The 136889-nt window shown below is 44.8% G+C and overlaps 3 protein-coding genes and 1 pseudogene across 10 annotated transcripts; 1 reads left to right on the top strand and 3 right to left on the bottom strand.

Annotated features, from left to right (window-relative positions):
- Positions 1-73011: 73011 nt before the first annotated feature.
- On the bottom strand, positions 73012-95219 carry SPOCD1 (SPOC domain containing 1). 2 transcript variants are annotated; one of them, XM_035120620.3, is made up of 13 exons: positions 95085-95219; positions 93582-93686; positions 91383-91485; positions 87608-87743; positions 87053-87212; positions 86552-86668; positions 85994-86119; positions 85211-85328; positions 84754-84895; positions 81922-82075; positions 79367-79456; positions 77162-77348; positions 73012-75203 (listed from the first exon to the last, which is right to left on the bottom strand). In XM_035120620.3, the coding sequence occupies exons 1-13, from the start codon at positions 95094-95096 to the stop codon at positions 74407-74409; spliced, it is 2247 nt and encodes a 748-aa protein (XP_034976511.3). In that variant the 5' UTR covers positions 95097-95219; the 3' UTR covers positions 73012-74406. The 2 variants fall into 2 exon arrangements, with proteins under 2 accessions (XP_034976511.3, XP_034976515.3); XM_035120624.3 differs by lacking the exon at positions 95085-95219 and adding an exon at positions 91584-91653.
- Positions 95220-95615: 396 nt separating this feature from the next.
- Positions 95616-99219, bottom strand: LOC148685349 (uncharacterized). The gene has a single exon (XM_088672242.1). It carries the CDS (start codon positions 97977-97979, stop codon positions 96576-96578), a length of 1404 nt encoding a protein of 467 aa, XP_088528368.1. The 5' UTR covers positions 97980-99219; the 3' UTR covers positions 95616-96575.
- A 4327-nt stretch (positions 99220-103546) lies between these two features.
- Positions 103547-129872, bottom strand: PTP4A2 (protein tyrosine phosphatase 4A2). Of its 7 annotated transcripts, none has more exons than XM_035118462.3 (6): positions 129752-129872; positions 115574-116230; positions 114462-114554; positions 108630-108760; positions 107489-107563; positions 103547-105899 (listed from the first exon to the last, which is right to left on the bottom strand). In XM_035118462.3, exons 2-6 carry the CDS (start codon positions 115667-115669, stop codon positions 105791-105793), a joined length of 504 nt encoding a protein of 167 aa, XP_034974353.1. In that variant the 5' UTR covers positions 115670-116230; positions 129752-129872; the 3' UTR covers positions 103547-105790. The 7 variants fall into 7 exon arrangements, with proteins under 7 accessions (XP_034974353.1, XP_088528369.1, XP_034974352.1 ...); XM_088672243.1 differs by having other exon boundaries at positions 129504-129778; XM_035118461.3 differs by lacking the exon at positions 129752-129872 and adding an exon at positions 129139-129348.
- LOC148685348 (uncharacterized) lies at positions 112955-113867 on the top strand (annotated as a pseudogene).
- Positions 129873-136889: the final 7017 nt, after the last annotated feature.

Raw genomic sequence — 136889 nt, 5'->3', positions numbered from 1 at the left:
TAGTCTAATTATCAAGCCATGGAGAGAAGCTTTCCACTGAGTTCAGCCTCACTAGGCCCCAGAGGGAACCCCGGGATGGAATGACAGCTCACATGCACACTCCAACGTTGACAATTAGCTATTCACCCATTGCCTGCCTTTGACAGTTTCTGTATTCTCTCCACAGGGAGAAAAGTCAAGCAAGGGACAAGTGTCAGTGGAAGAGCACCCCTACTAGGTCAGGCTGCAAGACGCAGCTTGCTGGAGGCCAGTCGTGCTATTTGATCTGTTCAAGGGGCTTGGCCAAGAAAGATGTCTCTCCCCCACCAACCAGCTCCCCCACTGTGTGTAGGAGATGGCAGATTCTCAGGCTGCCATCCCTTATCTTGCTCTGCTATCCTGACATGGTCCTAGCAGAATCAGAGCAGCCAGATCAAAGTAGCAGCAGCTCTTTCTGAGGCTTCAACACTGCAGCAGGCAAATTAAGATAAATGTTGCTAAACCTGAGCTGCTGTGTAGCTATGATGTAGGAGCATTGCAGGACCTTAGCCTGTTGGTTGTCAAGCTCTGATCTAAGTGCCTCTTTGCTTACTTTGTTGTCAGACACTTAGACAAGAGTAGAGCAATAAAGGCTCAAATCTATTGCATAGCCTGGTGCTGTGAAGCATTTTCAGATTCTGATTTCCAGAAACCCCTGCTGTGGACTTTCTGCAGCAGGTTGTTTAGTGTCTTTCATTGTGATAGTCAGCTCCCCTGCATTATTTCATGTTATTTCTACCCATCTAAAAGACTTGCAGTGGATAACACTGGCAATCAGCCTGCCCAGGTCCAGGAAACAAAGTTAGTTATTTTATACAAGTGACGGTTTGTCAGCATTCTCTATATCTGTTTGTATATATGATCCATCACCGTGCCTCTTCCTCTCCTACACTGTTTCTCTGTCAGCCACCAAGGGACAGTCGTCACTGCCTCTGATATAATCCAGTTTGGTAAATACATAACCCAACAGTGAAGAGCAGTGATTTTAAAAAATACACATTTCCTCCTTTGCCACCTTTGGAGTAATACAAGGGGGAGAGATGGGATGGGGGAGAAATTCAACTTCATTTGGATTTTAATGAGAAACTACCTAATTCACACTTCCCAAACAAATATGTGAACCAAAACAGAGGAATCCTTTGAATTTCACATTTCTCTGAATTTTGCAATGCAGTTCTCCAAACAGGATTGCATGCAGAATTGCATATGTTATTGGGGGGAGGCAGGGAGTGTGAGAAACTTCACACTGTAGAGAAAGCAATACAGAAAAATATTAGGGGCAAATGCTTGCATAAATGTGTGTATTAGTCCAAATGGCAAATAAAAATGCATTCGCTAGGATAAATCCGCACTAAATCGCTGCCGAATTTTTGTGAGCATTTTTTGTTTGTTTTTTCAATGCAAATGGCTGTGGAAATGTGGGTTTAAGATCAGAAACTGAGAGATACCAAAGTTGATAAGATTCATCGATTCCTGGGTGAGGGCCACCCTGATTACCTCCAAGAGAAGGGAATGGTTTCTTATTTTTTGCTGAGTGGACATCTGGTTAATGGGCAATATTACAAAATAAAATAATAAAAGTCTCCCATCCTCCCATTTTCTTCACTCACTGTTTTTCCAAAATCCCTCCAGGTGCAAAGTTCTCCTTTGTCTAATGCACTCTCTGTTTGAGTAGTATACTTTGTTGGGAGTGAACTAAATAGCATATGTGGGCAAGTGTTGCGGTTTCCCCTCCCTCCCATATATAATTTTACAGAGTCCTGACTAGAAAAGAAAAATACACACCAAACACATAGTCTTTAATGTAAAGCAAGAGCACCACCTGCTGATGATTAGATGCTATACACTTCATGCTTTTCAGTACAGCTTGGCGGTATTCAACTAACTCTACTGCTCTATCATTTATACCACAGGCATGGGCTAATGGTTAAGAAACAGACCAACTGGCTTCTAAATCATAACTTTTGGACAGGCATCACCTTAAAGCAGAAGCCACAAAAGGAAACAGGGTTTCTTGATAGTGAGTTTGTACCTCTGTATGCATCTGGCAGGTTGGGGTGGTGATGGTGCTGTACCATAAAACAGTCATATGGTCCTCAGCAAATCTAATTTGTCATTCATGTTTGCCTGCCATCTTTTTCAGTTCCTCTGTCACTATTTAGGTACTGTTGAGTGAAGCTGTAGCCAATCTGGTTGAGCCACACCTCCATGGTTTGTATGCAGAATTCAATCCCTGGCATTTCCGGATACAGGGTGACTGCCAAGGTGCTTTCAAAGTCAGCAGAATGTCTGTCTGACCAGGTACCAAGACTGGATCAATCAGGGACACAGCACTCTGCAGAAAGAAATTTAGTTGTTGACAGCAATCCATCCTGCAACTTTTTAAGAAGGCAACTGCAAGTCGGCCAAGGGCAGCTGGAGCCTCTTTCGCAAAAGGAACAGGAAGGATCCTTTTGGAAGGTCCTTCACCCTTTCTGCAACTCATTCCACGAGCCCTACAAACCCAGTGCATTTCCAGACAATTAGTCTTGCTTCTAATTTGATTTGGTGTGTTCATTAGTCACAAGACAAAGGCTGAGCTCATTGGAGATTCCTTGAGCAAACACAAGGGCAATGAGATTAGAGTCACGTCCCCTAAGATAATTATTCATGAAAAACGAGGCTTTGGTTTCAGCAGTAAAGATGTCCACATGGATTCAGGGCTCCGCAATTCATCAGGGTCTCTCCAGTAGGCATTTCTTTGGCCAGAATTGAAATACAGGCTGCTGAAAATGTCACAGGCTGAAGCAGTGGAATTGTGGTCAATTTGGACGTGGAGAAGATCATCACGGCAGCCACTACAGCCACAAGACTGAACAGAGGCTAAATGAAAGACAGGATAACAAGTTTTAGTATTGTTTGTGGCATGACTACATCTCCTTTCAAGACAGAATAAATGGACACAAACCTGACATGATGAGAAATACCAATATCCAAAACCCAGTGAGAGAATATTTCACCTTTCCAGGACACTCTGTAACTGACCTTAAGCATAATGGAACAAAATAGCTTCAAAGGTAGACTGCAATCTGAAACCACTGAATTGCAATTCATTGACAGTTTCAGTGCTGCCATGTGTGGATTGAATTGGCGTGAACAGAGGGGAAGGGCTAGAGGGCTTGTTCCCGCAATGGGTAGAGTGAGAGAGCACAGGGCACTCCTCCAAAGGGATTTTGGAAATGAGTGGTCTTAAATATAACACACTGGGGAAAGACACCATAGACAATGTGGGTCTTCGGTGGAGCCTGTTGCCCTGCTCCTCCAAAAACAACACAGAAGTGATTGATTTCTCTCTTTGAGGGTGAAAAAGAAGTCAACATTAAATGCTATGAGAGAACTTGCTGTCTGGGAGTGTGTTTATGCTAGTACATTGGGTGATGAAGCCGCTTCGCAGAGAAAGGAGGTCAAGTGGGCCATAGCACTGGTGCTGAGCAGCTCCTCATGATATTTTGAATCATTACAAGTTTGTATCGAATGGAATTCATTGCTTGATTCGTTTGTTTGTTTTGCCTTTTTTATATGCTATTGCAGGGTTTTTTCCCCCCAATTGCAGCAATTTCAATTTTAGTAAAATTTTAATGCTATGGTTGTGAGTCACTGAGCTCAACATTGTGGTTGGAAAAACTGAATGCAAATATTAAATCAAAACAAAATCAAAGTACATGTATCAGTTAGCTTACCAATGCAAAGATGTACTACTTATAATCAGAAACTGGTTTTGTCAATGACCACTGCTAATAAGGTAATTATCACCATCTGGACTTTTTTGCATTTCATTTCCTACTGACCTCACCATTTGAAATCCCTGCTAACTATATATACCTGCAGCTCAGGATCATGTCTGATGAAATGAACTGTAATGCTTGAAAGCATATGCCATATTAAATTAAGCTGCAAGCATATGCATGCTTACTTTAGCAGTGATTCCTGCATTGCAGGGGGTTGAATTCGATGACCTTTCGGGTCCCTTCTAACTCTATATTTCTATTACTCTACTCAATGGGGCTTTTTTTCCCCTTGACATGTGCATTGTATGGGTGGTAATGGCGCAGAAGCAGGCCTGGCTGAGGTTATCAGGTCAGTTGGCAAGCTTAGCCTTCAAAGGTTGCAGTGGAAAAAGAGGGGACTCAGCAGATAAAGCACACAGCCACACAATGCCCCCATGAATCTCCCTTCCCACTTTACACACGCACACATTTTTCAAAAACTGCCTGTCTGAAATCCAGCCACTATGCAACTCAGATGTATTCCCCCTCTGCCCATGACTCATACACTATTTTACTCATCTCTTGTGATTTCTTCCTCCTGTTTTCTTCCACACCTACCTACTACCTCAACTGTAAACTCTTCAAGGTTAATGCCTGCTCTGTGAGAATCTTGCCCAGCAACAGTCTAGCTGTCTAAATTTCCTGTGGCTAAGATTGGCCGGACGTCTTGTCTAGCAACAGAGGAATAAGCAAGTCCATTGACTTACAATGACCAGGACAATGGCTTTTTAATAAGAACTCATGGTAGAAGCACTTACTAGATATTCCCACTGACCTAAAAACAACAGACAGCACAAACAGATACCTCTTTCCAGAAAAACCACAGCACTTGTCCACATGCCAGAGTATCTCACCAAACATTGAACTCATCCAACACTTCTTAGCCTTTCTACCCCAATCATGGCATGGACTGTCCTCAAACTTACTTCTCTTTCACTGCCAAGTTTCAAATCAGTTAACTGAACCATTTCCTAACTATACATTATAGAACCTGCTCCCCACTGCCAAATTTTTCATTATAATGTCAGAATGAGAGTCAGCTGACATAGCCTTATAATTAGTCATGTAACAAGCTTAAAATCAGGGATATGGGAAACTCCTTCCCCATACTTACATAAATGTTTAATTATCATGGATGGAATTCCCTGTTTACAGAAATGAAGTGTAGATCCCCTGTTAGGGCTCAGGAATGAAGAAGAACCCAGTAAACAGTTTTGCCAGAACCGCCACAGTGCTTAAACCCAGAGGGTTGTGTTGTTCCCAAAGCTTTAGAAGAACACCTGAACGTGCCCAAACAAAGCATTTACTGCAAAAGCTAAGAGCAAGTCTCCCACCTGCCTGCTCTCCTTCTCCCCCTCACTCTGTCTAATTGCTTCGTTAGCGTTATTTGTAAGGTAATTGCAGTTTAATTATCTGCAAAAAACAAACATATTTGGAAAGTAATATTTGAGAGGAGTCATTTGGTCTGGAGGAACAATACACCTGCCGGTTGAATGCGATCCCTTCCTCATTACAAACTCCCCCGGGCAAGCAGGGAGCTTCCCATGTTCATTAAAGAAAAACCTTGTTAGCCACAGCAACTCAATGGCCTGCATGGGGAAATCACTGCAAGGTTCTGCCAGATGTGGAATTGGGTCTCCAAGAAGCTCACTCCTCTTTCAGCCCTGCAACTTTTCCCATTCACTGTGCCTGTCTCTCCCAATCAAAATCTTTCCCCCTCGTCCATCAGTAGGGTGGACACAGAGGAAGAGATAGCACCCTTGGGTGCTTCCTAGGGTGGGGGTGCAGGGAAGGCTGTTGCTGCTTTAGGACCAATGTCCAAACCCAGGTGACTGTTAGGCTTCCCACCCACTGTACCTGCACACTAGTAAATAAGCTGTTGGAGAAGCACAATCGTCTCCAGCTCTGTCTCTCTTGCAATGAAATTGGCAACTCATGGAAATTCCTCATTGCTCACCGGAATGGAGAGCATGAAATGTTTCTTTAAGGCAGCATAATCCTACAAGAGAACAAGAAAAATCCTTTGGGTGGAATGGGGAGACAGCTACCATAGAATAGTCTAATTCTTTGGGCATTTTGACTTGTTAGTGCCCTTGAATTCCTTGGATAGAAGGCTAGAGGTCAGGGGTTTTTTTTAATGAAATGGAGCAATGGGTCTCATGAATTTGTCTAAACCTCTTTCAAAGCTGTGTAAGCTCATGGCCTAGGACCTTGTGGGAAGAAACAAGCCAGAGAGACTGGACAGAGATGGGGCAGTTTTTGGACATGACAGGAAGAGCCTGCTGGGTGTTGCATATCCAAAGAAGTGCAGAGAGGAAGCGACCTGAGCCATCCCCTGCTCCTCCTGCCTTTACTTCCCTGCACTTCTGGTAGAAAACAGCTTTGAGCAACAGACCATAAAGGGGTAAGGAGAGAAAGAGGCCATGGCTCCTCATCCACACACAATTGGACACCTCCTCTTGCTCTGCTTTGTACATGAAAGAAGGCTGGTGTCAGGGGCTGGCCACCTCAAACCCCACCCTTACCCCACCCTGGTTGGCCTTATTTGGAAAAAGAGAGGGGAAGGGGCTCTCAGAGGGCATCTTGTCTGAAAACACATGAAAAAATGTGGAGCTAGCACCACTGCAAGAGGCCTCTGAACCCCTTGATGAGATCAGCTGACTCAAAGAAGCTCAAGCACCTGCTCTTGACTGTAGTTACAAACAGCTCCCCACCAAGGATCACACTCTGGCAAGCTACAGGTAGGTAGCCGTGTTGGTCTGACGTAGTCGAAACAAAATAAAAAAAATCCTTCCAGCAGCACCTTAGAGATCAACTAAGTTTGTCATTGGTATGAGCTTTCATGTACATGCACACTTCTTCAGATACACATGTGCACATGTGTATCTGAAGAAGTGTGCATGCACATGAAAGCTCATACCAATGACAAACTTAGTTGGTCTCTAAGGTGCTGCTAGAAGGAATTTTTTTAATTTTGTTTCGACTCTGGCAAGCTTCACATATCCTGTCATGCAATATTCTTACTGCCTGCCATGGAAAATCCAAATGGCAGCCAACCTCCCTCCCTTCCTCCCATGTATGCCCCTGGCACACTGTCACACCCCCCCCCAAGAGAGCATATCTCTTGAATCTTTCAGCCTGGACAGAGTGTATCCCCTCCCCCCAGAAAAACTTGTCTTAACAGGCCTCTGTTTTTTGACGCATATGTCCATTTCTGTTATCTCGGTTTCTCATTTTCCCAGTCTTAAATCCAGTTCACATCTTGCAGCAATTTATACACACACAAATAAATTCACATGAAAATTCATCAGCATCCTAGTGTGAATTTCTCCCGATATACACATTTTTATATGCACCTTTGACTAATGTACACATTTTTGCAGTCAGCTTCAGCCTAATATAATGTAATTCTGTATGTTCTTTTCAGTAATGTATTAATTTTCATACACGCTTTCCCCAAATATATGCATTTTTGTGCATGTTCTTTGGTTGGAGACATACATCACAAAATTCAGAATTTTGAAGGAAAGCTGCGTTTTGGCTCAAATTGTTTCAGAAAGCGCAGATTTGATCGATTCGCCTGTAAATGCAAACTGAATCAATTTTCTCCTTCATGCCTCCTTTTCAGTGCTTTGTTTTCGGTGCTAAGTGCTCAGCTCTAGTTCCACGCCACAATTGATTGTGGACTCAGCAGCATCCATACAATGCTTATCAAAATGCTGTTCCATGCCCACCCCCCACCGTTTAGTCTGAATTTACTGTTTCTCTGGGCTTTTTTACTTAATGGATTTTCCATGGAAACAGTAAATCCAGTCTAAAAGTGGGGGGCATGGGATTGAATTTTGATGGTGGCGGCATGTAAAACCTCCATGCAAGAGCAGAACTGAATCCACAATAAGCTGTGGTGTGGAAGCACCTATATCCATCTCCAGGCAGGGCTGAGTCCTGCTGTCTCTATGTCTTAAAAAAAGAAAAACACTGCAGACCTGAGATTAGGAGAACAGAGCTTCTCCTGAAACAGAGGGCTAGGTTTGCAAGCCAAACCGAACCATGGCAAAGGGCTTTTGTTCTCCTTGCCCTTCCCAAAGGAACCAAATCAAGGAGGTGAAGCTATTCCTGATATGGAGATCAGGAATGCTTCCAGACCATCTGTTTCCTGAGAATCCTGCTTTGTTTGCAGGGAGAGAAGATGAAGCTGGTTGTTTAATGAGCATTCATTCAATGCTGTTTCATTTGTGGGGAGGTTAGATGGCAATTGCAGCAAAGCAAAGCAAGTCATATCCCACACTTCCCAGGGCTTTCCCCTTGTTGCTTACCTTATTGCAAAAAAATGTCTGATGCATTGGGGAAGCCGGTTTGTTGTGCAAGGCCCCTGCAACAGCTTTCAATGCACAACCTGAATTTGGTGGTATGTAACTAAAGCCCAAAGCAGCTCAAAATGCTGGGCCTGCTCAGTTTCTGCCTTCTTACGGGGAGGGGGCAGGAGCGGGGGGGGGAGGCGATAATCCCATCAGATAACCTGACTGGGATAGGCAACTGAGTCCTGAGTCTAGGGTTGCCAGACTCAATAGAGGACAGGACTTCTGTGCCTTTGATTGGAAATTAAACAAAGGGTCTGCTGGTTTCTCTTTAAGGTTTCCAGACTCAAAAGAGAGCAGGGCAATTAAAGGCACAGAAGTCCTATCCTCTACTGAGTCTGGCAACCCTACCTGAGTCTTCTCTGGACTGATGAAGCTGGGCACCTGGCCATTGCTCCTTCCTTCTGATCCTTGTGGATTTCCTAGGCTCATAACAGACTCAGAGGCACCCTGCCATATGTCTTCTGCACCCCACTCTGCTTAGGTCAGGCATCCCCAAACTTCGGCCCTCCAGATGTTTTGGACTACAATTCCCATCTTCCCAGACCACTGATCCTGCTAGCTAGGGATCATGGGAGTTGTAGGCCAAAACTTCTGGAGGGCCGCAGTTTGGGGGTGCCTGTGCTAATCACACAGAGCCTGCTGGTTCAGGCAAATGGCCCATCTAGTCCAGCATCCTGTTCTCACAGTGGCCAACCAGATGCCTGTGGGAAACCAGCAAGCAGAATCCAAGCACAAGAGCCCTCTCCCCTCCTGTGGCTTCCAGAAACTGGCATCCAGAAGATTTGCTGCCTCCAACTGTGGAGGCAGAGCACAGTCATCATGGCTAGTAGCCATTGATAGCCCTCTCCTCCATGAATTGAGCCAATCACTTTTAAAGCCATCCAGGCTGGTAGGCATCACTACTTCTGGTGGAAGCGAGTTCCATAGTTTAGCTATGTGCTAGAAGAAGAAAGACTTTTGTCTGTCCGGAATCCTCCAACATTCAGCTACATTGGGTGTCTGCCAGTTCTAGTGCTGGCATTCTAGTGTAGCACTGGTGCTTATCTCCATACTGTTAGTAGCTTCCCGTGCAGATTTCTGCACATCCGATAGATGTTAAAACATACTGCTTTTGTATTTTAATTCTACAGTGGTACCTCGGGTTGCGTACTCAATCCATTTTGGGGTGCGGTTTGCACCCCGAAAAGTTTGCAGCCCGAGCGGCGCTTCCGCATACACGCGAAGTGCTGATAGAGAGCTTCTGCACACACACGAAGTGCACAGAACGCTTCTGCGCATGTGCACGCGGCGGAACCCAGAGGTAAACACTTCCAAGTCCGCCACATTCTTAAGCCGAAAGTATGCAATCCACAGCGTACTCAACCCGAGGTATGACTGTACTGTGCTCTGCCATGGAATTACACAATGAAGCGGGGGAGTGTAATAAAACACACGCCTCTAAATAAATAAATACACAAGAGCAGTCTGGATCAAGTTTTTTTTTCCTGGTCAGTTGGCAACCTTATTCACAATCCACTTAAGATGCTTGTCTGTTTTCTCTTCTTTCCTAATGATTTATTCCAGCTGTTTTGTAGCTGCTTGGGAGTGCGACCCTTTTGGCTTCTCTGCCAGACAAAAAGATAAGGCAATAACGAATTGGCTCCCCCTTTAGCAGGAGATGCCACTGTGTGTGAACAAAGTAGCGATTATGGGCCTCTTAAGCTGGCGAGGGAGCACACTGGAAAGACGGGTTATTGATTGCTCAGATCGTAAAGGGGGAAAGAGGACCAGGGTAGGGGGGGGGAGGAATTTGTTCCAGAAAAGGGCCAGAGAAGCAAAAGACAGAGCTAAGTTGTGGCGGCGCTGTGGCTGCTCCACTCGCCTGTTGGCTGTCAAAAGTGGACCTAGGAGAGCCCAACTGAACTGGTTCAGTCAGACAGGGCATGGAGCTTCTGGGGCACCACAGCAGGTGCTGCAATGATGAAGTCCAATGGAGGTGAGAGGCGGGAGCTCTGGATTTTGGAGTCATGCAGGGCACCACTGAAATTTGAGATGCAGCATAGAGAATGTCTATGGGGATTTACTTTTGCCAAAGGACCCAGCCAACCGACCAGCTTGATGTGCAGATCAAACTGCTACTAAAGGCACAGCTGCAACGGTCTGCTGAAAAGTTGGCAACCCTGTGTATTGAGGCAGGTTGGAGTAATTTATGCACAGCCAGTAAATCTCTAACAGACTAAATGTGACATAATGAATTGCGATCACAGGCTTTCCGGAGGATTTTCCCATCCACAATAATTCAGGTGGCATGTGGAATCCAATTCTCTCCACTGCATACATCACACCCTTCATCATGAGATTCCCGAGGGAGCCGCTACCAAGTTGCCAACTAAAATATTTGCACATTCAGAAGCTGTGTGTTCAGCGCAGAGAGCACCTGGCACACTGTACACACACACACACACACACACACACACACACACACACCATGTGTTGTTGGCCCAGATGATCCCCTCTTTACTGGATTTGCCCAGGTGAGGTAGACCTGGCACCACGGCGGCAGCCTTGAATCAATTACCTGCCCAATAAAATCCTGTCACTTTCATTACTGCTCCCTCCACCTGCAGAGACACAAATGAGACATCCGAGGGAGGCAGCTGATGAATCAGTCCTTCCCTTTGAAGAGGGTAGCGGTGGCAGGGAAGCAACAGCATCTCTCGCGGGCATCAGCGTTGGGCTGGTGGCTCAACATGCCTCCTGTAGCCACCCGCATTTAGCTGCATCCTCCTCTTTAAAGAAATAGACCAGCCTTACCCAGCCTTGCCCTTGAGATGTTCTGGACCACAAACCCCATCAGGCCCAGCCAGCACAGCTGCGTGATCCTGGGGCTGATGGGAGTCACTGTCCAGAACATCTCAAGGGCACCAGCTTAGGGAACGACAACATAATATATGGCCATAATTATAGGCAATTGATGAGGAGCAGGTCCCTGGGCACAGACGGCCTTCAGCTTGGATGGTTTCAGACACAATCATGGGGAATGAGGCTTTCGATGGTTATATGCCATTTCCAGTGTTTGGGGCATTATGTCTCTGAATGCCACTTACTGGGACTCACAAGTGGGAAGTGTGCTAGTGTGCTCAGGTGCTGCTTGCATGCTTCCCATAGGTGACTGGTCGGCCAGTGTTGGAAGGAGGATGCTGGGCTAGATGGGTCTTTGACCAGCACGGGTTTTCTTAGGTTCCTACACAAAGTCAGCCCTTTCAGTCCTCTCTGTGTCACCAAAAGCACCGCTGATGCATCTAGGTGTGGAACTAGAGTAGCCAACAGGCAGCCCCAGAGCTGAATCTGGCTTCCTGCACCCCTACAGCATAGGCCCATTCCATGCCCTCCAACATTTCTCTGACGGAAAAAAGGGACATCCTCTTCTACATCAGGAAGCCTCTCCCACATTTGATCTTGCAGCAGCACACATAGATGTCATATTCGCATTTACATCTGTCACCTTGAGCCAAATACAACCTCTCTCCACTGCACCTACCTCAAAGGATTGTTGTAAAGAAACAAAATGTGTGGGGAAAGGAATTGTGTGCAACACCTTCCACAGATAAATGGAAGGGGGGGAGAGGGAAGAAGAAGAAGAAGAAGAAGAAGAAGAAGAAGAAGAAGAAGAAGAAGAAGAAGAAGAAGAAGAAGAAGAAGAAGAAGAAGAAGAAGAAGAAGAAGAACTCGGACACAGCACTTTAAACCAGTGTTTCTCAACCAGTGTGCCTCCAGATGTTTTGGGACTACAACTCCCATCATCCCTAGTTAGCAAGACCAGTGGTCAGGAATGATGGGAGTTGTAGTCCCAAAACATCTGGAGGCACACTGGTTGAGAAACACTGCTTTAAACCACAGACCTATGCCTAGAAAGTGCTGAGCGAAAGGTAAGTGTGGATGGGCCCTCAAGAGCGGTCTACCTCAGAGGAGCATCACAAGTATGAAAGTAATGCCGCTTGTAAAACACTATGCCCCATTAAATGGCGCAGATATGTCAAAGAGGAACAACAGAGAAAGCTACCACAAAAGTAGAATCAGATATAATTATTCTAGGAACATTTTAAAAAGAAGAAGAAGTGTTTCAACCAGGGATTCTCTTGAAGTTTGCCTCCATTTAACAAGCTTCCACTTCCCACGTTTTGAATTGCAGATCTTTGAAACTGAAAAGCGAGAGAGAGTTTACAATGCTAATTTTGGTTTTGAAGCACCGGCGGTCCCTGCTCCGACCATTACACCTCTCTTCCTGTTTGAAGATAGGAGATTTGAAGGATCAATAGGGACTGCTGGCTTCCTGGGGCTTCTTCCCGGTTAGCTCTTTTTACGGCATTATAATTGGCTTGGGTGGGCTTGCTTCTCCTGCTCATTTTTTTCTTTCTTTCTTTCTCTTTCTTTCCTTCTTTCCGATATGAATCTTCTCCCTGATCAACTAGGAAGAAGGTGTTTGGAGAGCAGCCCCGCGAGTGCATCTCCCACCAACAGCCGCCTATGGGAAGCTAAATGGATCAAAACGAAGAGGAGGAAACTGGGCCATTTTCAGGGGGAGTTATTGGATGGTGGACCTTTTGATCAGATCGGGACTTAATTGTCTTGGGTTAACTGGTGATTTCATGCTCTGCTTGGCACAGAGGAATCTTGGGGCCACCTGGAGCATACATCTTTATCATCCCAGCTTCCATGCATACAGAAAGAAATGCCAGCAGCAGCCAAGCAGGATGCTCTGTATGCAGAACATCCCAGGTTCTAAAACCCTGAAGAGCCGGTCAGTGTTGACCAGAAACAAGGAACCAGCTGAGGCTGGACTCCTAAATTCCATCAGTCTCAGCCCACATGGCCAATGCTCAAGGATGATGGGCATTGTAGTCCAGCAACATCTGGAGGGTTCTCCATCTCCTGTGTAGACCTTGATAACTCAGTTGGTTAGAGTGTGGTGCTGATAACACCAAGGTTGCAGGTTTGATCCCCCCCCCTATGGGCTAGTAGCATCTTCCTGCATTGCAGGGAGATGGACAGGATGATCCTCAAGTCCGGATGACTTCCATGACTTCACACTATTAATGGTCTGACAGTATCAGGCAGCTTCCCCTGTCCCTCCACCTCCAAAAGCATACAGTGTATTTTCACTGCGCCCAAAGCTGTTAATCGGTTCATGGTTAAATTAAAATCCAACTGCCAGAGAAGGAGCAGCTGGAAGAAACTTGCTTCACACATGTGCTGCTATTGAGTCAGGGTGGTGTAGAGGCTCCTATCTCAGACTTAAAGACCTGAAAGATCAGGGTTTGAATCTTTAAGAGCCAGTGTGGTGTAGTGGTTAAGAGCAGTAGACTTGTAATCTGGTGACCCGGGTTCGTGTCTCCGCTCCTCCACATGCAGCTGCTGGGTGACCTTGGGCTAGTCACACTTCTCTGAAGTCTCTCAGCCCCACTCACCTCACAGAGTGTTTGTTGTGGGAAGGGAAGGGAAAGGAGAATGTTGAGACTCCTTCGGGTAGTGATAAAGCGGGATATCAAATCCAAACTCTTCTTCTTCTCTTCTTTACTCAGTGATGAAGCTCCCTGGGTGACCTTGGGCCAGTCACTGCCTCTCAACCTAACTTTGTGTGGATTAGATGAGGAAGGGGAGAACATGTATGTCATCTTGTGCTCTGTGGAGAAAATGCAATATAATAAAACAAATAACACTTCACTCCAGCTCAGTGTTGCCCTGGGACAGAAGAGCACCCATACTTCTGTCCATGCTGCAATTTGTAGGCACAGCTCCATGATTTCCAGGCATGGGTCTGAGCAGGTTTTCGTTTGCATTTTGGGGGGGTCCTGCCACTTTCCCCAGGGAAAACCTACTGTTTACCCTTTGAATCAGAACAAATATCTATCTGAGCAAAACCCGATAAACATTTGTTCTGATTCAGCAGTAAACGTCAAGGTTTTTTCCAGGGAAAGCAAAGGGACAAAAGGAAAACTGCCCAGACCCACACCTGGAAATCACAGACCTGTGGCTACAAATCTCAGCACTAAATGAAAGTCTGGATGAGCCCTAAATTAGCTGAACTTAAATCCCATTGAAATCAATGATCAATTTAGTCACGACTCAACTTTAGTCTCATGGATTTAAGTGAGGCCTCAGTTCAGCTAGTTTCATCTGGGATCCAACCGTTCTCAGAAGAATGATCTCTGATAGCAATATTGCAAGACTAGTCCCACAGACAATCACAGTCTTTTCAAATATGATAATCTATGTCAGGGAACCAGCTGCCCTCTTTTTCTCCTGTTATGCACAACCTACAGGCTGATCAAGGAGAATCAATACACAGCCAGCCCCCCTGGCTGTTTTCAATTTTCCCTTCAGTTCAGGCTGAATTATATGTTTTGTGTCCTCTTGCTTCCTGCAATCCACACACTGGAATTTTTTTTTTGCGGGGGGGTCACAGCTGTTACAGCCCTTACGCCACACAGTAATTATATTTTCCAGTCTGTTGCTATGCAATGGGAAAGCATTTTCTGCCATCTGTCCATGTCCACTTCTTCACAGGAAATGGGTAGAAAAGGGGATAAACTTGACTGCTTCAGTTTCAAAGCAAAGAATCCTACTCTATCTGCCCCAAATGAGACTTGGTTTCAGCCCCTGGCCCTATTTCAGACCACAACCCTGAAAAATGTATTGCAGTAGTGCTAATATCAATACTACTCCTTGCTTTGATATGGTGCTTTCAGGCCCTCAACATGATTCACATGCATTTGCTTGTTGCAATCTTTACAACAACCCTGTGAGGTAGGAGGTGTTGTTAACCCCACTGTACTAAAGTGGAGAGCAAAGAAGTGAAGGTATAAGACTTTCAGCCATTTGGTTTTTGTTTATAAACCTGGGGTTGTTCTTTTTTACTTTAAAGTTGCTTCAGGGTATACCAGGGACAAAGGAACAGCTGAGGAACTGCAGTCCTAACAGGGTCATCCTCCCCAACTGGGAGCAGCAGTGGAGGGGTGTTTTTTTGTAGTACAGCAGTGCAAGAAAGAAACTATGACCTCACTTCCCCCAGTTGAGGCAGCAGAGTGCTTAGTTTGTGTTATTTTTGGTCACTATTTTGTTTGTTAATATTCTTTTATAGATTATAAATGCTGTGTTGATTTAGCTTATTTTTTTAGTTGTGGCTTTGTTCTCAGTGCTTTATATGTTGCAATTGTTTCACGGATGATTTGTTAATTATTCTATATGAGCTATGCTGGGTTTGTGATGGTTTATTAAGTTCTGCCTTGTTGTTGTTATTTTGTTTGTAAGCTGCTCTGAGATTCATTTGAATGAAAAGTGGCAAGAATATGTAATAAATCTAATCCGAACAAGAGGTGAAGGCACCTTCGACATTTCTGAATACCAACAGTCACTTTCCAGGAAGGTAACATTGTAAGACAGTGGTACCTCAGTTTACGAACTTAATCCATTCCGGAAGTCCGTTCTTAAACCGAAACTGTTCTTAAACCGAGGCGTGCTTTCCCTAATAAGACCTCCCACCGCCAGTGCCCTTCCACTGTTCAGATTCCATTCTTTGGCCGAGGTAAAGTTCGCAAACCGGGACACTACTTCCAGTTTTGCGGAGTTCGTAAACTGAATAGTTCGTAAACAGGGCTGTTCTTAAACCGAGGTACCACTGTATCTTATTATTTGAACAACAGGATTTTCCCAAGCAGCATTAAAGAAAACAATTCTTTGACACTTGGTCTGAAGGAAGCAGAGAGGAGCATTGTTTGACACACACACCCCTCCTCTGACACATTTGGAGTTTGGAGGCAGAGCAGAGGAGGAGTGGAGAGCGGGGGACCAGTCGGAGGTCCTCCCCATCTTCCTTTCAACTTGGCTTGAACTCATCTCTACCCGGGTGCCCTCACCCTCCTCCCTAATACCTTTAAACACACAGAGGCATGAAAAATAAATGTTACTGGAAAGAGGCAGCAGTGGAAGGCTGGAAAGCAATTAACAGGCAGAGAAGCATAATTAGTGCTCAGAATGTGAGCAGCAGCAAAGAAATAAAGTAGCATTCGGATGCAATCAGGGTCGTGCCTGAATTACAAACCGTTAGCTGAATTGCTAATTAAGCTGAACGAGTGAATCACGTCTTATTAAGGGCCCAACACAGGCCTCACTTAACTTGCCGTCCTGCCAGCAGGTTGGCAAAGAGAAGGCGTGGCAGGGGGCTGGCAAGATGTCTGGCATAGTGGGGGAGAAGAGTTCCATGGGGTGACACTGGCAAAGGATGACAGGCAACAGCATCAACTCTGCTCAAGGAATTCCCACCAGACTCTCCCACTGCCCCAAGACTGGCACTGCCAGGCAGCACAAGCAGACTCACCACGTGATGAGCCCGGTCAGAGAGTGGCCATGTGCCCTACTTCACCAAAGGCAGTTCTCCATTTGGAGGCATCCTCTACTTAATCATCTGCCCAGTCCATGTCTGGTTTAAACATAAGAAGTCCTAAGAAGGGAGAACGGAAGTTTTCCTTGAAGTTGCCAATCTGCATTCAGCACTTGGACAGCAGCAGTTTGACAAGCACATTCACCAGACACGGTCTTCCCCACTAGGGTGAGATGCATTGCCTTTCTATTTAAGTTATATATTTGCATCTGTCCTTATAAATGATCATATGTAAACTTTATGCAAATCCACATTCTCTTTTCTCCCTCAAAATTTAAATGCAACCCCCAGCAGAATTCTTTGGGGATTATTTATTCCTGATTGGCACAACCAGTTTGTTCTTCAGCTGTTCTGCAGGTCCATCTTTATCTCTCTCTCTGTCTGTGTGTGTGCTATTTTCCTGTTACTTCCTTCCTGGGTGCCTGTCTTTTAATCACATCTTCCCTTCCCTCAAACCCATTTAGTTAACGGGGAAAGTTTGGGCAGGTTCCTCCTCCTCCTCCTCCTCCTCACTTCGTACAGTGTGAAAAACTCAGGGCTGTTCTTCCTTTGCTTTAACCTTGGCCCAGGACCAGGTGGAACTTGAAAGCCGTTGGAAAGAGAACTTCATTTTGCTTCTGTAAAGGTGAGAACAAAGCTTTGAACCGTTTCCATCAAAGACCACCATGATGACAAAAGAGATTTAGAGAGGCCCATTTATTTCCTAGGTGCAGTAAACCCCTCACAGGGGCTGAATCTCCTAAGGAGTTTCACGAGAAAATGTTTTATGAAAACACCGATAATATCAGCAGCAATTTATACCAACACTTTTCCTCAGAGGTGTGCCAAGTCGGGATCAAAAGAAAAAAAATTGCCCTAGGTGTGGCTGATAGCACATACATCTTAGGATTTTACAAAGCTGACTTTTATTTATTTGGTTTATTTTCTTCCATCACAGAACCCAAGCCATCGTGCATGTGCTTCCAGGCACCAGCCAGACCCAGACCGGCTTAGCTTAAGCCAGATGGTGGCCTGTTATGCTTTCACATCCCCTGAGGAGCTATGCTGGGACAGGAATGCTTCTCAAGCACGGCTTCATTGTGATATATTCAGTTTTTAGTTGTTGTTTTAAGATGTCAATTTGCATCCCCATCAGAGCTTTGATGGATATCACCCCAGCGTTCTGCCAACTTATTTTTCCCCTGACCTACCAGGGATTGCTGGGAATTGAACCTGGGATCTTTTCCATGCCAAACAAACGCTTTATCACTCAGCTCACAGTGCCTCTTTTCAGAAGCAAAACTCAAACCAGAATAAATTAAATAATGAACTTTTTGTTGTCACGCAAAACCAGTTGACTGAGACAGCTGCTGCCTCAACCTGCATAACAGCAGGATCAATCTCACTGCTTTGCAATCCACCCCTTCCCATCTAACACTACGTTCAGTTTTTTTGCCTGTGTTACTCAAGAAAGGAGTCTTCCTGGACAGAAAAAAAATGTATGCTAAAGGAAGGCATGTTTGTTGAAGGGGGAAGGAATCCAAAAATCCATGCTTAAATAAATATCTTTATTAGGATGAATCAAAATAACTCTTCCAGAACTCTTTCATCTTTTTGTAAGCTCACTGGGTGACCTTGTGTGCCAAATCACTGCCACTCATCCTGATCTACCTCACAGGGTTGTTATGAAGATTAAATGAAGATGTAGAAGAACCATGTGTCCCACCTTGAGCTTCTTGGAGAAAAAGGTGGGATATAAATGCAACAAATGAATATAAATGAATAAGATAAACAAAGCTGTTGCAGAGGAATGGGGTGGGATGTGAAGAATGGATGGGGGAGGAAGATGGCTTAAGGATAAAGCAGCAGGTACAGATTTTGCTGCCTTAATATTAATCCACCTTTTCTCTTTATCTTCACCACCCAACAAGCTTTGCTGTCATCCCGCAAGGACAGAACCTTAAACCTTCCATTCAGTAGTACCACACTCTGCCTAGCTAAAGTAAGATCATGTCTATATTTCAGAATATTCAACACTTCCTATTTCTACTTTGTTCATATTCTTAATTTCCTGTCTTCCCTTCAAGATGCTAAATCTTTGAGATTAAAGTGCTCTCTTCTGTCCGAAGGCCCCCATTCAGGTAAGCAAAGGAGCAAAATACCCCTGCCAGTGATTCAGCTTTTTGAGTCTCATATCCCCACAACAAAGAGTCTTGTGACGCTCCGAGATTAGCACATTTATTATGGCAGAAGCTTCCCAGGGTGATTCGGTCGTCAAATTTGGTTGCATGCACCAAAAGGGGCCCATAAAGCTGTATGTGCATAGGAGCATCTGCATGGACTGGAGATCACACAAAACCCCTATACTTATTCATTTAAAAATAGCTTCCCAGTGAGAACTAGGAAGTTCCCTATCCAGGCAAAGAGGTGGTCCTTTCTGTCCTTTATCCCTGTGTCCCTGTTCCAGCTGCTTCACTTTATTCTTCACACACAGGAAGACCTTTCATTGCCTACAGACAGCCACCCAATCTTAAACAACTCCTCACCCACAATAATACAACCACCAGACTTAACATGGACACTGGTACCAGAGCCTGCAATAAACCCAGATGCCACATACACCCGGACAACACCATTACTGGTCCCAACAACATCCAACATACCATCTCAGGACTATTTAATTGCTCATCCTCTAACATTGTGTATGCCATCAAATGCCAACAGTGCCCTTCAGCTCTCTATATTGGACAAACAGGCCAAACCCTACACCAAAGGATAAATGGACATAAATCTGACATCAGGAATCACAAGACAGAGAAACCAGTAGGAGAACACTTCAATCTCCCAGGACATTCTATACAAGATCTCAAAGCAGCTGTTTTATTACAGAAAAATTTCAGAAACAGACTGGAAAGAGAAGTTGCTGAATTGCAACTCATTAGCAAGCTCAAAACCATGGAGCCACCTGGAATGAACAAAGACATAGGATTCTTATCTCATTATACATGATCAAGCTTTCCTTAGCACCTCAGCCCTTGCTTCCCCCCCCCACAAGACCAATTGCAGTCATTAACAGTCGTTAACAGTCATCAACAGGTTTACCATTCCTATCAGCCCATCACCCATTCCCATCACCCCCACCCCCCACCCTCTGAATATACATAAGGGTCTGGTTACTTCTGTTTCAGTGTATCTGATGAAGTGTGCATGCACACGAAAGCTCATACAAAAATAAAAACTTAGTTGGTCTTTAAGGTGCTACTGAAGGGGGAAAAAATTATTTTGTCCCATTGAGTTATTGTAGTGTCTGGGGGAGGGGGTGGATTTGTGGAGCATCTGCAAACCTCAGGGTGAGCCCAAGTCTGCGAATGTTTCCCTTCTGTGCATGAGTGGGTTCGGCTCCAGCTCCATGACCAAAGGAAAATAAGACTACAATACTGGAGCGCTACAATAAATTGTTGCAGCATAACACTGCTGCATGTGCTTTACCTGAGCCTGTGATTGAATAAATTGGGGGGGGGGGGGAGTTAGCAATGAAGACTGGTCTAACCTACTCTAACTTAAATCTTACTTCATGGGCAATTTTGTTTTAAATGTGCAGCCAGTCTGCCTGAAACCATGAGGCTTCTGCATGCATGATTTTGCCTGGGAGGGTATTTTAAGTCTGCCGGGGGGGGGTAATTTTTTTTAATAAAAAAATTGCCAGACTCACCCTCACTTCTGACTTATCGTATTAACAGTAGACTACCTCGCAGAGCTGCTGTACAACACGTTTTCTTTCTATGGTCTGCATAGGAGTATAATAGCAAACTATCCTGCCAGACTGTACTATGCTGCTCTCTGAACCCAAGCTGCAATAAAAGCAGTGGATAATGCCTCAGGGTTGTTTTAACTTACCATACTCTTTCAGCTTCAGCCTAAGCCCCAGCCTGCAATAGGGGCTCTAACACTTCTGGGCAGCACTGGAGGGTTGTTATAAACCAGTTAGAGCCTGACCTGCAATATTCTCTGTGAACTGCCATAAATCACTCACTTCAAGCAACAGCCCCTGCCCACCTATGTGTTCCTCAGCTTCAGGTTTTTAGTGCTATTAAAGGTTTCTGGACTGCCATAAATTGCAGAATGAAAATGGCTCCGAGTGTGGAAGTACCGGTAGATTTGGGGATAGCTCTCAGAGCTTCGAAATTTAATGAAATTAAGAGAGAACAAGGCAGTGACAAAAATGAGGGGAATTTATGGCACCCTCTTTGCAAAAGACTGAAGACACCCTCCATGGATGGAAAATGAGATTCTGGATACAGCTTTCTCTATGCTGAATTTTGATTGGGAAAGAACTTTATACCCCACCCAAAACGGTACCTATTATTCCCAGGAAAATGAATTTAGAAAGCACTGCAGAATGTACCATTGCTTCTTCTTTTTTTAAGAACCTACAACCATCATTTACCATTTAGACTTTCTTTCTATCATCCTCTGGGAAGGAAAGCATTTCAGCTTTCCGCTTTATTCATTGTGGGGAAGAAGAGTGGATGGGTTGAAGATGCTTTTGTCAATAGCTTGTGAAGTAATGGACAGTTTTCAATGGCTGGAGAAGGGAGAGACAATTTAGGGTAATGTGGCATCATTGTGGCAAGGAAAAGAACTTCCCTGTCCTCAGGAAAGGGGAGTCGGTGAAGGTACCAGCAGCTGACTTAGCAGATGGAGAAGATCAAAGATGGTGACCTTCTACCAGCCTTGACAGGTTGCTTCACTGGGGGGGGGGATGGATCAGAGATCCCTCATGGGGGTATTGGCTCCTCTCAAGAAGCCTTTGAACGAAACAAGGCTTTTGATTACCCAAAGTTGGAAAAGCATTACAGAGCTTGGAGATCAAAGCATCGCTACAAAAATGTGTGCAAAATAGCCACTGCTGAAAAATTAACTCATTAAATAAGAACATTAAAGGGAGAAGGAAAACCTGAGATGTTTTTCCATGATACGGTGCAACTTTATCCATTTCCCAAATTGGTCAGGAAGGGAGCATGCTGCTTCTCATGCTGAAGGCGCATTGGAGAGACAAGCACTGCAAAGGGAAGTTGGTGTGCAGCTGCAAAGTTTTAAAATGCGCAAGCAAAAATACGTAGCACCTCATAATTGTTTTGAGGTACTCAAGCTACAAATTCCACCGGCAAGCTCAGAGCCCTTGACTTGGCCTGGCGCCTTATCTGGCTCCTCAAATGGAGACTCTGAAGCCTCTGCAATCTTGATTGTTGCTGGACTCTGGAGTCATGACAGGATTGTGGAGGAAAGCTAATGCCTTTCACTTCCCCCTCAGAAAGCCCCTGTACCTATTTGTCCGCAGTTTGGCAAGCTTAATCCACTCTGGAGGAGCAACTTTGCCTGTATATTTCATCCACTTTGGTCAACGGGGGGGGGGGGGAGTTATAACCATTTTTAGATTCCTCACTCACTGGTATAGTGAGTGAGGAAACCAGAGCTTTATTTTATACTGAGCAGCTCAGAACCAGAATTACAGATGAAAGCAGAGACAGCACAGAGGGATACAGAGACAGCTTAGGGTGTGTATGTGTGTGCATGTGTGTGTGTTTTAATGCACGGATACAGGGGACCTGTGCTCATCCATAGAAAATACACCTATTTAGGCATAATATATGGTAGCAGAATTTACTAGTGGGTTTAACAAGCTTGGCCTCAGTAGTGCCAGAGCACTTTCTGCATGCAGACACCAGCTCACTTGCATTTGCTGTGAGGATAATAATCTGGTGAGGCATTTGCCTGTGAAGGCACATAAAGTAGCAAAAGAATCTTCAGAAAAAGCAGGAATGTTAACTGAACAAAATGACAGTACTAGTCCAAATGTCTGTGGGTGGCACACAGAGAGACACACTTGAGGGAGGTAGAAGTTGGAAGAAACCATCTGTCCAGGCAGGAAAAGAATGCTTTCTTTTACTGTAGCCTTTCACTGGTACCCAGAGAGCTTTGCCTGCTAGAGGGGTTCAAGCCTGACTCACACAATTTCAGACAACTTCTTGCCATATTACATCACCTTAGATCAGCTTCCTAGTTGTCCCACATGGGTTGGGAATCTGGCCTGAAAGTTCTCAAAGGTAGGCAGGCCCTTCAGAGTCCAGCAGGGGAGGCCATTGGTTTGTTGTTGTTTAGTCGTTTAGTCGTGTCCGACTCTTCGTGACCCCATGGACCATAGCACGCCAGGCACTCCTGTCTTGCACTGCCTCCTGCAGCTTGGTCAAACTCATGTTCGTAGCTTCAAGAACACTGTCCAACCATCTCGTACTTTGTCGTCCCCTTCTCCTAGTGCCCTCAATCTTTCCCAACATCAGGGTCTTTTCCAGGGAGTCGTCTCTTCTCATGAGGTGGCCAAAGTAATCAGCTTTTAAACAAAATCACCTTTTAAACAAAAAACAACCAGCTGTCTTCTGACATTTGATTTAAGGGAACCACAGCACAGTGGCAAAGCAAACAGCTTCCCCACACAAATCGGGTGGTGCTGGACCCCACAGAGTTTGCACATTGTTCAGAACTGTGGCACAGACAAGGGAAAGAAATGTGCCAGAAAATACACCCACTTCCTCCTTGCAGATGTAGCATGGGGAAAAACCTGCCCACTGGGCTTCCATGATCAGGGTCAGCCTGGCACAATACTGCCAGCTGACAAAGTTGAGAGTGGCCATCCCCACTGCTTGCGAGGCTCATAGCGCTAAGGCTGAACTGTTGGGTGAGCAGCTCATCCGCATATATAGTCAGCCAATGTATCCACCCAAAACAGACTCCTGAAAGGCTTTGTATGCAGCAGATCCAGAGCCTCTCCAGCCAAGCCTCCTCCAAAACACAGCAGCCCCCAAGCAGAGCAGACAATAAATCGTTTCTTCCCAAACTTCACTTGCTCTGTTGAGTTAACGCCGTGTTTTGCCTCTCCCTCGATCATCTCCATTTTGGGGTCAACAAGGCCTCCTGCAACAGGGTCCATCAAAGGAGACCGAAGGAGAGAAGAAGGAGGGACAACACTTGGCAGGCATGAGTCACCCTGATGTCTGCTATTTGTGCGTGCTCCCTTCTCTCCCTTTTTTCCATGGAACAAAGGCAACTGTCAAACAGGCAACCGTCAGTCTCCTTAATGTAGAGATGCTTCCAGCTGCAGGGCCCTGACCTTTGAGTATCCCAGAGCAGGCTTCTCCATGGTTAAAGGAAAGCAGAGTTCTCAGGGCCCCCACCTGCACACAGCAGGGCACACTGCTCCTTAGATGTCTGCAGAAAAGCCGTCTACCAGCACAAGGAGGCATTGCCAGCTCCAAAGTGCTGTAAATAATATCAGGGTCGTGAGGGTGTTGAAGAAAAAGAGGTGTGCGGAATTGTAGTATTGCAGAGTTGGAAGGGGCCATGAGGGTCGTCTAGTCCAGGCATAGGCAAACTCAGCCCTCCAGATGTTTTGGGACTACAACGCTCATCATCCCTAGCTAACAGGACCAGTGGTCAGGGATGATGGGAATTATAGTCTCAAAACATCTGGAGGGCCAAGTTTGCCTATGCCTGATCTAGTCTAACTGAAGGATTTGTCTGGTGCAGGGTGGGGGGTCTCAGCTGAGAGCTTAAATAGAGGCAGCCCTCAACCCTATAATCTTTTCAACAACAATTCACATCAACTACACAAAGGTGGTAAAACTGTTCCTGGACTGCTCCATTTCAGTCTACAGGTGATGGGGAGGACAGAAGTAGAATCCTTGCATTGAGAAATCTAGCATATCACAGAGAAGACCAGGGTGGAACTCTTCCCCTGGACAGGTGCTTTTCTTTGCACATCAGAGGCATCATTATGATAGATGTGCATTGGTTCATGCAAAGACAGACATCTCTCACCTGCCATTTGAATCTTTATTTATATTAAGGTGGAGGGTTATTCTCTACTTAAAAGACAAAAGTCACATCCTCTCAAGTCAGCTTGCATTGCATATATATAATAAAACCACAATTTCAGTAAAACACAATCTAAAACACCAACTTCAGATATTGAAGACCAAGAGCAATAATAACTACAGTGGATGAAAACTTTTGACACATCAATGGCTAATCAACCAGCTCACACAATAATTCCAAACCTAACTGTCTAAAAGTCTATAATTTGCAAACCAGCAGCTTCCTTAATATAATCATCTAAAAATTCTAAATCAAAAGCCATTTGGAAGAGATGGGTCTTCAAAACTCTTTGGAAGGATGGAAGTGCTCTCTCTTAATGGTGGGCCAGAAGGCAGAGCCTCTGAAGCTGATCTTCAGGCAAGATTGCTGTGTGTGTGTGTGCGCGCGCGCGCGCGCTGAATTTTTCCACAGTATGGATCCCATATTCAGAGCTTACCCTTATTGGAGTACATGCTCACAGGGCCCTGAAGTGGCCTTGAATGTGTAGAACTTGGGCAGTGTGTGAGGAGGCATAAACAATCTCCACCTGTAGCAGAATAGCATGGGGAAAGCCATGTGGTGATCCCTCTGGATTAAGTATATTGTAATGGCCAACCATTCCTTTGTTAGGCAGATTGCTGGTTAATAGTCCAGATAATCATCTGATTGTCTTGTCAATGGCTGTTAGGAGATGGTTTCCTGAGAGGTGCATTAGCTTGAGATACCCATCAAAAGCTCAAGGAGAGGTGTGTGTGTTGGTGTAGTATGAAATCAGCAATCTGCAAGACACAGAGGCCACTTCCAACCTGTTTATTGAATGTTTATCCTGATTGGCGGGTCAAAGGCCAATCTAAGCAGGTGGGTGGCACCCGCCCAGGTGAGGCCCCACTTAGTTCCGCAAACTCTGCCTACCTGTGTGAAGGGAGGGCGGAAACTGTTACACATTCCCTCAAATGATTACTCAACACTTCCCAGTGCATTTTCCCATCACTTTCCTTACTACAAAAAGAGAATTGCCCAAGAGCATGACATCCACAGTGTGGAAGTTGCCAAAGTATGGGCACAGTGGCCAAGACAATTCTGTCCGAAAGGAGCCATAGCCGGCAAGGCAGCTGGAACCAGAGATAGGCCACCAAGACTACCTGAGCCTCTGCGACAGCTCTGAATCCAGGAGCACCCAATGGGGTATGATCCTATCCATAACAGGCTGTCTACCCACTTCCCTGACATGAGAACTGGGAACACGTAACACCTTTCTCTTTTCAGCATTCAACTTCCGTTTATTGGCCCACAACCAGCCCATCACTGCCTCCAAGCCACTGTGGTCTAACACCTCAGCTGCCTCTCCCAATTCAGGTGGAACAAAGAGAGAGAGTTGCATATTAATGACACTTCACTTCAATTTTTCTTCTGTGCATGCCATCATGCACCCTCTGTGTTCCTTGCTGCTCCCTTCACAGCTCAGGGGCAGGTTGAGGGCAGCACCGTCAAGGCAATGACAGCCGTGGGTAGCCCAGAAACCGAAACCGCCACAACACACTGTCGCACAGGGATAATGAGCAGCCAGCTTGCCAAGTCACACTCTGCAAAGCACCTCGCAGCCTTTTCTACAGGAAACGGAAATTACAACCTTCCAACTGTTAATCATTTGTAACTTGGACGATTCGCTTTCTCCTGGCTATCAAGGCATTTCATTTCAGTGGACTTCAGAACGTGGTGTCTGCTCATGGCAACATTCCCTCAGGCCGTCGCCCACCCAACTTTTCTTCTCTGGCCACAGGAGGGTGGACTCAAGAGGTCTTGCAAAGCCTCTCCTCCCTTCCAGAGAGGAGGGGTTGCGCGCAGAGCCCTTAACCTAAAATCATGTGTCCTTGTGTCTTATTTACTCCATGCGGGTGACGGGTCATCGACGGGCAATTTGTCTCCACCAGCCAGCAGTTTTTGGTCTCCTTGTTCACCTGACAAGATCCAGTTCCCATCCTGCCTTGGCTCAGCTCCAGCCCAGGGCACAAGGAGGATGCTTTTCCTGGGTGGGGATAATGCAAATGAAAGTGGTGTGAGAGAACCATGGTTACCCGCAGCACTCATATTGCAGACTTCTCTGTCCTAGTCTTCTCTGGTCAAACGGGTCTAGCAGGGTCTTGCTCTTTGGTCAAACAGATTTTGTAGGAGTTTTGTTGTTGTTCTTATTGCTGCTGCTGCTGCTGCTGCTGCTGCTGCTGCTGCTGCTGCTGCTGCTGCTGCTGCTGCTGCTTTAACACATTGCAACATCTCTTTGAGAGCCACACACTGCAGCAGGACTGGGGGGAGACCCCTGGGTGTCCCTCAGGCAACAATGTTCATGCCATGCTCCCTTCATCCAAGCCTTTGAAAAACTGTCACCCCTGCTCAGCCAAAGCCTCAGAGCAGAAGTCTAGACTTCCCACTGTAGCGAAGCCTCTTGTTCTGCCTCAAAACCCATCCAGACTCCCCACTGCACTCGGTGGCTGATTAACGATTTTATTTTATTTTATTGTTGCTCAAAGCTAGAGCAAAGAAAGAGCCCTTGGCCCCCTTTGAAGGAAGCTTCTGCCGCCACTTTTGTCTGGCGTTTACGGCAGATTTGGGCCCCGCCAGCGTTGGAGAGCGCCAGCCTCTTTCATGGCGCAGTCTGTACAAAGGCGGCGGCAGCATCAGAGATTAATCAGATGAGCCAGGCAGGGGGGTCACTCCCAGCAGGATCACACTTGGCCGCTAATACATGAAGTGCGCAGCCCACAGGGGTTCCGGTTAATTATTCATATTTTAGCAAATCCAGACGTGTGTCGTATTTAAAGTTCTAACAAGTTGTTCCAGTCCCCAGAGCGATGTTCCTCGCCACAGGTCCTTCCTTTACCCCCTCCCCCATTTCAAACCTGTTTCTGCTTTTCTTTTAATTTAATTTTCACCTTCTGCTTTTTTTAAAAAAACATCCTCTTCCTTTCACTGCAGTGCTTTGGTTTGGACAGGACAGGGTATATTATAAAATTTAAAAAACTCAAAATTCTGCACCTAATTAATCCCAAATTCTACACCAAGAAAATCCACAGCCTATCTAAGGGTTGCAATTAAATCTACATATGTGTGTGTGCAGATATTTGCATAGTTTATATAATGTATTCTGCTACATCAGCCTCTACCCACACGGTCCCCTCCAGATGTTTCAGACCACAGCTTCTGCCAGTGCCAGTGGGCATGGCTATGCTGGCTGGGGCTGACAGTGATCCAGACACCTGGAGAGCCCCCAGTTGGTAGAGGCTGGGCTAAGTCATGGGGAGGAAGCAAGAGTCATGCCTGTCACTGGAGCTCTGCCCCTGAGCAAATGAAAATTGACTCTGCCCACTTCCCTAACCCCCATTTTAAAGATTTCACTTCATAGCCATGAGGACTAGAAACTTGCTTTGAAACAAAGAAAGCTGAGACTCTCACACCTCTGAATTCTGCACCTACATCCCATTCTAGGGTGGGATGCAATGTCACACTCTTCCGTTGATCGTTGCGTCAGCAGGAGCATTTCTGCTTGCCAGACAGAACAATCTCCCCTCTCTTTCCTACCCCATGCTGTTCCAGGGCTTCTTCCCTCTCTCCAGAGCAGATTTGGAGGAGGCAAAGGAGGACACAGTGGGAGGAGATGGAAGAAGCTGTGTTGCCCTTGAGCTGGCTTCTGCTAGCATGCTGGCTTACTTGAACCCAGCTCCTAGTTGTAAAGAACATCAGTCCTAGAAGATAAAATGAGTGTTCCTCTGAGCACATGCAGAGTTCTTTCCATGCACCACTGAACCACTACAGCCCACCTCACCCTGCCTCAAACACTTGTCTTGAAAGCATCTTCCAATAACAGGGTCTGTTCACTCTCAGAGTCACAGCAAAAATATTTGCCCTCACCCCCCAGAGAAGGGAGGCTTCCTTTGCCAGTAGTCTCACAGTGGGAGTGTGGCTGGCTGCGGGGGGTGGGGGGAGCCTAGGGAAGATGGAGGAAGATCAAAGCACAACCTTCATCTATTTTAATAAGTCAGCACCCAAGTAAATCACAAAGCCCTAGTGAGCTAGGGACTTTCTAGAAGATATCAAAGTCCCTGTTTGAACACTATAGGAACTGGGAGGAAGTGGGGAGACTGGGGAGGAAGGGGAAAGGGGGACAGGAAGAAAGGAGGAGGTGAGAGATTGACCATGTTATCAGCACCACAGATTTATGAGCAAGAGTGCTGGCATCTTCCAACAGGAGGCAAAGAACTCTGAATGATGCTCTTTCCTGTGCTCATCAAAAGTTTCTTGGGGAACCAAACAGCCAGTATTCCACTTGATAGCTTCCACTTACAGATGTGATCATTTACAGGGTGGGTGGGTGGCCTCAGGTGGAACAGAGCTTACAGCAACAAGAAAAGGATGCTTTTACAGATCACCTGTCCAGTTCCTGACACCACAATTTAGGAACGATAGCAACAAGTTGCAAGAGATGAAGAGGAGGGCAACCAAGATGATCAAGGGTCTGGAAACCAAGCCTTAAGAGGAATGGTTGAGGGAGTTGAGTATGCTTCACCTGGATAAGAGGAGAATGAGACAAGATATGTTAGTCACCTTCAAATATCTCAAGGGCTGTCACATGGAAGATGGAGTAAACTTTTCTCCTGCTCTGGGGGGGTAGGATCTGAAGCAATGGCTTCAAGTTGCAAGAAAGGAGATTCCGACTAAACATCAGGAAGAACTTTCCAGTGGCAAGAGCAGTTTGACAGTGGAATTGACTCCCTCGGAGGGTGGTGGACTGTCCTTCATTGAAAGCTTTAAAGGAGAGGCTGGGTGGGCATCTGTGAGGGATGCCTTAGCTGTGATTCCTGCATTGCAGGGGGCTGGACTAGATGGGCCTTGGGGGCCCCTTCCAACTCTACGATTCTATGAGAGCAAGCACTCCTAAAAGGGCAAAGAAAATTTCACTGGAATAATTTTACGCTTATGTACTTCTGCTTTAGGGCTGCCAACTTTTATGCTGGCTCCTTGCTCCTCTGCCTTTAATGGCAGAGTGAGCTGCAACATTAGCAGGACAAAGTGCTTATCTCCAGGCAACAAAACAAACTTTGCCTTCTGGTTTCCACAAATCAAGCTATTTTTATAGCTCAAGAGCAAGCCAGATCAATTTTACCCGGTCATTTGGCAACCTTGCTCCAGTGAGGCCTCAGTGAATGGAATTGGAGGCAAAATGAATGGCAAAATTTAGGCCCACTGAATCATGGGAATATTACAAGAGTTTGCAGCACTTGTCCATTTTTAATGGTGGCTGTAGACAGACTGTGGCGCTCTCTCTCCCCACCCTGCTTATAATGAGGGTTGCTAAGCAACGCAGAGGCTGTGTCCTATTCTAGCAGTGAATGCTGTAAGATTATTAGTACGCATCTTTTATTCTTAAAGATAAAGCAATACTATTCCTATGTATGTACGGCATTTTTAACATGCAAAATATTATATGGTGTGTACAGATACACATGAATTGAGCAGAAATGTAATTCCCACTTTATTCTCATCCGTACCTCATCTCCCTGATGGTTGAGTTTAGGGAAATCCATTTTGTAGTTTGCTGCAGCAGCTGCCTGGCTGACTGTGCACAGCCCTGACTGGCTGATGCTCGAGACATTACACTTCCCCCTATTACCAGAGCAGTTAAAATTCTATTCTGCTTTTTCGCTTTCAGACAATAATTGTTGAAACCAAGGGCAGGGAACTTTTCCCTCCCAAGTCTGCATTCCTTTCTTGGCACCTTCAGGAGTGGGAGCTAAATACCATTGGTGTTTGTGGCTGGTACAAAGGCAGGCATAGCAACTGTAGCAATGTCTCAATTTATTACAGGTTGGAGCTAAGACACCACCTTCTAGCTTGTTCTTGAGATTACTTTCATTTTCCTAAGCAGTTATGTGTTGGCCTTTTCATAAATAAGAAGCCTCCTGTTCTGGTCCTTCAAAAGTGAGTAACCCTGCTTTATCTCCCTATACAGAGGTAGCTCGGGTTACAAACTTAACTAGTTCCAGGGGTCCATTCTTAACCTGAAACCCTTCTTAACCTGAGGTACCACTTTAGCTAATGGGGCCTCCCACTGCCGCCGCGCGCGATTTCTGTTCTCATCCTGAGGCAAAGTTCTTAACCTGAGGTACTACTTCTGGGTTAGCGGAGTCTGTAACCTGAAGTGTTTGTAACCCAAGGTGTTTATAACCTGAGGTACCACTGTATATATTTTAAAAATGCAATACAGTGGTACCTCGGTTTACAAACACAATTGGTTCCGGAAGTCTATACTTAGCATACCTGCCAAGTCCTGGACTGCAGAATCCGGGACCAGCAGCCGCGTCTACGCAACTTCCGGTGTCACTTTGCCCATCTATGGGCACCAAAAATGGCTGGCACCGGAAGTCGCGTCTACGCATGTCCGGAAGTGCATAGACGCAACTTCCCGTGTCTCTTTGCCCATCTATGGGCACCGAACATGGCCAACACCGACACCGGAAATTGCGTCTACGCACTTCCGGACATGTGTAGACGCGACTTCCGGCACCGGCCATTTTCGGTGCCCATAGATGGGCAAAGCAGGGGGGGAAACGGCCACCGGCAAGAGTGGAATAAGGGAGGAAAGCGGGAGACGAACTGATATGGGGGACTGCCAGGAAACGGTACGAAAAAACGGGGGTTTCCTGGGGAAAACGGGGTACTTGGCAGCTATGGTACTTAACCTGAAGTGTACTTCACCTGAAGTGAACTTTCCCATTGAAAGTAATGGAAAGTGGATTAATCTGTTCCAGACAGGTCCGTGGAGTACTTAAACTGAAAATACTCAAACCGAGGCGTACTTAAACTGAGGTATGACTGTACAGTACATCGTTATGCTCTGCAGCAGGTTCCATTTAAAGGTACAGCTTGATCCCCTTGGCTGTCTTTTGTCTTCAAAGAATTCCTGGATACCAGTCATAGGCCCACTAGCTTTAATGGGCTTTAGTTGGTTACACTGCAAAGCCAATATTAATGGGCAGGTGTTTATTTTCAGAGGCTTGTTTGCTTCTGGTGCATTGAGGTCTGATTAGGCTTGGTAGCTTAACACAGAAGCTGCTCCAAGCACATTGGAGGGAAGAGGTTTGGGTCTGAGTAATGGGGAGGGGAGCTAAATCCTCCTCCCTCCCCCACCCCCCGCAGTGGCATAGTCATACCCTCCTTCAGCCCCTCTCTCCAAGAGCTTTTATAATCAGAACAAAACTGGACAAGAGACAAGTTTGTTGTTTTTGAAGGGGGAGGGTGGTTTAAGTTTGGGGCTGCAGTGCCTGGGAGAAGGGTTTGAGCAATTTCTCTCCGTAACTTTTTCCTGGTTCAAATTGCTCCCCCAAAGCTGTGATTTTATCTCGTTGTGGGGTGGGTCCCAATTGTGTGCCCCTTTAAAACATCAGAAATTCAGTCCCATATCATTGGCCACATTTCCTATTCATGCCCCTTCCGCTTTTATTTTTTGACATGTAATCTTTATTGATTTATGTACATATACAAACTATAATACAGTTTACAATAATATTTTACATTTCTCCTTTGCTCCTTAGGGCTGACTTCCATTCTTTCTTCTTCTGTCTTCTTTAAGTCAACGCTTTCTTTTTCGCATTGCCTATTTCCCTTCATTATAATTTGTCTCTACCTTCCACATATTACTAATAAGAAACATTAGATATGTCCATATATACAGTGTTCTACTTGTACAATTATTATTTGTTATACAGTAGTACCTCGGGTTACGAACACGATCCGTTCCGGATCGCGGTTCGTAACCCGAAAAGGTCGCAAACTGAGCGCCATTTCTGCACATGCGTAAAGCGCGCGGGACGCTTCTGCGCATGCGCAGGACGCACACACGCCGAAAACACTTCCGGGTTTGCGGAGTTCGTAACCCGAACTGTTCGCAACCCGAGCAGTTCGTAAACCGAGGTACGACTGTACAATATTTGTGAATTCCATTTATTCCTATTCGTTGTATTTTGTTTTTTATTACCTTATTGTTATTTTTGTTGTTTTTGTTGTTGTTGTTATTATTATTATTATTATTATTCCAATAAAGCATTTTCCGTTCCTGTTATGAGGTTTACTTCATTCCGCTTTTAAAAGGGAATTCCTCACGCCCAACTTTGACATGGTTGTGGCAATTCCACATGTCCTTTAAAACTCTTAAAGTCATGCAGCTGCAACCGGCTAGAGTAGCCCTCGCTGTAAGAAGGATGAAAATGTTAAATATAGCATTTTCCTTTCGGATTATATATAGTTTGCCCATCTAATCAACCAATGGCAACATCTTGAAAAAGAAATGGGGAAATTGCATGTTTGGATAATCAGCTTCAATATCACAGTAGGGCACCTATATTGATGTTTTGGTAATATGCAAATCACAATCCTTCTCATTTTACCAACCCAAAAATGGGACTGAGGGCACTCCTAGACCGCAGCTCTTTTCAAGAGGGATTCTGTCACATACCAGCAGATTCAGGCTGTGCAATTATGGCTGATTGGGAGGTCTTGTGAAAGACACTCGCTTCTTCAAAAGATTGGACATTTTGTGATAAGGAAAGTGATAGGGACAAGCATGGGGAAGAATGGCATAACCTCCCCACAAACAAATCAGGATGAATGCTCAATAAACGGGCCAGTTAGAGGTGCCCTCAGAGAAATTTGTTCAGGGTTATCTTATCCAGTCTGAAGGCCAAATACGTTTTGTTAAGACCAATGGAGCCTTTGCCTCTGAGCTCTGCTGCGGGGAGAGGAGGGGAAAGGTGCAAACAAGTGAAGGCAGCCACTGCATCTTCCTCCTCTCTCTTGCTCACCCTTTCTAGGCACTGCAGAAGGAAGGATTGGGACCCTGGTGCTGCATGGAGAGAAGTTATGAGCAGCCCCCTCTGCCTAGTCACCTACCCTGTTTCTGTGGGTAGCACAGCATAGGGGGTTGTTCAGAGGTGGGGGCAGCAGGAGAGCCTCCAAGAACAGTGGCAACCATCACTTTCCCAGGGAGCACAAGAAAGACTGGAAGAAGCTCTCTCGCTCTCATGCCACAGCAGGGAAGATTCGGCTCACTGGGCTGAGTCTCCACCTGGCTTGCATTGTCTGCGCCTCCAGGTTAGACTACTGAAATGATTTGTACCTGGGGCTGCCCTTGAAGTTGATTAGGAAAACTACAGCTAGTGCAGAACATGAATGATTGTGTCTGCAAATGCATTTCTGGGTCCAATTGCAGCTCAGGACTGCCTTTCTCCCATATGAACCTGCCTGGACTCTTGAAATCTGCATCTGAGGTTCTTCTCTGCCTCTAGAGGGTGGTGATGAGAGAACAAGCCTTCTCTGTTGTAGGGATGCTGCCTGTCTGTGGGATGCTGTCCTCGGGGAGCCAACTTTGTCATCATTCTGATGCCAGGCCTAGATGCTTCTGTTTGCCTGGGCATTTGGGCAACCAATGATTGGATGTTTCGATTCTATGTTTTGAATATTTTTATTACTGTATTTACTACTGTATCTTGTAAATCCCTTCAGGATCTTTTTTGATGTGGGAACCAATTTGCCAATTCAGTAAGTCGGCGGGAGGTGCTTCCCAGAGAACTTCCGGTCAGGGGATCCCTCTCCCCACCCCTTTTCCAGCCTCTGTTGCAGAGCAGAGGAAGGAAGGCAAGGTTGCCATGTACTCCTCGGTCATCTCTTCTCACCAGAAACAACTTCTCTTTCTTCAAAATGGGTGTTCCAAGCATGCTGCTTTCAAAATACGCTTACCATAACACGACGCTTGCTTCAGAGTCTAAGAGCTGAGGTGAGACTTGAACTCAGGTTACCCTTATATTGCGCCACACAGTGGCTTTCCTTATGCAGCCCTAACATCAGAGGCAACCCAGGAGAAGATCTGCGATCTCAGAACTTGCGCCTGCTGTACTTTTTGTTCTTCTCCTCCTCTCTCCTCCGCAGCTCCATTACTGCTCTGTGCAAACTCACTCCGACGCAATCTCATACAGTTCCACTAGCAATCCCAACAAGCCATCACACGCCGCAAAGCAACATCATTTTAGCAAGCTGGAGCTGACAAAGGCCATGATTGCTTTTGCTTCCCTTCATTCCTCTGCTGACGGATGCCGTGCTTTCCATCCAAGAAGCCTGATAGCTACAGATTTTCGTCCCTGGCTTGTTTGGAGAGCAATTTCATGCAGATTTTGGCATTTTCCAGGGGTGCGGAAGAAGGAAAGCACACCGAAGTCAAGGAACAAATGCGTCCACTTCAGGACTCACAAGGTATCTCAATCAAGATGTTGGTCTAGAGTCACTATTTTACCACCCATCAGGAAATAAGACAAATCTGCAGATGAAACAGCTATTTTTTCAGAAAAACAAGGTGCATCTAATTTTTATTTTAAATGACTGTGTGCTTGGATAAGCTTTCTGTCCTGGGTTTTCAAAGGCTCAGAAACCCAGCCATGTTCAATGTGGGCAGTAAGACCCACCTGAGGTGATAAAAGCTGGAGCAATGAGCAGAGGACCAGTGAGGAGAACAGAGGATGCCCCCCGCACCCCCAAAAAAAAACAACGTTTGCCTGCCAGCTTATATCTGAAGTAGCACAATTTGGGATTGTGCAATAAGGAACCAAAGTAGTCACAAAGGAGGAGGGAGGAAAAAATGGCCACCTCAGCATTAGCAAAAGTAATCTGGGTGAATGAAATGCATTTCTGTTTCTATCAAGAGAAGAGCGAGGGGCAGGCAAGACCTCAAGGGGGTCATTCTGCCTGTTTCCTTCAGTGCCGTCTAGCTTCAACATTTGTCAAAGAGCTGTCTCAGAGCAAGACCACGGAGGCAACGTGCCTCGTCAGGTTTTGTCATCTTGGAGACTAATTAGCCAGTGAGAGTTAAAGGTCAAAGTCAAAAGGGAGAATCTTGCTCAATTCTATCAACTGGCCTTATTAGTAAAAGTGAGTCCATCAGCTCCAGGCATCCTCTCCCTCTCCATTTTCACTAATTTGGAAGCCCTGCCTGCCTGCCTTTCTCCTCTGTGTGGAAACAGTTATTTAGCCTTGTAGCCACTTGCCAGTTTTTGGGGAGGGGGGGCAGATTAAGGAAATTAACTGCAAGGGCCTGATCAAGGAAAAGGCAGGTGGTTCTTTGCATGAGGACTGAGGAGCAGAGCTATACGATTGCCTTCACCAGGTTCTTTCACAGACGTATCCATCTATCTGCTGAAGTTCACAGCAAGGCCCTATTTGCAATGCCAGATCTTAAGTCTCAAAATGCATGGAGGAGTTGCCTCTGATTTTGGTATTAGCATTTCCTTCTGAAAGCATGCTCTCCAACATGTCCAGGCCAAAAACTGGGATGCACATCTTCTGGGCCACGCTCCCAGTTGAGTCACGTGACCCTCGTGAGATTGCAGCCCTGAATAAAAGCGCTTTTTTCAGGGGCATGCTCTGATCACAAGAGCACAGCACCTGAAAATGCATGTTTTGGGACACTGTGTGAGGTCGCAAACCCAGGAAAAAGAGCTTTGGGGGGGGGCAAGGTCTTGGGGCAAGATGATGATGCCCGAAATGGCTGCTGTGCTCTTGCACACAAAAATGGGATGCCCTAGTTTTCCCAGGATAGTTGATGGATATGTTGAAGATGTGAAAGAGAAGCTGCCAAGTCTTATTAACCCCACTGACCATTGCTCCTTCCTTCTGATCCTTGTGGATTTCCTAGGCTCATAACAGACTCAGAGGCACCCTGCCATATGTCTTCTGCACCCCACTCTGCTTAGCTCAGGCATCCCCAAACTTCAGCCCTCCAGATGTTTTGGGCTACAATTCCCATTATCCCTGACCACTGGTCCTGTTAGCTAGGGATCATGGGAGTTGTAGGCCAAAACATCTGGAGGGCCGCAGTTTGGGGGTGCCTGGATTAGCTGATCTGGCAAACCTGAAATCTGCCCGCCTCTGAATAAGTTACTGCCCTGCAGGACTGCTGTATACCTGTTTGTCATTTCTGGCTTTAAAGACACCTACAAAGAACTTACTTTTTTCATGCTTCCCCCACCTGATTGTCTAGAGCACCCTTTGCCAGCCTCGTGCTTCCTGGAAATTTTGGACTATAACTCTAGGCCAGGCATCCCCAAACTTCGGCCCTCCAGATGTTAGCTAGGGATCATGGGATTTGTAGGCCAAAACATCTGGAGGGCCGCAGTTTGGGGGTGCCTGCTCTAGGCAGTGCAGCCATATAATGATGGGAGCACAGCCCTGCTTTTTGAGACTGATAGGGGTTGTAGGCTAAAACATCTGGAGGGCACCTGATAGGTGAAGGCAGATCTGGAGACTTTGCTTATTCACCAGACTGACCAAAAGCACACACTTTTAAGGAGGTAGCAGCAGCCCGGGAGCTACCACCGCTGCCGTGAGTGTTATGCTAGTAAGCCAGAGGCTGTCCTTGTGAATCTGTGAACAACACTCCCTGGTTCTCTAAAACATTGAATGCTAATACAACTGCTGCCTCCTCCGCTGGGAATGTATCTTATTTGCTTCAGCTCTTGCACATTTGCACCTATGTCGACACATGCAATTGGTTGCTCATCTCCCTGACTAAAACTCCAAAGTGGAATTAAATAAATCAAGGAGTTTAATCACCTTATAAGCTCCAGCACTGAGCATCATCTGAAACCACTAAGCAGGCTGTGAAAAATCCCGAATATCGTCTAAAGCCCTCACTCTAGGAAAACGGAGGTGAGAAGCTCCTTTCAAAATCCTCAGGGTAGCGGCTCGGTGGCCCCCTCCGTGTGCCGGGGCATGTAAGGAAGTATCATAAGCAGGGGCTCAGCTTCTCTAAGCCTCCAAACTTTTTTGCACATGGACCACATCCAAAGGGTGCCTGTTTAAGATTCACTCCAGGCAGGTGAAAACAACAACCATCGTTCCCTCTTGTGTCAGACTTCCCGGAGGGTTGCAGCAGATGTCAAAAGCAGAATATGTTATCCTGGGCAGAGGAAAGGGCCTCCCTTTGGGAGCTGGAGTCTTGAAAGGCTGGCCAGTGCAGTGAAGGCTACCCCAAGGTGGTGGTCTGCACATGTGACAGGTCCAAGGCTCAACTGGTGGAAATCTAGTCTCCAGAGGGGAGAGAGGGAAATTGACAGGAAAGGCAAGCAGGTAAGAATACACATGGGATGTGGTCCATGAGGAAAATATGCTGACCCAGTTTAGTGGACCTAGAGGAACAAAAGGGAAAGTCAATGGGATGATGGAGAAAGGTGAGTCTGAAACGTCTCAATAACTGAGTGGGGACTGCCTGGGAACACTTGCGTGGGTGTATGTGCAGGGGGGCAAGGGGGATCAGTTGCTTTTAGACCTTAAACAAATCAGAGCCCACCAGAAGATCTAGAACCCTAATTTATTTCCAAGGTTCATAATTCTTAATCATGTCTACACATTTTCCTTCTCGGTAAGCCAATTAGAAAAAGTATTTACTTTTAACATTTTATTTAAAAAAGCCAGCCCACTGGAAGATCTAGAGGCCCAATTTAAGATTCCTCCCTTCTGGCACAGTCTCCTTGTATGGTATTGGGTATATTACTGTGGTGTAAAGGTAAAGGGGCCCCTGACCATTAGGTGCAGTCGTGACCGACTCTGGTGCTCATCTCGCTCTATTGGCTGAGGCAGTGCCGGCTCTATGGCCAGGCTGGGTGGCGCAGGGCGCCACGGCGCCAGCCCCCCAAGGGGGGGCGCAACGCAGCTGCTCCCGCCCACCCGCTGCGCGCTAAGACCACCCGCCGTGGAGCAGCGCCCTCGGCGGCCGCGCTGCGCGCTGAGCCCAGCCGCTCGCCCATCGTGCTGGAAAACGGGGCAGCGGGGGGCAGCGGAGGGATCCGTCACACCACAGCACCAGGGCGCCAAAGGTGCCTAAGACGGTCCTGGGCCGAGGGAGCCAGTGTACAGCTTCCAGGTCATGTATTACTGTGGTATACTTTCAATCAAAGGGGTAGCCAGCTAACCATGGCTTACAGCAGAAGCAAAATGATGATTACCAAATGTATAATTACATCAGATTTCATGGATTAGCGAGAATGATGCATCTGAGAAGCAACCTGTAGCCCAAGAATGCTTTTGTCATAATAAATTTGTTGAGTTTTTAAGGGGCTAAGTATTTGCAAAACAGCACTGTAATTAAGTGTCCACGGTGTCTTTGAACGGGAAGAGGATGGAGAGGAAACCAAACTACCGGCCATGCCCCAATGACTTCCTGGCAGCCCTGCTCAGTCCAGCGGGTACCAGCTGCCACTGCTAAGAACTCATAGAAACCAAAAGGCCATCTATCTCAGTTTGCTCACCCACAAAGCTAAGGCCATCTTCACCAAGCCTCACAGGTCAACTCACACATTCCAGACTGCCAGTGTGGACCGATAACTTCAGAGACCTCATACGCAGCCCTCCCCAAGCTGAAACCCTCCTGATGTTTTGGACTACAATTCCCATCAGCCCCAGTTGTCACAGCTGATGGGAACTGTAGTCCAAAACACCTAGAGGGCAGCAGCTTGGAGAATGCTGCTCAAGCCCATGGTCTCGGTCATGCTTACAGTGGTAACCTCAAAACTAGGCTGCTGAATCCAGTCTGTATGCTACACTTGTCTTTGGAGAGCCTTTTTCAAGCTCTCTGAAGTTAGGCAAGTGGTGCTCAGGGAGGAGGCTTCTAATTTGTGACACACACACCAGACGCAATGGAGTGCCCTCCCCAGGGTGGCTCACCTGGCACTGAACCTAATGTCTTTCTGATGCCCAGTGAAGGTATGTTATCTGTCCAGGCTTCCCTGTACATCACCTAGCTGGTGGTTTGTATTGATTACGCTGCTTCTCCTACAGATCTATTTTTACAGTTTCTTTGCTTTATCCGTATGGATTTCTGCAGTATTTGTAATTGTTTTATCTTCCATTTGACAGTCACCCTGGGACTTTTGCAAATAGAAAGGGAGGGGGTTATATGCAATCTTACATCAATAAATAAAATTAAGCACCAATTGTTTCAATAATAAAATTAAGCCTCAATTGTCTCAATAAATAAAATTAGGCACCAATTGTTTCAATAAATAAAAAGTAGCATCAGTTGTTTCTTGAAGTGTCTTTTTCCTAGGCTGGGTTGGGGTGTGTGTGGATGGTTTTCTGTGAAGCATTCCAGTAAGTGTCCAGGTCCAAGTACAGGCACGCTTGAGTTTTCCAGTTTCTGGGAAAGCAGCTCATATGTGGAGCAAAGGAGCAGGAATCTAGGGAGCTGCCTTATACAGAGTCAGACCATTGTTTCACATAGCTGCCAAGTCTCCCATATTCCCCAGGAAATCCCCGTTTTCCCAGCTGTTCCTAGCTGAAAAAACAATTTTTTTTGTTTTTTCCCAGTTTATTTTGGCGTGGTGGCCATTTTGAAACTGGGCGGAGCATGCTCAGAAGTGACTTTTGATGCTGCTCTGCCCAGTTCCGAAATGGCGGCAGTGCTACTTCCGGTCTGCTACTTCCGGCCCAGTCCCTTATTTCTCGGACAGCAACTTGGCAGGTATGTTGTTTCATCAAGCACAATATTGGAGCTACCCTCCAGGATTTGAGACAAGGGTCTCTCTCAGTCCTATACAGAGATGCCAGAGGTATGGCCCTTCCCCTATTGAGCCAGGCAAGCAAGCTGTCTGGAAGTCAGGGGCAGATCAAGACATATTGCCACCTCATTCTGCCTAATGGTAGGACGGGCCCTGCAGGAAGGGCAAAGGGGTAGCTTGTGCCTTTATTCAGCAAGAAATTGCCCAGACAGAGAGTGTGAAGGTGAAATGACTCCAGGGGGTGACCTGATTTGCACTGCATCGAGAAACTGGGAGAGTATTTTAGGCAATAAGTAGGAGCAATAAGGAAGGATGAATGGAGTAATTTATTAGAGCAGGAGAACCCTGGAGTCTTAAGAGTAAGTAAGGTCACAGGTAAGTATATAATAAGATATGGAGTCAGAGAGTTGGAACAAAGTTATGTTGCAGGGGAGTGATAGCAGTGCTGGCAGAAACAGCCATCAAGGCTGCAATCCCCATGCACATTTAGTTGGGAATAAGCCCTGTTGAATTCAGTTGGTCTTAACTTATGAGTAAATATGCATGGGATTGGGTTGTGAGACAACAACCAAGTATATATTATTATCCTTTTTCTCCTACAATTTCTGCACATTATTCTCACAGCAATCCTGCAAGGTGGATGAGTTTGGGAAAGAGCAATTGACCCAACACTGTCTCCTGAGCTTCACGACTGAGCATGGATCTGAACAGGGTTCTCCCTTGCCTTTATCCAAGACTCTAGCCCAGCCCTTCCCAATCTGGTTCCTTCTAGATGTTTTGGGTGACCACTCCCCGTTTGCTGTTTGGGGTTGGTGGGAGTTGTAGTCCAAAACACTATGTTGGGGCGGATTGCTCTAACCACTACACCACACTGCAGTACTTCCAATTTTGCGGAAGCTGGCCTCTAAAACACTCTCCCCCACCTTCACCTCCTCGTTTTCTATTTCAGACCTTCTGAGGAGCTGTTCATTCTCCTGCCAGAATCCTGTCCTCTGCTGTTCTGTATTCTACTGAGGTTCCTGGGTTATTTTTTCTGGATGCTCCCACTTCATTCCTTATTTCTTTTGTGAGCTAGAAGACATCGTTTTGAGCCTTACTTTTGCTTTGTGTTGCTGTTTGCTCCCCACAGCCCATCCTGCCTGATCCTAGCCTGCTATGAAGAACAAAAGATTCTCCCCTCCCCAACTCCCTAAAGTTCCCTTCCTTTGATGAAGGCAGCGCTTACCCAAATCAGACCAGGCAAGAACTATAATTACCTGCCGGCATCCAACGGCTCTGCCTGCTCCTTTGTTTCTATCAAATTGTCTATTTGAAAACAGGGGGAAGGGGAGGAGAAAACAGATAAAATGCTGGGGTGTTCTTCCTCTCCCACCCTTTATATTTTACATCCATTATTGAGACGTTGGTGAACCATCTCGCATGCCTACCTCTCCCCCCCCCCCTGAACAAATGTTTCAAGGCACCCGACACATGCGCTGCCTTTTCTTCCTCCAGCACAGAAATCCCTCGGCAACCCACTTCACTTGTAATCCTTTTGCCAGGATCACACAATACCCGGGACTGATTCTGGAAGAAGATGCCATCGGGGCCACGGGGGCTCTTGAAAACATGATTGCTCGGAGATGTTGCAACCCACCCTTCCGCTTTAGAAGCAGGCTGGGTTTTTTCATAGAGAATAAAGGTAAATGCCAGATGGCTAAACCCTCTAAACGCACATATACAGTACACAGGTACAATTATGGCAGGGAGAGGTTTGGCCTTACATGTACATCTCAGGAGAAGGCAGGTGTAACATCTGGGGGTGGTTAGGAAGCAGCTTCACTATTTCAAATATGCCTTCTGTTCTGCAAGTTTATAGCAGAAGGAGGCTGTGAACAGTTCCAACTGGCTGGTGCCTATGATGTCACCATCATAGGCCATACGCCTTGAAATCCCTGGATCGGTTTTTGCAGCTCCTCTAAAAAATGTTTCTTTTTAACATGCATGTGGTGGGTGGTGATAAACATTCATGTGCTGTTTCCAAACGCATATTTTTTGAATGGACAGCCTGCCTGAAGTATTGGGGAGGGTAGCAAACTGGCAAGAATGGTGGCTGAACCATGTAAATTATGGTGGTCAGGAGTTGCTGGGTTTGCACAAAGGGCGAGGAAGCTGCTGTGCCTTCTGCTTATGCACTAGGCCTCTCTCTTTACCCTAGAAAGAAATGGTGCAGAATATGTTGAGCAACACCAGACTGTTTTGACACAAAGGAGCTGTCCATGGTCTTTCATTCCCATCTCTAAAAATGCAACCTTTGGAACTGCTGGTTCAACATGGCTCCTTTCAGAATCGCAGGGGTATGGTGGCAAATTCTGAAGTGCTGGAGCTCATCAGGACAAATCTTATCTCTCTGTCTCCAAGTAGAGGCCAGAAAAGCTGCTGTGTTGGTATCCACACCAAACAGCAGCTGTACAGAGCACAACATCCAGTTTATTAGAACCAAATTGGCTGCAATGTTATGCACGGTTTCCTGGGAAAAAGTGGTCCTTTCTTCTGGCTGCAGGCGTTCAACTGGTAGAGTACATTGAGCTTGAAAAGATCGCTGAGGCAGCCTTTAGCTTTTCATTAGAAATGCATGCTCTAAAAGCGTTACCATTTAAAATTGCTAGCATGAAATAGGAAACCAAAAAATGAAAAGGGAATCACATGTGAGGAGACTGCTGGACTGAAGATGCAGATAGGAGTCAGAAGACTTTTGCAATAACCACCTCCACTGTCCATTCCAGGATGTGTCATAAGCAGGAAGGTTCTGCTTATATCCTTTATGCCAATAGCCCGAGCTTATTTAGCATGGGAATACTGTATAGAAGGCTGCCTTTTACTGAGTCAAACCAACAGTCCACTGTCCACACTGACTAGAAGTGGCTCTCCATGGGGCAGGCAGAGAACAGGCGGTTTTTCCATTTCTCTGCAAAACCACAGCGTCAAATACCAAAGCTAGTAGCCAGACTGAGATGGTGGAAGACTGTCAACCTGTGAGCATACGGAAAACCCATTTGCCAAATCTTCTTTTCCTTGACCCTTTTCCCTGCAGGCTTTTCCATTTGCCACATTGCAAAGTCTGTGAAAAGGAGATGTTTCAAGAAGGCAGCTGCTTGAGCCGCACCACCACTTTGTCCCTCTGCACCATCCATGTTGACAGCATCGGGGGGGGGGCTCTCTTCCTCCTCCTCCCGCCCCACGGAAAAAGAGGCCTATACAGAAATGCCATCATCCCCCTGGGTGCCAGAGTACTTTTCTTCCTCCCCGCTGATGGCTCAATTATCAGCATTCAGCTCCTGTTTGCCTGCAGATCCCATAATCAACGTCTGCGTGTGTATTCTGGCAAAATTAATCATAATTGCTGAAAGCAAGACACATCACACTTGTAACTTTGGTCCTTTAATTAGGATTCCGTAATTGGATACAGCACTCCCTGTAAATCCAATTACTCAAGATTAGAAGAGTAACAGCCGGCAGGACAGAAGCCGTCTGGGGCTGGGCAAATAGCGGGATTGGAGGGCTCTGGTAGCACTGCTCTCCAGGGTGAGGCGGTGGGCAAAGGGACCCCTGACCATTAGGTCCAGTCGTGACTGACTCTGGGGTTGCGGCACTCATCTCGCATTATTGGCTGAGGGAGCTGACGTACAGCTTCCAGGTCATGTGGCTAGCAAGACTAAGCCGCTTCTGGCGAACCAGAGCAGCACACAGAAACACCGTTTACCTTCCCGCTGTAGCAGTACCTATTTATCTAGTTGCACTTTTGATGTGCTTTCAAACTGCTAGGTTGGCAGGAGCTGGGACCGAGCAACGGGCACTCACCCCGTCGCGGGGATTCGAACTGCCGACCTTCTGATCGGCAAGCCCTAGGCTCTGTGGTTTAACCCACAGCACCACAGGGCAGCCTGACCCAAATGGATCTCCCGGTCAAAGGGCACTGAAGCCAAGTGGTGCAGTTGGAGACTGGTGCTTGAAATGCAGCTGTTAGATTCTCTTGCTCCAAAACAGGGGCAGGGTCCCTTTTTCAGGCCAAGGGCCACATGCTGTGGTGGGCGGGGTTAGTGGTCAAAATAGGTGGAGCAATGGGTGTGAGTTTTAACTTTGTACAGTAGATTGACTGATAGATACACACCTCTCCATTCTCCATCCAGGCAATGAAGAGACATTGTCAGACTTCAAGGTCACATCCCAGCCAGGCAAAAACACGCAAAGAAGGTGTGAAGCAGGGACAGTGAGGGATGGGGCCTACAGACAAGAGGAGGTGGCCTGGGAGGGGTTGTGACCTAGAAATATTCCCAAGGGCCAAATAGAGAGGCTTAGAGGAACACATTCTGTCTGAGGACTGGGGTTCCCTATCCCTGTTCTGAAATTACCGAGAGTCATATGGCACCCTAAGGACTAGCACATTTTATTATAGTGTAAGCCAGGCTTCCCCAACCCAGAACCCTCTCACTGTTTTGAACTCCCATCAGCTGTGCTGTCTGAGGCTGGGTTGTAGTTGTAATCCAGAACAGCTATAAGGCACCAGGTTGAGGAAAGCTGATCTAACCCAAAGTGGGAATCCCAGAAGTGCATCCCCAGCTTGCATTTTCTGTGTCTTTGGAAGGGATCCTGGTACAGTCCCCCTCCAGATGTTCATGGTTTTACATCAAAAAAAGCACCCCCAAATTGCACTGGTGAATTACAGTTTTAGTGTGATGGCTAAAAGTCTTTAGAAGACATCTGAAGGCAGCCCTGTTTAGGGAAGCTTTTAATGTTTGACACACTATTGTATTTTAATATTTTGTTGGAAGCCGCCCAGAGTGACTGGGGAAACCCAGCCAGATGCACAGGGTATAAATAATAATAAATTATTAAAAGGTAAAGGTAAAGGGACCCCTGACCATTAGGTCCAGTCGTGACCGACTCTGGGGTTGCGCGCTCATCTCGCATTATTGGCCAAGGGAGCCGGCGTACAGCTTCCAGGTCATGTGCCCAGCATGACAAAGCCGCTTCTGGCAAACCAGAGCAGCACACGGAAACGCCGTTTACCTTCCCGCTGTAGCGGTTCCTATTTATCTACTTGCATTTTGACGTGCTTTCGAACTTCTAGGTTGGCAGGAGCTGGGACCAAGCAACGGGAGCTCACCCCATCACAGGGATTCGAACCACCGACCTTCTGATCAGTAAGCCCTAGGCTCAGTGGTTTAACCCACAGCGCCACCTGGGTCCCCATAATAAATTATTATTATTATTATATAAAAATATGACAAGAATTGGAAAATCCCTGTTTCAAATGCTGTTGTGCAGGAGTTGCCAAATTTACAAAGTAATGTGTGTCAATTGCTGAGCTGATCAATGGACGAATTTCTGGACATCTGCGGGGATTTCCCCAGGGAGGGAGGGCAAGGGAAAATACTGAAAGGGGAAGCTGGCTAGTATCTCAACCAAAAAAAGGGGGGGAACAGATGAATACTTCTTCTAGAAATGCTAAGAAACTCTTTAAAAAAAGAAATGAAGCTGGAAATCTGGGGAACATTATTTATTCTGGGGGTTCCTCCCCCTCTGGACACCCAGGTTCCCAGGTCCAATTCCTGTTCAGACCCTCTCCATCACCCGCATTATTTGAGGTAGTCAGCGTTCCATATCATGCAACAGCACACTCTCCCCCTTAGAGCTATAAAAATTAAACGGTGGGTGTTTCTAAGGCTCCAGGGTTTTTTTCTTTAAACCACAGTGAACAATCTTTTTAAAAAAAAAAATATCCAAGGATAAAAACTGTAATTGTTTTAAATGAGTGCTAGGTAATTTGGAGCACATTATATGGGGTTTTCGACTATAAAGTTCTCCTCCTGCTAAAATCACTTGGCAACGTGCTCAAAAGGCTGGCGTGGGGTTGAGGGAGGGTTTGCTTTTATTTAAAGTTATGTTGGGAAATGTGGAATGCCTGCGTTCTTAATTTATAGCATCCAGAGGGTTTATTTTCCTCACTCTAAATTACTTCCTACTAATTTAAACAGAGCAGAGAGAAGGAGGCTCCTGGTTGCGCAAATGCCACACTTTTAAGAAAGCTGCCATGAAACGTCTCCCTCAGGGTTTTCTCTTCAAGGCTGCGGCTTGCATCCCCGAATCACGCAGGCACTGAAAAATGTATTATGTATGGGAGACCTGTTAAGCTGACCTCTTTGGATATTACATTATTGATACAATTGTTCAGCTACCCTCCTGACGAATTTGTCACTTGCTTTCATTTCCGCTCCATTTAAATTGCTGTAGAGCAACTCTCCATTCTTCACTGAAACCATCAGGCCAGCAGTCATGCAAATTCTCGCAAGATCTGAATCGCAAGAGCTGAGCTGCTGAATCAAGTCATCGAGTGATTAGAGGAGCTCTGCCGGGGAACTGAGATAAGCTTTGCAAGAGGTGAGTGGAACTGTTGAGATTCTCCCATCCAAACAAAGCAGGAGAGGACAAAATGACTTAGGCCTCGTCCAAACTTCTGTTTGGTCCATGACTTCTCAGCAGGGGTCTGAGAGGTTTTGCTTTGTTTCCCAGGGGAAACCCGCTATTTACTGCTGAATTGGAGCAAATGTCAATTGAGTTTTCTGAGAACTGACGTTTGTTCTGATTTAGCGGTAAATAGCTGGTTTTCCCGGGGAAACCAGCGGGACGAAAGAAAAACGTCTTGGAGCCGTGCTTAGAAGCCGTGGACCAAAAGGAAGAAATTGTAGGGCAAAGGGAAGTATGGATGAGCTCTTAGTCTCCTCCTGCATCCTGGGAATGGCTTCCCAAGGTGGAGCCACATGAGCCATTAGATTCTATGTCACATCTGTTCTAAATGAATTACGTTGTCTCCTTGTATGCTCCTGAGCCCAGTTCAAGGTGATCGTCCTTTGCCTGAAAGCCCTAAATGGTATGGGGCCCAGATACCTGAAGGATCCCTTCTTCCTGCACCAAGTTGTGCATTAAGATTGTCAGGTGAGGAGACACTTCTTGGTGTTCCATGTTTAGAAGACGTTCCTCATGCATCTGCAAAGGAGAGGTGGTGCACCAGCTCTGACATGCCCTCTGCCCCAAGGGACGTGCTTCCCCTGGCACAAGCACTGCATTCAGGCTAACATCTCTTTGTTTGCCCTGGCATTTTAGATCATGTTTTCAGCTGCTTGGACAGCTTTATTCTGCTTAGCCAATAATGTGAGATGAGCGCCGCAACCCCAGAGTCGGTCTCGACTGGATCGTATGGTCAGGAGTCCCTTTACCTTTCCTTTACCTTTACCTTTAATAAATAAGCACACACTGGGGACCGATGGGGGAAGAGGCTACCATTGGCAGCACCCAGTTATTGATATGATTGCACTCAGCCAGCGAAATGTTGTCCCTCTAAATCTAGGCTCTCTGACTGGGGAGAATTACGACAGCTTCCCAAATATGAGGCCAGAGGGCAGACTTTCTGCTTTCCTTCCCCTGGCCGCTGAAGTGGAGCAACAGGGACAATGAGATGCTTAATTAGAGATAAAAGTAAATAGGGTGGAAGAAGGAGAGCAGAGTATCCTGTTTCTGTGAGTGTTTGCCTACTGTCCTCTCCAGATTTATCTGCCTATCTCTGGCAAAGCCAGGAATCTCAGCAGTCACGGGAAGACTGTATACATGGATCTACTTTTCACAAGGTAATAACACATAGCCAGACTTGACACTGGTCATAGGGAGGAGGATTGGAACAAGTTTTTATTTTTTTTTAAATGGCTGCATCCTTCTACAAACTGGTGGCCTCAGAAGTTTTGAACTACAATTCCTTTTCTAGCTAAGGCCAATGGGAGATGTAGTCCAAATCATCTGCAGGCCCCCAGATCAAAAAAGGCTGGAATTAATAATAATAATAATAATAATAATAATAATAATAATAATAATAAATTTTTATTTATACCCCGCCCTCCCCAGCCAAAAACCGGGCTCAGGGCGGCTCACACCAACAGAATTACAATAAAACATAAAAACAATTAATTAAAATACAGATTAAAATACAGTATTAAAATTTAAAATGCAGCCTCATTTCAAGTAGTTCATATGAGGGAGGAAAACACAGAGGTCAGGCTGAGTCTAACCCAAAGGCCAGGCGGAACAGCTCTGTCTTGCAGGCCCTGCGGAAAGATGACAAATCCCGCAGGGCCCTGGTCTATGACATATGAGAATCAGGAAAAGAGGAACATTTTTGCCTGATGCCTAAAGATATGTAACGAAGGCGCCAGGTGAGCATCCCTGGGGAGAGCACTCCACAAACGGGGAGCCACCACATAAAAGATACATACTTGCAGGCTCCAGGTGAGTTCATATGAGGAGTGGCAGCCCATTTTGCTGGTGTTTGTATTGCTGTTACTGCTTTTAACCTGTCCCAAGCTTTAGAGGGAGGGAGGGAGGGAGGGAGGGAGGGAGGGAGGAAGGAAGGAAGGAAGGAAGGAAGGAAGGAAGGAAGGAAGGAAGGAAGGAAGGAAGGAAGGAAGGAAGGAAGGAAGGAAGGAAGGAAGGAAGGAAGGAAGGAAGGAAGGAAGGCTATGTGTCTCCCTCCCTGCTAGGGAGCATAAGAACCACCATTTTCTGAAAAGCGTAGCAACAGTGGATCTTCAGCATTCTCCAGTTACAAGGACTTCTAGAGCAGCTGTGTTAGCCTATTGCAGAAAAAAACCAACCAAAGAGGCTCATGGCACCTTGAAGACCAATACATTCATTATGGCATCAGCTTCCATGGACTTCGGGCTACTTCATCAGATGTAGCTCAGGATAACACTTCATGCATCTGATGAAGTGGGCTGTAGTCCTCGAAAGCTTCTGCCATAATAAATGTGCTGGTCTTGAAGGCTCTTTGTTCCAATTGCAAGGATACTTTGACGATACCAAGGACAGTTGCAATGAAAGAGCTGCCTTCACTCCTCTCACTCCTGCCTTTTTATTATTTTGTTTCTCTCCTAAATACACAAGAATATGTTCTTGTCTGGCAGGCAAGAGAGGAAAATATCCCCTGGAGTTTACACCTCTCCTGCCTTAATTCCTGTGGATGGACAGCCCCATCTCCTGAGTATGTCCAAAACCTGAGAGGCCTTTTTGATTGACCTCTGTCTTCTCCATTCCTCCATCCATCCCCCCACCCATGCCAGCCACCCTCCAAGGGCAGAGCATACAAATGGCATGCACTGAGCATGCCTCTGTTTGCTTTCAACTGAATCTGGTGGTCAGGATTGAGCCCCAAGATCAATGGAGGCCTAGATGCATTCAAGGAAGTCTGTTGAGATCAGCTACACTCTGGGATTTCCAACCAGGCAACCCAGAGTGTGGTCAATCCCAGTGGGGTTTGAAGCCATGGCCCTGCAGCTGGCATCCCAGCTGGATGGGATCAGCTGTTTGGTCAGATCTAGCAACGCTCATTGATTTAAAGAACGCTTAGGAAATATATATAATATTTCCAGAGCAGCTTCCAAGTTAAAAATCATAAAACAAGACACACCCGCACAATTAAGAAGAAAAGAACACTTAAAACAATGCGAAAGTTTTAAAGCCTGGGGGAAAAAATTCCAAAGGTCTTGTGCAAGTGCCCAAAAGACATCAATGCACTTCCATGAGGAAAACATCCCCCAAGTGGCATGCCACTCACTGCTGTGAAAGGCATCTTCCCCCACTGCCACCCACCAGAGCTGGTCCAAGACATTTTATGACTTAAAGGGCAGGGTGCACTTAAGAAGCACATCTTTACCAGGCCTTTGACACCTGAGATACATATTTTAGGGCCCACACAATTCTTGGGATCATAAATTATTTTAACTGAGTTCAGTATTGTAGTTTTATAACATTGTAGCCTGTCCTGGAACCTTGGGCAGGTGGTAAGAATAATAACGGCAGGCCCCTTCCCATTCCACCTACAGAAGCCAACCTGCCTGGTAGGTGGGTCTTACTCCAAGGGCAGGATAGCTTAGGGGGCCCAGGGCTGGCCATCTAGCACAAACAGTGGTGTCCCCCAACCCCATGCCATTGCTCCCCCACCTCCCTGAGGCATGGGCGTTGCCAAGATTTTTGTTAGGGGAGCAGGACCAATGTGATTGATCAGTTAGTTAAGCATTTTTATTGTTTTACTTGATCGGGGGGGGGGGGCAGCTGCGCCCATGCCCTGAGGGGAATGCTTCTCTCTACCTAATGGAAGAGCTGACCCAACCACCTCCTGTGTTTCAGGCAGCCAGAAGTGGGTCTGAGGCTACATAAGTGTGGGCAGAGTCGTGTTGAAGAAGGGACACCTTCCCATAGTTCTCCCCGAAGGCGACGCCAGCATGTGAATTGTGCCCAGAAACACAGCAGCAGCTGGCAATGGTGTACTTCAAGCACCATTCTGGCAAGGTATCAGCTAGTCCCAGTTAGCCGCATGGCAGCTGTGCGTTCTGAACTAACTGTACAAGGAATGGATCCTGCCATTCCGTGCGTTCTCATGCGGCTCTTAACAAGTGAGCCAAGCTGTGTGTTCCACAGGAAGGCACACATTGCAGGGGGTTGGGCCAGATGACCCTTGGGACCCCTTCCAACTCTACATTCCTATGACTCTATATAATGTTGACTTGTAAGGATCTCACCGTTGGCGCAGCATTTACATTCCTCGGCTTCCTGTCGCTCCCATCCCTCCGTTAGCCTTTCAGCAGGATGTGCCATTTCCCCTACAATTCTCTGCCCCCCTCCCACTGCCATCCACCTCCCTTCCAAGCAGTTGACGGCTGTGCTCTGCTGCAGATAATGATTTTGACATTTAAATTGTAAAGGGAGGAAGAGAAGCCGGGGTGCGCCTTCTGCTCAGGCAGAATTTGCTTCACATTTCCCTGATGAGACGTGACTGCCATTTGCTGCCTTTGGAAGAGCACGGAGGTGGAGGGGGTAACAAGGAGGCCCGACTCTCGTGGCCTGCCCTTAGGTCGCTTCCTCAGGCGTAGTGGGGCTCTGGGCCAGAGTCTTGAACCCTTGAGAGGCTGGAGGGGGGACAATAAGCTGGAGTTCAGTCCCAAGAAGACGGTAAGTAGGGAGTCTATGCTTCCATGCAGCCAGCTTTGCCGCTCAAGGAGCCTTGTTGACCAGTTGGGGCTGCTCTGCCAGCTGCAGACACCTTGGGGCAGAGGTTGCTGCAACATGGCAAGACTTTGGGCTATAACACTTTTAGCTTCTCTCAGTGTCTCATTTTTCCAGTCCTAAATTCAGTTCACTTCATTCCTGAATCAGTTTGCAATACATACATACATACATACATACATACATACATACATACATAGGTAAAAGGTAAAGGTAAAGGACCCCGGTTAAGTCCAGTCAAAGGCGACTCTGGGGTTGTGGCGCTCATCTCGCTTTCAGGCCGAGGGAGCCGGCGTTTGTCCACAGACAGCTTTCCAGGTCATGTGGCCAGCATGACTAAACCGCTTCTGGTGCAACGGGACACCGTGATGAGTGCCAGAGCTCATGGAAACGCCATTTACCTTCCAGCCACAGTGGTACCTATTTATCTACTTGTACTGGCATGCTTTCGAACTGCTAAGTAGGCAGGAACTGGCCCACAGAGCAATGGGAGCTCACCCTGTTGGGTGGATTTGAACCACCAACCTTCTGCTTGGCAAGCCCAAGAGGTTCAGTGGTTTAGACCACAGCTGCATCCCTTATACAGTCATGCCTCAGTTTGAGTTTGAGTTTCAGTACTTTCAGTTTAAGTACTCTGTGGACCCGCCTGGAACGGATTAATCCATTTTCCATTACTTTCAATGGGAAAGTTCACTTCAGGTTAAGTACACTTCAGTTGAAGTACAGACTTGCAGAACCAATTACACTCATACTTCGGGTTAAGTACGCTTCAGGTTGAGTACTCCGCGGACCCATCCGGAATGGATTAATCCACTTTCCATTACTTTCAATGGGAAAGTTCACTTCAGGTTAAGTACACTTCAGTTGAAGTACAGACTTGCAGAACCAATTACACTCATACTTCGGGTTAAGTACGCTTCAGGTTGAGTACTCCGCGGACCCATCCGGAATGGATTAATCCACTTTCCATTACTTTCAATGGGAAAGTTCGCTTCAGGTTAAGTACACTTCAGTTTAAGTACTCCGTGAACCGTGTATGTGTATGTGTATACGTATATGTGTGTTTTGAAAACAATTCAGTGCATATTTCTCCAATTATGCACAATTTTGGCATGCCATTTTGCCTAAGATGCATGCTAGGGTTGCCAATATGTCCCCTTTTTCCAGGACACACCTTCTTTTTCGTGGGTAGAGTTGTCATTGTGATCCATAGTTAAAAGTAGAAGTTGGCACGTGTGTCCTCTTTTCTGCTCTTCAAAATATGGCAACCCTAAATAATGCATTGCTGTATGTTGTTTTCACAAATATATGCATTTACATGCACACACCGCCCCACCCGCCCCGCCCCCGTGTACACATTTTGGTACGTGTTTTGGCTGGAGAACACCTGTTGCGAAATTCAAAGAAGTGTGAATGGCAAAGGGGAGACACAATGTGCTTTGTGTGTTCCTTCAGGAAGTGCAAACGAGGCCAGTTCACACACTGAAATCCCCCCCCCCCCCGCTGCCAGTGCCCTCCGATCAGAGGAAACCAGGCCTTAGCAACTGTCAGAGCTGGGCGATTTAGAAGGGGTCTCCAACAGACCTCCCTGTCAACCACTGCTGTAATAGGGATCGTGTGCTATTGATTTAATGGCAACTAAATTGATCTGATGTTTTCATTAGGCTAAACAAATTCTCGCTGCACAGGTTCATTCAAGAAGCGCTCACTGGAGGGAGCAGGGCAGTCAGATCACCTTCCCTTTTCCTCGTCGAAAGATGATTTATCAGGAACAGCTCAAATGCTGACCGGAGGCTCAATAAGACCAAGTCTTTGAATCCATCCGGATCCGGCAGGGGTGAGACAAGGGGGAAGTCCCTTCAAGAGAATACAGCAGTCTCACAGAGGGAGGAGTAAAGGAGCTTATACAGTCATACCTCGGGTTGCATCCGCTGTGGGTTGCATTCTTTCAGGACACGAATGCGGCGGACCCGGAAGTGTTTACTTCCAGGTTCCGCCATGCGCAGAAGCGCGCTTTCGTGCATGCGCTCTATCGCCGCTCGGGTTGCGGACTTTTCGGGGTGCGAACGGCACCCCGGAACAGATTGGGTCCACAACCCGGGGTACCACTGTATAGCAGACGGGGCCAGCCCACTTGAGACAAAACACAAAATGCCCCCTGCCTCTGATACCTCCTCTGTCCCCCACCCACCTTTGCTGCCATCGCCTTCTCCTCCTCCTCCACTGCTACTTAAGGCAACTGGAGGCAGCTTGGGGCACCAAAGACAGTGGGGCAGGGGGAGAAGGAGGAGCAGGCATCAGGGGGGCAGAGGAGGAGTGTCAGGAGTGAGCCAGCAGTAAATCACACCGTGTGAGTGAAGATAACTCTTTATTAGAGAAAACAGGATCTGCACAGCAGTGCAAGGCCTAATGAGCACAGCATCTCATCTCCAGTAGGTCTTGCCCCTATGAGGCAGTTTGGGGGACTGAAGATTTCCACCTTCCCACAGTTGCCTAAGTCCCCTCCTCTTCAGAGTTTTTCCCAAGCAATCTGAGACTGTGCCTGCCTGCCTGCCTTTTCCCCTCCCACATCATGCCTTTATGGGTGCTGGGAGATCAGGCAGGAGAGGAACTTGTCACAGTATGGTAGATCGCCACGAACCTGGTGAGTACAGGTATACTTTTTTCTAGAAAAAAAACACTGGAGCGCACAATAGTCATCAAGTCCCTCCCACCAGTCCAGTCCACAGATGAGGTGGAGTGAAGCAGCCACCTTGGACAGGAGAATCCCATGATGTGGTGTACCCATGGATATTCTGCGCACCCCTGCTACCATTGCTAAGATTGCATGGCTGTGGCTTCTGGAGAGATCTTGCAAGAATCCTGCAAGACCACATACAATCTTACTGGAGGCCACAGCAGCAGCAGCAGCAGCAGCAGCAGAACCCCAGTAAGTGAGGCTCTGGTGGAAGGCAGTGACTGTGTCGCCTTCCCATTTTGCCTCAGGCACTGAAACAGGGCAGGCCACCCCTGGCCACGGGGCTCGTCCCCCAGCAAGGCTCTTCATATGTCCTTGTGCAGTTGCCTGTAATCAAACAGGCCTTTTCCAGGGGGGAAAAAGCCTCCCAAGAAGGAAGGAAGGGAAAGCGCTATCATCTATTCCCACTAGAAGTGACTGACACTGCCCTTTTAATCAGTGCTCATTGCATCATGAAAAAACATCACCGTTCGTCTGCCTTTAATAGGCTTATTCATTTGCCCACTTAGACCCCATGTCCCCTGCTCATTAAAACTCCATTCATAGCAGGGTGCTATTCCATGAAGTTCATTTCCCTAAGAGCTTCCCCCCCACACACCACCAATCTGGCTCGATAAGGTTGTGTGGTGTGCCCAGCCAGATCGACATTCACTCATTCATTCTCTCTCTCTCTCTCTTTTGCCATTTCCCTTCCTTGCCATCACTTGCCCCACCTCTGTGCGCTTGCTAGGGTTGGACACCTGCTTCTGCAGCATGTGGCTCAGCAGGGGCGCACACACACAGACACACACACACACACACACCACTGGACCCCTTCCACAAGCAGGCTGGAGGAGGGTGGTCACAACAATCTGGGCTTGCAGCAAAACTAGCCCACTGGCCCAACTATTGGGGGAGGGGGCATCAGCCAGCCATGAGGGGACAGAGGGAGGGGAGCCAGCTGTCTGGAATCAACAGAGTTTGTTTGAAACTAATGTGGGGCTAGCATGCAGCAGCATTTGCTATCTCGGCGCCCTTCTGCCAGGTGCACAATTTGAGATTTCAGGGAAGGGATGGTCAGACCAAGATGCTCAGGGAAAACCTTGCATGCAGCCAAGATAAAAATACCCTAGACCAAAAGTTGTGTTATATTAAGGGGGGATTCACAATAAAATGCTTCTGAAATTTCATGAAGACTTTAAAAAAGGTTTGTGGAGATGCAAAGGACTGAGAGATGAGAAACAGAGAGAAACCAAAATGGAGAGATTCCCTCGCCTCTGTTGCTCATACTAGGACTATTAATAACACATTATATACCAGATGTTGAAGAAGCACCAGAGCATGTGGCCCCTTCTCAAGGGACCCAGAGCCAGGATTGTGCCCTGTGCAAGCACTTCAGCTTTCAGGGGTGGAGGGTGCGGGGGCAAACGTTTGACTGCTCTGCCATATCTAAAGCAGCAGCAGCAACCACCAGCCAATTCTCCCTGCCCATTCAGAACTACCCTGTGAGGGAGAGTCTAGTTCTCAGCAAGCCTCCTCTCCAACATGCTAGTTTTGCAAGTGTGAATACCCAATCCCCCCACAACCTGAACATAGCTGCCAAGTTTTCCCTTTTCTCGCGAGGAAGCCTATTCAGCATAAGGGAAAATCCCTTTAAAAAAGGGATAACTTGGCAGCTATGAACCTGAATCTGAAGCGATCCTGTCCAGAAATAGATGCCTAAGCAAGAAGCGGACAAGAAGCAGCGGGTGGAGATTAGCAAATGCAGGTGGGACAGTGGCTAGTTGGCTCAGGGGGGAAATCTGGTTTGAGGTGGGGGGGTGTCCCCTGCTAGGGAAGCAGACCACAGAAAGCGGCTGCCTCTGCCTTGCCACCCCAAGCCTTTGGAGGCCAGAGCCCCCTCCTTCTGCCTGAATGGTAAAGAAAGAAAATTAGTCATCCCCTATCGACATCCAGCTAACCTGCTCTATTCTCCCCTAATTATCCCACTGGTCTCTCAGCCAGCCATTGATTGGAGTTCAATGACAATAACCGTCTACCACTCAGAAGCCGCCCAGGGTGCTAATTAAAGGTTGCTCTTGATCTTGTGCGTTCCCCTCATCAATGAGGACCAGGCTCTTGGGAGCTGGCCGCTCCTTAGCGGGGGGGGGGGGGAGGTTGACATCTTTGGCAAAGGCCTCAAGGGGGCTTTGGGGGTCATGCTCTGATGTAAGTGAGTATGTGGTGACCTGAAAAGAGGCACTAGGGGGCAGGGAGTGGCTTGGCCCACCGTCCAACATTTTCAAGCCCCAAACTTGGACAAAAGTGACTTCCAGGGTGAGTCGCGTGAACCATGCCTCACTCATGCACCAAAAAAGAGTTTTTTCGGCATGAGAGGGCACAAGAATTCAGAACCCAAAGTGGCCATTACAATCTCATGCGAAAAAACAGGAGGTCTGGGGGTTTTCAGGACATTTTGCATATAGAACAATATATATATGAAGTCACTGTGCCCTCTTTAATTCCATTTTCCATTTCATCCTTCTCTGGTCCGCTTTCATTCACCATTACATCAATCTCTGCTCTAATGACTTTTATTTGCTCATCAAACAATTGCTAAGGCATGCCAACAGTGAATGGAATGTCCAACAATGTATATTTGCCATACTAAACGTTCTTCATCTTATTTACAAGTCCATCTCCATCTTAAGATCTTCAATCTCTCACCTCCACCTTAGGATCAATAGAACAATATTGTTCTCTTCACATTGTTCTCTCTTATCAAAACACATTGCTTTCCCACAGAGGAAATATGAAGTAGCAACATTTCCATTTCAAGGCAACACTTTCGTTGGGAAAATAGAGAATTAAAAAAAAAAATTAAAATTCTTAGCACTCAGAACTCCCTTGATGGTTTAAAACTTTCTTGGTTCAAACAATTAGAGCATGCTTTTTGTTCTGCCTTCAACCCTTTAATGCTTTATTCTTCTTAAAGTCCCTTGCTTTTATCAATGAAGGATTGGGGGGGGTGAGTATATGGATAAAGTAGCCTACTGCACAAAGGGAACGTTTACATGTCATTGCTCTGGTCCTGCCCACTGACAGAATAGAATGCGACCCTCAGGAAACTCGAACAGCTGCAGAAATCATGATTCTCACTTTATAGAGGGAACATGACTAGTCCTTTCTCCTCCCTAACTGGCCCTCCCCCTGTGCCTTTAACAGCCCAACCCAGAGGAATTAAAGAAGAGGTTTTCCCTGCCACTCTTCTGCAAGGAAGGCATCACTAGTGAAATGCCTGTCAGGCTGCTATTGAAGGCACAGTAAGGTGGCAGCCAAACTGACAATTGTCCATATAAAACCAGAAACAGCTGCAAGGCCCAAACTCGCCTCTTGGCCCAAACCAGTGATGCACTGCCTTGCCATCCAGAGTCCAGATGAAAGGAATGAGTTGGTCCAGAGTGTTAGGATGGGGGGGGGGGGTGCCTAGAGCTTGCCTTCACCAACCTGGTGCCTTCCTGATGCATTGGAACTACATTGGAACTTCCTGATGCATTGGAGCTGGCTGGGACTCCTGGGAGTTGTAGTCCAAAATTTATGGAGGGCATCAGGTTGGCAAAGCCTAGCCTTGAGGGAAGCAGGGAGATTCCATGGGAATCAGTCTACAGCGAGGAGGGGGGGTTGCAGGGGAATCCGTCTCACCCAGGAGAGAGGGTAATTCCCTGGGAATTAGGCCAATGAACAGCATCCTTGTTGAGTCTGGGGGTGCTCAGTGTACACTTCTTGCCTGAGCAACAGGATTATTCTGATCACGTCTGCGCAAGCCGGGAGATTTATTGACTAGTCTCTTCTCCATCACAATCCCAGGAAGAATTTCCTCCAAGCTTTGCAGAGCAGAAGTGGCAGGGAAGGAGAGAAGGGAGAATGGAAAAAGAGAAAGCGAGAAGGGGGGGTGGAGAGACGACTTCAATTGTCTGGTAATTAAGTGTTGCGAATTGGCCGTGGCTCTGCGTGGCGTAATAGGGCATTAGAGGGCAGGAATGGATTTTGTGCAGGCTTTTTCAGCAGCTACAGGATGGATCAAGAGGAGAGTGCACAGCGCAGAGTTCCAGCAGCACCGTCCATGCATAGCCCTGGTTGGCAACTAGCATTGCCATTTGGCTACTTGGAAGCATAGCTGCCAAGTTTTCCCTTTTCCCGCGGGGAAGCCTATTCAGCATAAGGGAATTTCCCTTTAAAAAAGGGAGAACTTGGCAGCTATGCTTGGAAGGCGGGTTGGAGGAATGTGATGTGACAAAGGCAAAATTATCCCTCTGCTGACAAGACCCATTGCCACTGCACCAGCAACTCCTTGAGTTTTCTACCCCACTTGTAACTAAGAACTTGAGCCTACCTGGGTTTGCTTGTTTCCTCCTGCCTCCTAATTTATTTTCCTTTAGTATCATGCCTTTTCAGTAAGTCTGGGGGAAGATACTGCATATATATTTTTTGTGAGAGATTTATAAGCTGCTCTAGCAGGCAGGCTTTTATTTTGGTGTAAGAGCAGAGTTTATTTGTTTTAATATAAAAATCTTTAGATAAATAACAACAAGCAGATGTTATTATAAGGTCACAGACCCAGTAAAACAAATTAAAACTCCAAAACCACGCCATTAGTAACATACGCTGAGTTAATATATATGGTACTTATATAAATAAAGCACAGAAACTAACCAAGATATAATTATATTAACAAAATCCTTTTACCAGTCCTTGCAGCGGGGGGGGGGGGGAGAAATATAGCAACTGATTATATTATTCTGTTCATGCCGGCCAGTAAATAGGCCAAATACCATTCAGAGGTCCTTCCCTGGGTATTTAAGTAGGCGGAGAATAAATGATCTACTCTGCAATAGCTGCATACATAGAGAGCATGCAGTCAAGTGGCTGGAAAGCGTAATGCTGGTGGTCAACAAAAGAGGTTTAAAGACTGTCTCAAGGCAAATCTTTAAAAATGTAGTATAAACACTGACAACTGGGAAACACTGGCCTGCGAGCGCTCCAGTTGGAGAACAGCCTTTACCAAAGGTGTCATGAGCTTTGAAGAAACTCAATCTCAGGACGCAAGGGAGAAACGTGCTAAGAGGAAGGCACGCTTGGCAAATCCACACCGTGATCAACTCCCACCTGGAAACCAATGTCCCCACTGTGGAAGGACGTGCGGATCCAGAATTGGCCTCCACAGTCACTTACGGACCCATTGTTAAAATTGTGTTTATGGAAGACAATCTTACTCGGCTACGAGTGATCGCCAAAGAAGAATCAGCTCATTGGGACTGGTGCGGGGGGAAAGCAAGGAGCACAACTGTAGGTGGCGCCAGAGCAAACAACAGGCAGATCCAGCTCATTCTAATTTTGCTCCCCATCTGCACTATACATTTAAAGCAGTATCATGCCACTTTTAAACAGTCATGGCTTCCCCCAAAGAATCCTGAAAATTGTAGGGTGACGGGAGTTGTTGTGAGACCCTTATTCCCCTCACAGAGCCCCAGTTGGCAGAGTGAAATCAAAAAATTCCTTCAGTAGCACCTTAAAGACCAACTAAGTTTTTATTTTGGTATGAGCTTTCGTGTGCATGCACACTTCAGCCAGCCCATTTTCCCAGAAAACTCTGGAAATTGTAACTCCATGAGGGGAATAGGGGTCTCCTAACAACTCTCAGCATCACTTATGCTCTGGAACACTAGAGTTAAGCTCTGGGAGAGCTGAAGTTGTCTCCCCCACCCCACCCCACAACTTGGGGGGGGGCATGAGCTTCTAGGCAGGCTTGCTTCTCCATCACCTCTCACTAAGGATCAAAACCAGCCTTCCCAGCTTGGTCCCCTCCTGGGGCTACACCTCCCATGTGCTGGCTGGGAGAAACATCTGGAGGTCAGGAAAGGCCGGGCTAGGCTCTTTGATCATTCTTTCAGCTCAAGTCTCCAGGAATCGAGCAATTCCTTATGTCACCCATCTCCAGCCTAGTACTGTTTGGGGTAGTGACCACTCCCATCAGCCCCAGCCAGCGCATGGCTTATGTCCTCTTTGCAATCACATCCAAATGACTGTCACATGGAAGATGGAGCAAGCTTGTTCTGTGCTGCTCCAGAGGGTGTGACCCAAACCAATGGATGCAAATAAGAAAGGAGATTCTGACGAAACATTGGGAGGAACTTTCTAATGGTAAAGGACCCCTGGATGGTTCAGAAGGTGACTATGGGGTTGGGGCGCTCATCTCACTTTCAGGCCGATGGAGCCGGTGTTTGCCCACAGACAGCTTTCCGGGTCGTGTGGCCAGCATTACTAAAGAATGTCAAGAATGCTTTGATGGTGTTTCCTGCTTGGCAGGGGGTTGGACTGGATGGCCCTTGTGGCCTCTTCCAACTCTATGATTCTATGATTCTATAAACTGCTCCTGGTGCAACAGGACACCGTGACGGAAATCAGAGCACATGGAAACGCTGTTTACCTTCCCCCCACAGCAGTACCTATCTATCTACTTGCACTGGTGTGCTTTCAAACTCCTAGGTTGGGAGGAGCTGGGACAGAGCAACAGGAGCTCTCCCCATCGCAAGGATTCAAACCGCCGACCTTCCGATTGGAAAGCCCAAGAGGCTCAGTGGTTTAGACCACAGCACTACCCGCGTCCCTTTTCTGATAGTAAGTGCTGTTCAACAGTTGAATGGACTTCCTCAGAAGGTGGTGGACTCTCCTTCCTTGAAGGTTTTTAAACAGAGGCTGGATGGCCATCTGTCAAGGATTGTTTAGCTGTGATTCCTGCATTGCATGGGGTTGGACTAGATGACCCTTGGGGTCCCTTCCAACTCTATGGTTCTATGATTCTATGGCTGCCAGGCTGAAAATGTTTCGCTCTTCTAAAAGACAGACCCTCTGCGTTACATTCTGAGCTTTGGAGCAGGGAGAGTAGGGTGTGTGTGTGTTTAGGGATGGTATCTTGACTGATACACCTTAAAAGGTTTGTTTCCATGTTGTACCCTCACTACATACACAATCAGCCTGCTCTCTCTATGTGGCTGCCATGACATGATGCTGCTGCCAGAGGCTTCGCTGGAGCTTTGCTGCCCCCTGCTGCTCTGCACAGGGAATGTGAAGTAGTTTTCGAGAGTGGGGCTTCATTTCAGCCTAGCTAGAATGCTCCAGCAAGTTCCTACCCTTCCTCATCTCCCTCTCACGCCACGTGCCTGGCCATCTCCACTTGGTTGCTGATTATTTCTCCACTCCCATTATGAATCCACTTGCAGATTTTTTTCTGCGCATGCAGCCCAGGAATGGGATCTGGGCCTGCATCCTGCATTTGCTCCTAATGACGCGCACTAAATCCTGAGGATCATGTCTTCATGAAAGCTTAGGCTACAAGATAGCCTTCCCCAGGCTGGTGATGCCCTCCAGAACATAGAATAATAGAACAACAGAATTGTAGAGTTGGGAGGGATCCCCAAGGGTCATCTAGTCCAGCCCCCTGCAATGCAGGGACTGATGGGAGCTGTCATCCAAAACATCCAGAAAGCACCGCTAGCCTGGGGAAGAGTGCTGCTCTATGGAAATCTATTAGCCTTTAAGGTGCAACTGGACTCTTAAGGGGAAGGGCTACAGGTCAGCACCAGGGCATCTGCTTCACATGCAAATCCCAAGCTCGGTTCCTGGCACCTCCAGGCAGGGTGGGGAAAGCCTGAGGAGCTACTGCCAGTCAGCGCAGACAGTACTGAGTTAGATGGACCAGTGAAGCCAGACTCAGCACCAGGCAGCTTCCTGTGTTCTTCCAGTTTTTGTTGTTTCCACCTGCCTCACAGGAAGGTGTCTTTCGTTTCCCTGTCTGAGCAATGGAGAAAGAGACTCATGGGAATGTCTCCTGCTCAAGCTCTGTCGGGTGGAGCAGGAGCAGCACAAGAGACAGGCCCTTCCAGTTAGCCCCCTACCCAGGAGCGATGGCTCCCTTCTGACACCCCATGCTCTGCCGGCAGCATTCGTCAGCAGCATATTTCCTTCCCTGGCAGCTGCCACCTGCATTAACATAATTAATTATATTAGGAGCTGGTGGATTAGCCATTATGAATGTGCCGATGTTCTAATTTTCCTTTAATTAATTTGTTTTGTTTACAATCCAGCAACATCTGTACTGTCCCCACTGGACTGTACCAGGAATGAGGCAGGACGTGTCTCCTGGGGACTGGGGAACTCTTCCGCATGACAGAACTGTCTTTGAAAATCCATCATTTATTTCTAGGTTGATGTTTAAATAGTACACATCTGAAGGGGCCAAGCAACTCTTGGCTGCATCTGCCAGCAGCCATCCTCTCTTCTGCTCATCAACATCTATGAAATTTTCCTGCAAAACCTACCAAGTATCATATAGCAGGAGTTGCTTTGAACTGCCATCCGCAAAATCCATTAACGCAGCTGAGAGATTTAAGTGCTGGGTGGGTCATTTTTCTCCCTGTTGTTATCATGTTCTCAGTATTTGCCCAGCCATGCCTACACTAAGCTTGAAGATATATATTAACATTTGCAGAGGGCTGGAGGCAGCTTAAAAGAGGAATCAAATTTCACTTTCATTGCTGATCAAAAATGTTTTTCAGGTTTTGTTATTTGCATCAGAAACCTGCTGCACCTGTTTGGCCAAATAAGACCATAGGATAAAATAAATGTTTGTGTATACTCCTGGGACAGGACTGATGCCTAAGAGAACATTTAGTTCTCTAGAAAACTATTATCTGACTCTAGCTTGGACACAGAGCTTTTAAGTGCAATCCATGTCTGGAAGGAGTGGAGGAAAGCCACGTATATGTATAAGCCCTAAATCTCAACAGGAAGTGATCTGGCTATAACAAAGGACTGGTGTCTAGATCCCCCACTTTCAGATCACCCTCTTCCTATCCAGTTGAGAAAACAAGGTCTGGAGGGTGGCCTGCCACAGTGCCACATGCATTGGGCTGGTGACATGTTGGGTTGTCATGGTAGTCATGAAGTCCTGAGCCACCCCAGAGCCAGTCGCCTCAACATGGATGTTGAGGTCCCCCAGAAACAGCAGTCTGAGTCCTCAACACCACCTCCAAAACCAGCTGAGCAATCCTGAAGCCATTTTGACTCTCCCAATGACCTCAAATATTCCTCTGCAGTAAGGGAGGCAAATGGGGAAAGCCTTCCCATTGTCTTTTCGCTTACAAATCCTGACTTAAGGGCATGTTTGTGTATGAATAGGGTGAGCCTGTGACCTGGATTCGGGAACTAAAGTATTAACCATCACAGAAGAATGGCCAGCCTGCCCAGGTAATGCAATCAATGACCATTATCAGGTATCCTGGCAGACAGGATTTCTGCTGTAGACCACCTCCTATGATGTATGCATGATGACTGGGGGGTGGTCTTTGGCTAAGGGGGTTGGGCAATGTCAGACGTCTTTAAAGGTTACTGCACACTTTTGTTCAGCGTCTTTCCCTCCTTGGAAGGCGGGGAGGGAACTATGTTGCAACAGAAAAATAAAGATCTGCCTCGCTTTCCACTGCCTCCTGCCTCCATCCATTCTTCTCATGGACTTAGGGGACTCAGAGTCCCATGCGAGTTGGGCAGCAAAAGCCAAACCCCAATTTTTACATCACCTCCCGAAGAAGAAGAAGAAGAAGAAGAAGAAGAAGAAGAAGAAGAAGAAGAAGAAAACAAACAGCAACAATGCAAAATAAAAATCAGCTACAAAAATCAAACCCAAAACAGGTAAAAACACTTTAAAAGAGGGCTAGGCCATTGCCCAAAAGGTGATGTTAGAAGGGTGGCTTGCTCTGATGGTGAGCTTGACCCCACAGCAGCCCACTTGTATTCCACCAATACTGTACATTACTAAAGGTAAAGGTAAAGGGACCCCTGACCATTAGGTCCAGTCGTGACCGACTCTGGGGTTGCGCACTCATCTCACATTATTGGCCGAGGGAGCCGGCGTATAGCTTCCAGGTCATGTGGCCGACAAAGCCGCTTCTGGCAAACCAGAGCAGCACATGGAAATGCCGTTTACCTTCCCGCTGGAGCGGTTCCTATTTATCTACTTGCATTTTGATGTGCTTTCGAACTGCTAGGTTGGCAGGATGTACATTACTAGAGGAGGTCAAATATAGAATACATATTTATAACAGTATAATTAGCAAGAGAATATATTGTCTTAAATGTAGCATATATCTGCTGCTGTTGCTGGCAATGGTGGCTCATGAGCAGCCTTAATTTGCTGGCATGTGACTGAATCCCACCCAAAACAGCAACTGTCTGAAAGTGCGTCATAAAATATCTTGCTACATGCTGAGCAGAAGGGGACACGGAGGTGTCCTGGTGTGCTCTGCCCAACAGGGGGCAGCAGAGAGACCTATTTCCGAAGCCCTGCAGGAACTGAAGGTGGAATAATAAAATGATGCACTTTAGCACCATTTCCCAGCCAGATCGGGCTTGAAACTCTCCACCGCTTTCTTACACAGAGCAGATAGAAGCTGTTCACAGGGAACCTCATTAGGAGGAATTAACACATCAGCCTTTGACAGCCTGGCACCCTCAAGGTGTTGGCAAAGGCTGAACTAACTGAAGAAGCATCTCCCTCACGCCCACCCTGAGAGGTAGATTAGTGTGAGAGACACTGACAGACCCAAAGACATCCAGGGGCTTCATGGCTGAGTGGGGATTTGAACCCTGGTCACCCAGAGATCTTAGTCCAGCATTCTAGCCACTGCACCAAACTCTCTGGTTTTCACATCTCCTTCTGCAAAGCTTTTCAGCCAGCTCCAAACAGATCCAGTCCCACGATTGTTTCCCAGTCTAGCTGGATCATCTTTACAACAGGGATGAGGAGCCTGTGCCATAAGAACATAAGCAAAGCCCTGCAGGATCAGGCCAATGTCCTATCTAGTCCAGCATCCTGTTTTCGCAGTGGCTGAACAGATGCCTGTGGGAAACCAGCAAGCAAGATTCTCCTTTGTCAATTGGGGGGCCATCACTGTGTCCTGCAGGAGTGAGTTCCATAGTTTAACAATGCATTGTGAATTACGTTCCTTTACCCCTCCTGAATCTTCCAACATTCAGACAGCTGAGCTGCCTGAAAGAAAGCCTATATAGGGAAGTTTTTTAAAAAATGTTTTATTATGTTTTCTATATGTTGGAAGCTGCCCAGAGTGGCTGGGCAACCCAGTCAGAGGTGTGGGGTATAAACAGTAAAATTATCATTATTATGGAATGGGACGTCCCTATTTTCACCACAGAAATGTTGCAGGGTATGATACCTGCCCACTCCCTCCTCGGCACAATCCCTGCTGTGTCTGGATAAGCTGCCTTCCTCCTGGCCCTCCAGAAGCTTTTGCCCTACTTAGCAGATGGGAGCAACACCATCAGTTAAGGCTGCGCTTAGTGCTGAAACAGAAAGTTTCCTGGTTATCAGCAGGACCCACCACCACTACCCCCCTTGCTTTGTTTGCTATCCCAGGGCACAGAGCAGGAGACAGAAGCTAGCACATGCTGGGGCAAAGGAGACCCCTCCTCAGACACTTGGAAATTCTGCGGATGAGCCCCAGCCCTTCGCTGCTTCTGACCATCACATACGCCACCCTGAAGCCACAAAACACTTCTTTGGTTGCCTGTTTGAAAAGCAGCAAAGATCGGTGGCTGGAAATAAGACCGCAAGGGGGAAACAAACTCAGTTTGTGTTTAAACTGGGTTGGAGGTCAGGGGGTGGAGAGAAAGAAGCAGGAAAAAAGCAGCTCCTGTTCCAGAGAAGCTGCAAACAATGACATAGTTAGGGTAGGTTTAGACTCTGGACTTAATATCTTACCAGGGCTGGGAGGGGTAGTCTTTTCAGGCATCAATTGTGTGTTATTTACCTTCGTTCCAAATGTAGTAAGTTAGCCCTGTTCATGCTCATTTTGCTGCTTGGGGCCCTGAACTTCTGCCCAGATGGTGGCACAACTGGCCTTAAAACAAGACTGCAGGGCCAGCACAATACTTTCGGGGGCTGCAGTGCCCTGTTCTGTCTTCATAGAGCTGTCCTCTGGGCACAAAGTGTTGCATGGTCAAGGGATGGGCAACTGAGGTGGGATTGATCATTTGGATTGGAGGGTGGTGAAGGGAGGCAGTCCCATATTCTTTAGTGTTCCTTTTCTGATTCCTCTCATGTGCCTTGAAGGGGGTGTCCCAGGGAGGCACGATGGGGGTGTCCCAGGGAACGTTGGCCAGAACATTGTAAGGCTTATTCCTTACAAAGGCCACAGTGAACCAGTGTCCTGCGGTGAAGAGACCTTTCTAGTTGCCCAGGAATTTTAGATTCTAGATAATTGTTGGGATTGTGCTGTTTTGCATTTGGGTGTCGGTGTCAGAGCCGTCTTTCCCATTGGTGTTAGTGGTTCGTTGCGCCAGGGCGCCAGCTTCTCAGGGACGCCCTAGCAAGTGGGGGAGCTGCGCGACTTTGCCAGCAGCCTCCCCTTTCCCTGCACGCCCGCCAGCTGTGCCCTGCCATCTTTATGGCTGGCGGGTGTGCAGCTTCCTTCCCAAGCCTCCACAGGAGGAGAGCGATCCCCAAAGAGGCTTAGGATGGAAGCTGCTCACAGTTTTCCTCCCAAGCCTCTGCATCTGCTAAAGACAGCCCTGCTCCCAGTCATTGTCCTCCTCCTGCTTCCTGGTGAAAGGCATTGCCTTCTCGGGTGCCCTGATGCTGGAGAGCATGTCTACCAGCACGTTTTCCTGCTTGATCAGCGCCACCACGCCGGGGATCAGGGCGGTGGGGGAGGCAGAGGGCATTTTCCACTGCCCCCTCCCTTGTTTTGGAGTTGTCGGGGGGGTGCCAGAGGGATCTTTGCACCACGTCGCCTGGTATGTTTAAGACGGCCCTGGTTGGTGTTGTTTAATTGTCTTGTGCTTTATTATGTTTATTTGTTGGTTTCAAATCACACTTGTATGTTCTGCAAATTAATTTTATTCACCCATTTGTAGGCTGCCATGGAATCCTGTGATGAGAAGGTTAGGAATATTTAAAATAAAGGCCACATGCTCGGAGACATTAGTGAGCAGCATTGTGAGGGAGAAGGGGCCGCAGGGGCAGCGATGGCAGCAAGTAGAGTTTCACTTATCAGTAGATGGGGACTCTGCTGAGGCATGAATGCTGCCCAGCAACACCAACCCCTGAAGGTAGTCCAAAGGAGAGCCAACACAAGGCCACACAAAAGTGGGTCTGGGAAGCAGTGGAGTTCACCTGACTTACCTGGGGTGCCAACAGGGTACCTGCAACATTTCAGAGAGCTTACACTGCCTGCTCTGGGCCCTTTCCTTGGAGTAACAGAGGTGAAGGGTGAGAAAGGACTTTTGCATGTCGTATAGAAATCGCAGAATGCCCTCCTTGGAGAGACTTATTAGATTTTATTTTCATATCTGGAAGCACTTTTTAAATTGCTCATTTAAGCAGACTTTTAATATTTATAATGACTATTTTATTATTAGACTTTAAAATAAAAAATAAATAAAAATATGCTTTTTATTTTGTTTTCATCATGTTTTTATTATTGATGTTCTGTAATGTGTTTTTAATGTTGCACACCGCCCTGGGATTGTTGGGTTTTTTTTAAGGGCAGTTAGTTAGTTAGTTAGTTAGTTAGTTAGTTAGTTAGTTAGTTAAATGAATGAATGAATGGTAATGCAGCTTTCACCAAGCGGAGGAATTACACGCCATGGATCTCACGAAGTGATCTCTAGTCTGTGACAGTTTATGCTGTAAGCAACCTTTGCAAAAGTGGTGCCCTCCAAAGGCTTCAGACTACAGCTCTCATCAGTCCTAGCCAGACAACTTTATTTACAGATTTATTTATTTATTGAGAAGAGCATTTGTGCCCTGCTCCTCAGGGTCAGAAAGGCTTCCAGTGTGGATGATTTACAATAGATTAAAACAGGGGTTCCCAACAAAATTTTCTCGAGGACCCCTCATCGAGCCGCTATTGTGACAAGGACCCCCATTAATTCCTAATCCTAAATCTAATTCCTAATCTAATTTTTCCAGTAAGCTTAACACTGATCTTGGAAGGGTTAGGTTCAAGGGACGCCGACGATTTAGGTTCAATGGGCACTGACAAGATCGGTTCGAGAGTCACTGACTTACTTGCTTGAACATCAAATGCATTATCTTCCTCTTCATCTGTAAGCCTTTGTCGTTTTAATGAACCACTTTTTAACCAACGGTCCATTTTTAACTACGCGAACTGTAGCTTCCGTGAAAAACAACGCTTTGTTTACAAACACTACTGTTTTGCAAAGAGGCAGCACGCGCCAGGGAGGAGGGAGGGGAATGGAGAAGACAGGGTACCTGCGCAGTAGCGCACAAATGAAGCCAACGCGCGCAAAGCATCTTGGGGAGGTGAGTGTTAGTAGAATGCGCGCGCTGCCTCTTTGCAAAACAGTAGTGTTTGTAAAGCGCCACCTAACGGCATACAGCAGAACTACTGCCTCTATCTAATTCTAGTTTTGCGCTAGACTCTGCTCATGCAGGAAGCGGCCAAAACAAAAAATCTGTTATCATACGAAATATATTTAATATATTGTTTATTCTAATAGCATATTGCGGACCCCTCTGGCATAGCTCGCAGACCCCTGGGGTCCCCGGACCACCTGTTGGGAACCACTGGATTAAAACAAACTGAAAGACTTGCAGCTAAAAGCCGCAATACAAAAGGAGAAAGGGGTGAAGGGTGAAGCTGGGGAGAGAAAACCCAGACACCAATTCTTAAAGTTAAATAGTTTTCATAATGACCAGCTGGAATTGAAAGATTACATTCTCTTGGAATGGAGGATTCTCTCAGGCTACAATCCTTCCTTCCTAGGTACTATATGCAAAGTGGAATTGGTAGCATATGTTGGCTATGTTAATAAAGTTTTAATTTAGGCACACCTGTGCCTCACAGTATAATGCGGAACTTGATCATTACTCCCGCCAACAGCAAATGCAGCCTATGGAAAGTAGAACGGTGGGTTTCAAGGCGAGTAACAAACAAGCACCATTTTTAAAGAGCAATTATCTCCCTCCATCAAATGGTGTAATAGAGATACTCTAATTACCAGACACGACTATTGGGCAACTGGGGATTATAAAGTTAGCTTTTAGCGGCAGCCATTAAAAGACACTCACTCTCTCCTTCCCCCTCCCTTTATTAATTTATTTAGAGCACCTACCCCATGCATTTGCCCGAAAGGTTCTCAGGATGGCTTACAAATCAACAAGAAAAACTGCCATTAGACTATCTCTAGAATAATCACCATTTATACTAGTTAAACACCAGCAATCCATAAGCAGTAAAACGATATATAGTTCAGCTAAAAGCAGGCCCCTTCTTGCATTAAGAAGACGAGAATGAAAATGCATCCTCTGCTGCTTTTTGGAAGGCGAGGGTGGGCTTAGTCTGCCAGAGCTTCCTGGGAATTGATTACAAAGCGATGACCCTACCTCTAAGAGAGACGCTGTTTAATTCTGGGCAAGGAAGAAACCTCAAAGATTTCTGTATGCAGGCAAACACATCCCACATAAGTAACTAATCCTCACCCCTTAGGTGATTCAGACACTAACTAAAGGCCTTTGAGTTTGAAACACCACTTTGTAACGGTATTCAGAAACTAATCAGGGGTTTTAGCACAGGGTACTGGTCTACACAGGGACGTGGGTGGCGCTGTGGGTTAAACCACAGAGCCTAGGGCTTGCCGATCAGAAGGTCGGCGGTTCAAATCCCCGCGACGGGGTGAGCTCCCGTTGCTCGGTCCCAGCTCCTGCCAACCTAGCAGTTCGAAAGCACGTCAAAGTGCAAGTAAATAGGTACCGCTACAGCGGGGAGGTAAATGGCGTTTCCGTGTGCTGCTCTGGTTTGCCAGAAGCGGCTTTGTCATGCTGGCCACATGACCTGGAAGCTGTACGCTGGCTCCCTCGGCCAATAACACGAGATGAGCGCCGCAACCCCAAAGTCAGTCACGACTGGACCTAATGGTCAGAGGTACCTTTACCTTTACTGGGCCACAGGCACTAAATCCAGAGGGTGACTTGAAAAGAGCTTTGTTTGCCCTAATGCAGCCTTCCCTGTTATGGTATAGGGTGAGACTGATGGGAGTCCAAAATATCTAAAAGGGCATCAGGTTGAGGAAGGCTGCCCTAGTAAATGACCTGCCCGAGGAGGAGGAGGATGACTAGGGAAGTGCAACTCTGTTGGTTCTCCTGAATCTGTCAGCAGTGTTTCATTCCATTGGCCATGGTATCCTTCTGCACCAACTAGCCAAGGTGGTTCTGGGAGGTAGTTTCATGTCTGGGAGGTAGACTTCAGTCCTTCCTGCAGGGAAGGTCCCAGAAGGTGCTATAGGTAAAGTGCACAACCCAACAGAACAATGAAAGGCAGACTGCAAAGTTGCTCACAGCCATCTCTAAAGCGGAGTTTTGGAGAATCTACAGGCAAAGGCTTAAGTTCCACAGTGGAAGACAACTCTTGGGTCACCTGTATGCATCACATCACGGAAAAGATCCTCGGGGCTTACCTATCAGACCACACATGGATGCTACTTATGCTCCTTGAACACTGCTGTCCCAAGGGACCCTCTTCTTTACTTGCTTGAGGAGTTGCCCTGTTGCTGGTGGATGGACTTGTTACATATGATCAAGGATGCTGCAGACTGTTACTGACATGTCTTAGCAGCACATCTAAATCTTGGATCCCTACACCTTCTGCCTGCTATGTGAAGCTACCTAGAGCAGCTACTCAACCAAATGATCTGTTCTAAGAAACTGGAGAAGCTCACAAAGTAATCCTTTAGCAGCTACTCTATTCTGCAACATCAAAGGTCCTTGAGAGCTCACTTTTATTTTATGTGTGGCTGATCTGTATGCCTCCAGAAAATGGCACTTTCACCTTAACTCACCAAGAAAAATGTGGGGGAATGGGAGGCACTGCACAATTTTGAAATAGATACCACATGCATTAAAAGTCAAATTACAGATTGCCATAATAATAAGCTATTATGGTGGGGGGGGGAGTGTTTAAAAATATAGTCATTGTTCCATGTGCCTTATGTTAAAAATAACTCCATTAAATGACTTGCTTTTGCAATTAAGGCTACCCATCAAGCTTGAAGATTGTACGTCTGTTTTTTATTGCCATAAAAGTAAATCCATGTTGTAAAATACAGGGCCACTTAAAAGGAAAGTTATGCAGCTATATTTAAAGATTGTTTCCAGCAAATCAAATATATGCATTATGAAACGATGTTTGCAACTGGAAGATCTATTATTTTTGCTCACTTTTGCAATTTTGCCTCCCCTCTTTCCTATTTGCACCAACAGCAGCAGGAGGGTCTTGCTCTATTTCTTTATACCATGAGTCGAGTGAAGCTCCACAGGTCCTGGAGCAATGACTGAATGCAGCGGTGGGTTGCATGAGGGACAATAAGCTGAAGGTGAATCTCAATAAAATGGACTGAGTGTGTGGCTTGGATAAAGGTAAAGGTAAAGGGACCCCTGACCATTAGGTCCAGTCGTGATCGACTCTGGGGCTGCGTGCTCATCTCGCATTATTGGCCGAAGGAGCCGGCATACAGCTTCCAGGTCATGTGGCCAGCATGACTAAGCCGCTTCTGGCAAACCAGAGCAGCACATGGAAACGCCATTTACCTTCCCGCTGTAGCGGTTCCTATTTATCTACTTGCATTTTTGACGTGCTTTTGAACTGCTAGGTTGGCAGGAGCTGGGACCGAGCAACGGGAGCTCACCCCGTCACAGGGATTCAAACCGCCGACCTTCTGATTGGCAAGCCCTAGGCTCAGTGGTTTAACCACAGTACCACCTGGGTCCCACGTGGCTTGGATAGGTTACCTGAAAAGGATGAGGATGAACTCTGTCTGCAACAGGAGAACGGAACCGCTGGCCAACGGGTGAAATTTGGACCAGGACAGGTCCCAATATGGCCTACACTCACCAGCCTCGCACCCAATGTCCCATGTGGAACTCAAACATGCAGCTGATCCCTGCAGAAAGCTGGTTTCTCCGCCCTGTGCTTGGGACTTGGAAAGCACCAAGCAGCCCAGGCAAAGCCCCTTGAGCTGCAGCTTCCAAGCACCCAACAACCAGCTGGCTTTTGGGTGCTTGGGAAGTGCTGAGTAAGAATATTTACAGGTGAGTTGCCCCACCCACCTGCCAAAGATCTGGGCTGTTAGACCCAAAAGGTCCCCCACCTGTGCTCTGAAGCGTGGTTTTCCAGGGAAAGCGGAAGGGCAAACAGAAAGCTCAGACCCATGCTTTCTAGAAGTGGGACAAAAAACTGTGGACAAAACCATAGTCTGTAAGTTCTCCTTGATTTGCTGTTGTTGCTGGAGGATGAGCTGGCTTCCACATCAAGGAGCATCATTTTCCAGCTATGGCTTGTTTGCCAGCTATAGCCATCCCTTCACAGGGAGAACCTGTTAACGTCAAGCTAGTGCAATACACTCTGTATGGGGCTGTCCCTGAACTTGGTTTGGAAGCTGCAGCTAGTGCAGAATGCAGCAGCTAGGTTGTTAGCTGGAATGCCTTACACCACAAGCATGCAACAACTATTCTTTTTCTTTCTTTATATCCCAATATAATATTTTATTTGCTGAGTTGTATTTAATCCCAGATCTGTAGGCCTATGAACAATTTATTTGCAAAGCCATTTTCCAGGAATTCTTAAGTACTAAATATTGAGAGGCATCTTAGTGCTGCGATAGAAAACTAAAGGCATAATGATGGCTGCGGGTCCACAATTGGAATTTGGAACGAGAGGGGGGAAATCCATGGCCTTCCAGGTATCGCTGGACTACAATGCAACAACTATTCTGAAAGAAGAAGGGTGCATGCACACAAAAGCTCATACCAATAACAAACTTAGTTGGTCTCTAAGGTGCTACCGGAAGGATTATTATTATTATTATTATTATTATTATTATTATTATTATTATTCTGAAATAAATGCATTTGAGCTGAAGGATTTGGGACTATTGGTTTTCAGGTGCCTTTCTGTAGTTAATGAAGAAACATTTGCTTTCTACTTTTGCATGCTACAAGCTGATTTTGGAGGGGATGGAGAGGCCTGCTGCTAGAAAAAAGACTCTAGACCAGATATTCCTTCCCAATCTTGTGGTTCGATTGCATTTTACTAGCATAATGCTATCAATCAATTCTGCAGGATACAGGTTGTTGAAAAACTAAGTTTAGTAACTTTTCACAACCTCAATGAAGCTTCGGGTCCACCTTGAACCTCTCCATACACAATACATCTAGACAATTCCTCTTATAACAATTAACAAAACTTTTATTGTGATGAACAGATTAACAGAAAAACAGAAAAACCTGTCATGCTAGCATTCTGTATGCAGATAACACCAGTACCAACCCAACTTTCATCTTACAACATCACTTTTTTTACCACTAGGGTCACTCTCTCTTACCCCACATAAACACATCTAATTACAAAAAAAAACCAGAAATAGTGGACCTTTATTCACTTGTATGTCTCACCATAAAACCCTTTTGTTCAGGACGGTATTAAGCATGAATTTGCATGGTCATAATGGAGAATGCTTGTTTTCAGGCTATACTGAAAATGTGCTTGTGGTGTACCAATCAGCTTTGCCACAGACATTGTTCGAGATTTTGCCTGACAAGGCTCACACCATTTACAGAAACAATCAAGACGAACCACAGTGGCAAGTGCATTAATTTAAAAACCCAGATCTGCTCAATTTGAAGGGTAAACAGAGGGTGATAAACCTTCCACCAGTTGCAGCTTACACAGTCTGTTCCCCAATGTGATTTCCCCCTACCTGAATGCTGTTGTTGTTACCATTAGAATTCCCCACCTGTTTACAATATGGTTGGCAGAGATCCAAGTCTCAATACATTGACCTGCGACTGTTGCATCCAATTTGGTAGCAAGAAAGCTTTCCAGGAAAATAGAGGTGGCCCTGTAACAAGTGGTATGCAAACATTACTTGGCAAACCAGTCCATGTGGTATCATCTTCCTAACAAGAGGTGAAGATCACACTATCTCTCCCACTGGTTCTCCAGTTTTCTGGCCAGGTACAGAAGCATGGCAAGATTCTCCTTGGCAGGACAATACAGCTGACAGGCTTACCAAAATTGTTACGTGAATGCTTAATAAAATTGGTCATCAATATTCACCTCTTAGTGGCTTGCAAAATCATCACCAGTGGTCATAATGTCTTTTTAACCACCAGCACATTCTGAACATTGATCAAATCTTGCCAGAGGACAAGGATTATGAGAGTCATGAACAACAGCAAAAGCAAATATATATTAAAAAAATGTTGGAAAAGTAAAAGCACAAATCCAATATTAGGTTTCCTCCCCACCCCCCGCTTTTTCCCTGAGATAAGTTCTTAATTGCATTAGAAGATGGCTGCCATGCCTCACCACAATCTTTAAGGCCACCTTTCCCTTCCTTTGGATTTTGTTTTTAAACAACTACAGTTTAGTCCTTGAGGGCCACAAGGCTCTTAGGGCATCTGTGTATTAGGCTCCTGGGTCTGGAGTTGGGACTCAACATGCTGGATGAGGGATAAAGTTTCCTGCAACAATGAGTTGGGTTCTCCAGCAACATATGCAATGCAAGGAATCTGGGGCGAAGATAGAACCTGTGACACTTCGCAAGGTGGCACAGCATCAGCACAAAGGATGCTCTGTAAGAATGGGGAATCTAATAGGTTTGCTCCCTCTGCTTCATGTTGGTCTGGGCACACAGGGTTAGAAGACAAAAGCAGCTCAATAGTCTTCCAGATATGTGATTCATCAGAATCACCACAGAGCTGCACATGATCCCTGTCCTGATGTGGCTGTGCTCCCAAGATTCCCAGACTCAAGTTGCTCCACTGTTCCACTGCCCAAGGAGAACTACTTAGTGACTGGAGAGCATCACCTACAGGAAAGTGGTTGGCTTCATTTCCTGCCTCTTCATGCCGCAAAGAGGAAGGATCTCTATGAAATGTCTCTCCACCAAGCCCTTCAGGGTGAACAAAGACAGCATCAGCTGCTAAAGGCTCTTGTCTTGGAAGGACTAGCAGGGGCCCCTCATTTCCACAGAGAAGGCTATCTATGGACAATTGTGGTGGTGGCCATGTCTGGCAAGTGTCCACTTGTGGAAGAGAAAAACAATCAGCTTCAATGTTGTCCTTTAAAGTGATATTCTTCCTCATGGCTTTTGGTAAAGGATTAGACATTGTTTCCAAACTGCCCGTACATGTTCTCTTGGGCAGAATTAGTCCCAGCAACAAAGAAGGGTGGCATGGCTCAAGCCCTATGGAAAGAAAGAAAGAAAGCAAATAAATGAAATGACATGTTTCTTGTAACTCTAGTGACAAAGGCATGAGAATCTCAGCTGTTTTTAAAACAGGTGCCTTAGCTCCTAGAAAACTACAATAATTTGACTGCAGCATGCACCCTGACATTTTAAATGCAAACTGGGGGGAGGGGCAAATCATTCAATAATTAAAAAAATCCAAGTCCTTAAACCCACTAGCAATCATCTAATCTCTGTTTAGAAAAAAGCAGAGGTGTACTGCTTTAGAAAATGTAAAATTTATAGTGTGTTTCTAAGGGTTTAACACCAGACACAGACCGAAGTGATGTAGTAGAATAATCCTTATTATGATACTTCATTTACATGATGGAATCACTTCAATCCATTTGGTGCTTCCCACTGCCCTGCCTGCCTGTCTTCATCCTCTCACAGCAGTCCTAGGAAATAGCATTCTTGATAAATGGACACATGATTCCCTAGTGCTTTGCAATGAGAAATAAAAGGATACCACCACTTCCAAATGTCAACAAATACATTTTAATATCCTGCTCCAGCCAGATGATCAAATTCTGTGCTGTCTCGGAATAGGCATGCAAAGGTCATATCAGATAATATGATGAAAAAGGCCAATGGCAGGAGGGATTCAGAAAAGTGGACTTTTTAAGATGACCAGTAATTGAAGGATTCTGCTAAGGGGGGCATAAACATATCTGCCTCATACGCCAAACATTCAAGATTCATTTTCAAACTCTGAGAAGCTCCATCACTCCAGAAGCTCCAATATGCATACTGGGGTTCCAATGAGTACAGGCAGCTCCATAAAATCAGTAATGATCCATTTTGCTACGCAAACTAGCTGCACATATTGGAGTCAGGGCCAACATCTAGGGAGGACTCAGAAGCCCCAGAATCCTTCAGTGTACTGCTTATTTTCCTTCCATGACCTGTATTCTCTGGCAGGTATTTTGTAATAATATATGCTAGCCATCTGTTTCCTAGTTCCAAAATTTGTTTTGGTAGCAAATATACAGAGCATTGGCACTCTTGCCATTAGCACATGGCCTGCGTATTTTTCACTGAGTTACTCCAAAGGAAATGTCATTCTTCACACCATCCAGTACCTTATTTGTGGTGAAAATGTCCTCTTTTTGTCAATAAAAATAATAAATGGAAAGAAAATGAAAGAATGAAAGTTTACTAGCCCCTTCTCTCTCCCTGCCCTGATTTCTCCCCAACTCTCTTCTCCCCCAACTATATACTGTATACATCAAAGTCTCACACTGAATATACCTGATCTGTATAAAGAACTTTATGATCTGAAAACAGAGAAGATGTATGTACTTTTGTAACCCCAGAAAATCTTTAATAAGAATATTTTTTTAAAAAAAAGTCCTCTTGGTTGCCTTTACACCTTCTGCCCATCAGTGTCAATAGATTTCAACAAGCTTCTGTATGCTGAGAAGTAAAATTTCTCTTTTGTTTACCCTCTCTGTGCCACGGTACAAATAATCTTATAAACCTCTATCATTTCCTTCCCTTCTCAGTCTTTCCCACCCCCAATCTAAGAAAACTGCTTATACAAACAAAATTCATGCAGAAAAGAAACTGTAGTAGAATAGCCATACAGTGGTACCTCAGTTTAAGTACACAATTGGTTCCGAAAGTCTGTACTTAACCTGAAGCGTACTTAACCTGAAGCGAACTTTCCCATTGAAAGTAATGGAAAGTGGATTAATCCGTTCCAGACGGTCCACGGAGTACTTAAACTGAAAGTACTCAAACCGAAGCATACTTAAACCCAGGTAGGACTGTATTAGTTTACAGGGGAAATGAAAAACTGAGTCTTGACTTAATGTGGCACAAAATGTGTTCTCCAGAAAGGTATCTATGATAATTGTTCAACTCCACTTCCATGAACTTCAAGAAAAGGAGAAAGATTTGTTCCCAGTTCCTACCTGGACCACCAAATGCGTGCAGTTTAGAAGGCACAGGCTGGTAAGCTGCTAAAGGCACCATGAAGATCTCCATCTGGTTGCTGTCCAGGATGCCATATCTCTGTTTATTGTTCAAGTAGGAATACAGTGTGTTATAAGGGTCAAAGCCTTCGGGTAAGCTGGGGTGGAATCTTATCACTCCCATCTCCTGCACAAACAAGGGAAGAAAAAGAAAGGAAGCTATTATCAGGGAGTACAGAGCTCCTATGAAAAGGAACATTTTGCCTATTGAGCACCTGCTCTTCTTATAAGAATGAGGGCATTCAGCTCAGGGAGGGCCCCACACAACACAGCTGCCAGATCAGGAGGGGCTCGGTGGGTGAAGAGCTTTTCACACCTCCTTTGGAAGAAAGCCTAACACCTCCCTTCTGCCATCTGACTTATTGCCGCTGGTGCACCACTGTGGCCTCAAGCCAGCCTACGGATCAGGTCAGGTCAGGATGAAAATTTCTTCAATCAAGAATAAGGGTGACAGCAGGGAATGGCTCATCAAGTCCGGGTCCTAGAAATCACATCCCCTCCTGTAAGGTTAGATCATGCTGGACTGTTTCTAGCTGCAGTTTGACTCAAAGCCAAGAAGGCAGGGCCTGAGGCTGAGTGTCTTGTCTGGCTCCCTACCACTTTATAGTTGTTGGTAAGTTCTAGGAGTCGGTAAGTTCTGGGAGTTCCCAAGTGGTGTCCACTCCAGTTGTAGCCTCTCTCATGGAGAGGGAAGAATGCATTTAGTTTCCAGCCCTTCTATTCCCACATTAAGCTTCTAGTTTTTGCATTCTGCATCTCTTTCTTTCTACTTGTACTTTTGTTTCTGTTTTGTTTTTTGTATACATTGCTCACTTCTAGCCATTAAGAGGCTCCGAGAAAGAACTTTCCCTAATCAAGGCAGGAAGATGACAGGAGTTCAAGAAAGATCCCGCCTCCTCAGAACGTGCTTGTTAGCCCTACCTACTCCAGCCCACAGTCTGGTCCTTTACTATCTGCAACTGCAACACTTCTGAAAACAGGAAAGCGTAACAGAAGAGAGTTCTGGATGGTGCTGACATAATTTTTTTTTACTAGGTGCTACCAACATAGTAAGATAAAATCCTTATACTTCTTCTATGGTTTTCATTCCTTATAAATGCCCCACCACCATCTGTGTGATGAAACAGATTTGCATGTAAGGGAAAGGCAAGAAGTAATTACTAAATTTATTCTTTAGCTAACAAATTACAGGTGTAACTATCAGGAGGCCCTAGATTGCTAAGAGCAATGTTATTCACCTTCCAATCTAGCTACAAGGGCTCATACAGTTCTTTGATTTATGCTGTATGTGTGTAGTATACTGGGTGTTACTTACTTACTTACACACACACTTACACACACAAGGGCTAGGCAATATGATGATATATCATCCAAAACCAGTTTTAAGACAATATCATGATATTGGTTTTATAATTTTTGACCTGACAATATATTGTGAATCACAATTTGTGTGTGCGCGTGTGTGCGCACGCGCACGCACGTGTGCAATTAAAAATCACAATGTGGCGAAAACCATAAAACCATCCAATGCCTCTACATAGCTCCATCCTTATTTCAGACATGGTGTCTGAAATCAGACATCAGTATATTGCAATGTTTTTCCGCTTTTCAACTACATACAGTAGTTCCATCCTTATTTCAGACACCGTGATATATTGTTATATCACAACACTTAGGTAGTGATATATCGCAATGTTGAAAACCAGATACCTCCCAGCCCTAACACCTTAAAACAATGTCATTAAGCTACAGTCCTAAAACAGTTCAGAGCAAAACTACAATCCTTGACTGATATATCCCTGGACCCAAGAACTCAGTGGAAATATCAACCAGCAGAAAAGCAAAGTCTGGATGAGAGAACTTTTGTTCAGAGCTTTATCTGTGGTACCTTCCCTATACAGATGATACACACATGCACCTGCAGAATTACCTATGGTAAATACAGAAGCAAAAAAATCTGCTATGTAGCTGATGCTATGTAACATGTAATTTGGCTCCAAATCCCACTCTTTACAAAGGAGGATCCTGAGGAGACACAAATCTGCATTGGATGTTCCTGGTGGGGCTGTGGGAACCTTCAAAGTCAACTGTGGTACCAAATAAGCAACAGAGCCTGATTAAAATAAGAACCTTTCAGAGAGATACCTTGCTGTTTGCTGGCCATATGCTGTCTAGATAGGCCCAGACATCCTCCGGGAGAATACAGCCCCTTCCCTGTAGAAGATGTGGTAAGGCCTGGACAAATCAAAAGAGCATAAAGGAAGATCACTATCATAAGTGAAATCCACATGTCTGTGATTGAATTTGGTTTTCCAACAATACACTGATCTAGTGGAAACAGATCTAGAATGAACATTATCTTAGCAATCCTTCTAGGGCTGTTTTAAGGGCAGCAGTTCTCCCTTTACTGAAAATGGGATGGGGAGGCTTCCTAAAACTTTCAGGGCAGGAATAAGTTTTGAAGCATGGATTTTCCATCTCATAATTTACTGTCTTAGTCACTACACCAGTTTTATGACTACTGTTGCAGTATCAGAATCCCTGGAACATCAGTTTCAACTTAACCAGGGAAGAGTAGAAAGATACCTTATTTTGTCCTCTCTTTTTACCCTGCTGCTTTAACAGAGACTGTAAGGCTTATTTAGCACTTGCTTATCCCTCCTCCAGAGTTATTAGGACTTGGTCAGCACATCCCACCCAAGAAGCAACATAAAAGGGATGGTCTGATAATAGTGGCAAACTTGCTGACAGTTCTTAAATGGGTGGAGGGAATGTGGAGGTATTGCTCTGTACCTAATCTAGCCCTGCTCATACCCAGTAGAGGCTCTTACACTTGGACTACTGGGGCACAAACCTTCCAAGGAGAATGTCAAACACATTTTTAAAGGACCCCCCTCCCCAGTTCCAAAGCCACCCATTCTTTCCTGTCCCACGCACATTTTATACTTCCATTTGAACTCAAGAGAAGCTTTGGAGATATTTCTGTCCATCTCCTTTTCTCTGTCCAATCTGCTCTCTGTATCACTTAGCCACACTTAATTCAAAAGTACTGGATAGTAAAGAGGTCCCTCCCATGTTCCTCAAGAACTGCCTGTTTTTGAGCCCTGGCTGAACAGTTCCCCCTCCTTCCTGTTATGAAGGCAATCTACATTGACTAGAGAGGACCTAGTCTGTTCCAGCCTTATCAAATCATACAACTGTTCTGAGCAAACTGAGCTGTTTCCCTGAAGACCAGATCTCCTCATAGGTTTTAGCAGTACTGTACCTTTTTCTGGAAAAAATATGGGGGAACGCAACACAAAGCTTGTCTGTCTGTCTGTCTGTCTGTCTGTCTGTCTGTCTGTCTGTCTGTCTGTCTGTCTGTTTAATGTGGGATCCAGTCACAGTGCCACACACACACACACACACAGGCAGTGGTTAAATGGTTAAAATAGGTGGATTTTTGGCTCAGACATTGGGTGTATATCTGTTTCAGCCCCCCCCCCAATTTAATTTTAAAAAGGTAAGGGAACCCAGTTCCTGCTCAAAAAAACCCTTGGACTTTAGTAACCAGAGAATTAACATGTTCCCTTCCCCAAAGAGCCTCACTCATTAAAAGTTGCAGCAGGTGTTGGTAAGGGTTCTTTTAATTTAGAGAAAAATGTATTTTGGATAATGAAAAGTTAAAATTGATTTGGGGTGAGGATAACTGCATGCAACTGGAAGCAAGTGTTCCTCACATTTTAAAAGTTTTTGCATGATCCTTTAGTTCATTGGCAATGGATATGTAGCTGTAATCAATACACGAATTCACAAACTTATGCTGTGAGGTCTGCCTTAATTTCTAAATAAGAGGTATGCAGTCAATATTGTCTGAAAATGATACTTGAGCCCTCTTGCTTAGCAGCTCTTCCCCTGTCCACAGATGTGCAAAGAATAGTGGATGTTTTCCACCAAGAAGACGGTGGCAGTCTGCAAGTCTGTAATGGCACACTTTCTTAAATAAGTGTTGTATGAGTCCTAATGTGATGAAGCAAGGTTAAAAATTGCAACCTGTCATAGGCCAAGAGTCAGCTTCACCTGTTGAACAGCAGTCTGAAGAAGGAGAAGGCAGAGTGACTCCACCTGCAGCTGATCAGCCTTCAAGGACACAGAGAAGGCACTGATGAGAACCAGCTGGCTCCAGCCTTCTTAAACAGAGCTCTCAGCAGCCATCAGAGGCTGGAAACAATACCTGTGGTTCCTGGCCCTACCTTGCTGCTTCCTGCTCTCTGCCTGGACCCTTGTCTGACTACAGTGGTACCTCGACTTACAAAGACGATCCGTTCCGCGGCCATCTTCGTAAGTCGAGGTTTTCGGCTGCCGAAGCACGTTGTCGGCGCTTGCGCAAAGCGCGATTTCGCGCTGGCGCCGCTCTGCGCAGGTGCAGACCGCGCACGCAGCGAAAAGACTTCCGGGGTTGTTGACTTCGGAAGTCGAAACCTTCGGAAGTCGAAGCGTTTGGATGTCGAGGTATGACTGTATGTGGATTGCTGTTTGCCCGACCCTTGGAACGGACTTGACTTTGTATGCTGACTCTGCCAGGTGCATCTCAAAGACTCTTATCTTTTGTTTGTTTGGCCTCGCACTCCACTGAGCTCTGCACGCTGTTGCTTGGCAACGGGACTATGACACAGCACTACCAAGTCAGTGTTACCAGCCACCACTGCTCATACCGGTACCTGTGACAGATTACAGCTGGATCCAGAAACAGGATATGCTTTTGCCACAAATTGCTTCACACTGAACATGTGAATGACTCCTTCCCAGATGGAAGAGTTCGTGGACTGCTTCTCCACTCGTCGATGTTTCTTTGGAATGTGAGGTGAGATAGGGCTAAAAGAGATGAAAATTATGCAAATGCAGTTCTGTTGTTCAGAATCATAGAACTGGAAGAAACCTCGAAGACTATCTAGTCCAACCCCCGGGGCTCAATGTAGGATCTGCAATACAGGATCTTGCAACTACAACATCCCTAACATATGGCTATCCACTGTGCTTAAATACCTTCAGAAAAGAAGAACTCGCCACTTCCGGATGCACTGTTCCACCATCAAATAGCTCTTAGGAAATGTCTCCTAATGTTGGCATTCTGCCAGCTCTTGAAGACACACCTGTTTACGCAAGCATTCCCCTGAACTGAACTTCTGGTTTTATTGTTTTAGCTTGTTTTAATAACTGTTTTTAAATGTCATTCTTTTCAACTGCTTGTTTTATTGGGTCCAATCCAAACAGACACCAAGGAATGTGGTAAATGGAGCCTGCTACTCCTCCCCCTATTGCTGCTAGCTATCCCAAAGAGTGCAGCTATTGGCTATTCAAAGTGGGATTGGCAAGGCTGGGGAAGAATATTTCAAGCTATCAGGACACTCCATTGTGGACCTTAAGGTAGCTATCTCTGAACAAAGGAACTTCAAAGGGAAATCCCAACATTAAACAGCTGAGTTACAATTTATCAAGAAATTTGATTCTAGTTCATTTGGGCCTGAATAGAGACAATTGTTTCTGTCCAACTACAGGTGTTATTTTACTCAACAATGCTAAGCCGATTCTGTTATCACCAATTGTTGTAATGTTTCATAGTGTTTACTTTGCATACAGTTAAGCTCTAATTAAATTGGCACAGGCTGTACTTTTTGTAATTCCTTACGAATAAACTCCAGTTTTTATACTCCCCCACTCCACTCCCCTTACACCCATACAAACTGAGGGGTATTGCAATGCATCTGATGATGTGGACTCTAATCCATGAAAACTAACACCATAATAAATTTATTAGTCTTTAAAGTTCTTTTGTTGTTGTTGTTGTTGCAGGAGACTAACATAAGTACCCTCTGGAAGTTGTTGCAATGGAAGCCATCAGTTTCTGTGGATCATTGTTTTTTAAACTTTTGATAAGTCAGAACGTTCAGAACTATTCCTCAACAACTCAGCCAATAACAGAGGACGTACAGTACTGATACCAAATACGACAGCCAACAACTACAAAGGTTCCAAAAACACCAGACTAAGTCTCAGAATTTTTCTTCTTCTATCTGCTGGATGGGTTGTAGAAGAGTAAGAATCACATTTCCCCTATAAATCTAGATGTGCTGTGCTTTATTATCTCATTTCTCTCTTGGACCTAAAAGGCTATCCAATGGAATTTTTCCTCTTACCAAGGGGAAATGGCAATGCATGCCTGAGTTACTGCCACATCTTAAAAGTAACACTGTTGATATGAATAAAGCTTCACGCATCTCAGACTGACTTACAGTGGTGCCTCGCTTTACGAATGCCTCACACAACGAAAAACTCACTAGACGAAAGAGTTTTGCGTTGCGCGAGGCATTCGTAAGACGACAAAATTTTCTATGACCACCGCTTCGTCTTGCGAAGTGCGGCCATAGAAAGCGACAAAGGAAGATCAGCTGTCAGCGCGGGAAGCTGACAGCTAATCTTCCTTTGCCAGGAGGGACGGAGCCAAAACGCGGCGGTGCGGCGGCTGCCCCTGCCTGTCTTCCCCTTGGCTCGGGGAAGACAGGCGGGGGGCAAGCAGCGCCCGCTGCGATTCGGCTCCGTCCCCCGCCGCCGCCTCTCACCTGCCTCCCCCGACATGGAATGCAACTTCAGAGGTCTCCGAAGTTACGCTCCGTGCCGGGGGTGCGGGGCGAGAGGCGGCGGCGGGGGAAGGTCTTCTCCCGCCACCCCTCTCGCCCTGCACCCCAGACACGGAGCGCAACTTCGGTCTTCCCCCGCCGCCGCCTCTCGCCCTGCACCCCAGACACGGAGCGCAACTTCGGAAGTCTCCGAAGTTGCGTTCCGTGCCGGGGGTGCGGAGCAAGAGGCGGCGGCGGGGGAAGGTCTTCCCCCGCCGTCGCTTTTCGCCGCGAAAAGCCGGCATGGGGTGCAGTTTCGGAGACCTCCGAAACTGCGCTCCATGTCGGGGGAGGCAGGCGGGAGGCAGCAGCGGGAGAAACTCTTCCCCCGCCGCCGCTTTTCGCCGCACACAGCCGGCATGGAGCGCAGTTTCGGAGACCTCCGAAACTGCGCTCCATGTCGGGGGAGGAGGCAGCAGGAGAAGCTCTTCCCCCGCCGCCGCCTCTCGCAGCGTAAAGCCGGCATGGAGCGCAACTTCGGAGGTCTCTGAAGCTGCACTCCATGTCGGGGGAGGCAGGCAAGGCGGTGGTTGGGAGAAGAGAGCTTTTCCCCCCGCCGCCTCGCACACAGCCGGCATTGGACGGGGCTTCGGAGACCTTCTCCGAAGCCCCGTCGCATGCTGCCGCCAGTCCCCCAGAGGAACGCATTGATTAAGTTTCAATGCATTCCTATGGGAAACTGGGACTCGCTAGACGAAAAATTCGTTACACGAATTGACCCGTGGAACGAATTAATTTCGTCTAGCGAGGCACCACTGTATTTCTTTTTTCTTTTAAGGTTTAATGTATCACATTTTTAAAAGTGTTGTGTTATTTATAGGTCTTCTGTCTTTAATATTAAAGTTCTGGGGGTTGAGAAGTATGAATTATACAGACCTGTCCGCATGCAGAGGCCTTTCTCCTTCCTCTGAGTACATGGTGCTTGGGTGCCAATGTTTGGTGGCATCTGCTTTCTCTTTTAAAGTGTGCTTGTACGTAGGTGGCTTAAATCCCTGCACACCGCCAGCAGTAATTTGTCCTAGAAAGCCAGAAGGAATAGTGCTATTTTCCCCCCACATTAAAAGACTCTGAAACAATTTTTGAGAATCCTTTCTCTCCGTAGTCAAATTTAATTGGCAGGCCCCAGATTTTTCTACTGCCACTTGGATCTGAAGATTGACTTTGGAGTTTTGTATTTGAAGAAATAATAAAATAAAAACTCACAAACTCAGAAGGTCAGTCTCATAAAGAATGGCTGGAAGCTTTAATTCAGTGGTCCGAAAAAGCAATCCCTCTTTTTGCTGCAGAATCTTAACAAGTTTGGTAAGTTTGTACCTTGGCAAAAATAACTTACCAAAACAACTAAGATAGTTAGGATCCTCAGAATGATTCCACTGAACATCATCTGGGTCTCTCACAGATACTCCAGGAACCTCAGAACTATGGTTCACCTCCTTGGGTGACTGTGATCCCTAAAAATAATGCAAGGTGGCAAGTTACTGTGCCCTTAACTTTTGGTTTCACTAACTACAATTAGTCTCATTAGTTAAACAACTCAACAGTCAATTAATCTGGGGGGGGGGGGGAGCCAATTAAAAGTCTGCAGCACTTGTAAGAGCAAATGTTGACTCCTTTACAGCATCTGGCGAATTATGTGGCTCTCTGATCCTATCCAGAACAGGCTCTGACCAAAGCACTACTGAAAGCATAATCAAAGTCACTAACGAAAAGTCAAAGGGACTGTAGTGTGAGGTGTGCCATTACCTTTCAGTCCTGCACCCCCAGGGTCCTACGCAGGTTCCACAGTACAGGCAAGTGCAACCCATCGCTCTTCTTTTATAGCGATTACAGGAAATTTTAACGACAAGCAGGGCAAAAGTCTAGGGGGTCACATTTGGGCTGTTTTTGCTGCACCTGCTTGGACTCAAGGCAGTGGTGCAGTTAAGTAGTTCTCTACTACCCAACAAACTGCACAGAAACCTGTGTCAGAAATTCATCACATGCAGCTCAGATGCCTGCTTCATGCAATTTGGTTGATCTCAGGCACCTACTGTATATATTTTTCCTTGAGCACGAAATGATTTGCACAGTGTATGCTCAGTTACTTGTGCTTGTCTGAATATCACCATCTACTCACAAATATTTCTTGGAACATCAAGTCCTCTTCTGCTTCTCTCTCTATCTCTACAATTCCTTTGTGGTTGAATTTTGCAGAGCAACACCTTGGTGCTTCTTGTTCCTCTTTCTCTATTATTTCCAGCACCTGCAAATAGCAGAGTGATGCAGGCATGGCTCTAAATTTGTATTTTTTGAGGGGGCACTTCACATATTATGCTTTTGGGTTTACACTTGATATATAATGCACAAATGCAATAAACACGTGTTTACCAACATGGTATCATACACATACACTTGTTATGGAACCAGGGTTGGCTATGACCTGAAGCATACATTCAGTGGCACAGGTTTGCCACCATTTGTGTGTGAAAGAGCCCTAAGGCTAGGATACACATGGAAAAATAAAGCCAAACATGTCCCACCGCTGGGCTTCTATTAGGACATATTTTTTCTCTAGTAAGTAAATTGCCTTAAGATAAGCACAGAACATGCTGCTGATCAGAATCAACTTTGGGGTCCAAGCTGGAAACCGATTTGCTCCACATTGCCTTTTCCTGGGCATAAAATGATTACTTACACGTTTGTTCTCTTTGGCTCTCCACTCTGCTAGTTCCGGGGGTGCCATCTCAAGGGAGCTCATCTGAACTAGTCTCTTGGGGGTAATCTCCCCGAGTATTAATTTGCGGCAGAGGTACTGAAATAAGTGAAACAAGCGGTCCTCATTAAAAAGGATCTCTTTATTAGAATAACAATCAATCCAGAGCAGCAACCTTTTGCAGGATGTTTAAAAAAAAAAAAAGCTGAGTGAGCCATTTTGCATAGTCAAGGATATCTTACTAGCACAGCCAATTAAAAAAATAACAGTGATGGCGAGACACATCTTTCAAGCCTAGAGAGGGAATAAATATTACTGGATGGCAAGTGTAACAAAGGGTACAAGTTAACAAAACATAGCAAAAAAAATCTATCTTTCACCGCGATATACAATCTTTGCTTAATAAGGATAATCACACTGCCCAATAAAAAGTCAGGAAGCAAATAAAGAGTTTTGTGTGGTTTTTCATTTTGTTTTTCTGACCTGGTTTTCTGCAGATTTTAAATTAAAGAGCAGACTGCGGTACTTGTTCTTGTAGTTTTGTTCAACACAGCAAAATCGTTTGAAAATCTCCTGCTCCACTTTCTTTGCTATCTTCAAGACTGTGTTTTTCTGTACACACAGGTCAGGCAAATCATCCAACCTGAAACACAGAAGGCAAGGAATGTGCTGATTTACCTAGACAGGGCATCCATACAAGGGCTGAGCTGCAAACATGTCTGCTCTTACACACAAAAACTGGTCAGTGGGCCAAGCCCAGAGTCCACAACTTCTCAATGCAACAGATAAATGTGTGGTAATGCCAGTGTGTTATAACTGCCAGTGTGGTATAAACTGCTAGAGGTATTGACTTGGGCCATTGTGGGGATATCATGGGAGAAGCTATTTATCATGTCTTGTACTGTTTGAAGGAATGGTGGGATAAAAATAATAATAATGCTACAAATGTTTCAAATTACCTTTACCACCTTACAATCAAGACTCAAACACACAGTAAATTCATCTTCTGTGTAGACTGAGACGTCCAGGAATTTTTACCTTTTCAAAAGAGCTTCCCTCAAGGCATCCATAACCTTACGGCGACTTTGTTCCTGAGTCAGCTGAGAACTGTGAACTGGAGCTGGTGCCTTGTTAGGTCCCTGACGTCTCTTATTCTTCTTTGTCCTACTATCATCTTAAAACAAAAGAACTTTCAGATCTTCCAACATTCTCCCCAAGGAACTTACAGAACAGAAATTATATGATGATCCAGTACTGCCTGCTTTTAAGGCAGGGGTATGGAACCTCAGGACTGGGGGCCAAATGTAGCCTTTCAGACCTCTCTGTATGACCCTTGGAACTCTCCAAACTACACCCATCACTGGCCTTACTTTAAAGCAAGAGCATTTTTGCCTGGTGTGCTTGAACTATGTGCTCCTTGTTTTTCTTGATGGAGGGGTGTGTGTGTGTGGAGAAAGTAGTCTACAGTACAAAGGTAAAATTTCTGTTTGTTGCTCTGCCCAGTTTTGCCTCCGGCTCCACCTACCACTGGCATGTGGCCTTCAGAACATTGCCTAGAATGTTCCCCACCTGTTCAAGGGGTTAAGCTTTTCTGAAAAATCAATGGCTACATTCTCAGTTACAGAAGTGAGAAACACACAGGCACTCAAAACAGCCAACACTCATTTTCTTCTCCCAGCTGAAGACTACTCTCTAGTAATCAGCAGCCAAAAGCAGAATATATCATAGTACTAGATAATTAGAACTTGTATAAACAATTATTTTTTGGGAGTAATGGCCCCACAATTTTGTTTCAAGGCGAACATATTATTTTCCCCCACTGCTGCCCCAGGCTGTGTTTGTTTTATACAACACCTTCGTACTGCTGGTTAAATGCAATTCACCCTCAAGCTAACATCTCTGTTACCACTGAGACGCTACAAGATGATTGCATGGTCAGCTACACCTGCTGTTGACAAGAGGAAATTTTCCCTCCCCACCATGTCTGTGCTTTTCTGTTACTGTTTTAGAGTTTTTTAAAGGGTGAGCAATCAAGGGCGTACCCACCACGGGGCAAGTTAGGGCAGCTGCCCGCCCCCCCCCAAGCTAAAAAGAAAGAAATCTCAATGCAAAAAGTGGGGTGCGCGGCCCCAGCCAGAAAGAAACAGACCAGCCCTCCCCCCTTTCCCCTTTCCATAACCCATCGCACTTTCTCCTCTCCCCCTCCCACTATCGAGCTGCAAAAGCGGTGGGGTGTAAACGTAAGAGACGGAGGGAAACAGCGCACCCGGGGGATGGGGCGAGCTGCCCAGAGGGGCGACCAGTGCCGTGGGCAGGGGGGCAGGAGGGGGCAATTGCCCCCCCCCAGAAGCAAAAGGCTAAGGGGCGCAGCGTGGCAGCCCCAGGCTCCGGCTCCCAGCGCAAAGCTCCAGAGGCGCGAGGGGAGCGTAAGCGGAGGAGCGCTAAGCGGGAGCGGGGAGTGTAAGTGGAGGAGGCAGCCACAGGCTCGCGTTCCCCGCGCACCTCTGGAGCTTCGCGCCGGGAACGGGAGCTTGGGGCCGCCTCCTCGGAAGACCTGGGAGGTGCGGAGGAGGCAGCCCCAGGCTTGCGTTCCCCGCGCGCCTCTGGAGCTTCGCGCCAGGAACATAGAGCCTGGGGCTGCCTCCTCAGAAGAGCTGGGAGGACGCAGGCCACGTAGCCCCGCCCATATTCCCACTGTGGCCCCTCCCCTCCCGCCCCTTGCCCCCGCCCCTTGCCCCCCCCTAATTTTGATCCTGGGTACGCCCCTGTGAGCAATTCCCCATTTTTAACATCTGAACATTCCTTGATGTGGCCTATAAAAAGGAGGGGGAAGTAGCTAGCATGAGCAGGGCCTGGAGTCTAGAGCTGTGAAGATCTTGTGAAATGCTGTTGCTTTCATTCCACAGTACTTGGAACCACCAAGGGATAAAAAGGAACATTTTGCTACCACAGCAAAAATGCAAATTCAGTGTTTTTATCAACACTAATTTGCCTAATGTACTCCAGATGCTGAACTGCAGCATTTTAAAATCAAAATTTGGGTTTGTTTCCCCTCCAAAGCACTAGCCTCACTCCTAGAGTAAATTTTAAAATATCCACAGAATGAAAAAAAAAGTGTGAGCCACAATGTTTCTTGGCAGTTGTTCTTCTGGGTATAGCAGGACTCTCAACGGTTTGGTACCCATGATGGGCTTGCTTTGGTTACTGCCAGTGTTGTGATAAAACGTTAAAGAAATAAAGAACTTGCCCTCTTCACAGTTCCTTCCCCAGGGAAGCCACACTGCCAACAGCTTTCTCTACACTTGGAAAAGCATCAGAGCTGAAACAATTTAAGCACACAACCCATAACTGCTTCAGACAAGGTGTACTATAAGCATTTTTCAGTTGCTGCTTTTTAAAAAAGAACATTCTGCCCTGAGAAAATCTTCTGACTCTAGGACACCAACAGGTGGTTTTGTAACACCTCATGGACTTAAGAAGCCCTTCATCGGTCTGAAAATATCCTGGGACTTATCAAATACCACTTCAATATTGAACTGGTTACTGAAATGTTTGAGCTATGTAGAAATAGAACACACAAATCTGTAGCTAGTGAGCTCTAACTGAGCAAGGACAGGGACCCTTCTAGAAGTTATGATTGCAGGCCCCTATCCTCTAGGGCTGCATATAAAGCATCTATTTAATGCACATTTAAAGGACATGACTTCTCCCCCCCCCAAAAAAAAAAATAATCCTGAGAACTGTAGTTTAAGGGTGCTGGGAACTGCAGCTTTCTGCTACAACTGCAGGACCCAGGATTCTTTGGGGGTGTTTTTTTTTAAAAAAAAAAATGCATGTTGTGTACACAGATTTATACCACATAAAGCACTGTGCACAGTGATGGTACTATGAGCCCCCTCCTGCCAACCTAGCAGTTTGAAAGCACACCAGTGCAAGGAGATAAATAGGTACCGCTGCGGTGGGAAGGTAAACGCCATTTCCATGCGCTCTGGTTTCCGTCATGGTGTTCCATTGCACCAGAAGCTGTTTAGTCATGCTGGCCACATGACCCGGAAAGCTGTCTGTGGACAAACACCAGCTCCTTTGGCCTGAAAGCGAGATGAGCGCTGCACCCCATAGTCGCCTTTGACTGGAGTTAACCATCCAGGCATCCTTTACCTTTACCTTTTTTTACCTATGAGCCCCAATGGATCAAACCAAAGGTCCTATGGGAAGTCCAAAGGCCTGAGTGCAACTGCATTCACCTCATGTGATTCCCAATCACTAGCATTCAGAGGCAGACTGCCTCTGACAGTGGAGGGCGAACATAAGGCATCCTGGCTACACAGCTTTTCTTCATCATAGATTTGTGTCTTCCTCATTCATTCATTGTAACAGTGGTAAGAGGGAAGACTTCAGTCTTGTGAGCTCTATTCTGTATTTTTGCTAGAACTCCAACATCCACCAACCAGTCAGGTGTAAAATTGTGGCTGAGTGTACAGTATAGAGTCAATTATCTATTGTGTCTCAAAAGCCATACACTAGAATAGCCTGCATATAGGAATATAGATCTGTATCTGTGTCATGGCAAATCAGGTATATGAACAAGAACTCTTAAATACATTGTTAGCAAATCAGTATTCATATTTTACAAAAGAGGAACACAGAAACTGAAGACACAGAAACTAGCAAAAGCCCAGCCACGATACAGAATTATTTTTAGTTGGAATTTACGGAGCCCAGGTGTCTACCTGTCGATTTTACCTTTTGCCCATCCCTGGGGACTGATGGCTAAAAGCCCCAATACATGTTCAGTAAATAAGCAGCAACTTACCTAAATTCAAAGGCCTGTGCTGAACGACAGTTTCTGAATACAGCTTCCCTTCATTCTTACTATTTGGTAGCAGAAGAGCACAGTTGCCTTGGCTTTCCTTGTGCTGTGGGAATTGCAGTGAGGATGGTTGGAAGAAAAAATGGAACTAAGTTACTGGTTTCTTTGGACCTTTAATCGGGAAAAATTGATAAAACAAGAGACCTTTTGCTGAATAGCCATAAATGGATTCCTTCTACGCGCCCTAACCATGGCCAAGACTGGTATTGATGCACTGGAAGAATAAAGATATAATAATAATAATCCCCTTTAATCGATGGATTGAAGACTTAACAGTGCTCACAACATATGAACGGATTGCTTATTGACACAGACTTCATTTGGAGAAATAATATTGACATTTGGAAATAATTTATACAGGATATAGTAGGCTATCAACAATCATATATATGTTATGACAATAACAGTACTTACATATCTATAAAATAATGCATGGAAGTGTAAGTGATTATATTTAGTCTGCTATACCCTGCTCTATATATCTACAGTGTGTGCATGTGTAAAACTTTTATTCTTTTTTATTTTTCTTTGCATTTTTTTCATTTTTCTTTTTTTCACTTTCTTCTGTACAACTGAAATTCTCTTAATTAAAAATTAATTGAAAATAAATAAATGGATTCTTGATCTGCTCGTTATATTAAATTTCTCTTTTCAGATAAAGCAGTGTGAGTGCTGCACAAATAAGTAATCAAACTGACAAAATAGAAATGGTACAATACTTCATATTCTCTTTCCCTATCTCACCAACAGGATACCTTCTGTCTATGACAGGAATTGACAACTTGGTGCCTTTCTTGGCATTCCTAAGTCAATCTGTCAGTAATATTGCTGGTCTATAGCTTTCCACTCTGAATGGTTTCTAAGTTTCTAAGGGGGAGAAGTGCAGGGATGTGTTTCTCCCCTTGTGATCCTTCCCATCCACTTAGCTCAGGCATCCCCAAACTGCGGCCCTCCAGATGTTTTGGCCTACAACTCCCATGATCCCTAGCTAACAGGATCAGCAGTCAGGGATGATGGGAATTGTAGTCCAAAACATCTGGAGGGCCAAAGTTTGGGGATGGCTGACTTAGCCTACGTTTTGTTGCCTATGCTCTGATAACCTCTAGCCTGGATTACTGCAATGTGTGTGATACATAGGGCTGCTTCTGAAGACGATTCAGAAACCTCAGCTGGTGCAGAATCTGGCAACCAGGTTGCTCACTGGGGCAAGATGGTTTCAGCACTGGCTGACAATCAGCTTCTGAGTCCAATTCAAAGTGCTGGTTTGGACCTATAAAACCTTAAATGGCTCAGAACCGCAATATCCCAAGAACTCCAGATGAACCTACCCAAACCCTGAGATCATCATCTGAGGCCCTTCTTCCTGTGCCTCCTTCATGATATCCAGAGGGTAGCAACATGAGAACAGGTCTTTTCTGCTGTGGCTCTCCATTTTGTGGAATGTACTCCCCAGGGAGATATACACCTTTAGACGCCAGACAAAAACGTTCCTCTTCAATCAAGCCTTTGGTTGATTAACATCAGATACCGTTTTAAATGTGTTGGGAAGATACTTGGTTTGTTTTTGTTCTTATTTATATTACATATTTTGTGGATTTTATATTGTTTTTGTGTTGTGAACGTCCCTGAGATCTATGGCTGAAGGGCTGCATGCAGATTTCAAGGAATAATAATAATATTTCAGCAGCAAGGATAGCAAGAAAGGAAGCTTTAAAAGGGGGTATTTTTGTTGCATGACATTTGCTTTGCTGGATTTGTCAACAAGGCAATCCACTTGACACCAGAGGCAAGATTTAAAAAACGCAACAATGAACAAAGGGATGGATGAACAAATACTCCCTTTAGCCAGCTCAGTGCTGAGAGGTATCAGTCACATTCTCCTTTCACACAGCCTCTGCAGCATGATTGGCACCAGAGACAAGTTCGGCTTCCAACAAATTAATAAGCTCTTGACATCACTACGAAGCAGAAAGAGGCCTGAAACTTACTGCAAACTCCTATCTAATCATCTTCATTAAAAAGGAGCTTCCTCAACTATCTTAACATTTATTGCTGTCAGCTGCTAATCATTCTACTCAGTTATTTCATCATGCTGCAATGCAAGAGGGAAATATCTACTGAATGGGATCTAGTAATGTGCACCTCGTCATCTGACGAATCCTCCAGTTCTATGAGCTTCCCCAAAGTGAACATTTCATCACTGCGAGTCTGAGTTCCGAGGAGTTTGACTGTTGACCCAGAATATTCCTAAAGGAAGTAAATTATAGAACAAATAGAATCAAACAGAAAATGGTTTTAAGACTAGGAGTATGGGGGAGGAGTGGGAACTGCCATAAATTTCACAATGATCCTAAAATGGATCTATATTTGGCAGCTAAGCTTGCTGCTTTATTGGTTCCAGGAACAGGAATTCATACATGAGGCTAAAAAGGCATTGACACATTTGAGTTTGTAATGTAGGTATAATAAAAGTGATCAAAGCGCTCATTTCCATTACAAATGCCTCTTCTCTGATTTCTCTTTGGACATTAATAAAGCAGCAGGACAAGAGAAAGGCCCTTATAGTGTTTTTGCCCCTTTTTGTATCTGTAATGCAGATGCAAAATCTAAAGTGAACAGACTGTACACTCAACTTAAAGTGACTCTACTTGCTACCTCACATTAATATTTACATGGTCACACAATTTTATTTTTTAAAATTATGGACAGCTCCTTATTTAAGTCACCTTGTTATTATAGTAAAAAGGTTGAGGGAAGTTTTAGTGTTATGTAGAAAAAAATCAGAAGTGGTGCTGTGCAAACTGCCCCATTATCAGATTTTAAGTGGCCATCACAAGCTCAAAGTTAATCATCAGTTTACAAATTCGTAGAGTTGTGTACATAACCAAATGGCTATGTAGTTCAGAACACTGAGACAGAACTACTTATTAACTTTCAGAGAACAGGCCCAGCTTTAGGCATTGGTATGATTCAGGGGAATATGACTCTTCACGTCAAGCCTGATAACCTCACAATCTTTTATTCGCTGTATTTCCAGAGAACACTGGAAGAAATGTCAATCTGGCTTAGTGCTGCCTACAATGGTTAGCATAGGCCCTCATGGGGACATTCTCAGCCCTACCTGGAGATGCCACAGATGAAACCACTTTGACCTTTTTTATAATCACGTGGTGTATACATTTTATGAAATGGAATTAAACAAACATTGGACCTTACCTTCTGCATGCTGAGCTACAGCCCTTCTGATGTTAACATGCCCAAAGGGCTAATAATTGAAGCTGCAGTCCTAGCCCTACTTACTCCCAATTTAATGGGACTTCTGAGAAGACTGCAACCTTAAATTACAATTAGCACCCTAAAGCTGGCCAGTTTTAACCTGGAACAAGGTATCTATGGTAGGTATTTAATGGTTATTCAAGGGGATAATTAATCAGAGACAGCTTATTTCCATCCCAGTGCTGTAGTGGTAATATCCTACCTCTTTATTATTAAATGTAAAGGAGCTATGTTGCATAATCATACTGCAACTTGAGAGATAAGATTGTAAAGCCTAGAGTTCAAATACTGCATTAAAATTAGATGTATTACTTAATCCTCACCAAACCATAACCATAAAGCAATGAGGACAGTAAGAAGATGACATACGTAAAAGACCATTTTTACACCGTGAGATTGATGTGGTCGCAGGCTTTCTTCCTCCTTGGACAGAAAGAGAACACATCAATTATAAACCAACTTTTAAAAGCAATCTGTTTTTTAGTTGGCTGATTAAGAGAAATATCTAACAGATCACCCATCCCCCACACTCACTGTTTGCCATCAAGATCAGCAAAGAACACCTTTCCAACCATCAGTGTTCAAAATCCAGATAATTTTTAAAGAGTACAAGTGTTCTCTGAAGCTTGCCAAGTATGTCAGGAGGAATTCACATTTCTTACTCTGGCGGGATTGGCTGGGGCTTTTATCATAGAATTTTGTAGAGGTCTCATTTTAGGGTCAGTTTTTGTAGCTGATATTTTTATGTTATAAAAAATAGTCCTGAAATTTTGATAGGATAAAATAACAAATCCCATTTTTTAAAAAATACAAATATTCAGGTTTTCTACGTCACCAAGATTCTTAACTCAGGTTTGAAGCTAATTAGAATTTTTTACATTATTTTTTAATTTTCCATTTTACAAATATTTTGACAAAGTTTACAGTCAATGTGCCAAATCTTAATGACCCCTCCCCCCTTTCTGCTCTTACTTATGGTGTATCTTTTACCACTGCATATCCAATTCAAACCTGTTTACTAAATTTTCCTTTTGTATCCCCTTTAAATTGTAGCTGCACGTTTTTATGTCAATCCTGCTATTGACTTAAGTTGTTTACAATAATTTTTTAAACAGTCCACAGATTTTCCCTATTCTATATTAGGTTTGAAGCTAATTAGAAATCACTGGTGAAGTGGGAAGCCAGGTTATTTGAGAGTTACATTTTTAGACTACAGTGGAACCTCGGTTTATGAACACCTCGGTTTATGAATTTTCGGTTTATGAACGCCGCGGACCCATCTGGAACGGATTAATTCACTTTCCATTACTTTTAATGGGAAAGTTCGCTTCAGTTTATGAACGCTTCAGTTTATGAACAGACTTCCGGAACCAATTACACCCATGTTTCAGTTTATGAACGCTTCAGTTTAAGTACTCCGCGGACCCATCTGGAACGGATTAATCCACTTTCCATTACTTTCAATGGGAAAGTTCGCTTCAGTTTATGAACGGTTACTCCGCAGACCGTCTGGAACGGATTAATCCACTTTCCATTACTTTCAATGGGAAAGTTCGCTTCAGTTTATGAACGCTTCAGTTTATGAACAGACTTCCGGAACCAATTGTGTTCATAAACCGAGGTACCACTGTATTTGAATTGATACATTTTACCAAGACTGCCAGCCTCTTTGAGCTTCCTGTTTGGGATGTAAAGGTAAGATACAAACGTGGGTATTACTTAACAGCTACTAAGGCCAGGTAGGAAGAATTGACAATAAAAAGCATATGGAATAGGGGGAGGGAATATGCTATCCTAATTGGCTTCCTCTTGGTCCCTTAACTACAGTAGTGTTTGCACAAGCCTACAGTGAACATGCTACTACAACCACACCTGCACATGAGTGTTTTCTTCGGCTGGTTGAGTATTCACACTTTCTTCTACATTGTTGATTTCGCCATCAAAGTCCTCTTGGTGATCACTTGACATTCTTCTTTTCTCACTGAGCTTGGTAACTGCAGTGCCATCTGTGAATGACTGATACCCTGACTTGCTCTCCAACTCTAGAAAGTCAAGACTATGATCTAAAATAACATCTCCACATTCCAGGTCTCTGAATTTGTTTTCTTCATCTGTGGCACACACAGAATCTTCCTGATCTATAACTTCATCAATTTTCAGAAGAAACCAGCAACTATCCATATTCTTGTTCCCAGACAAGGTATTGTTTGGGTTTAGAGTCTCATGTTCTTCCATACCCACTTGTCCTTTGAGAAATTCTTCAGCCGATGCATCCATAGAATCTGAAACAATTCTTTCTCCTATAGACATCTCACTTTTCGTTATGTCAGAAATTGTGTCCTTCAAGTCTATTTTAAGATTAGCCTCTGAAACAAAATTAGGTTCAAATTCAGAGTTTGCCTGACATATGTCTTCTTTCTCAACAGTTGTATCAGGCAACAGAGAAGACGCACCCATTATTCTGGATATTTTGGAGACCTTGGTTTCACTAAATGAATTTTCAGATGAAAAAGAGGAATAAATTTTGTGAGTCTGTAAAGCTTCTTTATGAAAAGTAGCTATCAGATTTTGACTAGTATCACTGCCTGACATTTCTCCTAAAAAGCTAGGTGATGTGTCCAGATCTTGATACTCTTCTATTTTATGGCATGTGCATTTCCTCTTTGCCTTTTTAACCAACTTATTCTCATATTTCATAAACATTTCAGTTGGTTCAAGAAACTTAATCTTTAGCTTTTGCATCTCATGAATTGGAGAAGTATCTAAACACTCTTTCTCTTTTTCAATTTCTTCTTCATGACAATGATGGATAATGGAATTATCATGGCATGATTCCTTAGAAGAAAATCTTGCAAAAATACCTTCATCACATATGGCAGATATCTCTGTATCTCTTTCAGCTTTAATGTCAAAATCATTATTTGTTTCCCCAGGGTCCGATTCTCCAGAACTTAGCACTTGAACAGAAGTGTTGAGTTCCAAGCCACTTTCCACCTTGTTCACTTTTTCATATTCCAGTTGTCCCTCAGCATTCTTAATCTTGGAGGATGTCTTTAGCTTTTCAGTACAATTTTTATCTAACAAGTCAAACAGGGCAACCTTTAGTTTTTCATAAATACCGTCCTTCCTTTTGTTTTGCATTTTCTGTGGCAATTTCTTTGGATTTGGATGCATTAAACAATGTTTTTGTTTTTTTCTTTGCTGGTTGGTGTCTTTCAAAAGCACATAGCAAGGCTTTGTTAATTTTGTTGCTATACTTTTCATTCTGCTTGGGCAAGGTTCTGACAAAGTTTCAGAGGCCAACAAACTGCATGAAACTTTTTTAGATGGTACAGATTCCTTTTCTGAGACCTCATTTGCAATGTCTTTCAGAGTAAGAGCTAACTGTTGCTTGTACTGTTCTTCCCTGCAAGGTGCTCATTGACCCATGTTGTTTTCTCCACATTTACTGCAACCTGCCTATTCCAGGAAATGCTGCAAACTCTGTGGTAGGAAAGAAAAGGTTTTCATTATGGTAGTGGTGTGGTGTAAGGCACAGCATCAGTTCTGCCTCCTAATCCCCCCACTCCCAGATGTCTCTAATGTACACTATGCACGCTCATAATATATAGGCTGAACCAAAATTAACATTTTTTAAAAAGTCAGCTTTGCACATGCTCTGCAGAAGCCACACATGTGCAGAATGTACACATTCACATCAACAGATAAGCCCAGCATATCTACAGGTGTTCCCTCTTGCCAAATGTAGTGATGCTACTATCCACATGGAATACATGTTCATATCAGCATAACAACTAATATCACCATCATACACTCTTTGGAACTTCCTCCACAGGAATATAGGTACAGCCTCATCACCTTAAAAAAACACACCAATGAAAGCATGCTTACTCAAGCCTGTTTGGCAGAATTGTGTTGCACTTAAAATATATGTAATAATACATATACATGTGTGTGTGTGTGTGTGTGTGTGTGTGTGTGTGTGTGTGTGTGTATACAAAGTAAACACACATACCTATGTTTTCCCTTATTTCAATAATTTTCATGTGTTTAAGTCTCTTGTAAGCTGCCTTGAAAGGCCAGCATGCCCAGAAAAGCAGGCTTAAACTACTTTTGCTTTTAAAAGCTGCCCAGACTTCCACTGTCAGTAAAATAATATATATTTTTCTGGGAAGAGGATAGGCTGGCTAGGTTCGAGGGAACATAAAGAGCTCCTCATAACACCAATTTCCCTCCAGAGCTGACCCCCGTCTCTCCCTCCTAGCACCTTCTAGACTCTAGAGCGATTCTAGAACACCCCTCTCCCTTCCTCACAAACGATTCACAAAAACGAGACAGGTGTGCCAAACGGGCGCCGGATGGGGAAGAACGATGGGGGGTGGGGTGCAGAGAGTCAACAAGCACGCGCTTCTCCCTTAAAGATAGTCACACGAGCCTCTTTCCCGGGCGCTGGCTCCCTCCTACGCGTCCTCGCGCTCCACCTGCAGCGCCGCCTACGCCAGCGTGACACGAAGACGGGGCGGGGATAAATAGGAATCTGCGCCACGTGACCTTGGATCAAGCGGGAAACTTGCAGATTCTTTCCTCTAGACGCACGTCACAAAGAGGAGGAGGCGAGGCTTGGGGTTTGAAAAAGAAAGGCCGTTGGCTGTTAGAGTTGTGTGGGCGGGGCCTGCCTGGGCAAAATTGACAGAAAAGCAAGAGGAGGGCGGGAGGAGTGTTTAAAAATTGTGCCCCCCCCCCTTCGGAGCAGATTCCTCCCTGCCTCCGAAAGTCGTCTACAAAAAAGAGTAACACAAAATTATCAACGTGCGTGTTCCACATCTGTCAACCTTCCCTTTTTTGCGGGACATTCCCTTATTCCAGCGCCGTTTCCCGCTGCTATCCTGGATTGTTAGATATACCGTACTTAGACTGTGAGGCTGGCGATCCCTTATTTTCAAATCCGAAAGTTGACAGCTATGGTGTTGGCACCCGCCGGTCTCCGGAAGATGAGTGCAAATTATCAGTAAAAACAGTTTAAAACAACTATTAATAAATAATTCAGCATTTTAAAAAAATCAACGCTTAAATGCTGCATTTTCACAGGTCACATCAGAGAGGGGGTGAAATTCACCTAACACAAGTGAACTTTTTCATTTACCACGTACCCTGACAAGGGGGCTGCAGAGGGTGTTGACACTCACAATGGGCTTTCTTGGGGGTGGCTTCCAACTTATGGAACATTCTCCCCTGGGAGACACACTTGGCACCATTACTGTCTTTTAGGCCCCAGGCAAAAATGTTCCTCCTCCACCAAGCCATTGGCCTTTATCTGCAGCACCCTTCCGTGGGTGGGATACCCTAGGTCTGTCTTTATAGATAGCTTTGACTCTGTTTTAGTTTTCAGTTGGTTTTAATGTATGTTCTTTTTATTTTGTAAGTTGCTTTGAGTTACTTTTCATTTTTTTAAAAAAAAACCCAAACTACTAGAAAGTGCAGTTAAAAGGTATGTGCAGAATGCCTCCACCCCACAAGATCCAACACTTAAAAAGAGAGAGAACAGTACGAAGACAAATTGGCTCTGGGGAAGAAACTTTCCTTGTCACCATCCTTCAGATGATCTCAAGAGTCCGGGGTTCATATGGGGGAAAGGCAGTTCTGTTCAGTATAGGGGTCCTGAACAGTGTAGGGCTCTAAAGTACTTTAAATTGCTCTGAAACAAATTGACAGCCAGACTAGAACCAGTTTTATGTTAATTTCTTCTTGTTCTAGCCATATTCTGCACTAGCTGTTCGTTTCCAAACCATCTTCAAAGACAGTTCCAGGGGTCAGCAAACTTTTTCAGCAGGGGGCCGGTCCACTGTCCCTTAGACCTTGTGGGGGGCCGGACTATATTTTTGGGGGGGAAATATGAACGAATTCCTATGCCCCACAAATAACCCAGAGAAGCATTTTAAATAAAGTGACACATTCTACTCATGTAAAAACACCAGGCAGGCCCCACAAATAACCCAGAGATGCATTTTAAATAAAAGGACACATTCTACTCATGTAAAAACATGCTGATTCCCGGACTGTCCGTGGGCCAGATTTAGAAGGTGATTGGGGAGCATTCGGCCCCCGGGCCTTAGTTTGGGCACCCTGGCCTAACCTGTAAGTTATCCAAGCATAGACAATTGAAGCCATTCCTTTCAATGAAAACTTGCTTGCCAGGTGTTATAAGCCAGTGTTGAAGCAATGATCCACCTTAAAAAAATAAAACAATTTAAACTGCTGGGTGGAGAAGGCAGTTAAGTACCACTATAAACCCTGATAGACCAATGTCAGAAAAGATTACTTGCAGGCCACACCTGAGGAGGATGAACTGTCACTATCCAGCTGCAACCTGTTCGGGGGATAGTCTGCTTCTTTACATGTACTGTATTTACAAATGTATTTAAATCCAGTTCATTATGATCTGCAGTCTCAGTTGCTTTCCAGAGTTAATCCACAATTATATTGGTAAGCAATAAGGTATCATGTTTATCAGAGGAGAGACGGAAAGAAAAGGTGGAATGTATACATAGCTGCCAAGTTTTCCCTTTTTTCGCGAGGAAGCCTATTCAGCATAATGGAATTTCCCTTTAAAAAAGGGATAACTTGGCAGCTATGAATGTATAGCTACTATGGCTTTCTTATGAAAGTTGGAGTTACAGGTAGGTAGCCGTGTTGGTCTGAGTCGAAGCAAAATAAAAAAATTCCTTCAGTAGCACCTTAAAGACCAACTAAGTTTATATTTTGGTATGAGCTTTCGTGTGCATGCACACTTCTTCAGATACACTAGAAACAGAAGTGTCAGACCCTATATATATACAGAGGGTGGTGGGGGTGGGTGGGAATGGGAGATGGGCTGATGGGAGTGGTAAACCTGTAGATAGGTGTTAATGGCTGCTGATGGCTGCAATTAGTCCTGGGCTGAGGTGCTAAAGAAAGCTTGATCATGCATAATGAGATAAGAATCCGATATCTCTATTCATCCCAGGTGCTTCCATGGTTTTAAGCTTGGTAATGATTTCCAATTCAGCAACTTCCCTTTCCAGTCTGTTCCTGAAATTTCTCTGTAATAAAACAGCTGCTTTGAGATCTTGTGTAGAATGTCCTGGGAGATTGAAGTGTTCTCCTACTGGTTTTTCAGTCTTATGGTTCCTGATGTCAGATTTATGTCCATTTATCCTTTGGCGTAGGGTTTGGCCTGTTTGTCCAATATGAAAGTTGGGTTATTGACATGTGTCAATATACCGATATATGTTGTTGTTGTTGTTGTTGTTGTTTTTAAGATTATCTTGTAGACTGGGGGTATGATTGAAAGCAATAGATTACTGATACTTTGGAAAAGGAACTTCCACATCTCCCTTTAAGGTTTTTCTATTTAGATGAACACTACTAGTGTTGTAAACTGATGAGTACACACATGCAAACTCCAGCACTGAAAAAACTTGCAAATACCATACCTCCCTCCCAATCCTTACAGGAGTTCCAATCTCAAACTACTTCAGTACTTCCTGTTTCTTGATTGTATTCTAAGCAAAGATAAAGAGCAACTTCAGAGTTTCATCTACCTAAAAATAAGTTTCTATGAATCAGCCTTTATAGTCAGAATATGGAATGTGCCACCTTCTCAAAGCTCAGTTGTTTTCTGAAAGCAGCAGATATTGAAGTACCAATCTGTAACATCACAGTTAATGTTCACCTAGTGTAAAGCCATGGTTTCCTGGATAAGTTGCAGAGACTTGGGGCTGTTTTCCCTTCATGATTTGTACACGAGTAGTTTAGAAGCATTTGCTTACATTTTTAAACAAGTTATAGTTCCCCATGAGTCATACTGCAAAATTGCAGCAGACCTAAACTCAAATCAGTGAGAACAACCCAGGATCAAATCATAGAATCACAGTTGAAAGGGACCATGAGGGTCATCTAGTCCAACCCCCTGCAATGCAGGAATCTTACACCCAATGTGGTGCACAACCCTGAGATTAACAGTCTAATGCTCTACCGACTGAGCTATGGTGGTTTCAAATCCTGGTGCGTTTTTTTAAGCATATGCTTCAGATTTCCTCCTTTGGTGAACAAAAAGGTGTTGGGAGTATACAAAATTCATCAAAACTCATTCACATTGCAGGAAATCATGGTTTCCCATAATAACAGAGCTGGGCCCAAGTGTAATTAGTGAATTGCCAGGTTTTATATCGCATATGCAGTGAGATCCAGCCAAGGACTTTTGACAACTGTGTTCTACTAGCTGATAACAGCCGTATTTTTAGCACAGCAATTGTCTTGTGGATGTCGATGCACATCCAGGAAAAAGATGCTTCTACAGCCCAATATAACATTTGCACACTGCTCTTCATGCAAGGCGCCAAGGGCACCATTCATGTGACTGTCCTTTATCACAACCATCATCTTAACATCATATTACCAGACTCAATTGGCAATATAAATCAATCCTGACCTCCCCAAACTCAGTCTACCCACTACATCACACTGACTATGTCAGTAGGTTCTGTCAGTACAGGGGATCATTGGGCTCTTGCTCCTGACAGCCCTGCACGAGGCCAAAGCTTGGACCTGAGAAAAATCTGATGTTGATCATGGTGAATTTCATTCCTGGATCAATTTTTGTTGGACTGGATACCTGACACACACAGCTATTTGTCTGAACAGTATCTTGTACCAGTTTGGCATGGTTATTCTACTAAAATGGTGCATACAGACCCCCTCTATTCGATTCACAGGACTACCACCCTCAGGTAATTGCCTAACACCACCAGAGCTAGTAATTGTAAACAAAATTCACTGAGAACCAGGGAGGAGACTTTGTACAGTAAGAACTTTATTGCACTGTGTTCCAAGTGCTGAACCAGAAATGTTTGTGCCTGTTGAGCCCGACTCACAATGAAGCTCTAGCATTTCTACTCTATGACAGAACGTGCATCCCTGTGCGCTTAACCGCCCCATCTTCTCAGTTCTGTTAAGGTTGCAATACAAGCTAATATACTGTAATACATCGATGTGAAATTAAAAGGGGGAGAAACAAAACTATACATAGGAAAAACAAAAGTAATCCACTTGTTCTACAAGTCTGGGGCTGTTTTATATTTGGCTACAACATCTTAAGTTGTAGCTTTTTTAAAAAAAAAGCAACAAAACTCTTACACGTGTTGTAGAAGTGAGACTAGTTACAAGGACAATTTGTGCATTTATGTGCACAAGGGCAAAATGGGACAGAAAATGAAGAGGAAAATTCAACCACCTGTTATTTTCCACATTTCCCAACCTATAATCATCGTTCCAGAAAAGCACTCTTTTTTTAACGCACAGTCCATTGTACTATGATCACTTGCATGTTTTAAATATAATTCCAACACCCACCCCAAATATATGCCATATTTCAGAGGAAAGATGGCATTTGTGGCCAACAGTTTCAGACTTAAGTCTATTAAGCCACCCACAAATTAGACTGGTTGGCATAGTACCATCACTATTAGATTGATTTAAGTCTGTATGGAGCTTTAAAGACTGTGATCCACTTTCTGCAAAATGTTTAATGTTAAATGATCAGATGCAATGCAGAAATAGTGCCCTGTTTAGAAGGTCTGTAAGGCCCACTGAAAGAGCTGATGAGAGTGACTTACCAAAGCCTTTGACACTGTGCAAGAGACTAAATTGCAAGCTAATTCAAAATTTTAAGTAGCCAAAGAAATTTTAAAACAGAAGAAAGGGACATGGGTTCTGTTGGCACTGCAACTGTGGATCCAGCCTAGCCAAAGCAATTTCCTAGAGAGGTCACCTAAAACTGGCTAAGCACAAGCAATGCTCTTCTGCCCTTCTGACCAAAATTCAGGACACATTCTCCGTATTTATTACGCTCCGAATACAGCATATGCCTATGAGGCATTGGTTGTGTGCAACCAGCAAGGCTCCCTTAAGAACCTGATGAGAAGTCAGAAACAAGGCAATCAGTGGTTACAGTAAACTATACATGAGCCCAGTCTGGAAAAATACAGGCATTGAGAACTCAAGATCAAGAGATGCCAATGGGCACCAAAGCCCTATTAGAACTAGACTTCATTCAAGTTTATTCCTTTCAAAGAGGCAAGGATCATTCAGATAAGCAGCACACAGCCTTCCCATCCAGACTTTATAACAGGAGTTGTTTTAACCTTAATCAAACACACATGCCTATTCTCTTCCTACGCTGTGACAGTTTTTCTGCCCAAATGGCAGGAAGCTAACTTCCAAATTATTTAGAGAAATCTATTTGCGGCCAAATGGTGGGCAACATTTCAGCACAGAGGATCCCATCTGAAATACCTGCCTTAATGTGTGTGATTTGGACATCCGAACATCCCTCTTTTAGAGGGATCAGATCCTCAGTTACAGAGTCCCAAGGGTTACAAAGTAGGCCATCCCTCATTTCAAATGACTGTTTACATGTTAACTGAATGATAACTGAAGATGTTCAGTTAAGAAGAGGACTTTCACCCATTGTGATAGGTTTACCAAAAGCAACTCTCCCCAAATGCCTGTCAGCTGCAAACTCAATGTACAGCATTTCTTGGAACACCCACTTGGCATTAAGGCTGCCAACCACATACTAGTTATACAGGCGCTCCTTAAATTCTGTCTGCCATCTTTCACCAGTAAGAGGAATAACTACCGGTAGTACAAAAATAAAAAATAAATTTGGGCTAGGACCTAAGTGAGGAGCGCTGTCCTGCTCCAATGGTTTCTGCACAGTCTGATACTCTGGTTTTCCTTGAGACATAGAATTGATTTTATTAATTTATCTCCAAAAAGTTAAAAATACAGAAGGTTCAAAGAATGCTCATCTGTGGGCAGATGTTCAGACTGCAACATGAGAAGACAATCCTTCACTGAAATGTTTACTTTTAATTTTATTTTTTATCACAATCATCATCATTGGGACAAAGGCAGAGGAGCACCCACTCCACTACGGTTAAGTATGTCGTTCAACTCCAGAATTACATTTCCAGGTTCCACGAGTCCAAAAAGACAGCCATGATAGCGTCAAGACTTCATGGAGGGCCTCCCCCTTACTGCATAATGCAGTGGCCGTTGGCATCTCTGAAGCGTAATCGCATCTTCGGTCGGTATTTCTCAAGGTAGAGCAGTTGTTTAGAATTGAAAGCTCCCCTCCTCTTCCTGAAACAAAAGCACATCCAATACATTAGATCTCAACCACAAATACTAAATGCATTTCTCCAGTTGGAGGCAGCAATGCTTCTGAATACCAGTTGCTCTGGTGCTTGAATCCTGCTTGCTGGTTTCCTACAGGCAACTGTTGAGCCACTGTGAGAATAGGATCCTGGCATCATCCAGCAGGTTTGTCTGACATTCTTAACAGACCTGCACAGACCTCCAGGCCTACACAGCTCACACCTAACTTCCTATATGGTACCTCTGCTTCATTTCAAGCTTGGCAGAACCCAAAAGAAAGAAAACATGAGGTGCATGTGCAGATGAAACTGGATCTATAAATTATCATTAGGACTGCAAGCTTTGATCAGTTTAATAGGCTGATAAACAAAAGCTTTAGTTAATTAAGACAGAGTTATTACATTACTGTCACTCTTTCTTCTCTGCAATGTTAGCCTCAAACCACAAAGGAAAAGCTCACTCTGCAGCTCCTCCCCATGCTAGTGTCAGTCTTTGGAAAATGCGTTAAACACTGGCATGGAGGCCCACAAACTTGCTTGCCATACACAGGTGCATTTTTCATTCTGATGAGATCCCCCCAGACCCTATACTGAGCCTTAAGGAACTCATATTGCCCCAGGCTTACCATGTTACCCGGTGGTGTTGGGAAAATATGGCTCCTACACTATCAAGGTAACCCAAGAACCCAGCCTAAATAGTGACGGCTAAATTCTAATCTGTGAGGAAAAATAATATATTATTCAGGTTCAAAATCCTACTAAGTTTATGACTTATCATTATGTGACTTTGGGCCATTCACCAGTGTCAGACATGATAAATCTATGTAGTTTGTTAATTAATTGTGGTTTTGCCTTAACTGGACAAAACAGGAAACTGCAGTTTAAATACACAAGCTGAAGCTTTAGCTTTAGCATTACTCCCAATATGACCTTTCAGCCCAGCCTGCCTCACACAGGATAAAATGGGGTGGGGAGATCATGTGCGCTGCTCTGATCTTGCTGGAGGAAAGGTAGGGCTGTATTGACATGCCTATCTCTCCTATGAGGTGAATTCGTCAGGCTACAAAACATGTGGAGCGAAGTGTCTCATTAAAATAAAGAAAGAAACGCATGGTGTGCCTAAGAGCTATCTGCCTCTTATTTTAAAAGCAGGAGGGGAGCTCCATTACCTGCTAGCCCCTCCATTCTGGATTCCTTTGGAATGATTGACTTCTACTAGCTGGGTTGTAGCAAAGCAATGCCTAAGATCAGCAGTGCCAGCCAAGACAGGCTACATTTATTCTGTATTCCAAAACATTTGGCCAGCTTCCCAATAAAGAAAAAAAAGGGGGGGGGAGTTCTGTAGCTTGCTTGTTCTTAAAGTGAATGTTATATCCAAGTGGCCCAAGTCACAAGCCTAGCTAATTCTGTCTAATCACCACCCAGAAGGAGGGACTGTGCCTAGGCCTCAAACATTTTTGTATGTCACAAGCTCAGCAATGCTATGAGGAAGCAGCAGCTGCTAACCAACCTTGTGACAGAAGATTGCTCAATGCAAAGAATGCTATAGAAAGTGAGAAGAGGGGCAACACTTACTGTCTTATAAACTGCACAGCGTCCTCATACTTCATTCCACATTCAATGAGTGCTAGGGCAACCAGAACTGGGGCTCTGGAAGGAGAAGAGAAATCAATACAAATTTAAACTAGGTCCAGTAACCCTCTCAAAAATAGATCCAATTAGTGCAGCCATGGGCCCAAGACTGCTTCTCTCTCTCTCTCTCTCTCTCTCTCTCTCTCTCTCTCTGCTACAATATTGGCCTGCTTTGTTTAATGCTGCATGCCGTGTGAAATCAATAGCTTTATGGGTGCCCAATATAGGACAGCAACACTGCACATTTCAGTCAAAAAGTTTATCAACTATAATTGAGACTAGATGGGCGATGCATCTTAAAGAAAAGTACCTGCCACCTGCAGTTTTTAAAAATATTTTAAAATATTTATTTTAAATATTTTCCAATTAATCAAGGGAATATTTAAGGTCAAAATGTTTTGATAAACTGATCCATTGACCAAATGTTAACAGTCCTGCTGGCAAGTGGCACAAAGTAGCTCAGGGCAGCAGTTCCTGGCACTCCAATTTTAGCAAGTGCATTGTTTCACAATATTGATCATGTTGAGGAATGTAATTGCAATTAAAACGGGAGTGCCAGCAGCTATCATGAGCAACTTAAAAATGACTGGTCACTGGAGAGGTCAAATCATCAAGAGCCACTGCACGCATCAGCAAATTACAATTCTTACCTAGTGCATAAGCATGCATGCAAGGGAAGGAACTATCTACCCATTTACTACTTTGCAGCTGTCCTAGTTGTGGGCAGCTTGCTTCAAGAGTGCCTAAGCCAAACTAAGTAATTTAAAAGGTCTCCTCTTTAAAACCCAAGGACCTATTCTTCTTCATGGTGTAAAAAACTTAAATTTAATTGCAGTGCTTTACAATGCAGCATGGGGTTGGTGTTAGATGAGAACTATCCCTGTTGATTTACGAGTCTTGAAAAAACTGCTGGGGAGGAGGACAGCAGTGTTTGAAACCAATGAGTCAGCATCCTAGCAGACAACCAAATGTGTTTCAATATACTGCTGGGTTTGTTGTGCTACAGACCTCAAATCACAGGTTCAGATGCAAGAAACAGGAAATCCTGAAATCAACCTCTCTAATCAGAGAACAGGAAGTTTACCTTCCAAGTCCTGCAACACAGTGTACAGCAACGCAGCAGCCAGGTTCCTCGCGAAATTTTGTTTTCAAAAGGTTAAGCCAGTCATCCACGATTTCACTTGGAGGTGGCGCTCCATCATCAAATGGCCAGTCCTTTGGAAGAAGGAGACAGAACATGTTACTTCCTCTCAGTACTCAAAGCATGGTGGAATGCCACCCCACTTCTTTTTGGAAGACCCGTAACCATCCCATTTCTCAGGCAGATGCAACTTAGTCTGCCTGAAACATTGCACCTTCCTTTTTTCCCCTCCCACTCTGGTCACTGCTTCCGCTAAATTGTTGTACCTGCAACCTGTATTTATCAGATTTTAATTGACTTTCCATGTGTTGTGTCTGAATTTTTAAACGAAGAGTGATATAAATCTGCTTTACAATAAACAAAACAAATTATACCACTTTGGCAATAACAAGAGAGAAAAAACATACTCTCTCTTTCATGTGTGTGACAGCAACACCTTGAATACTGACTATAATATCTGGGAGGGATATCAGTTGTAAGCTTTTATGGTCTGAATTTTATTGTGACATCAATACACTGTTTTGATGCTAATTTGGTTCATATATTATACTTTAAAAATTATTATTTATAGCACCTTTACTGTGTACAGCACTTTACAAAATACATGAGGAAAGATTCCTGCCTCAAGAAGCTTATAATCTTAAATTCAACACAGGAAAATCAAACACATGGAAGGGGAGGCAGGGATAAACAGGGAGGCAATATGCAGTTGTTTCAGTTGCACATGTTTAGGCTGGGTTACAGTACAATGTTGGAATTAAAGGGCTGTGCCAAAAGCTTCAAGGAAAATGTGAGCTTTTAGGACTGATTTGATGATCACAAGGTAGCACACCTCTGGGAGGTACTGTAGTTCCAAACAGTACAGGGCAGTAAGGAGAAAAGGCTGGTATCTTTTGAGGGACAGGAGACAATGTTCACATGGCTCAGGGTGAGGGAGTTGGAGAGCAAAAGTAACCAGCAGGAAGATATATCAGCATAAAAGAGCAAAGAATTGGGGGAAGGGGGAGCCATGAGGAGCTTGTGATGAATCTTAGAGCAGACAGTCGCATAAGGATTTTGGGGAAAGCAACATACCGGTAATCAGAATTGACAAGACAAGAGGTAAATGATTTTTCCACCAAACTGCTGGACAGATGTGAGGGGACCAGTGAACAGAGGAATATGGAGAGCAGGGAATAATCTAGGTAAGCAATGACCAGGGCCTTAACCAAAGCTTTTGCAAAGGAAATACAAAGTGCGGGCTATTTTTTGCAATGCTGTGAAGGGAGAAGTTTCATGAATTTTTCTGCAGACTAATCCACCTTGACTAAAATGTATCAGTATACCAATTAATCTTTCAAGCAAACTCTGTCAGTTCAGTGTAAGCAAGTAAACTCAGCTAATTAGCTGGAAGGTTAAACCACTAACCTGATTTTGTAGCAACTACATCTTCTGATTTTATTACTACATGAACTGCAGGAACATAACTGAACATGTCTCTAAAATAGCATTTCAAGTTCTAATAATTAGTTTATTGTTTTAGCCATAACAAAATATTTAATATGTTATCTGTTTAAGTGCAGTGTAAGTTAAGGAACATGACTGGGAGCCCCCCTCTTCTCATGGATTCCTATGAAAAAACATTATTGGGTATTATGTTTATGAAGGACAATTGCCTGGAATTATAATGCTATTATAATTATTATATATTATTACTGCTCCTTCCCCTCTCTTCATATACCACTTTTCTTGCTTTGATTTCTTCTTTTACTTTTTTATAGTTGCCATTATTGCTTTTGGTTTATTAGAAAATAGAAACCAAAACATTTTTTTTTAAAAAAGGAAGAGGAGTAATCAATATGAGCAGGTGCTTAGGTTCTGTTTCAAGCTGGAGATGAGGACCAAACAGGTTAAGCCAAATGTTTAATGCAAAGGTGTCTTTTCAGGATTTGGGGGGAAGGGGAAGAAGAACACCCTACAAAGGTGTTCTGAGCAGGAGGGGCAGAGATAGAATGGGTAGAATCCTCTTAGAAAACAGGAAACTTAAGAGGTGGCAGGCTTGGAGGAGCCAAGGCCATAGACAAAAGATATGACCCCAAATAGGGCAGAAAGATAAAACTTGTCTTCCTTTGAGCACCCTGAGGAAAGATCCATTGAGAGCTGAAAGGAAAAATCCTTCATTGTATCTCTTCTGCTGAGATGCCTGCTCAACAGAACACCACTGTTATCAGCATGAAACTGTCAGCCACTGATCACAGTTCCCAGAATAGACCTCAAGCACCACAATAAGACTACCAATGCTCAGACTGCAAAGCCTGGGGTTTTTCACAGGTTAACAGCTAAACAAGGCTGCCACTGCAGCAGCTTATCAGGCCAGATGCCAGCACCAGGGGGACTTCCAATGGGCAGATGAAAGCAAGTACAAGAACTGACGTTCAGTGATGGAATCACTGAAATGAAAAGTTCCCCCTAGCAGACATTCAGTTAAATTTGATTAAGCATGGCCTGATCCAGGAAAGCACTGAGTGCTTCTTTTAACAAGCCAAGTGGCGCTGAGGAAATTCCACAGCTCAAAAGATCAACCCTTTAGATTAACAAGCCCTAAGAGAGTCTAGATTTAGAAGCATAGATGCTGCCATTCATTGCTACTAGCAGTAATATTTATATTGTGCTACATTTGCTTCATGTTTATTTGCCTTCACAACAAGCCTGTGAAGCTGGCCCCATTTATCCTAATTTTACATATGAGGGAACTGATGGTGAGCCAGAAGGATTTGCCAAAGGCCACACAATGAGTCTCCTACTAGATCGAACTTCAGCTTGTTCAACCAAATCATTCAGCTTATACTCTGCTCTCAGCTTGTTATCGCTCAGCATCTAATGACAGCAGACATGCATTTTCGGCCAATCCTGATCTCACAGCAGCCTCAGGAAAGTCTACTGTTTTTCAAAAGTACACCTGTTTTTCTGCAGGCATTATAATGCAGAAACATTTTCAGAAAATAATTCAACCTTGTCTTTCCTAAGCCATGTCTGCTGTTTAGACAAGCTATTTTTAAAATCAGACACAAGAACCTGTGAAGTGTCAGCAACTGCCATGGAACAATGCTAACATTATCCACCCCACCTCCCTTGCCTTTTCCTGCATTAAATGTATTGAACACTACCAGTTCAATCAGCTTATGTCTAATTCTGATGACCTATTACCATGTGTTAGGGTAGAATAAGCAATTGCTTTGTGTGTCCCATCTCCTAAACATCTCTACGAGTAAAGTCTGGACAAATATTTTATCTTTACAACCATCCTTTGAGGTAGTGTAGCTATCCCTCAGCCAAACCTATCTCACAGGATGGTTGTGACACAATTATTGGGAGACTAGAACATCTTGGTGGACAGCTTGATTTTTTATTTCTATTTTCTTCTAACAGTTTTTTCAGGTTTTACTGGCAAATTAAGAGCCCAGAGGTAAGTCAAGGCATTGGAAAGATCTGGGCACAGTTCCTTATCCTGTGGAACTGGTTCAGACAGTCCGCTCAGAATGGACTGAACTACTGCTGCAGGCAGTGGAGGCAAGGGTGGGGAATGAGGTATACATAGCAAGCTATTTGTTGCAATTGCTCAGATCAAGGACACCATAAGTGGCAATCCTTCTGTCACACTAGGTAGGGAGCACATGCTTTTTACTGTAGGATTTGCTATTTTGAGTTTACTGCCATTAACAGGAAAACCCAGAGAGAAAACAAGGGTAAGAGGAAGGCTGGCCTACAAGATGATGTTGTTGACCTCTAGGACAGAGTAATCTGAGTATCAGGCAACATAGATCTCTCTCATCACTACCTTTTCATGCTGCAGCAGAGATTATTTTCCAGGCACTGCTTGACACGAGAGATTATCTTGGCTGTGACTTCTGGAGGACCTGCTCCCTTGCAGGCCTTTGCCACCTGGCCTGGGAGGGTGGGGCCCTGACTGACTCCAGTTACAAAATCTGAGGTAGATGAACAGAATATTGGGTTGGGGTATTGTTTAGGGGGTGGTTGTTGATGGATTCTGTTGCTGTTATTATTGTCCTAATTGCTTAAAGAATTTTAAAATGTTTTAACCACTTTTAAACATTTGTTTTTAAATTTGGGTTTGTTAATGTTTTTTAAATTAAGGTACATAAGATGTGCCGGGGAAGAGAGGAGCTTGGGAGATCAGGGATAACCCCAATCACAGTGTTTCTGGGCAAAGGGAGGTATGGTGTGGGCGTGGGACAGACTGGGTAAGGAGCACATAACACAGGCAATTAATGACGGTGCCATCTGCCAGCCCCCAATCCATACTGGGGAATTGTGGCTGTCCTATCAGCCAGCCCTCAGGTCTGCAGCTGCTATTGTTGAATGCCAGGTCAGCTCTGAATAAGATCTCCCTGACCCATGATCTGATTATGGATGAGGTGGCCAATCTGGTTTGTATCACTAATACCTGGGTGGGTGAGCAGGAAGGAGCTGGTCTCACCAAGCTGCACCCACCTGGATCCTCAGTGAAACAATAGGGCAGACTTGAGGGTCAGAGAAGGGGGGTTACTATAGCCTACAGAGACTCCATCTCTCTCTCGAGTTGGAGGGAGGTCTAGAGTGTGTGTTCCTGTCATTGGGCAACTGGGACAGATCTGGGATTCTGCCCACCTTGCTGCCCTAGCAGTTTCCCTGTCTGAGCCAACAGAGCTGGTATCAGGGTGTTGAGGACTCCCAGACTGCTGGTTCAGGGGTTGGGGAAGACTTCAATATCTAATGCTGAGTTGCCTGGCTCTGGGGTGGCTCAGGATTTCATGGCTGCCATGACAACCATGGGACTGTCTCAACATGTCACCGGACCAATGCATGTGACTGGTAACACTCTGGACTTTTTTTCTCAATTGGATAGGAAGAGGGTAATCTGAAAATGGGAGATACTTGCATCAGTCCTTTGTCAAGGTCAGATTACTTACTGCTGAGATTTAGGCTTTTAGCACCTTTCCCCCTCTGCAGAGGCAGCGGACTGATGGAGCCAGTGGGTTTCCAGACAGCTCGGGAGAGTTTCTGGCTGATATGACTGGTGCTCCAATCAAACCCCTTGCCAACATCTGGAACATCCAAATGATGCGGGCCATTGACACAATTGCTCCTGAATGCCCTCTCCTGCTTTGTGGAGCCCACTTGGCTCCCTGTTACACTCCATAGCTTAAGTCAAGGAAACAAGCTGGGAGGCAGCTCGAATGCAAGTGGAAGAAAACTCTGGTCAAATGCAATCAAATACTGGTGAGGGCTCATTATCAAGCCTACCTAGTGACAGTGAAGGCAGCAAAGAAGGCTTACTTTGCTGCCTCTGTAGCTACCCCGGCCCAGATTTACTGCAATTTACACACACACACTCTCCTTCTCCCAGGACAAAATCATTTTCCAGCCAAGAAAATATAGTGCTGTGGCACTCACTTTCTCATGTACACACAAACTTGTTCCTGGCTTTAAAGTTGAAGGCGGATGGGTATCCCCACTGGCAAGGTTTATCTAGTTAACACACACAAACGTCTATCTCTAGAGAAACACAGAGACATTGGAACTCAATCCTCCAAACTGATTAGCCAAATACTTGAATGCACCTGATATGGCAGGACTGTAGATTGCTCAGTGACCCAGAAATCATGCCCAAGTGCTGCACAGTTCCACAGCTGCAGACAGTGCCATCTCACTAAGAAGCAAGACCTGTGGAGGCAGTTCAAAAAAAACCACCATTTTCTGCTGAATCATAATTCCCTCTCAGAACTTTATACTCACCAGAACTTGAATTGCTTCTTTTTCAACTGGTGCTTTATCATAGGTAGCATCACAGACACGCACCAAGGTTGTCACTCCATACTTCTTCAGCTCCTTTTAGAACAAAGTCAAAACAACTTTTCAGACCAAGTGAAAAAATACCTTTGCTTCCAGAGGCATGCAAAGCGTTATGAATAACTGGTGATAGATGCCAGCCTGGGGCAGCCTTCCAAGGAAAACTATCTCTTCCTTGAATTACTGCTGCACATACTTCAACTATCCAGAAACAGCAGGGTGTAAAGGAGGATAAGCAGAAAGGATGACCTGCCAATGGAAGGATCCACAGTGAAGCAATGGGTGTGACAGACTGAGAAGTCAACGAGTGTCTTTTCTTAAAACAGCTGGAACAACAGAGCTCTTAAAAGCCTTGGGAGCTGCACAAAGCCTGTTCCTTTCTCCTGCATTATTTAATTTGCAACAGAGGTAACAAAGTTACAGACATGCCATATCAATGGTCGGACTATCCCTGGACTAGGTGTGAACACTGTATTTATATTCTGGCCTTCCCTGCTTTCATATTTCATACTTCATGTGTTAACTTGTTTCAATTCACATACTGTTGTGGGCTCAAAGCAAGGTCGTCTGCTTGCAAGAGTGCCTTTTCTTGGGGGGAACCCTACAGGAAGAGATGTGAAAGGGGAGAAACACTAGCAAGCAGACCTACTGCATGGGGATTCCAGAAAGAAGTAGGCCATGCAAGATATGAGTCACTGCAGCTTTACATTCCAGAAATCCTGGGAATGCAGGTTTTGGATGAGTGTTCTAGAGAATTTCTCTACTAGGCCCTACTCTAGCCCCACATTAATCAATAACTTACTTTAGAACTCACAGAGCAATTTCTATGTCTGTGTATTGCCAGGGGAGTTTGGCAATATTGGGCAAGCTACCATTTAGCTATCATCTGTTGGAATCTGGTCTCAATAACTGCAGGATACAGTTGTCTACCATTACTGATCTTTCCAAGGAAGAGTCGTTGATAACCTTCCCACCCCCACTCATCTAAGTAGATTACTACATTGCGTGCATCTTTCGTGCACACCTGTTCAAACACACAATACAGATAGCTTCCTTACCTCTGTGAATTTGTTGAGGGTTGCATTGGTTGGGTTGTGGGTAATTAGGAAGCGCATACTCTCATAAGTAATCTCCACTGGAGCGGGACGGTTCATAGTGGCAGGAGTGATGGGGCCACCCCCCAAAAAATCAAACCTTGCAACGTTTCACAGCAGAAAACATTAAAAAAAATCACTAAAGTGTCTGGGGATAGATCAGAGCTTTCCTTGTTAAGTTCTTTAAGATGATTCTTCACTTCAAGAAAAGCAGGTTTGCTTTAACGTGCTGCACTTCAACTTCAGCCTCAATTACTACAGGCGGTTTTCCTCAAGACTCTGCCCTACTACATGCACAAAATAGGCAGCCTTTATTACATTTAGGCACTGGTGAGGCACAAAGAAAATTTAAGGGCAGATCTTCTTTCCACTTGTGTTTGGCCAAGCTTTGCTTCTCTAGCGTCACCAAGAGGAAAAGGTGTCCAATGTGCAGAAAATATCCCCATATATTTGAGGCTTATGTCTTGGTGTCTGGAGTCTTCAAGGCAAAGTTTCGTTATGGCACGTAGGACCCTGGCCCCCAGCTTACTTGTCAGCCAGGGTGCTGTGCTGGGCCCGGCAGAAATCTGCCCTGACGCTCAGAATCGCCATAAATGTGTGACGTGGATTCGAATGGAAAACCTAAGAGAGGGGGAAATATTCATGCTTAGAGACAGCTGTGCACAGATTATATGTACGGAAGCATCAAAACACCTAAAGCATTGATTTCAAACGGCAAACAAGTATCTGAAATTGCTTTAGACATAGAGTGAACAATATATATTAATGCTGTAAAATAACATTCCTTTGATCTGCATGCTCATTCAGATTAACCAGTGCTCATATTACTACCTGATCCTTATGCCTTGTCTGTGATTGCAATCCTAGGGCTTCTGAATCACACACAGCACTATTTCCCCTGCATACAGATTCAAGCAATTATCACAACTTAGTTTGAACTAGTCATTAAGTATGGCACATATGACCCTCAATACATATCAAGAAACAAATGCTATCCATAAAAAATCTTTTACCTTTCATAAACTGCTTGTGGAAAATTCGGTTTCAACTCAAACATGTGAGCTGAAAGTTTCATTAAGTGCTCTATTTGCCTCAACCACATGCACACAAGTTGTGCCAAAAGGAACTTGAAAGCCAAGAGCAGTCCAGTTCACATTTTCACAAGGCAAATTGTTCCGTGACGCACAGTATAAAACAAATACCAGGAAATTCTAACCTGCTCACTTCAGTGTTGATCCTTACCAAGGTTATGACGTATATCAGCTAAGACAATGCACCAAGGAAAGGATTTTATGTAGCCTGGTAACATATTCCAGTTAAACATTCAAACAGTATCCTCCTCCACACTATTCTGCATGGTTAATACAGATGAGTTTTGTCCTGGAAAGGGCTACCCAGCATCCACATCAAATTACAAAACTTATTACATGTGAAAATTATGTTAGTTCTCACAACATGGGAATTCCAAATATAAATTTCAGAAAGGCTGAAAGCAGCCTAATCTCATGTTCACCTGTTGCAGAAACAGAACTGTGTGGGTCTTTCCCTTCTAACCTTAAAGAATGACTGGTTTTCAATGATGAAAGGAAGATTTCCAACAAGCAGCTCCAATACAAGAAACCCATGCTGTATGATGGAGGCTGCATATGCATCTTTCTGTCTCAAAGCCTACTTCCAAGGCAGGGAGTGAGGCAGAGTCCCACACTCGGAGTCCACAATATTTAGAAGCTGCTTAGTAGTTTAAAAATATCTTAAGTAGTGTACAACCTAAAACAATACACATAATTAAAACAAAAATGTAGCATAAAACCAGTAAATCATTAGTGCAAAAGCATATCAATCTTATAAGTCAGGGAACAAATCACAGACAACAAAACACAATCACCCTACGAAGTCTCAATGATACCAGGTCCTGAAGTTGTACAGAGACATATAGCCTGCACTATAGAAGGAAAACTTTCTAATTTAAAGAGTATGGAATGCAAAGCATCTATTTGTCAATTTAGCACTGGGGATTCAATTATGTAAACTTGATGAAAGAGGGAAGGAATTAGCATAACTGCTGCTGTTCACAGAAGACACTGAAGCCTGCATATAAACACGTTTGCTGTGGTTCTCTTCTGTAGTCTCCATGGGGATGAGATTTCTCATGGGTAGCAACCAAGCCTAGACTATGCATCTACTCTTCAGTTTCCTCAGCTGTGCCTTTCCAACATATGACAGCAAAAAATTCACCTGTGGAATGCTAAGCAAGATGTTCAGCAAACTGTGTCAACAACCATCAGGAAAACTTAAATTTTGTTAGTTGTAATACTTCTTTATTTTTACATGAGACTTTATCAGGTATCATGGTCCAACTACTACAGAACTCTAACAAGCTAGGTAAGGAAAAGAACACAAAGGTAGAAACATTTTAAGAAATTGAGTGTGGACTATCTAGAGGCACAGATTTAACATGAAAAAATGTATTGTTCAAACCAGGCTTTTAGAGGAATTCACAAAGGTTACTGTATTTTAGTAAACTGTCTACTAACACATACAAATCAAAAAACCACTATTTTTTTGGGGGGGGGGTGAGTAAGGAATCTCAAACTTTAGAAACTGAAATTTGAAAAAAATCAAATGTTCCAGAATTACAGGTTGTTGTCAGTGCCACAAACGCACTGACAAAAAGGTCAGTGCCACAAACGCAGTAGCTTCATTACTGGCTCCCTTTCACAAATCCTATCTGACCAAAACCTTTTTTGGCTCAAATTGTCACCAATTTACTCTTCACAGTTTTGTCTAATGAACATTCAATTCTCAATTCTTCCCTTCCACTTTCAAACTAAGCTTGTGTTTGCTAGAATTGAGGACAGAATGTGTTTTCACTGGCAGAGCTCAGTCCACAAACTTGTGAAGGAAAGGTGTTTCTAAGAAGTAATCAATTGTCTTTTTACTCCTTGGCCTGACAGATGGCCATTCATGGTTTATGAGGCTGAGTGTGTGGCATTTATTCAAAGGCTTCTTATTACATTGTAACTAGGGGACTCTGGTTTAGTATCTGATTAACAAGCTAGAAAAATAAGCCAGGTTTCCTGATTTGTTAACATATATTAAGCCACAGCTGCCCATTTCAAACACAACAGAGTACTCTGGCTCAATACAAGCTAGCATCTTTGCACCAAAGCCAGCATGAGAAGGTAGGAGTGCTCAGCCCTGACCTTTGTTCCATCAACCATGGTTTATGAAACCTTAAATAACAGCTCAAACCAGGCCATTGAGTAACTATGAGCTAGCCCTCAAATAGATTTCACATGGCAGAAGCCTTACCGTCTGACAGCCTTAAGGAAAGGAAAATGTACACAGAAAGAGGTAGAATCTCCTTCCAAAAACAAAGACTATAGTCACACAATACAGACAAATCTACTGACTGAGGTTCTGTCTTCATTTACTGGATCTTGATCAATGTTAAGATGATAAAAACAGCAGAGCTTTGCAAAACAAAGGTGGCTTCTGGTCCAGATGTACTAGGTCTAAGAACTGACCAAAATCCAATCAATACAGAAAGAAGCATGTCCAAAAGTTTGTTTGCAAATCTGGGGCTCTGAGTTAACAACTGGTCTCCAGGGGAGGGGGCAGTTTCCAGTCACCAGTGGTGACCAGGCAACATGTTACCAAGTAGAAGGATTCTACATTATGTACTCAAAAGCAGTAGGACAAATCACAGAAAAGATTCTCCCAGTTGTCGTGTGTGCCTTTATTCACTGTCCATAGAATTTTAATAAAATACAATTTAAAAAATTAACTCAGATAACAGTGGGCCACTGGTATGTCCTTAGTCACTCCTTTGCAGGTTCTTAATTGCCTCCATTAAGTGATGCTCCAAAACAAGACAACATTTTAGTTAAGTTGTCAGGGGCAAAGACAGAGGTGTGCTCAATCACCTAACTGAGGTCTAGCCTTTTTTCTCTCCTTTTTTTGAAACCCAAACGTGTGAGTGGAGCTCTGGAATATTAAATGGATTCAGCTGGGAAATCTTCTCCTACAGAATGCTACACTTGAATCTTGGCATTATCACTACTTCAAAACCATCACTAGCCCTGCAGCTACAGAATATGGAAACAAAAAACAGTCTGGTGTGCCCATTAAGCAGAAGAACAAAAGCTGTTGGGAGCTTGGCCCCTCTTCTCTTCCAGCTAGAATAAACAGGTACCAAAGAAATTTGGGTGTTTTGTGTAATCTCTGAAGAGATCCATTTTTCTTTCCCTTTTAACAATTAAAAAACCAGTAGTTTTGTGTGAAGTCATACAAAACCGAATGAAGAGGATACTGGTAAGTCGCTTACATCAAGGGAAAGTTACCAGACCTGCTTCCTTATTTCTGTACTCCAGGAATAGCTCTTCCAAATACCGGTAAATGGGAATTTACTCCTAAGGTCTAGCTATTAAGGAAGTGATTGCACAACTGAAAATCTGTATGTGGGTATCAACTCCCTGGCAATGAAGGTTTTAAGAGCAACATAGTTCCTGCTGACAAAGTGTTCATTGACTACCACCCTGGATTATCAAGCCAACTTTAAGAGCAAGAGGTCTTACAAAGGTATTCATCCAGAAAAAAAATATTTGCAGCTACTTAAGAGCATCTCAAGTTAATTCTCTTTCCTGTCCAAACCACAGAACATCTTAAAGTGACATAAAATAATCCACATATGCTTGTCAAGTCAAATTATTAATTCTACCCACTTATTAAAAATCAATACATCTTGATACTCAAGTGTAAGGTAACAACTACTTAACATCCAGCTATTATATACATGCCTATACCTTACTTCAGGAATATATCAGAAAAGTCTCAAAATTAACTCAACATCTTAATTTGTCCACCAATTAAAACTGACCACAATAAATTAACTAATGCTTTAACTTATTGTCCTACTGATGAAACTGAAGGGAACTGGCAATCCTACCACAGTCTCCCAAGGATAAAGAGATTTATTTTGCTTTATTATTCCAAAGACTCCAGACCCAAGGCAAGTTACAAATTGAATTCTACTATTGAATTCTGGGACAAGGGGAGAGAATAAGAAGTTTGTTTGATTGTAAGGTGGGAGAGAATAAGTTTAGAAAGAAGCTTTAAAAGGATGATTGAACAGAACCAGAAGTGAATTTTGTGGGAAAGGACAAGGTTGCACATTATATGGGGTGGGGTGTTTAATTTTTAAGGAGAAAATGGTGCTAGATCTCTGGCCTGTGTAACAGTCATGCCATGTGCTCTCCAAGTGTGGGAAGAGAACAAATAACCTGTAGTTGAGAGTCAGGAAAATGTGTTCTCAACATGTACAAAGGCACCTTCTGCAGAGTCCAGTATTCAGTCTAGGAACGCAAAGCAGATTCCAGGTTTCATCCCTATTGTGCCCTAGAACAAATGAAGCCTAAAACAGGGCTTTACCCTTTGTAAACTGGTTTGTACACAATACATTTATGTGCACATGAGAGCCTTTTGCTGCCTGAGAAGTAGCAATTAAAGAACAGCATGTAGTGAAGCGATACATAAATGGCAAGTGATAATATAGGCCCAAAAGAAGATATCGGACACAGTTTCAGAACAGCTAGAGTTCTGTAACACTAACAAGCAGAGTGGGGGTGAACACAAGGAAGTTTTGTAAACTGTGATTTAGGGAACCCAGAGAAGCTTGGGAGGGGACCTGAATAATTTTTACACACTGACTGAAACTTTACATAAACTTGGCCTGGCAGGCCATTAGTCTCATCTCATGAATCACAGATAGCACAGTCTGAGATAAAGCAACCTGCCAACAGCCTGGCACTGGGCTTATAGCTGTCCAGGAGAGATTAACCAGGATCCCTGCAATGGCATCTAGCTGACCCATAAACTTTTAAAAGTAAGAATTCATCTGTACTAGATGCCTACATTTCTGATTTACCCAACTTTTAGTTCAGATTCCTACTGCAAACAGAACTGGTCCAAAAATACTCCCTGCCTTTGAAGACCCCCTTGCAGCTTGCATTTCAGCTTGTTGCCTTCAGGACTGGGGCCATAAGACGGACTACACCAGCTGTACCTTTCCAGGACTGCAAGAGACATACTTTGGAAAAGGTTATTTGGATCACCTTTCAACATAGCATAACACAACAACATAGTACAAAGCAAAACCTGCTAATTTGTCAGACAGTCATCAGAGATTACCCTCCAGTATAGGCAAGCAACCTCTTGTAAGAATTGCTTATCTGAACTCATTTAACTTCTAGCTGCATTCCACACTTGATTATTTTTCATATGCTTAGAATGAACTGCCATGAAGAGTAGTGTAAAAATTGCTTTCTCAAGGTAGCAAAAATTATTTGAGGGACAAATCTCCAGAAGTTCCTTGTTTCTTAAAACTAAACTTGTAATAGCACAGAAATAAGAGAACAGGTTTTGGAATGTTGTTAAGATATAATTTTACCATGATCAAATACTGTCACATCTCAGCAAGCCAATAATAAATACTCTCCAGAGTCTGCCAAGATTCTGAACAGCAGCCAGCTTTTCAACAGTTTCATAGTTCTGGCTAACATGGACAGAGGTGCCTGCTCTTTGTCCATTCATGCAACCATGCACTTCCTCCTCCGAAGTTCTTTTATATGCCTTTTATAATGCAGTTTACTCACATTTGGGATCAAATTATCTTTTCTCTGTTCTTCTCTCCAGAGGCCCAACAACTTCATGCCCTTTGTGTGGACATGGGTTGCAAAGCTGCAGGCCTATGCCCTTGAGAAACTCAACTAACACTGCCTATTATTTTCAATATAATTTTGTGGTTGATGTGATCCTGAACAACATCCCTTTCTACTTTTCTAACAGTGCACTCTATAGAAATCTGCTACCCAAATATTAACAAAGAAACCTTAACAAAAGCTACTGTTAGTTGCTTGGTCATCTTTAACATTATTGTTCAGTGCTTTTCTTCTAGAAAAAAGGGTGCTGGTACTCACCATGAAGTTGCTACAGTAAGTGTCACTCTTTTAAACAGAGCTTTTATTCTAGGGGAAAAGGTGTCAGCAGTGCGTACCATTGAGTACCCCCAGAAAAAGTACCATTCTTATTCATTCCCTTTTACAACCTCGGAACCAAAGCAGCCTAAAACATACATATGCTCATTTTGGTGCCAGTGATTAAAATTGTTCTACACAAAATATATTTATATTTTTTTCATAGAACTGCAAGCTTTAATCTGGTCAATCCAAGATGCAAATACCTAATCCTAGTGCTGCACAGAGGGTTTAAGGATTAACAGCCTGAAAGCAATTACAAAAAAATATAATTGAAGTGCTGAAAATGGAAAGCAATGTTGTCACAAATAACCAGATACTGTACTAATAAATGTTTTCCAGCTGTGGCTAGAACTGCCTGAAGTTTCCAGGCAGTGCTATCAAATTTCTAGAGGTTTTGATAACCAAGTGCCCTGAATTTTTCCAAGTTTCCAGGCCCAGAGATAGATAGATATGACTGTATACAAAACACATACACATTAAGCACAGCCTTGTCTTTAGCCATTCACTTGGTCAACAATGGTGCTTTCCTTCAATAGATTTGACTGGCAAAGCTGAGCAGTCTTTCTGTTTTACCACCATGATTGGTTCCCATACTGACTACAGAGGAAGTGAAGCTGACCAGGCAACCAAAGAGCAACACTCTTCCATGCTTCACCTGCCTAGAAGGAATGTCAGTTACTTTTATAAATAAAAAACAGGTGAGTGAAACAAAAACTGGCAGGCTACTGAAAGCTTAGTAACAAGGGCATGTAAGCCCATTATCCTAGATGAGCTCTTAGACAAACATTTCATTCCCAACTGCTACCAAGTTCATCAATGGAACTACAGTACCAGTAAGTGGATATCCACAGTAGATGGAGCAGAGGAGCGTGTGCACAAGAACATTTTCTACTGGAAACTCACCATCTCACCTTAAATTTCCTATTCCTCAGTCACTGTGCTCACTTCCTTCCCATTAGTCAAACATCGGCTCCCGAATGCCCCCGTTTTGGAACTTTTGGCTCCCGAAGGCCAAAACCCCAGAAGTAAATGCTCTGGTTTTCGGAAGCCGAACATCTCCGCTTGAGTGCAGGAAGCTCCTGTAATCAATCAGAAGCCGCACCTCGGTTGATGAACATTTTGGAAGCCGAACAGGCTTCCAGAACGTATTACATTCGGCAACCGAGGTTTGACTGTATCACAAACTCCTCATTCACCTTTACAAGCCGTATTTTGTGAAAACTCCACAATATTTCTAACAGTCTCAGTGACTGGAACTGGCCAGGTTACTGTCCACTTCAGTCTACCCCTTAAATACTTTTAACATGAGTAATCTAGAGTGACAAAGAAACATTATTTATACTGTAGACATGCTCTTTCTACATCAGAGTTCACCCCTTTTGGAATCATGGGTACATTTACAAACCTTAGAAACTGTAATGGGCACTATGCACACAGCTCAGCTTAATCAACTGGCTACAGTAAAATGCTTCTTTCACATTTCAATGGTCTTTTCAGGCACCAGGAAAAGCATCTGTGTCACCTATGTGTGTCCACAGGTATCATGCTGACAAGCACTATTTTTCTCAGATTTCCTAAAAAGGCCAATTCTGAAGTGGCCTGAGATCCAAATTTTGTTAGCATTTATGAAGTGCCACATGATTCTTGCTCTCTGATTCGAAGTACTATGTAAACAACATGCCTTTTGGAGAACTCCAGTATTTATACCTAAGTGATGACATAGAAAATAATTTAGTTACACTTTTTAGGTTAATTGACAAAACACTCTGACAGACAGAGGAAGAGAGAGTTGGGACAATTGGGAAGCACTTGCTGCATTTTTATTTCATAAACTGATTCTGAAACGTGCAGTACTTTCCAGAATTTAAAAATGGGAGAACACAAATAATTCTCAAAAGTAAATTAAATTTAAAATCATTAGAAGATAGCTGATGGATTCCCAATTTTAAGCTTCCAATTATGTGAATGTGTTCCCAGTTACATTTCCAATTGGAGGGCAGAATATGTAGGTGTATGGAAAGTGTTGTTTATATAAATAGCCAATCTTTCTATAGTCAACATCCAAAGCCAGATGTCAGCTTCTAGCAGCTTCTAGGAACAAGCTTCTATAACCTATGTCAACAGCTGTTTTGTTTACCCAAATGACTAATTATTTGATGTCCTCTAGGTCACACAGAAAATTAAGTTAGTGCAATTTATTTTTAGAAAGCAAGTTTACTATAAGGAACTTATAGCAGGGAGATCAAACCCAAAATATGATTTTAGGGGATAACATTTTTATAGAATGGTGTTATTTAACATAGTACTATGTTAGACAAGACTGCATCCACTAATAGACTAAGTCCATTTATCCTCCACATTCTGATTATCAGAAATGGCCAGCCAGATACCATAGCACAATCAATATCCACTCTATTAGCTTACAACATCTGGTAGTTAGAGATACTGTAAAGAAGAAAAAAACACACACACACAATTTGCACTTCTGGTTATCACTATCGGTAGTCCCATAAAATTATCTAAATGTGGACACACTATATACTTCTACAGAACGATTATGTGGATTTAGAAAGCATAAGGTTTTTTTCTTAAAAAACTTGTTTTTAAAAAAATTCTCTTCACTTTAGAAACATAGGAAGCTGTCTTATAGGAAGAAAGACCTTTCATCTAGCTCTATACAGTACTGCATTCTGGCTGGCAGTAGCTCTCCAGAGTTTCAGGCAAGTCTTTCCCAGCCCTACCTGCATAGCTGCCAAGTTTTCCCTTTTCTCGCGAGGAAGCCTATTCAGCATAAGGGAAAATCCCTTTAAAAAAGGGATAACTTGGCAGCTATGCCTATCTGGAGATGCCAGAGACTGAACCTGTTACATCTACAGGCCAAACATGTGTCCTAAAACTGAATTATAATCTGTCCCTTGTCAGATGCTACTACTGCCCCCCCCCCAGATCATTCCAGTGCCCCTGAAGGGGTGGTATCGCACGTCAGCCTGTCCCTTATAGTCTGTCCCTTTAGATTTGTGCTGCTGCCTGGTCCCATGTTACTTTAGTTCTGATGTTAAATCCCACAATTTCAGAGGAGCTTCTTACTCCCAAGAAAGCATAGAGGATTGCAGTCATCTCACAAAATAAAAATATAAGGAGGTGAACAGTAGTGTTGTATGATAACTGAATATGTTTTCCCCACCATTCTCTTTTTACAAAGAAAAGCAGCTTCTTATAAGTGAATCAAAAATCCAGCTTTAAGAAATATTTTTGCAATTTAAATTCAGATTAAATTTTAGACCAGAGTATATGTAAAATAAAACATTCTAGCTGAAAACTAAATTTGGTAAAATCAGATTTGTTTCACCTAAATTGGTCTATCATTTTTGTCCACCCTGTTATAAAGCATTTATCAGTAAAGTGTCTGTGTCAAAGACACCACTTTTTTTAGTAAAACTATACCACAATATCAGAAAAGATGCAAAAAGAATCAGTACATTTTATTTTATTTTATTACTATGGCTAGTGGCTGATGCAAATAAAGATTCTTCTGATTCTGATGCTAAAAGAAGCAGGAGCCTGAATGGGTTATTTTTTATTTTAAAAAATTACAAGCAACACTACAATCACACCAGCTCTATTCCTTAATAAGGCCCCTCAACAGTTAACTAGTGCAGTGTTCTATGGAAGGACAAAGTTCAAAATGTGGACAGTAAACTGAAAATTATTCACAAAGTGTTAGTGAAAACTGTTTCAATTTAGTCATATCTAGACATTCTATACCTACAGTAACCACTTGCATGCTCAAAAGATGCCTCCCCACTACCACAAATAAAATCATCTATTAGTTTGAGACCTCAACTCCCACATCTTTGTAGACTTTCCAACCCCACAGAAGCTCTTCCCATCAAGGGCTAAGTGAAGATAACATTTCTGCACTTTGAGTCACAGAGGGAGGTGCCTTTTTTCCTTACTACTGCAGTTCTGAGTCACAACCTTCCCTGTTCATTCAACAAGCAGAGAGAATGTTCATACTACAACTTGTGAAAAGTGCTAGTCTGTTCATAGGTACCCAAAATTACACACACATAGTTATTTCACATGGGAAAAGTGGTTTGTAAGAAACCACAGCCAATGAAACACAGGGGATGCCAGCAGATTTCAAATGTCAAGGGCTGTCCTGTGCTTTTATCTCATACACACACACCCCATCAAACTTATTTCCAGCACAGAGACTCCCCTTTTAATGATTTAACTAGACTATACTTCCTTACACCATCTTGGTCTTTTATCACCTAACTAACACTTCCTTGTACACCTTCACTCTAGGTTTGACTACTCAATGCAACCTCACTCCCCATTTATTTCCGCAGCAACCTCTGCCTATGTTTCTTTCTTTCAAATCTGCTCCTGCCTTCCCTTGATAAACCTCTAAACTATGCTGTGGCATGTGTACTCCAGGCTTTGTTCTGCACTCCAGGCGAAGTTATACCATTCCAATACACCACCACCTCTTCCTATACACACTCATTCTTCTCCTTGGTCTTTCAACACTGTCAGTTCCTGTAAATACCTTCCTCAACATCTGTCTTTCCTACATAAAGCTTCACTTAGCTTCCAAATTATTTCTCCAAGCTATAGGTACATCTTTGCAGCTCCAGCCTTGATGCTCACTTGCATAATCTCTCTTCCTTTCTAGAGACCTGTAGGTCCCCCTGGGAGACCTTCTTCAGTACACACCCACTTCCTTCATTCTTCCACAGGTCTGATCCTAAAGCTTAGTTTTATGTTGTTACTCTCTTACTGCTCCTACCTAACCTGCAATTTTCCTTGTGGCATTTCCCCATCATAACATTTACTGATTCTAGCAGCCCCTCCCTTTTTCCCCTCCAAATTACGAATCCTTCCTTAAGCTTCCACTTTTTTGTCTCCTCGCAACATCATGGCCCTCCTTTACCAAGTTTATATGTTTTTCTGGGCTACTAAAAAAAATTATCCCATAAGAACAAGAGACAAAAAGCAAATCATTCTAAAGATAGCATACCTATTATTCAGAAATGTTTGTCATCTACTGGGCTATAATATTTATTAAAAACTCTATAATGGTTTATTTGTCACCTCTTAGGTTCCTTGGAGGACTTTTATTTCTTCCAAATCCAAAGTTTTTGCTCCTTCAGGTTTCCTCCCTTCACAAGTTGCTAAAGCTCTACACTGTTCCAGTACATTTCCTTTCCATGATGACCACTCTTTTAAAAGTAATCTTTTTTTTAAGTACTGCCCCTAGGCTAGGCCAAGCCAGCTTTACCACTCCTCCACAGATCAACAACTTTACCCATCCTCCTTCACAACTGAGTGACGAAGCTCACTGGGTGTTCTTGGGCCAGTCACTTCAGCCTAACCTACCTCACAGGGTTGTTGTGAGGATGAATTAAGGGGAACCATGCATGCCACTCTGAGCTTCATGGAGAAAAGGTGGGTTCTAAATGTAAAAATAAATAAATAAGAGTAACAGAGAGGTCTGAAAAGACTATTCTTCCCTCCACCAAATCAGGCCTTCTCTTTGGCCCAGCCCATTTCTGCAAACCTTCCTGTTGTATCCCCATTTTTTCCTCACTGCATCCCCTTAGCAAGCCTCCCCTTAACCATACAATCAATCTTCCATCCCACATTATAAGCAACCACTCCAAAAAAAAAGGCTTACAAACGACAAGAAGAAATATATGAGTATGTTGGACATCTCCCTCCCCACACTCGAACAGGCCAGGCTCCTCCTTCAGTTCAGCTTCTCAGACCCAGTCCCAGACATCCCCCCTCTGCTAGCACCCCAGCCTGCCTGCTCCCAGTGTCTGTGTTAGGCTTAGCCGCTCTCTTCTTCAGACGCCACTTCCTCCTACTCCAAATTTCAAGCGTGGCCCCACTCACTGCAAGTCGCACAACCACCAGAGGAAGTAGCGTATGAAAATGGCCCTTTCCCAATCCCCATGCCCTTTTAAATTCCGCATCCTCACCATCTCCTTTTCCTGCCAGTCTGCCTCCCATTCTTCCCCTTAAATCCACTCACCACCACGGAAACCTCCAAACTCGAAAGTCCCAAGGGTGGCTCTCCCTCTCTCTCACCCAACTCTTCACTCAGGAAAATTCACAGCGCCCTCAAAAGAAAACTGAAGGGCCTGAAAAGGGTCCTGTGCAGATCCGCTGATGACCCTCGACGCTCACCCCCATAATGTCTTGACCTCCCTCCCACCCTTTCTCCCCCACCCCACTGAGCAACTCCCCAGTCCGCCACCCCGTCCCCCCCACTTCCCCAGGCAGCCCGCAAATACCGGGAGCTCTTCCCCCCCAATCGAAGTAAAGGATCTCAAAGCGGCGTTCCCCTCCCTACGTCCCCCGCCTGTGCGGGCCTCCCCTTCGAGCTTCAGCCTCCCCCCATTCTCTCCCTCTCCCCGCGCGCCTTCACCCACTCCTCCCGCAAAGGCCCCGGCCACCGCCTCCTCGTCGTCGTCCTCTTACCTACCGAGAGCATTGAACGTCCAGGCGCGGAGCAGACCGCAGGGAGGGCCCCTCTACTTGCGTCAACGCGCGGAAGCGGGCCAGAGCCGCTGAAGGGGAAGAGGAAGAAGGGAGCGCCGCTGCCGCGTCGTCGTCGTCGTCGCCACCGCCGCGTAATCGAAGCCTCCCAAACCGGACTTGACCGGCAGTCGACGCGACGCGCGATTCCCCCTCAGCCAGCCACACAAGACAGACAGGCGGCCACCCGCCAACCACAAGGCCCGCCGGGAGAAAGGCCCCGCCCGCCGCCCTCGCGCAAGCGCACGGGGCACCTTCCGTCCCCGTCCCCGTCGCGCGCCCTGCAAAAATGGTACCGTCCCGCTCACCTCACGCCACCCTCGCCCCCTGCACCGCGGCCGGTGATGGTACACGCTTAGGCGGCAGCGCCGTTCTTCTCCGGCTCCTCGCCCTCCATTTGCGATGGCCTGACACAAATGACGCTGCCCCTCCCTTTGAGAATCGGTCCACGCCGCCCCCTTTCAGGAGAATGGATGCGGCGCGCGCAGTTCCCACCCCGGCGCGACCGAGAGTGGTATGGCCTGCTCGGAAAAGAAAGCGCGCAAGCACTACTCACATCTGCAAGTTTGGCAGTTGATGTGCTAGTAGACAGTTGCCTTCGCTCGATAATGGACTGGACGAGAGCCAACATACTGAAGCTCAATCCAGATAAGGCTGAGGCCCTGTTAGTGGGTGGTTCCCTAGACCGGATGGCTGAGTGGCTGCCTGCTTTTGATGGCAACTATGTAGCAATTGAGGAGAAGGTACATAGCTTGGGGGTACTTTTGGATGCATCACTGTCCAAGAGAATTTTATTTAATGTTGCTTTAAATATAATAAAGCCTAAAGACAGAAACGCCATTTACAACCAGAAAAGATAAAATACAGAAATACAAAATGCATAAAATGCTCAGATATCACAATTTAATTTAATAAAGGGAAATGCCTGTGTTTAAAGCTGCATGCCAACTGCAAACGAAAGTGGTCTGCTATTCAGTTTAAACTAGGTGCATAAGCACCTAGACTGAGCATGAGAAACTGCCTTATATGAAATCAAACCATTGATCCATCTAGCAGTTTTGCCTACATCACAGGCAGCAGCTCTTCAGTTTCAGGCAGGACACCCACTCCTACCTGGAGATGCTGGGGCTTCAGCCTGTGACCTTTTGCATCCAAAGCAGATGCTCTGCCACTAAGCTGTGATCCTTCTCTGCTTGCCTTTCCAGTACAGTGGTACCTCGGTTTATGAACACAATTGGTTCCGGAAGTCTGTTCATAAACTGAAGCGTTCATAAACTGAAGCAAACTTTCCCATTGAAAGTAATGGAAAGTGGATTAATCCATTCCAGACGGGTCCGCGGAGTACTCAACCTGAAGCGTACTTAACCCGAAGCATGGGTGTAATTGGTTCCGGAAGTCTGTTGTAATTGGTTCCGGAAGCTGTGTAATTGGTTCCGGAAGCCGGGTGTAATTGGTTCCGGAAGCTGTGATCCTTCTCTGCTTGGCTTTCCAGTACAGTGGTACCTCGGTTTATGAACACAATTGGTTCCGGAAGTCTGTTCATAAACTGAAGCGTACTTAACCTGAAGCAAACTTTCCCATTGAAAGTAATGGAAAGTGGATTAATCCGTTCCAGACGGGTCCACGGAGTACTCAACCTGAAGCGTACTTAACCCGAAGCATGGGTGTAATTGGTTCCGGAAGTCTGTTCATAAACTGAAGCGTTCATAAACTGAAGCGAACTCTCCCATTGAAAGTAATGGAAAGTGGATTAATCCGTTCCAGACGGGTCCGCGGAGTACTCAACCTGAAGCGTACTTAACCCGAAGCATGGGTGTAATTGGTTCCAGAAGTCTGTTCATAAACTGAAGCGTTCATAAACTGAAGCGAACTTTCCCATTGAAAGTAATGGAAAGTGAATTAATCCGTTCCAGATGGGTCCGCGGCGTTCGTAAACCGAAAATTCATAAACTGAGGTGTTCATAAACCGAGGTTCCACTGTAGTGTAATGTTCAAAGAATCCCCCAATGAGAATGAGCGGGTGGTTCTCCCTGCATGCATATAATCTCATTTAAATTTGATGGATTACAACTAGAGAAGATTAATAACTGAGTTTTAAAGTGAAAGTCTTTCAAGTAGTTTGGCAGAAATATACTACAGAGTAAAAAAAAAAAAAGCAGCTTACCAAAAAGAAGAAGACTAGAATACTCTTCCTTAATGCATTGATGCATACAGATTTTAATCCACCGTGGTTATCAAGCTGTTTAAAAACCAAACCAAATTGCTTTCAATCTAGTTGCAGAAAGCCAATGTGTTAGTGCTTCAGATCTGTGTTTCCCAAAGTGGGCGATATTGCCCCTTCAGGGGCACTGGAATGATCGGGGGGGGGCAGTAGTAGCATCGGGTGCATTGTGAGGGCCTTGAATAAAAATAAGGAGCTGGTGTAAGCATAAAGAAATAAGAGAATAAAATTTTGAAAAAACATTAATACACCTCTCATCTGCTGTGTAATCATGCTTACTGCCAAGTCAGGTGCCGTTGTGGGATGGCAACAACACCTCCCCTGAATCCAGTGGTCCTGCTGAAGATGGGTTTTCGTGGGCTTGAGTGAACTGTTTTCAGCTTCACCCAGGCCCGGGAAGTGGATTGCAGCTTGCCTACCTATTTGGCCCCACCCCTGGGGCAGATTGGACTGAGCTTACCCAAGCTGGTACACTCCATATGTTTTGAACTACAATTTCCAGGGCTGGGGCTGATGGGAATTGCACACAAAACATATTGAGGTTGCTGAAGGTCTATCTAACTATACAACCCTGTGCAAGTTTACTCAGAAGTAAGTCCTACTGCCCAAGGGCCTTGGGCAGCTGTTGGGGCCCCAGCACCACAGTAGAGCCCACTCCTGCTCCCTCCAGTCTGGGGAGCTGATATTTTAATTTCAGATAATGACTCCAATGTAACCTTGGTCTGGGGCTTTATAGGACATTAAAATGACAGGCCTCAGACTGCCCTGGAGGCCTGTCATTGACATTTCTCATTGTGGGAAATTAAAATGGTGGCTTGCCATCTGACCTTTGTTTGAAACTGCTGGCACTTCCTAACACTGACAGGGTGCAGAGGCATTTTGTTGAGACACCCCTCTTCCCTGTATTCACTGTGGCTTTCTCTCAGATAAGTGCACAGGATTGCTGCTAATATCAGTGACCATTGCACTTGGAATGTAAGAGGCTAGAGTAGTTAACAAAAGGCTTTGCTGAAGGAAGAGGACAGGGAGCAATATTTATCTTTCTATCGCTTTCTATCCCATCCTTCCTCTTATATATACAGTACTCTCTGTGTGTGTGTGTGTGTGTGTGTGTGTGTGTGTGTGCGCGCGCGCGCGCGCGCGCGCAATAGAGCTGTCCTCACAACAATCCTGCAAGGTCTGCTTAATTTTGTTTTTCAAACTTGAGGGGGAAGCTGCTTTTCCATTTCAAATGCAACATTTTTCAGTTTTTGCCACTAGAGAGCAGCAGGAATCAACATTCCACTTGCAGAGAAAGCCTGCTCTCCCATGAGGGGAAGGAATGATTGAGTAGTAATATACACTGTTAGATATACACTGTCTTTGGGAAGATTAGCACAGAGCTCTGTGAACACCTGTTATCTGGAGTCACTTTATTGAACTAGGTGGGACTTTTTATAATCCTACTGCCATGACCATCAAATTGCTTTGTTAATGGAGGAGCCATTTAAACAGTGAAGGGAAATCTGATCCTCCTTATGTTGTAGGCTTATAACTTATTTATTATTGATTTGTTGCATTTATATCCCACCTTTTTCTCCAAGGAGCTGAAGGTGGAGTTCACAGTTCTACCCCTCCTTATTTAATCCCCACAACCTTGTGAGGTAGGTTAGGCTGAGAGGCAGTGACTAGTCCAAGGTCACCCAGTGTGCCTCATGGCCGAGTGGGGATTTGAACCCTGGTCTCCCAGGTCCTAATCCGACACTCTAACCACTACACCACACTGGCTCTGTTTCATCAGCCATGGCCAGCATGGTCAATAGCCAGGGGTGATGGGAGATGTAGTGTATCGAAACATCTAGAGGGCCATCAGTTCCCCCACCACTGCATTAACACAAGAGATATGCTGGCAGGGGAGTAGTGTTCTAATCTAATGGGGGGCAACATCTATGGGGGGTGTTAAAAAAGAACTAAGAATCTCTGGGGTCACTCCATCTCTAGCTATCTAGCCCTCCAGACCAATGTCTTCTGAAAAAGTAGGCTCTGACCTATGAAACAACAAGCGGTCATGTCTTTTAAAGGCACCACAGGATGAGTTGGAGTTGTTGCTGCAACAAACATGGCTACCCATCTAGAATTTATCTAAAAAATGCTCCAGCCGACCACTTCTATACCGATACATATTTTTCTGCAGTCCATGTCCCCCATCCCATGGAAAGTTTACCATGGGGAGGTAAATGGTAACATCTGAGATGTCAATGCATCTATGATAATTTATTCCTCACCAGAGGTATTCTATGTCTGAATGTGCTTTCTTGGGTTAGGCTGCAGGCATCTGACCTGGTCCTAGTTATGCTACTGTTTGCAGTAGAATGTGCTTGTTTTCTCCCTTAATATCTACCGTTACTTCCACAAAGTTATCACCTTTCGAGACACTGTTCTGGCAGGGCCAGTGTGCCTTTAACAGCAGGCAGAAATAATGTAAGAGACAAAGGTTTTTCTGTGCTGGAGAAAGAAACCAGCACCTGTGGAAAGCCTGCCATTTACCCAACTGTTTAAAGCACAGGGTCCTGGCTGTAGCTGCCACAGCACACACAAAAGAAATTTGTGGTAACAAGAGTAGGGGAATGCCACTCCAAGAAGCACAAAATGGTTCAACAATGCCAGCTGCATCATCAGCATCCATGGCAACACCACTGATGCCATCATCAGTCACAGATTGCATGGCAATGGTGCTGCTGTGAAAAACCGCTACAGAACAAGCCAGTCTACAGATGGTGATACAGTACACCCACACAATATCTCCCAGCATAGCCATGCCTGCCTTAAAGAAGAGAAAGAATGCTAGGCCCCAACCTCTGCTAAGAAGTCAGATTTCACCCTCCATTAAATGTTGCCTGGCAGCAGCCACTACATCAGGCTGTAAGAGAGAAAAGCAATGGTGCAGGCACACTCTTTGGCCACTGTGAGAATAGGATGCCAGTCTAGATGGGCCATTGGGTTGATCCAGCTGGCTTATGTTCTTATTCTGAGAGAAAGCAATATTTGGTGTCTCCTCTCCTTGAACTTTTCTATCCCATCTGGTCTTCAGAACAACATCTACCTATGAATATGAATGCAAGTTTGCTTATTTTTTTCTCTATCTAATCCATTTCCTGCTTGTGTTATGTCTGTGGAAATTGTAAGTCTGAGGGCATGGACTGTATTTTTGGTTATATGTAAACAATCCGTGGCTGAAGAGTGGGATAAAAGCATTCTCCAAATAAATACTAAATAAAAGTGATTCTTGCACATGGAGGTTCCCGTCCTATTATCTACACACATACACACAATTGTTCATAAGTACCCTTTGGACTGCACAACAGAGAACACACGGGGAGAACAATTCTAAAAACCACTGGTGTCATGACCTTGGGATCAGATCCCCCCCTTTTCAGGGGATAAGATGGAGAAATCTGAGCCAGAGGAGGGAATTGCATGCAGGGCCAGTCCCAGAAGCACATCTGCAAGATGAGCCTGTAGTACTAGTCCCCCCCCCACCCGCTTGCACCAATGAGGATGCCCTATTGTCATCCTGGAACTCAAAGAACACAATCACAAAAGCCCCAGTATACCCAGAGCCACCCTTGCTCCACTGGAATAAAAGGTAACTGGAGCGGGCTGGGTTCCTTTAACTGAAGTGGCAACTTCCCAGCATAGGGCACAAGGCTGAGAACCATGGTGGGAATTTATGCTCCACTACATTGGAAGTGTTGGGATACCACTCAGCTTGCACTGTAGGCAGACATACCTGCATGGGAATAGTAGAAAGAGAGGAACCTCCAATCTTCTAGTATCAAAATGCAGTTTTGCAAATTATGCTGTGACTGCATTTGGAATACTGTGTACAGTTCTGGTTGAGTGGGGTGGGGAGTTGTATGAGACAGACATGTCTGATTTCTGCTGGGATCCAAAGTTGTAGCCATAGGAGAAGCAAGACCCTCTGGGGGTGTCAATGCTGTGGGCCCCTCTATTGTAGGCTCAGGTTGTATATATGTGTAAATAAATCATATACCATAAAGACACCACTGTCTCTGCAGTTCTCCACTCCAAGGGAACTGAACCTTGGTCAAGCATCTAGAACTCCTGGAATCTAGCACCACTTGGAGACTGGGGCACTTGGAGATTGGGGCAGCGTGCAATAATATTATGGAGTTGGGAAAAGTTCAGAAAAGGGCAATCAACATGATCAAGGAGATGGAGAAACTTAAGAAAGGCGGTACCATTTGCGATCTTCCGGCTTAGAGAAAAGGTACCGTAAGTCAGAGGTTATATGACAGAAGTTTATACGGTAAAAGCAGGCATGGAGGAAGTGAACAGAGAAGAGTTTTTCTCCGATTATCAAAACTCTGGAACTCGTGGACAAAATCCAACGGAGCTGAATGTTGGAAGACTCAGGGCACATAAAAGAAAATACTTCTTCACACAGTACATAGTTAAACTATGTCCACTAACTTGGTTGGCTTCAAAAGATGAAGGAGGCAGCTATCAACGGCTACTAGCCACAAAACTCATGCACTGCCGCAGCAGCCAGAGAGGAAACAATCCCTCTCAGTACCAGTTGCTGGAAACCATAGGAGGGCAGTGCTCTTGGGCTCAAATTCTGCATGCAGGTTTCCCACAGGCATCTGGTGGGCCACTGTGAGAGCAGGGTGCTGGGCTGGAAGGGCCATAGGATCAGTGATTGGCGTGATCCAGCTGAATTCTTCTTACATTCTTATTCGAATGCCCAGAATTTTTGCTGCTTCTTTAGGTGTGCGCTCATTAGGGCGCTTCTGGTCTAGCACATACGAGAGTAAACACTGCTATTATGCAACTCGGCATTTAACAACGCACATGGTTGTCGTACGGTAACTGCTGGAAAATCATTTGCATTTTGTCTTTCTGTAAACTTCTAAGAAAATTATTCACTGAGGCGGCGGTGGGGAGACCCATGCGAGGGCGCGCTCCCGCGCCCTCCATGATTCCTGCGCACGCGGCTGTGCATTGTCCTCCTCGCTTCGCCATGAGGGCGCGCGCGCTCCCGCGCTCGGCCTCTCGCTCTCAGCTTTGTCCTCGGCGAAGAAGGAGCTTGTCACGAGAATTAGACTTACGAAAGTAGACTCGCCCACAGAGCACAGCTTCCGGGTTCACCTAGACAACCACAAGTGCGGAGGCGTTCCCTTGCTTGAAATGAGGAAAGTTGCCCATGGAGGACAACGAAAGTTTGGCACGCTTTTTAGCATCCATTAGGCGACAGGAGCGAGTTCCCTTCGCGAACAAAAGCTAGCAAGAAAGGCAGCTGCCCTTTCTTATGGCCCGGGGATTGATCTTATTTCGTGCAAAGGAACGTGACTAGAGTTCTTAAACAGCTTAAGGCTGCGCTCTACTGCACACACTGCTGCAGCGTCAGTACTCCTGGCTCAAGTTTGGAAAAAAAAACCTAAATCATATTTTCCCACGGAAAAAAGCTGAA

This window comes from Zootoca vivipara, chromosome 6 (genome assembly GCF_965207765.1).
Source record: "Zootoca vivipara chromosome 6, rZooViv2.hap1.1, whole genome shotgun sequence".
In the NCBI taxonomy this organism is placed as follows: domain Eukaryota; kingdom Metazoa; phylum Chordata; class Lepidosauria; order Squamata; family Lacertidae; genus Zootoca; species Zootoca vivipara.
Note: the sequence above shows the minus strand (reverse complement) of the source record. Positions and strands in the feature narration are given on the sequence as shown.

Excerpts from the sequence above, each read along its gene's own strand:
- SPOCD1 (XM_035120620.3), bottom strand. Across the intron at positions 86,120-86,551 it reads GAGCCAAAGAGAACAAACGT|GTGCTGGAAATAATAGAGAA; the intron begins GTAAGTAATCAT and ends TGCTATTTGCAG. Across the intron at positions 84,896-85,210 it reads TAACTATCTTAGTTGTTTTG|GACAAATTACTGCTGGCGGT; the intron begins GTAAGTTATTTT and ends CTGGCTTTCTAG.
- LOC148685349 (XM_088672242.1), bottom strand. The coding sequence starts at position 97,979 with ATGAAAAGTATAGCAACAAAATTAACAAAGCCTTGCTATGTGCTTTTG.
- PTP4A2 (XM_035118462.3), bottom strand. The coding sequence starts at position 115,669 with ATGAACCGTCCCGCTCCAGTGGAGATTACTTATGAGAGTATGCGCTTC. Across the intron at positions 108,761-114,461 it reads AAGAAGCAATTCAAGTTCTG|GACTGGCCATTTGATGATGG; the intron begins GTGAGTATAAAG and ends CTTCTTCCAAAG. Across the intron at positions 107,564-108,629 it reads TGTGTTGCAGGACTTGGAAG|AGCCCCAGTTCTGGTTGCCC; the intron begins GTAAACTTCCTG and ends TTCTCCTTCCAG.